Here is a 144,179-nt window from a genome sequence, read left to right on the forward strand (position 1 = left end):
TGAAGCAGAAGAAAAAGACCTTAACACCAACTATATGAAGATGATAGAGGTCCTTAAAGATGAAATAAATAAATCTCTTAAAGAAAGTGAAGAAAACACAAGAATTGGAGGAAATTAATAAATCCTTTAAATAAACCAAGAAAAAGGAAAAAAAAAGTTGAAGGAAATGAATAAAACCTGTTCAAAACCTGAAAATGGAAATGGAAGCAATAAAGAAAATACAAACTAAGGGAATTTTGGAAAGGAAAAGTTTAGAAATACAAACAGGAACTATAGAGGCAATTTCACCAACAGAATAGAAGAGATGGAAGAATCTCAGGCATTGAAGTTAAGATAGAAGAAATGGATAAATTGGTCAAAGAAAATTTTTAAAAAAATTCCTAAAAAAATACAGGAAATCTAGGATATTACAAAAGAACAAATACAAGAATAATAAAGAATAGAGGAAAAAGAAGAAACTCAGGTCAAAGGCACAGAGAATATGTTCACCAAATAATAGAAGAAAATGTCTCTAACCTAAGGAGGAAAGGCCTATCACAGTAAAAGAAGCATACAGAACACCAAAGAGATTGAACCAAAAATGTCCCCTCACCACATAATAATCTAAACATTAAACATATTGAAGAAAGAATATTAAAAGCTATGGTGATATATTGTGTACCCTAATAAACTTGCTTGGGGATCTGAGGACAGAGCCAGCCACTAAATTAGACATAGAGGCCAGACAGTGGTGGCACACATCCTTAATCCTATTACTTGGGAGGCAGAGATTTGTCTGGATCTCTGTGAGTTCAAGGCCACACTGGAAACAGAGCCTGGTAGTGATGGCACACACCTTTAATCCCAGTACTGGGAAGCACACATACCTTTAATCCCAGGAAGTGATGTCTGGGCAGAGAAAGGTATATAAGGCATGAGGAAATAGGAACTCATGCTCTTGAGGCTGAGGATTTTGTAGTGTTAAAAACATGGCTGGCTTGTTCTGTTTCTCTGATCTTTCAGCTTTCACTCCTATATGTGTCTATGGGTTTTTTTTAATTAATAGGACTTTTTAATATTCATGCTACAAAAAGCTGAAGAAAAAAACACCAAGTAACACATAAATCTATGAGAATTACACTTGATTTCTCAATGAAGGTTCTAAAAGCCAAGGACCTGGACACATGTGCTGCAGACTCTAAGAGACCACAGATGCCAACCCAGACTAGTATACCTAGCAAAACTTTCAATTACCACAGATGGAGAAAATAAGATATTCCATAATAAATCAAATTTAAACAATATCTATCTACAAATCCAGCTCTACAGAAGAAAAACTCTAATCTATGGAGGGTAACTACAACCATGGAAACACAGGAAATAATCTCATACCAGCAAAGCCAAAAGAAGGGAAACTAATACTCTGTCTGTCTGTCTGTCTGTCTCTCTCTCTCTCTCTCTCTCTCTCTCTCTCTCTCTCTCTCTCACACACACACACACACACACACACAGAGAGAGAGAGAGAGAGAGAGAGAGAGAGAGAGAGAGAGAGAGAGAGAGAAACAATAAGAACAAATCAACAATCATTGTTCATTGATATCTCTCAATATAAATGGTCTCAATTATCCAATAAGAAAATACAAACTAACAGAATGGATATGAAAACAGGGTCCATGCTTCTGCTGCATACAAGAAACACACCTCAATATCAAAAATAAACATTACCTCCTGGAAAGGGGAGGAAAAAATATATTTCAATCAAATGGACTTATGAAGCATGCTTGTGTACTCATTTTAATATCTATCAAAATATGCTGCCACCCCTTCAAGTCCTCTATATCCTCTCAAAGGCAGACTAAAATCTTGAATTGTATTATATTCTTTATTCTGGGAGTGTGTTTCCACAATGATGGTCTAGGCATATACTCTGCTATAAATATGTAAATAAGTGTAAAGGTATATACTTTGATATAAATATTATTGCGTTATCAATACTTTTTATATTTTGGTTACATTTTATCATAAAATACAGAGTAGCAACAGAATGTACCTCTGAAAAAAGCTCAAGAGCCTTACAAGTTAAAAATAAAAAAATGCTATTAATATATATGTACTTGTACTCTAATTGTTCTAAGTATGTAATGAGCAAATATTAAAATGCACATTATCAAATAAGAGATCTTAGATTTTATGAACAAAGTAGGAAGCAAATGTGGTACATTTACTGTTACTGCACACCAGGAACAAACATTGCTGCTTTTAATTAACACACTGAAATTGAACTCTTTCTCTTGAAAAATGCTTAAGTATCTACACAATGACCTATAGAACAATGTGATAAGAGGACAATAGCAAAATTATAAGTAATAATTTCAAAACATCTTGATTCTCCTAACATTAAAGATATTTGTAAGTACACATGATCACCAAGACACCTGTACATGAGTACACAAATAATAAAACCTAGATTCAATCTACATGGTTATATATTGTAGAACTGAATGAAAGTTATGCTGGACTGCATTAAGTCCTAGGATGGCAGGCAAACCTATGTATGCTTAATATTTAAAGATAGACAAGCAAGACCATCTGAGTCAGATCCTTAGACACACATGCAAATTAGCCCTGACAAATAAATAAAAGTAATAAAATACAAGAGCTGAGAGTTGCCTCAGACAATAAAGGACATTGCAATCAAGGCTAAAGAGTAGTTTGATCCACAAGACACATATGTTATAAGGAAACAAAATCCCTATAGTTCTCCTCTGCCCTCCACAAAAGCACTGTGGAATCTGTGTGTATGCAAACAGTAGAATATTAAACACATGTGTTTTCGTTAACAAGACAAGTAGGGTGCTTTTCTTCTTTCATTTCCCTAATGATAAAACACTTTCTGGTACCCCATTGACACCACTCCTATCTCCCCTAATTTACACTTAATCATTCCTACTAATCCTCTTGACTTAAATGACTCTTCTGAATCTTATTCCCTCACTAAGACTTCAATCAGCCCACTTAAGTTCCAAAATTCAACTTGTGCTCTAGAAACAAAAACCAGTCATATTAATGAACTCCTAGACATTTTCACTTATCATTATTCCTAAACTTTAATTTTTCTTTTTATTTTGCATATGTATTCAAATGAAGGTGCCCATGTGTGTACGGGGTACAATGTTCATGAGAGGGCAAGAGGACAACTTTGGGTGTCATTCCTCGGTATTATCCTGAGATTTGATTTAGGAACAAAGATCAAAGTGTATGATACCTGGAGCAGATCCTACCCATATCCAAAGCATCCTTCTCTGCTTTATACCTCTGAACAAAATCATCAGACTTGGTTAAAAGCCAAACTTAAGAAAAGACAAAAATACTAGATGTTTTCATAACGAAACATTCCAACATCTTGGGATAAGGACCAAATTATTTGAAAAGAGTAATGATAAAAGATAAATGAATTGTGAGGGTTTATTTATTTAGTTAGCTTGTTGCTTTATTTGATTTTATTTTCAGATAGGGTTTCACTACATAGCTCAGGCTGGCTCTTAACTCATGGTCCTTGTCCTGGTTGGTTTTTCCTCAAGAAGACATAAGCTAGAACTATTGGGGAAGATGACCTTCAATTATAGGGTGTCTTCTTGATTAATGATTTATGAGAGAGGGCCCAAACCACTATGGAGCTGTACTATTCTTATGCAGGTGGTACTGCAGTGTATAAGAAAGCAAACAGAATTTTTAGATGCCTGTTTCTTTTCTAATGAGAAAGAGAGAGAGAAGGAGTATAGATTTGGATGGGAGGGGAGCATGTCGGAGGAATTGGGGATGGGGAAATCATAATCAAAACATGTTGTATGAAAATCTATTTTCAATTAAAAAAGGCAAGGGTCTTACCTTTAATGGTGCTAAAATCTCTGAAAATCCTTACTTCTTTTTCACCACTGGACTGCCATCTGAGACTACCTAGTGCTGTTTTTCTCAACAAAATAGAGCTTTTCATTTCTTTCTACGTGTTTCTTTTTCACTGTAGACCTGAATGAGTCAACAGTAATAACCATCCAACAAAAACAATATTTTGTCTAAGAAATTAGCCCATTACTTTTTAATTCTGCCCACTTTCTCTGGACTTGGAGAGAATAAGAAAGATTTGGGTCAAACTATCAAACAAATGAACTCTAGCTAATTTTTTCATTAAGTCTTCTAAGCACCTGCCCATACTTACCAGGCCAAGATCACCTGATAGGGCCACAAGGAATGAAGCCAGGCTTGGTTGGGTTGGAGGGGCCACAGCAAGAGGAGGCTATGACTGTTTTATTGAAAGCAATCAAACTTTTTATATCTTTATCAGAAACAGAACACAATGGCAATTTCCAGAATACAATGAACTGTCAAGCTATATACAGGGTACACAAGATTAATGTCTAAGACCTGTTGTTCGAATGTTAAATGTTCTTATAATAAAAAACTCTGAGGCAGATATTGGGATTAAAGCTGAAAGATCAGAGCACTACCATGTCTCACCTCACCAATTCCATGAATCCTCTGACTGAAATCCTCTAAGTCCTCACCCAAAAGGGTCTCAGCTGAAATGCTTTTAGTTCTGATCTCTTCACATCTGATATAACTTTCTCTGCCCTGCCATTTTACTTCATGGCCTGTGTGCTTCCCAACCAAAGGTATGAAATCTCAAGTGCTGGAATTAAAGATATGTGACACCACTGCCTGGCTCTGTTTCTCTCCTATACTGGATCAATCTCCTGTAGCCCAGTGTGGGTTTGAACTCACAGAGATCTAGATGGATCTCTGCCTCCTAGTGATAGGATTAAAAGTGTGTGCCACCACTGCCTGACCTCTATATCTAATCTAGTGGCTGGCTCTGTCCTCTGATCCTCAGGCAAGTTTTACTGGGGGTATACAATATATCACCACAAAGACCAATTGTCCTGTTAATTTTCCATGCTTTTTGACTACTAAGAGATCATACAGAAAGCCAAAAATCAGCTTGAATGCTTCACTGCCTGAGGGAGTGCATCAGTCTGTCAGAACTGGAAGGCACATTGTGCCCCAGGAGCCATGGACTTTAACCTGAAAAACATGTGACACATCTCTCAAGGAAGGTAGGCCAGGCTAACTCCATGGTTTCCTGAAGAGCTTATTGCCCAATAAAATCTTATGACCTTGACCTCCACTGTCTGCCATTACTTTCAGCATTCCCATCTTCCAGGAACTACAAGAACAGCCAATTATCTCTGTGTCTAGCTATCTATGGCTTTTGACATCTTAAGATGTAGCATGAATCTTAAAAGTTCTTATTAATAAAATCAAACTTGAGGCTAGGTATTGGGGTGAACACTGGAAGATCAGAGAAGCAGAACAAGCCACAGCCACCTCACCTTGCCAGTTCCTCAGCTGATCCTGTTTCCTCAGACTGGAAGCCTCTGAGTCCTTATCCAGAATCAATGTCGGCTGAACTGCTGCTCAAAAGCCTAAAAGCTTAACCAGCCAAATGCTTCTAGTTTCTGGTCCTCACACCTTATATACCTTTCTGCTTTCTGCCATCACTCCCTGCGATTAAAGCCTCACTTTCTGGGATTAAAAGCATGAGTCACCATGTCTGGCTGTTTCCAATGTGGCCTTGAACTCACAGAGATCCAGAGGGATTTCTGCCTCTGGAATGCTAGGATTAAAGGCGTGTGGTACCACAGCCTATCCTCTACATTTAATAATGTGGCTGTTCTCTCCTCTGACCCCAGATAAGTTTATTAGTGTGCACAATATTTTGGGGAACACAACACCACCACATTAAGACCTGATATCTTCAACATTTTTCCAAAAATCAACATTTCCAGATCCTTTGCAGCAACAAAATCACTTTTGAGGTACCATTTTTGTTACAACTTTCTTCTCTGTTGCTGTGACTAAATTATCTAACCAAAAGCAACTCAGGTAACAAACAGATTCATTTGGTTGATACCCTAGGTCACAGTCCTTCCTTGTGGAAGCTTAGGATAGAAACTCAATCTAATTACTGAAGGCAAAACATGTGGAAACATTGTTTCCCGGCTTTGTCTCTTGCTTTATCACTGCCTTATGCTCAGCTAGCTCTCTTATCCAGCCCAGGCCCACTTCCTCAGAGATACTGCCAACTCAGTGGAAGAGCCTTCCCACAACAAAATCAGCACAATCTCTCTTTGACACAGTAACCAGATATTTTGATCTAGGCATACCTTCAATTGATGTTCCCTCAGATGACTGTAGGCTATGTCATGTTGACAGCTGAAGCTAATTAGGAAAAACAAACAATAATATACAAGAAGGTTTTAAAGATCCAAAGCCAAAGTATTAATCCTATCAATCACTTAAGCAGCAAAAACACAAACATGAAGATAGCAACAACTGGAAAACACAGATGTGCCAGAAAATGGGAAGAGGCAAGCCTCTAACATCAAGAAGAGAAAACTAAAATTGTCTCTCCACAGAAACTTCCCAAACCAACAAAAACACAAGGAACTCATAACAAGGAATTTTCTGAATACAAAATTGGTGAAGGTTCATCATTTTCCAGAAAATGAGCAATATAATTAGATAACTGATAAAATTAACAACATAGTTATACCACTAACAAAACAAGACACAAAGACAGACCTATAAATATATATTGTGGTCCCTTAAACAAGAATGACAAGATTCTAATCAAAATTAAACACCAAGAAATCACTGACCACAACTCATCCTGCACACTCTGGTTCTCTCCTTTTCCAATAACAGAAAATGGGTTGGGAGAGGAGGACTGTTCCACCAAAATTGAAGAGATTCACTTGAAGTTTTCTGATGTTTTAACTTTGTAGAAAATAGTTTGACTACTAAAAGGATCTCATTCTCTTATGATAAAGAAAAAGATGTCTGTTAGGATCACTTAGACACCATTTTGTTTCCTATGTTTGATAATTCCCTGTAAGTCTGCATCAGAGTGAGGAAATAAAAACTTTTTAAAACAAAATTCAAGAAAACAGATTTTTAAGGAACACCTAAAGCAACTTGTTTTACTCTAATTGTTTTATAAATCAAAAGCACTTTTGAAAACAAGTTTGCTGCTACTTTTTTAAGTAAGTTTGTGCAAGAGAATGTCTTCCACATGTGTACAGGTGACATACAAAAGAGGGTGTCAGAGCCCCTGGATCTGGAACAGGAGAGAGTTATGAGCCTCCCAACTGTAGGTATCTTAACTCAGGCCATCACCAAAAAGAATATGTGCTAAGCCACCTGCCAAGACCCATAATACCTTTTATCTAATAAAACAAAAGTCTTTCCCAGATTAACAAAAAGAATAACAACAAAATCTAAATAAAGTAAAAAAATGATCCTTGGGAACATGAAGCATCAAAATTAAGATGTTCTGTATGATAAACTTGCACCATAAAATGAATACCATCCAATAACAGTGCTCAACAATTTATAACAGGAAAGCTGATTACAAAGCTACATTCACAGTAGAAACATTGAGAATTCTCAATGGGATTATAAAAAAAAATGGTACACAGATTGACATAACTTCTATACTTATCATAAAGATACAACAATCAAGAATGTGTAAAATATCTGTGAAAGAATAAAGGGGAAAGAGAGAAAAAGCCAGAAATGAAGGCAGGAAAATATATTCAACTTTTAATCAAAAGACCAAAGGAAACTTCACCAGGAAAAGTGTGATCTTGACCTATGATTCTATGTGAATAGAAATTAAATAAACACAGACTTCACAACTTTCAAAAAATTAACTTTAAGTGACCCTTAAACTGTTGTTTCTGACCCTCCAGCTACTGATATTTCTTTCAAAGACAGAAGCCCCATGATCTAGAGCTCTCTTTGCAAATGGAAGTGATCTCTTACTATGGCTCTGCAGCCCCTTATGCCTCTTTGTGGTTTCAGGTAAACCCAGCCCCACTGATGCCCAATCCCAAAACAACAGAGAAGAATAATTTAAAATCTGCTTTCTGCCATATGGATTATGGCACAAGATGTGGATTCTGCCCTATCTACCTGCCCAACACCATGCACACCTGAGAAATCTCTGCAGAACACTCCTTTTGTCCCCTGAAACTAAACTTCACCGAATCACACCACTGTGGCTGGTAGTAGCAGAAATTTAAAAGCATTCTAATCATGTATTGCTGACAGGTGATCCACATCACCATCTTTCTACCAGTTTCTAAACTATTTGTAACATTTATAAAATAAACCTGAAATTGGAATGCAATATTCAGAACTTCTAGAAACCAGACCTTCAGTTTTTCAATCTGTCTTCCCACTGCACACCAAAAGCAGTGCCTGTGTGTGCACATTGGACAGTGACACTACAAGCATCATATCCTCCCATGTCAGGGCTGCAGAGTCTCCCCTTCCCCAGGAAATCCATACACAGGGAGGCTCAGAGGACAAGGGCCACTGCCCAGGTCAACACATGGACCAACAGAAACACAGTCTGCCTCATGGTCCATCCAAATCTCAGCAGAAATGACAGCTCAGCAGACCTGCTCTGAACACCCTACACACACCATAGCATGGCTTGTGGTCTTTTTTATAACTCCCTACAGCAGAAGCAGAGGAGAATCCTGGAAAGAACCCACAAGCTACCTGCCACTATTTCTCCTGATTGCTAAGCCTCCCCAGAATTCCTCATTGGCTAGGGCCATCCAGCTGGACCTCAGAATATTAGCAGCTCCCCTACTGGGTGACCAGAGATCAAATGACTTTTTAGACAGCACAGTCCTTCAAGCTCTGCCCTTCCAACCCAGCAGAAAGGGCCCTAGTCTGGAACATTTATTTGTATTTTAGTAGGCATTCTTCCACTCTCCTAGAGCACATCCTGTTCCTCATTCAAAGCACAGGTTCCTTTGTATGCACATTTCATTACACACTCAATGTCCAGTACAACCAACCCATTGCTTCATAGCTGGGAAATCCTGCAGACAAACACGCTGAAGGCTTTGCTTGATCAGGCAAGTCCCTAACTGTAACAACAACACCCACATTACCAATACACATTCACCATGTCCGAGTGAGGGGCTAAGGGACAAGAGACACCGAGTCATTTTGAATGCAGGAGGAAACCTTAAATACAAGCTTACAGGACAATGACGGATCCCCGGAGTGCAGAAGTTCGCTACATTTTTGCATCTAAGCTGTTTACACCAAATGCAGGATACAGGAACAAAGAACCTCCAATTGATCAGTTAGGTGAGAAGGAAACCGGCAGGGAATCTGAATAGGGAGGACATCTGTTCAAGGTCGGCAAGCAAGGCAGCAGCCACTCACAGTGGGGACCAGGGCCCACACTTAACACAACAGTCTTTTACTTATCAAATAGTTGTCACCTGGTTTCATATTGCCCATCTGACAGAACTATGCTTTTCTCAAGAAAACTGGAACTTTATGGCACAGCAGGCCTTAAGGTTGGTTGTGACTCTGAAAGCTGCCTTTAGCAGCCTGTTTTTTGATATGGGGATGGGTCTAGTGGCTAGTTGTAAATCAGGGGCGGCTTCTTTGTAATGGTTTGGAGCCAAATGTTTGGACAATCCTGGTGAACAAATGTGTATCCTAGCATTCTAATCTCTAACAGGGCTGGTTAGCATATACTTATCTTTTGGGTGTTTTAGACGTAGTCTTCCCTCAGCTGAATTCTACTTTGTGAGACTTACACTCTCCTAAGCATTGGTAAATTTTTTAAATCAACAATTCTACTCTTCTACATGGTGGCATATTAGTGGAATGCTACACAACACTTGAGATGCCCTTTACAACCTCCACAAAATTAACTATAAATGGATCTTACACATAAAGATTAAATACTGGAGAAACTAGGCCTCTCCAAGTTTCACAACCTGCTTTCCATGGATGCACCAAAAGCATGTTTAAGTTGACTACAAAAACGTTTCTACACAGAGCTCCCTGCTCCCAATGCTCTGAGCAGATTCAGCCCACACAGGAAAATTACTCAGAGGCCTGCCCCTGGGTCCAGGAAGTTGCAAAGACCACATGGGACCTCACAGGACAGGGAATCTGGCTCCAAGTTCCCACCCAGATCTGGGGAGGACCCACCACACTGGCTGCTGTACCTCACCATCTGCTCCTACCCATCTGGGGACAGCAGTCCATCACTTACCATGTTGTGGTTTCCCAGCTCATCCAAGCTCCTTGCAGCAGCAATGGCAGAATGGCACACAAAACCACTGGTGCCAGCTCCTCTTCAAAGCCAAACCTGAATTTGGGCGCCCGGAAGAGCCCTGCACCACTTCTGACTGGCAGGTCACCTAGAGGGCCTGATTGGCTAGTGAGGCCTGAGTGACAAGAGCACCTCCCATAGGGTTACAGTGTGCTTAAAGACACAGCACAATGGTTCTTGACCCTGCCTTCCACCACAGACAGAGACATTTTCTAGATCAGCAGAGATATGCATTTCAATAGCACTTGTCCCTGCCTCCAACAGCCAACCAGGAAAGAAAAGCAGGAACCAGATCTCAAACAAGATAATAGGTCTTTCTCCAATCAGAAGGCTAGATGATGGTTCCATTGCTTTGTTTGTTTTTTTGTTTGTTTGTTTGTTTTTCGAGACAGGGTTTCTCTGTATAGTTTTGCGCCTTTCCTGGAGCTCACTTGGTAGCCCAGGCTGGCCTCGAACTTACAGAGATCCACCTGGCTCTGCCTCCCGAGTGCTGGGATTAAAGGCGTGTGACACCATTGCTTTAGGAGTTTTATTCCTGAAATTCAGAGCAAATTCTTGGCAAATGAATAATAACAAAAAGAGTAGGCTTCACAGAAAGTTGAATACTTAGAGAATAATGAAGCTAGGAAAATGTCTTTATGAGCACTACTGTTAGCCAGCACATCTTCCTCGGTGGGCAGGTGGAGAAAAATAAATAAATAAAAAATAAAATAGCTGCATTATTTAAGGTTCTCTACATGAATAGGACTGGTAGAATAAATCTCTCCATGTATGTAGAAAGTGGATTTATTAGAATGTCTCACAAACTGTGGTACAGGTAATCCAACAATGGCTGCCTACCAATGGAATGTGAAGAATCCAATAGTTGTTCATTCCATGAGACTGGATGTCTCAGCTGGTCTTCAGGATACACCAGAATTCCAAAGAAGTGGGTTCTAATGCTAGCAAAGGAATGAACTTGATAGTCAGAGTTAGGGCAAGCAGGCAAAAAGAGAGAACTTCCTTCTTCAATAGCCTTTATATATGTCAGCTGCTACCAGAAGGTACAATCCAGATTAAAGGTGGATCTTATTCTTTGTTTGATTGTTTGTTTGTTTATTTTGGTGTTTTGGAGACAGGGTTTATCTGTGTAGCCCTGGAACTCATTTTGCAGACCAGATTGGCCTCAAACTCAGAAAATATGACTGCCTCTGCTTCCTAAAAACTGGGATTAACGGTGTGCACTGCCAACAAGCAGCTAAAGTTGGATCATATCGCCTCAAATGATCCAGATTAAAGATGGGTCTTTAACTTCAAAACCTTTAAGAAAGATCATTCACAGGTGTATCTAACTCTTTGGGTTTTAGTTAAGTTCAGATGTAGTCAGTTTGATTACCAACAATAGCCATCACGACAGCCAAAATGGAAGGAGGCAAGGAGAGCATGAGAATTATTTCCAAAACAATACTTTTCCTAAACAAAGGAAGCATATGGATTTTACTTAGGGAGTTTAGACACATTTACATAGAGTTCTGCCTATTCCCAAGCATGCTCAGTTAACAAATACACTTCTGAACATGATTACAATGTAAAAGTAGAGACATTTAGGGACTTTCTTACCTCAAAGTCATGCAAGAACATATATAAATTATAAAAATGATGGGAAAAAATGCCTCTGGTGTATTTATCTTGCACCACAAGATCTTAGCTGAAAACCAAGTAAATGACACAGTGAAAGTAAATTGCTTTGGAGCCTATGTGACCTGTCAATCGTGATGTTTAATCTAAAAGATAACTGTACCAATGCCACAATTCTCATAGATATAAAAGATAGAGAACACAAATACAGAAAACTTCAAGGAAAAGTCACCTAAAGCACTGTATACTCTGCTCCTAGATTAATGGTTATAATAATCTCTATTAATCTCAGAACAAAGGTGCTTTTGCCTCTGAGCAGACTGGTTCAGCAGAAGGCCACAGCTGCTTTAATGCAAGACCAGAGGAACTCATTTTAACTAGCCCTGGCTTGCTGTCTGTCTCAGGGCTATGACATCATTGTAGAGAATTTCATTCTTTCATTTTTCTAACTTTTAAAAAATAATTTTAGTTATATGATGTTTTGCTTGTATGTGTCTCTGCACAGTACCTACAGAGGCCAGAAGATGGGAGATGCCTGAGACTGGAGTTATATCAAATGGTTAGCTACCATGCAGGTTCTGGGAATGGAACCTGGGTCTTCTGTAAAATCACCCAGTGCTCTTAATTGCTAAGTCATCTATCTAGTCCTTTTTTATTTAAAATTTATTTCCATAAATTGTTAATTAAGTGACATTGCATCACTTTCCACTTTTATCTCTTCATTCCATCCCTTCCCAAATCCCTTCCAACCTCTTCCTTTTTAAATATGGGTGAATAAGAACACTGAAATACATGAATACAACCTTCTGCACCCATTTTGGTTGGTTGTATATATATGGGTAATGGGCTGACCACATTGTATTGGATAAACAACTAGGGAGCTCATCCCTGCTTGAGGCTCTCTCAAATGGAGGCAAATTCCACTTTTTAATGAGCATCAGCTGTCTGACTCTGACTAGGCTGCCATGGACAGGAAACATAATCAAGAATAGAAAACTTAGGGTGGAAAATACCTTAGCAGTTAAGAGCACTGAAAATTCTTTCAAATTATCCAGCTTCTATTCCCAGTACATACAGAAGCTCACTACTATCTATAACTCCAGTATCAGGGGTTCTAACACCATATCCTGGCCTTCCTGGCCACAATAAGAAGAGGAGATTTGAACAATAAAAATTATTTTTCAAGCTGTGTGTGGTAGTGCATCTTTTTAGCACAAGCAATCTGAACACAGAGGCAGAAAGATCCTTGTAAGTTTTAAACCCTCTGCTACACAGTACACACACACACATACATACATACACACACACACACACACACACACACACACACACACACACACACACCTAGAAAAGAAGATAACTTAAAACATACAAGAAAAGGAGCATTGGAGAATTGGGACAATATAATACCTCTTAAAGTCATTTCAAGTGTCTGCCACTGGTGCCCATTAGAATCATTTTCAAAAATAAACATGGCCAAGCATGTGAGCACATGCCATTAATTCCAGCCACTGGGAGAAACTGAACATTTGACAGTGGGCCACCATTTTACCATGCAACCTGAACTGCCCATCATGAGCTGTGTGTTATCAGATCCACCAAGTCATAAAGTAGGACATGCAGAGCAGCAATCTATTATCAAATGGAAGTGGTATATAAGAGATCAGGCCCAAGCAGGTCCTGAAGGCACAAGCAAGATACATGAAGAAGATGCCCAAATGTCTATGGTTTCTGCTTCTGTTACAATGCTTTCTGCTGCCAAGCATACACCTGTAGCCTCATGGGGTGTTCCCTATGATTGGTTGACTGAGGAAGATAAAGACTAAGGCCAGGTTTACTAATGGTTCTGTACATCATGCAGGCACCACCCAGAAGTAGACACCTGCAGCATTACAACCCCATTCTGGGACAACCCTGAAAGATGCTGGTGAAGGGAAATGAAGGGAGAGATACTGAAGAAGTTCAGGCAATACACATAGTCATACAGCTTGTTTGGAAGGAGAAATGGCTTAATGTGCAACTATTCACTGATTGATGGTCTGCTGCAAATGGATTGGCTGGATGGTCAGGGACTTGGAAAGAGCATGATTGGAAAATTGGTGAGAAAAGACATCTGGGGAAGAGAAGTATGTGTATAGTTTTCTCCAAATGGGCTAAGGGTATGAAGATATTTGTATCCGATGGAAATGCTAACCAAAACGTGACTTCAGCTAAGGAGGAGTTCAGTAATCAAGCAGATAGGCTGACTCTGTAGACAGTCAGTCTCTTTCCCAGCCATTTATGTCATTGCCCAATGGGCCCATGAGCAATATGGCCATGATGGCAGAGATGGGGTCTATGCATGGGCTCAACAACATGAATTTCTACTCACCATAGCTGACCTGGCTACTGCTGCTGCTGAGTGCCAGATCAGCCAACAGCAGAGATCAACACTTAGCCCTAGATATGACACCATTATCCAGGGTGACAAGTCACCAATCTAGTGGCAGGTTGACTACATTGGATCATTTCCTTCATGGAAAGGACAACTCTTTTTCCTTACTAGAGTAGATACTTATTCTGATTATGGATTTGCCTTTCCTACATGTAATGCTTCTTCCAAAAGCATTATCAATGGACTTATAGAATGTCTTATCCACCAATGTGATATTCCACACAGTATTGTTTCTGACCAGAGAACTCAATTCACAGCCAGAGAAGTACAACAGTGGCCCACAATCATGGAAGCTACTGGTCTTTCCATGTTCCCCAGCATCTTGAAGAAGCTGGCCTGATAGAGAGATGTAATGGACTTTGGTCTTTTGAAGACACAGTTACAGTACCAATTAGGTGGTAGCATCTGTAGGGCTGGGGCAAGGTTCTCCAGAAGGCAGTATATGCCCTGGATCACCATCTGATATATGGTATGGTTTCTCCTATGGCCAGGATCACCATGGGTCCAGGAATCAAGGGATGGTAAAGGAAATAGTTCCAGTCACTATCACCCTAGTAACCGACTAGGAAAGTTTTTGCTTCTTGTATTCACAACTCTAAGTTCTGCTGGCCTAGAAATTTTGGTTCCAGAATAGAGAGTGCTTCTGCCAGGAACCCAGCTACAACAAACATTCCATTGGACTGGAAAGTCAGACTTCTCCCTGGTCATTTGGGGCTTCAAATGCCCTTAAACCAACAGACTAAGAAAGGAATAACACCATTAGAAAGGATGATATATTCAGATTACCATGGAGAAATTGGATTGCCTCTCTACAATGGAGGTAAGCAAGATGATATCTGGAGTGCAGGAGATCCTTTAGGGCATCTCTTGGTGCTATTGTGCCCTGTGATTAAAGTTAATGGGAAACTACAACAATCTAATCCAGGAAGGATGACAAAGGGCACAGATGCATCAGGAATGAAGGTATGGGTCACTTCTCCAGGAAAAGACCCAAGACTTCTGAAGTGTTTGCAGAAGGTGAAAGATATACAGAATGCATAGTAGAGGAATGTAGTTCTAAATATCATCTAAGGCCACGTCACCAGTTACAGAAATGAGGATTATAACTGACATGAGTGCTTCTATTGTATTTTCTTAATAATGTATTTGTACAGATATTTGTATGTTCTTTCCATTTTCTTATCATATGTTATAATATCAATTAAGAGAATATCAGTGGTTATCAGATGTAAGCTTGAAATACCAGAAAGATATCCCCCAGGAATCATTACCACTATTCTAAATATATAATGCATTTGCAATTGTAGGATAGTTACATTGTGTTTAGGAATAATTATGACATGGTTATTATTTTTCATTTGGAAATTAATCATGACATAAGGTGATATAATTCTGTGCCAAGTTGACAAGGGGTGGATCGTGATGGCAATTCTTGGTTGTCAACTTGACTATATCTGGAATGTACTATAATTCAGAAATGGAGGGCACAGTTGCCACCTGGATTTTAAGGCAAGAAGACAACATGCCTTTGATCCAGATCCTGAGGCTGAATGACATGCACCTTTAATCCAGACTTTCAAGCTGGAAGCCACACCTTTAATTTGGGTCACACCTTCTGCTAGCAGGACAATGGAAAAAGGCTGCTTTCCCTCATCTTGTCAGCACATTCATTCCTGAACTGGCATTGAAGCCTACTTCTTTGGGATTCCAGCATATACAAAAAGACCAGCTGAGACACCCAGCCTCATGGGACTGAGCAACTACTAAATTCTTGGACTTTTCATTCACAGCTAGCCATTTTTGGATTGCAGTCTGTAAGTCATTCCAATAAATTCACACACACACACACACACACACACACACACACACACACACACAGAGAGAGAGAGAGAGAGAGAGAGAGAGAGAGAGAGAGAGAGAGAGAGAGAGATTTATTCCATAAGTTTTGTGACTGTAGAGAACCCTGACTAATACACTGGGATTTACAGTCAATTAAATTTCTATATTTTTAGGTCTTAATTTTTGATTTATACTCCAACTACACATCTGAAACACTTTTATCAAATACCTCCGTACCACATTGCATACATCTACAGAAATAACCTTTCCTATTGTATAAAGCTAAAGAATATTGGAAACAGTGAAGCATAGGGTTGGGTGTTATTTCTGATAAAAAATTTAAAAAACAGTATGAAACATTAGATACATAGCAAGATTTGGTTATTTGTTTTGATCAAGTTGATAGGTACTTGCTACTTGGTGGATAGCTACTTATTTATTAATTTAATCTTGTAGGCATTTGTTCTTTAAACCTATTAAAGTTCAAAAGTTAAGTAAAGGGATGCTTAAAAGGGAAACACCATCATCAAAGCTCCAATCACCAAGGAAGGAGAAAGTAAACTGTCTCCAGTTCTAAAGCTACCATTTAGAATTGCAGTTAAAGGACTGAATGATGGGGCTGGAGAGATGGCTTGGTGGTTAAGAGCACTGATTGCTCTTCCAGAAGACCGAGGTTCAATTCTCAATACCCGTGTGATAGCTCACATCTGTCTGTAGCTCCAGTCCTAGGGACCTGACACCTTTACATGGACATACATGCAGGCAAAACAACAATGCACATAAAATAAAAATAAATAAATTTAAAGTACTGAATGAAATTTAGCATCACTTTCTAAATGGAGGTATCTTATTTTAGTATCATCCCGACTTAACAGATTTCCCAGTTGCTAAACCTGAAGAAATAAAATTGGAACATTAAAGCTTTAAATGTATGGGTTAATAATGAACTGCAAGAGTTACAGTTCTGGAGGAAAAGGTATACTGACCTGTCAGGAAGTCAGGCTATACCTGAAGCTGGGATGAAGTGGGGAATGGTCTCCCCACAGGATGTAGCAATCCTGCTCCTCTCATAGAGACAGCCATTAGAGCTGAGCTCTGCTCTGTTCTCCTATGGGAACATCCTAGCAGAGCTATTGGTTTCTTCTTCTGTTCTGGCCCAAGATGGTATTTCTGCTTCACTCTGCTAAAGGGGAAACCCCTGCAGAAATGTAGCAATCTGCTCTGGCTCTGGCAACAAGTTGTTACTTTTTTCTGCTCAATCCCCCTAATGGAACATCTCAGCAAAGGTTCTTCTGCTCCATGCTAATCCCACCTGTAGGATTATGTGGTATACCTGTAATATGGTTTATATTATAATAAGCAAAAAACTGTTTCATTTTAACAGAGACATATGATGGAGCATTATCAGTTTTGATTTGTGCAGGTATACCCATAATGGCCATAACTTCTAGCAAATGAGTGATTACAGAATCAGCTTTTTCAGAACTCAAAGCAGTTGCCCATTGAAATCCTGAATAAGTATCAATAGTGTGGTGTACATATTTCAATTTTCCAAATTCTGCAAAGTGAAACATGTCCATCTGCCAGATTTCATTCCTCTGAGTACCCTTTGGGTTACATCCTGCTGGTAATGGCGTTTGATTGTAGAAGGAACGTGTAGGACATTTCTTTACTATTTTTTTGGCTTGTTGCCAGGTTATGGAAAAATCCCTTTTTAAACCTTTACTATTGACATGATGTTTTTTATGAAATTCTGAGGCCTCCAGCACATTTCCTATCAATAATTTATCAATCTCATCATTGCCTTGTGCTAGAGGGCCTGGCAGACCAGTATGGGATCAGATGTGAGTTATATATAAAGGATGACTCCTTTTTCTGATTGTATCTTGTAATTGAATAAATAATGAAGTTAATTCTGAAGTATCGTGGATAAATTCTGCAGTCTCAATATGTAATACTACTCTTTCAGCATACTGAGAGTCAGTTACTACATTGAGAGGTTCTGAAAAATCCATTAATACCAAGAGAATAGCATACAATTCTGATTTTTGAACTGAATTATAAGGACTTTGAACCACTTTACTTAAATTTTCTGATTTGTAACCTGCCTTTCCTTGTTTGTTGGCATCTGTATAAAATGTACGAACTCCAGATATGGGTTTTTTCCTCACAATTCGAGGCAAGATCCAATCAGCTCTCTTTATAAGATCAATTCTATTGCTTTTTGGATATTTGCTGTTAATTTCTCCCAAAAAATTACTACAAGCTTTTTGCCAAGCTTCATTTTCTATCCATAATTTTTCAATATCCTCCTTAGTTAAAGGTATGACAATTTCTGCTGAGTCTATTCCTGCTAACTGACAAAGTCTCAATTTTCCTTTCCAAATCAAGTCAGAGATTTTTTCCACATAAGTTTTTAATTTTTTATTTGGTTTATTTGGTAAAAAATATCCATTCTAATATAATATCTTCCCTTTGCATTAATATTCCTGTAGGAGAATGCCTAGAAGGTAAAATAACCAAAATGCAATCCAGCTTTGGATCAATACGATCTACGTGCCCTTCATGTACTTTCTTTTCTACCAAGGCCAATTCTTTCTCAGCTTCAGGTGATAATTCTCTTGGACCGTTCAAGTCCTTATCACCTTCTAAAGTTTTAAACAAATTATTCAGTTCATCATTTTTTACCCCAACAATAGTTCTTAGATGAGAAATGTCTCCAAATAATCTTTGAAAGTCATTAAGAGTCTGTAGTCTATCTCTCCTAATTTGCACCTTTTGAGGTCTAATTTTTGAAGTTCTATTTTATATCCTAAATAATTAATAGAATCTCCTCTTTGTATCTTTTCAGGAGCAATTTGTAAACCCCAGCAAGGCAAAATTTTCTTTACTTCTTCAAACATTCTTTCTAAAGTATCTGCATTTGAGTCAGCTAATAAAATATCATCCATATAATGATAAATTATAGATTTAGGAAATTTTTTACGTACCACTTCTAATGGCTGTTTTACAAAATATTGGCACAAAGTTGGGCTATTCAACATTCCCTGTGGGAGAAGCCTCCATTGAAATCTTTTAACCGGTTGAGAATTATTATAAGTAGGCACTGTGAAAGCAAATCTTTCTCTGTCTTTTTCTTGTAACGGTATTGAAAAGAAACAGTCTTTTAAATCAATAACTATGAGAGGCCATCCTTTTGGTAACAGAGTAGGCAAAGGAATTCCAGATTGTAAAGAGCCCATTGGCTGAATTACTTTGTTAATTGCTCTAAGGTCTGTTACCATTCTCCATTTACCAGATTTCTTTTTAACAACAAATACAGGAGAATTCCAAGGGCTGGTTGATTCTTCAATATGATGAGCATTTAACTGTTCTTCCACCAGCTCGTGTAAAGCCTGGAGTTTCTCTGTTGTTAAAGGCCATTGCTGAACCCATACAGGCTTATCTGTTGACCATTTTAAAGGTAGAGCTGTTGGTGCTTTTGGAAAATTATCAGTTGTGCCCTGTTCTTGTATGACATGGATAGCTGGTGAGCACTCATTAGAATAATATCTTTTAATATTTCTCTCAGAAACATGTACTAATTTATGATTTGTTTCTGAGATTGGAGGGATATTAATCTGAGTATTCCATTGTTGTAACAAATCTCGACCCCACAGGTTCATAGCTATGTTAGCCATATATGGTTTTAATTTTCCTTTCTGTCCTTCTGGACCTATACATTCAAGCCATCTTGCACTTTGTTTCACTCGAGATAATGTCCCAATTCCTAACAGTTGAATGTTTACCTCCTGAAGAGGCCAAGTTGGATGCCAAAATTCTGGTGCAATTATGGTAATGTCAGCACCTGTGTCTACCAGACCAGACAACAAAACACCATTTATTTTTATTGTTAGTTTTGGTCTTTGTTCATTAATAGAAGTTTGCCAAAAAATTTTCTTTATGTTTTTTCCTGAATTCCCTATTTTCTCTGTTTCATCATCTCGACTAACATGATTTATTCCTATAGACATTTGGTTATTTAGTTGCTTTGAGTAGGGGTTTCCTCTACAACTGCAGGAAAGGTTTGAACTGGATTTACTGTGGGGGCCTGCCTGAGGCCCCTCTGGGAGTTTCCCGAACCTCGAGGCAGAGGATTACCCTGTCTGTCCCTTGTTGATCTACATTCGTTGGTCCAGTGTTTTCCCTTACCACACCTTCTGCATACTCCAGAAGGAAGGGGCATTCTGTTGCCAGTGTTCCTTGAAGAAACATTATTTCTAGGAATGACCTGTTTACAATCCCTTTTCAAATGTCCTTGCTTTCCACATCCAAAACATCTAACATTGCTCCAACCTTTTGAAATTGCTTTTCCTACCCACATATCATCATGGTCATAAGCCTCAACATTAACTGTATCTCTAATCCAATCTTCCAAAGGTGCAGATCTTGCCTTTAACGGCCTGATTATCCTTTTGCATGCTGCATTTGCATTCTCAAAGGCCAAAGATTCAATTATTATCTGACTAGCCTCTGAATTCGGGACCATTTTCTGTACTGCTGAAGTCAATCTTTGTAAGAAATCTGTGAAAGATTCTTTTGGGCCCTGTATAACCTTTGTAAATGACTCAGTTTTTTTTCCTGGTTCCTCAACTCTGTCCCATGCATTCAAAGCTGCCGTTCGACACAGAACTAGGGTTTGGACATCATATAAACATTGTGTTTCTACTGAAGTATATTGGCCTTCTCCAATAAGCTGATCCTGACAGACTTGTATTCCGCTATCCCTCCATTGTTTTTCTATATTTTTAGCCTCATTATTGAACCACATTTTCCACTGGAGATGTTGTCCGGGTTCAAGAACAGCCTGTGCCAATTCCCGCCAGTCCTTTGGTATAATCCTATTACAAGTTGACCAGTTGTTTAACATTTGCTTTACATATGGGGAGTGCATGCCATAAGATGCTATTGCCTCCTTAAATCTTCGTAAGTCTAACATTTTAACTGGAGTCCAAGTATTTTGTTCATTCTCTTCATCAGGTAGCTGCTGTACCGCTACTGGATAAATTAAGGGTGATTGTGTGAAAACTGGCTTTCTTTCTGTAACCTTATGATCCAATTTTGAAACAACTTCACTGTTTATTTCTTCTGTCTGAGTTTGAATTTCTCTATAATTCATTTTTACCAGTTAATAGGTTTTTCTAAGACTGTTATCCTGGCACTTAAATTGACTATCTTTTTAAATAGTAAAATGAGGATAAGAAAAGTAATAAACTGAATAATTCGATCAATATTAACCTTTTCATATAGTTGTTCCATTGTCAGAGTGCCTAAAATTTCAAACAAAGTCCAATTTTCTTCCAATGTACACATAAAGCCCATTTTTTTTTTAATGTAGAAAAAAAAATTCTCTTTTAAATAGATATGTTAATTGACTTACCAAGTCTGGGTAGAACAGTAGAATCCCAGGGAATTTCAAAACAGCCACCTGGTGTTCGAGGTGTGAATCCAGACAGACAGAGAGAGAGAGAGAGAGAGAGAGAGAGAGAGAGAGAGAGAGAGCGTAGCCGCTGGAGCTGAGTCAAGCCTTGGCTTTATAGGTAGGGGCCCTATTCGGCAGGGCAGGCCTGAGTTGTTTGTAGCAGTTGCAAGTAGCTCCAGCTGTGGGTCAGTCAGGCCTGGGCCCAAGCTAGGCAGCCGGGCCGCCCAGGCCGGAAACCGGACCTGCCGCCAAGCCAAGCCAAGCGGTTTTTAATGGATTCTTGTCACGTTGGGCGCCAAATGTAGATGTAACCAACCTTCTTATTAATTAAGAAACACAGAACCAATGCAAAGAAGAAAGCCAAGAGGTCAGAGCTAAGAGCTAAAACCTTACCCTTCCTCCTGCAGTGGTCCTACCTCTCCGAACTCACTACCCCTGTGTTAATGTCTTTATATAGTGTTCCTGTTCTGCCTTCTCATTGGTTGTAAACCCAACCACATGACCGCCTCGTCACGGCCTGTCTGTATAGGCCTCCAGGTTTTCCTTGCTTGGTATTGAGATTAAAGGCATGTGTGTCTAATAATGGCTGTATCCCTGAACACACAGAGACTTACCCAGCTCTGCCTACCAAGTGCTGGGATTACAAGTGTACACCACCACTGCCCTGCTTTCCTATGGCTTGCTAATAGCTCTGACCCCCGGGCAACTTTATTTATTAACATACAAATAACATTTTAATACAAATAAAATATCACCATAACAAACCATGTAATTGCCTGGTGTCTTTGGAAGCCAGAAGAAGGGGGTGGATCAGCTGAAACTAGAGTTATGGATGGCTGTCACCTGCTGATTGGCTGCCATGTGGGTAGTGGGGCATGGCATGTGGGTAGTAGACAGAGACATGAAAGACAAGAGGGAATAGAAACAGGCTAGTCCATTTCAGTATTTCAAAGGTATGTCTGAGGAGCAGCCTAGTTACATGAAACAAAAATAAATCCTTTCAAACATCCATATGTCCTCTGATGATTGGGAAAAAAGGGGGAACAGTGTTTTAGGTGTTCCTAAATCCTCAAAGACACTCAGACAAAATTTACCCTTAGATAGGTATGGAGAACAGCAGGAGTTCACTGGGTACCTATCTCCTCTGAATTGCTTCAAGTTTTCCTCAATTTAGGATGATGTTGGCTATAAGATTCTCATTTTTAATGATGATTTAAGACTCCAGCTTTTGTTTGATAGACACATATTCCCTCTAGTCCTATTGGCTGTATGATTTCGATCATGAAGGCAATAATGATGAGGGATTTCATCAAAAAATTTCTCTGTATTTTATATTTCATCTTTGATTGTTATTACTTGCCTTCTAGTGGGTTCCTGTTAGATTTGTTTGCATATTTCCTAATTCTTGAATGAATGGTGTAGATGTAACCAACCGTCTTATTAAATAAGAAACACAGAACCAATGCAAAGAAGAAAGCCAAGAGATCAGAGCTAAGAGCCTTACCTGCCTGCTGCAGCTAGCCTCTTCAGCCAAGAGACCTCTCTGAAAGAGACCTACTTCCTGTCTGTTTGTCTTTATATAGACTTTCTGTTCTGCCTTCTCATTGGTTGTAAACCTAACCACATGACTGCCTCGTCACTGTCTGTTGGCTGTATCCTTGAACACACAGAGATCTACCTAGCTCTGCCTACCAAGTTCTGGGATTAAAGGCTTGCACCACCAACACCCAGCTTTTGCTATGACTCTAATACCTCTGATCCCTGGACAATTTTATTTATTAACATACAATTAAAATCACATTTCAGTACAAATAAAATACCACCATATTTCCCCTTTTCTATTTTAATAAAAAGAAAAAAGGAAAAAGGTTACAACTAACATAAGAAAAACTATATACAAAAGTACAATAACTATATACAATATATACAAGTAATAAATACCTAAAAAATGTCTAGTCCATTTGTATTTGACAAATTCAGAGAAAATAATTCCATTATCTATCCTATTTTGGTAAGTCCAAAATGTACCTAATTCACTTTTTATCCTAACTAGTCTTAAATTATAACTAACTAATCTTCAACTATAACTAACTAATCTTCAACTCCCTCAGGACCCAAGAAGGAAATAATATTACCTAACAAAAATAAAAACAGGAAGTGCATGCAAGCAACTTCCAAAAAAATTGTGAGTTGACAGAAAGAGCCAGCTGCCTGGACAGTCACCTGAGGTTTCTCCGCAGTGTTGGGGTATCATCTTCAGCCTATAGGCTTAGCATATCTGACAGACTCATTTGTGAAGTAGGATGTACACAAGGTCAACAGTTCAACCTCACATTGGGTGAGAGCAGTCCATGTACCAGAAACACCTGAATTCCACTAGTGTTATGTCATGATTCAGGATTTTAAATTCTGGAAATTGTTGATGGTTTTTGAGTTCAGCTGTCCATTCTTCTTGGCTGTGTATATATGTGGCTTCATCTCAGCATTCCATTCTTCTCCATATCCCTCTATTAAATGCCAGTCTACTATTGAGAGGCGTGAGCTTAGTTAACTGTTTCAGCTGCTGTTCCATAGCACATCAGAAGCCATCGGCCCACTGCCTGTTCAGCTGCCTTCAAAGAAAAGGGCACTGTACCTTTTCCAAATTGCAAAGGCCACTTCAGGGATGGTGCCATATTGTCCTGGCCTCAGAAGATGCCTTTTGATAAAGCCATAAACACACTTGTTTTGGCAAGAATCAGTAGTCCTTTGTTTCATGTCCTATCTGTTCATTTTGTCCTGTTGATTCGAGGATACTTTGTTGTCCAGTGGCTAACTTTTGCCACAATGAAAGTTAACTCCATATGCAGTTTCTTCAATGCCCATATTTTCTCTGAAGTAGATTGGTACTTCCAGGAGCCGACATGTCTCAAAAAAGAAAAATTTTCTAAGTTATTAAAGCATTTTAAATGCCATATTCTGTAGATCTCTGAAGGGTTTGAAGATGACCTGTCTAAAATATATCTGATCAATTTTTAAAACATATCTAATATAACTACAAGTTTTATTGTAATGTCTAACTACTAACTTTTATTTCTTTATATCCTAATAGTTGGTAATAATAACATTCAAGGATCAGAAAATTGCCTTGTTAAATGAACGGTATAAGTACAATTAGAAATATACATATAGCATTTTCTAACAATATCAATTTCAATATATATATAATTCGTATACAATATAAAACAATCCAATCCAATGTAAAGTATTTAAAACTAGTCATTGTCTTTTTCTTCTTTTTTCTTTCTCTCTCTTTTTTTTAAAAATAAGAACCTTAAATCTAATCTCCTTTGCTTAGCCTTTTTTCTAACTCTTTACAACAACTTGTAACCAACCCCCCTAAACAATGAAAATTATCCCAGAACCAAAACCCATTAAAAAGACCAAAAAACCACCGGCCCCACACCACCTCTTTGGGAATGTGGTCGTTGTATTCTTAAAATTGCTTCCTGCTGGGTATGGGCGAAGTTATCTTTATCCTGAAAGAAAAATTTTAGGTTAATTGTCAAATTCTAGGAAAGGTAACTATATCCTTCATTATCCAGTCTGTGTATAATGCTAAAGTTCAGGGTTTATCTCAAGTCCTTATTTAAGTAGTCTTTGAGACTGGATCATCTCAGCTAGTCATCTCAAAATTGCTCTGAGCACCTTGTAGTTCAAAGCTGATCTGTAGATGATGTTTGTCAGCTTAGTGATGTTATTATTGTCCACGTGGAAATGTTGTTGTGGGGCCCCATCTTCTTCCTGGAAACTTCAGTTGATGTTAGGCCTGGCCGTGATTTCCTGCAAAAAACTGATAAGAGACTCGAACACAGACATATATATGCAGCTAACTGAAGCCTTTTTTCTAGAATTAGTTAGTACTCTATATGACCATTCATATCTTAACAAAGTTTAAAATGTATATATATATATAAATCTTATAAATTTTGATATAAAATTTATAGAATTTATAAGTTTAAAGAATCAGAATAGAATCAAAGAGTTGAGATTAGTAATAGAACAGTCCCTTAATTAATTTGGCTTTTCTCCTGCCCCATAGCAGAAGATGGCTCTTTTATTCTGGCATGATACAGGGAGTTTGCATTTTCCTTTTAACAACATGCTTGAGTTTAAAGAAGGAGAGAGCCATTCTCCAACTCCAAAGTCAGCTTTAAATTTTAATTGAACTGGGACTATTAGAAGACCAATAGTGTTAAATTTTTAGAGAAAAGCAGAAACAAACATTTAGGAAGACATAAAATTTTTTAGATAATATATACCCATACACTGTTTCACTCTGCTTCCTGGGATAGATGATTTGTCCCTTCTCTTCAGTTGTCTCATTTGTCCAGTGTTCTTCAGATTCCTTAACCTTCATTCTCCTAAAAGACAAAAACAAAAATCTTTCCCCAAGACTAATTTTGGGGATGTTCCTTTTTGGCAAGTTATTATCTGATTAAATGAAAAGACATGTGTTACTGGATAAGTTAGTTTAAATTGGATGTTCATGTTGGTTGATGAACTATCACCTCTAATTAAGAGGTTTCTCTTGATCAAATCGAACCTTTATCAATTTTGATGGTACCCACAGCTTATCTTCTCCTGTAGAAACAAAAGCAAAACCTTGTCCCCAACGTAACACATACCCTGGTTTCCATTCTGAGGTCAGCACATCCTTAAAGTATATAGGCTGATTTAATTCTGTAGTTTTTTCTCTTATCCAATGTCTCTCTGCAGCTGTTGTTCCTTTCTCATTGGCATTAAGAAAATTCAAAGTTAATAGAGCATTATGCAGTCTATTTCTGGGGGTTTTTGTTACCCCTTTCTGTTTATTTAGCATATCCTTTAGAGTTCTGTTTGATCTTTCTATAACTGCTTGACCTGTAGGATTATGTGGTATGCCTGTAAAATGCTTTATATTGTAATAAGCAAAAAACTGTTTCATTTTAACAGAGACATATGATGGAGCATTGTCAGTTTTGATTTGTTCAGGTATACCCATAATGGCCATAACTTCTAGCAAATGAGTGATTACAGAATCAGCTTTTTTAGAACTCAAAGCAGTTGCCTACTGAAATCCTGAATAAGTATCAATGGTATGGTGTACACATTTCAATTTTCCAAATTCTGCAAAGTGAAACACGTCCATCTGCCAGATTTCATTCCTTTGAGTACCTTTTGGGTTACATCCTGCTGGTAATGGCGTTTGATTGTAGAAGGAACGTGTAGGACATTTCTTTACTATTTTTTTGGCTTGTTGCCAGGTTATGGAAAAATCCCTTTTTAAACCTTTACTATTGACATGATGTTTTTTATGAAATTCTGAGGCCTCCAGTACATTTCCTATTAATAATTTATCAATCTCATCATTGCCTTGTGCTAGAGGGCCTGGCAGACCAGTATGGGATCGGATGTGAGTTATATATAAAGGATGACTCCTTTTCCTGATTGTATCTTGTAATTGAATAAATAGTGAAGTTAATTCTGAAGCATCAGGGATAAATTCTGCAGTCTCAATATGTAATACTACTCTTTCAGCATACTGAGAGTCAGTTACTATATTGAGAGGTTCTGAAAAATCCATTAATACCAAGAGAATAGCATACAATTCTGATTTTTGAACTGAATTATAAGGACTTTGAACTACTTTACTTAAATTTTCTGATTTGTAACCTGCCTTTCCTTTTTTGTTGGCATCTGTATAAAATGTACGAACTCCAGATATGGGTTTTTCCCGTACAATTTGAGGCAAGATACAATCAGCTCTCTTTATAAGATCAATTCTATTGCTTTTTGGATATTTGCTGTTAATTTCTCCCCAAAAAAAATTACTGCAAGCTCTTTGCCAAGGTTCACTTTCTGTCCATAATTTTTCAATGTCCTCCTTAGTTAAAGGTATGACAATTTCTGCTGGGTCGATTCCTGCTAATTGACGAAGTCTCAATTTCCCTTTCCAAATCAAGTTAGAGATTTTTTTTCCACATAAGTTTTAAATTTTTTATTTGGTTTATTTGGTAAAAATATCCATTCCAATATAATATCTTCCCTCTGCATTAATATTCCTGTAGGAGAATGCATAGAAGGTAAAATAACCAAAATGCAATCCAGCTTTGGATCAATACAATCCACGTGCCCTTCATGTACTTTCTTTTCTACCAAGGCCAATTCTTTCTCAGCTTCAGGTGATAATTCTCTTGGACTATTTAAGTCCTTATCAACTTCTAAGGTTTTGAACAAATTATGCAGTTCATCATTTTTTACCCCAATATATCTCCAAATAATCTTTGGAAGTCATTAAGAGTCTGTAGTCTATCTCTCCTAATTTGCACCTTTTGGGGTCTAATTTTTTGTAGCTCTATTTTATATCCTAAATAATTAATAGAATCTCCTCTTTGTATCTTTTCAGGAGCAATTTGTAATCCCCAGCAAGGCAAAATTTTCTTTACTTCTTCAAACATTCTTTCTAAAGTATCTGCATTTGAGTCAGCTAGTAAAATATCATCCATATAATGATAAATTATAGATTTAGGAAATTTTTTACGTATCACTTCCAATGGCTGTTGTACAAAATATTGGCACAAAGTTGGGCTATTCAACATTCCTTGTGGGAGGACCCTCCACTGAAATCTTTTAATCAGTTGAGAATTATTATAAGTAGGCACTGTGAAAGCAAATCTTTCTCTGTCTTTTTCTTGTAACGGTATTGAAAAGAAACAGTCTTTTAAATCAATAACTATGAGAGGTCATCCTTTTGGTAACAGAGTAGGCAAAGGAATTCCAGATTGTAGAGAGCCCATTGGCTGAATTACTTTGTTAATTGCTCTAAGGTCTGTTACCATTCTCCATTTACCAGATTTCTTTTTAATAACAAATACAGGAGAATTCCAAGGGCTGGTTGATTCTTCAATATGCTGAACATTTAACTGTTCTTCTACCAGCTCTTCTAAAGCCTGTAGTTTCTCTGTTGTTAAAGGCCATTGCTGGACCCATACTCTGTCCAATGCATTCAAGGCTGCCATTCGACATAAAATTAGGGTTTGGACATCATATAAACATTGTGTTTGTGCTGAAGCATATTGACCTTCTCCAATAAGCTGATCCTGGCAGACTTGTATTCCTTTATCCCTCCATTGTTTTTCTATGTTTTTAGCTTCATCCTTGAACCAAGTTAGCCACTGAAGCCTTTGACTGGGTTCAAGAACAGCTTGTGCTAGCTCCTGCCAGTCCTGTGGTACAATCCTATTATATGTTGACCAAGAGTTTAACATTTGCTTTACATATCGGGAATGCATGCCATAAGATACTATTGCCTCCTTAAACCTTCATAAATCTGACATTTCAATTGGAGCCCAAATATTTTGTGTAGTCATTTGATCAGGCAACTGCTGTATGGTTACTGGACAAATTAAAGGTGACTATGTGAAAACAGGCTTTCTTTCTGTAACCTTATGATCCAATCTTGAAGCAACTTCACTGTTAATTTCTTCTGTCTGAATTTTTACAGGTTTAACAAGTTTTTCTAAAGCTGTCACCCTGGCACTTAAATTAACTATCTTTTTAAATAGTAAAATGAGGATAAACATAGTAATAAACTGCATAATTCGATCAACATTAATCTTTTCATATAGTTGTTCCATTGTCAGACTGTCTAAAATTGCAAACAAAGCCCAATTTTCTTCCAATGTACGCAGAAAACCCATTTTTTTTAAATGTGGAAAAAATTTCTCTTTTAAATAGTTTCCTTTAAAATATCTGATATGTTAAGTGACTTACCAAGTCCTCGTAGAACAGTACAAATCTGAGGGAATTTCAAAACAGCCACCTAGTGTCCAAGGTGTGAATCCAGAGAGAGAGAGAGAGAGAGAGAGAGAGAGAGAGAGAGAGAGAGCAAGCATAGCCGCAAGTTCTACCTAAGATCTTGAATCCAGCCACGTGTTCCCGCTTGAGCCTAGTCAAGCCTTGGCTCTAGCTTCCTTAAGCTCCAACCATGTTCGTTGGCTTTACAGGCAGGGACCCTGTTCGGCAAGGCAGGCCTGAGTTGTCCATAGCACCGGCTTTAAGCTAACCGCTTGGGGCTCCGGTCAGTCTGGCCTGAGGCCAAGCCGACCTGGGCCCAGGCGAGGAGCCGGCTGCCCAGGCAGGAAACCAGACCTGCCGCCAAGCCAAGTTAAGCGGTTTTTAATGGATTCTTGTCACGTTGGGCGCCAAATGTAGATGTAACCAACCGTCTTATTAAATAAGAAACACAGAGCCGATTCAGAGAAGAAAGCCAGCAGCCAAAGCTGGCATTTCAGTCCTAGTAATGCTGCAGTTTAAAGCAATAGATACACAATAAGGCAGATTCAGATGGAACAAGACTTTAAATGGTTTACAGTGTATGTAAAAATATACGTAGGCTTGGAAGAAAGAAGAAAATAAATATAGACAGTTATATAAAGAAATAGTTTTAAAAAATAAAGTCTTTAAAGAGACAGTAAAGGTAGCATAAAAATAAGCCACATAAAGATGGATATTACACAGAGAATCTGGATTGTGTTGTCTTTGATATTTTTAACTGCAGATAAACATTTGATTGTAAAGGTTGCTCAGTTAAACCAATATGTGTGTGTGTGTGTGTGTGTGTGTATGTGTGTGTGTGTGTGTATATTTACAAATTTTTATTTATTTATTTATTTATTTATTTATTTATTTATTTATTTATTGGTTTTTTGAGACAGGGTTTCTCTGTGTAGCTTTGTGCCTTTCCTAGAACTCACTTGGTAGTCCAGGCTGGCCTCGAACTCACAGAGATCCACCTGGCTCTGCCTCCAAAGTGCTGGGATTAAAGGCGGGCGCCACCACTGCCCGGCCCGATATGTATATTTTAAAGGTATTTTGACTTCAAAATTTAGATCTAAGGATATGTTGCTTTGGAAAGGAGGCTCTGTTTTTGTTTCTACAGGAAGCAAGAGGCTAAGGATTTGTTCCAGGTTAAGATGGATCAGATTTGATCAAGCCAGACCTCCTGAACCTTAACAGATGGTACCTATCAATAAAGGTTATAGCTGGTCTTCCCAGGACTTGACCATTATCTCAAATTTTCTCAGGATCCCCATAAGACTACTAACACCCCCTTATCAGCAAGAAGTAGCCTAGAAAACTATGTCCACATTCCCAAAAAATGGATTATGGATGTTTGTTTTTGTTTAGGTTATTGGTTACAAATTGTTACTGATTATAAATGCAGTCTCTTTCTAAAGAAGAAAAGGGGATAGTATAGATATGATAGGATGAAAGGGTAGGTTATTGAATCTACTTTTAAAGAGCAACAACTTGTTTAAAATGTTTTACATTGGTATAGATTTGTTTATTGATACAAATTTAAAGTTAATTTTGTTATACTATATATTCTACTCTTGTTTAGGTATGTTTGTGCAGCTCATTTAAATTGTAAGGGATAATTAAGAAATACAGATTAATAATTAGTCTTCTATGATAGTCAAACTTATAGTCATGTTAAGTTTTCTAGGTATACATAGATATATTTCAGATAGATAGGTAATCTTCAAACACTTCAAAGACCTACAGAGTATGGCATTTAAAATGTTTTAAAAACTTAGACTTTCCAGACAGTGAGACACATCTGCTCCTGGCAGGACCGATTTACTTCAGAGAGGAGGATGGACATTGAAAACACTCCATATGAGTTTATCTTCTTCTTGACAAAACTAGCCATTTGGGCAAAAAACTGTTCTTGCCTGGTCTGCTTGAAAAAAATGTTGTATAGCCAGGTGGTGGTGGTGCATGCGTTTAGTCCCAGCACTTGGGAGGCAGAGGCAGGCAGATCTCTGTGAGTTCAAGTTCAAGGCCAGCCTGGGTTATAGAGTGGGTTCCAGGAAAGGCTCCAAAGCTACACAGAGAAACACTGTCACAAAAAAAAAAAAAAAAAAAAAAACAAAGAAAAGAAAAGAAAGAAAAAAAGAAAAAGAAAAAATATTGTATCAGCTGGACATGCAGGACCCATAAAAAGGATGATGAATGAACTTTGCAAGGCAAAATGGTCCTTCAGGTTCCTGCTTCACAGAAGAAACTTCCAGACAGTCTACAGGACACAGAGAGAAGCGACTGAGAGACTTAAGGCCTGTAGGCTAAAGACTCAATGCCCCAACATTGCAGAAGAACTATGGATGACTGTCTAGGCAGGCAGCTGTCCCTGCCATTTTCAGATTTTTGGAAGTTGCTTACAATGCACTTCCTGTTTACTTAGGTAATATTGTATCCTTCTGAGGTCTTTGATGTAGTTGAAGACTAGATAGTTATAATTTTCCTTGGTTATGATAAAAGATAAATTAGATATGAAACCTTAGACTCACAAATATAGGATAAATAGAATATTTTCTTTGAATTTGCCAAATATAAATAGACTAGATATTGTAACTGCTGTGGGATGGTCTGTATGTCAAGTGTGTTGCTGATTGGTCAATAAATAAAATCACTGATTGGTCAGTGGCTAGGCAGGAAGTATAGGTGGGACAAGGAGGAGAATAAAGCTGGGAAGTGGAAGGCTGAGTCAGAGAGACACTGCCAGCTGCCACGATGACAAACAGCATGTGAAGATGCCAGTAAGCCACGAGCCACGTGGCAAGGTATAGATTTATAGAAATGGATTAATTTAAGCAGTAAGAACAGCTATCAAGAAGCCTACCACGGCCATACAGTTTGTAAGCAATATAAGTCTCTGTGTTTACTTGGTCGGGTCTGAGCGGCTGTGGGACAGGTGGGTGATAAAGATTTGTCTTGACTGTGGGCCAGGCAGGAAAACTCTAGCTACATGTAACTGTAATTCTCACTTGATAATTGTTCTATTATATGTAATTTTACTATGTTAAAGTGAAAACCTTCCTTTTTAATTAAACAGAAAAGAGGAAATGCTATGGGATAATGCTTTTGTACACTGGTTTAATAAAATGCTGATTGGCCAACAGCAAGGCAGAAAGTATAGGTGGGATAAGCAGACAAGGAGAATTCTGGGAAGAGGAAGGCTGAGTCAGGAGACACCAGCCCACTGTCCAGGGAGCAGCATGTAATGGCACACATGTAAAGCCACGGAAAACATGGCAACATATAGATTAACAGAAATGGACTGAGTTTAAGTGTAAGAGCTAGTTAGTAATAATCCTGAGCTAATGGCTAAGCAGTTTTAATTAATATAAACCTCTGTGTGTTTACTTGGGTCTGAGCGGCTGTGGACCAGGTGGGACACAGGAAAACTTCCAGCTACAGTTTCTATTTTTGCATAACGTGTTACCTCTACAACTTGTTTATTTTTATAATGTGAAGATTTAGTCCTTAAGCTATATAGGTTAATAAGAATTACAGGTTAATATCACCTATGTTTGTCAAACAGATTATAGCCATGTTAGTTAGGTTTTCTAGGCATGCAGAGATATGTTCCCAAATAGATAGGTGATCTTCAAATACTTCAAAGACCTACAGAACATGACATTTAAAATGTTTTAATAACCTACAATTCTTTTGATGTGAGACACATCTGCTCCTGGCAGCACCAGTCTACTCCAGAGAAGATGATGAGCACTGAAGACACTCTATATGGAGTTTGCTTTCTTCTTGGCAAAACTGGTCTATTAGGCAAGAAACTAACTTTGCCTCAACTGCTGACAGAAAGTATGTTGTCCTTTCTGGGCAAGCAAGACACAAAGAAAAGCAACTGCCAAACTTTGTCAAGATAGGGTAGGACAGTCCTTCAAAATTTTCTGCTTGTTAAAAAGGTGAAGATATTCTGGGCCTATAACCCAAAGTTGGATGCGCCAACATTGCAGAGAAACTTTGGGTGACTTTCCAGGCAGCCAGCTGTTTCTGTCATTCCTTGCAACTTTTGTAAGTCGCTTCCTTGCACTTCCTGCTTACTCAGGTAATATTATTTTCCTTTTCAGGGTTATCTGAAGACTCAGTAGTTATAATTATAATCCTCCTGAATCTTAGCCAAGGACATATTAGGTAAAAAAACTTAGATTCTTCAGGAAAGGACAGCTATTAGAGTAATCTCTATAAAAATTGCCAATTACCTATGGTCTGGATGTCTAGGATATATTCCTTACTTGATAATTGTTCTTGTATGTAGTTTAAATTTTTGTTAAGATTATTACCTTTCCTTCCTTCTGGACAAAATATGTTAATTGTTTTTATTGTATATAGTTTTTACTAGGTTAGGATTAGAACCTTCCTTTTTATTTTAGACAAAAAGGGGGTAAGTTGTAAGAATTCTGCCATTTGACCCATTGACCAATTGAATGGAGCATTTTGGCCTTATGGATATGGTCTTCTCTGAAGATTTGTGAACCCTTAAAACCATGAATCAAGGGTTGCAAGCTCTTTTGCTTGGAGCAAAGGCGAGCAGCGGAGAAGCATGGCTTGCCATTTTGCTTTCATCTCCCTTGTGCATAACCAGCAGGGCAGCAGCAGCTGAATCAGCAGTGGTATCTCAACTCTGTTCTGTGTTTGAGTGTACCTTATTGAATTCATTCCTTAATAAACCTTACCTGGCCCTATACTTCAGTGTCCCACATTAGCTAGGTTCACACACTACTGGACACCTTCCCACTTCCACCACCATGCACCTCACAGTCCTAGGGATCCAGCCATGTAACTCTTTGCCACACAATAGCCTCTCTATACTCCTAAGTATCAAGCCTTGCTAGATTTTCAGCTAGAATCCCACATAAACTGTTAGGGATTAGGCCCTGAAGGTATCTGACCACCATCATACATACATTTCTAGAAATCCAGCCTTGCTGGACTTCCAACCAGCATTTACCAGCCATACACTGTTAGGGTTTTAGGCCATGATAAGACACTTGACTACCACCCAATTTACCCTCTTAGGGAATCGGGCCATATGGGTTACCCACCACAATCCTGCTACTCTAGGTGTGAGGTTCTGCCAGGTCTCAACCTGTGGTTTAGGACCCCTTTGGGAGTCATATATAAGATACCTTTCATATCAGAATCACACATTATGATTCATAACAATAGTAAAGTTACAAAGCAGCAGTGAAATAATTTTATGGTCAGGGGTCACCAAAACATGAGGAACTATATTAAAGAGTTGTGGGATTAGGAAGATTGAGAGCCATTGTGCTAGACCCTTCTTCTTTCTCCACATAAAGTGCTAAGGATATGGGATATGGCTCTGTTGGACATACCCCCCCACACACACACACACTTTACCATTCCACATATACATCTAGTTTTAGAGGCATGCTGGACACACTCCTGTCACTGCCTCACTTCTAGGTACCTGGATTCCTATCTAGCCTTCCAGGCTGTTGTCCCATATATAACAACAGCTATCAGAAACCACTGGACACCTTACCTTTATAGCCAGTTCATATACACTGCTAGTTATCAAGCCCTACTAGAGACTCCATCCTCTGATGTCCCATACATACTAGTATTTATCAGTTCCATCCTTCCTACATAAGATATTGGGTATTAGGCCAAGCTAGACAATCCCTCCTGCCCCCCAGACACACTACTTGGCACTACCACATATAAGCTTCTACATTATCATTCCCTGCTGGACATCTTACCTCTGGGTTGCCATCTCACATACACTGTTATCTTTCAGGATATGCTTGAACTCCACCCCATCCCCCATCCATGGAAACCTTGCATACCCTGATCCTTAGTAGTATAGCAGAGAGCAATGGGTGTTGGTTGGTACCTAGTAGGGCTTGATATAGAGTAGTGTATGTTGGTTGGAAGCAGCAGCAGTGAGATGTCTTGTAGAGTATGTTATGTAGCATTTTATGTGAATTTGTTGCACAAATCCTAGTTGATCTTAATAAAAACCTGGAGCCAGATATCAGGGTGAAAGCAGAAAGATCAGAATCAGGGCAAGCCACAGCTACCACCTCTTACCTCACCAACTCCTCAGCCTGAAAGAGCCAGAGTTCCTGTCTTCTCCCACCTTATATTCCTTTCTCTGCCCAGCCATATCACTTCCTGTTTCAACCTTCCTAGTGCTGGGATTAAAGGTGTGTGATCCCAAGTGTTGGAATTAAAGGTGTGTGTCACCAATGCCTGGTTCTGTTTCTCTTTTAGACTGGATTAATCTTGGGTAGCCCAGTATGGCCTTGAACTCACAGAAATCCAGACGGATCTCTCCTCTGCCTCCCAAGTGCTAGGATTAAAGGTGTATGCCACCACTGCCTGGCTTCTATGTTTAATCTAGTGGCTTGTTTTGTCCTCTGATCTGCAGGCAAATTTTATTTGTTCAAAATATCACATGAGTTACTGGTCCATAACTACTATCTAGCTGGGCCTGATACCCAAATATATAAGAGATGGTGACAGGAAGGCATCTAGCACAGACTTTAAATTATCAGTGTATGTTGGTCAGCAATAGGTGAAGCATGTCTAGCATGATCTGATACTTAATACTTTATGTGGGACAAACAGGATATATTCAGCTAGACCTGATACCCAGGAGTATGTGAAGTGATGGTGGGGTTGGGGGTGCTCAGCAGGGCCCAATACAAAACACTTTGGGGGGATTTTGGTGTGGGAAAGTGTTATCTAGCAATGTAGGTGGTGAGTTGTAAAGAATGTCTACACAAGCTCTGGTGAATAGTAGAGATGCTTAGCAGCAATGGGGTGAGGTTGTCTAGTAAAGCCTGATACTTAGGACTTTATGTGGGACACTGTGTTTTCGGGGAGGGGGAGCCTTTTGGACTTGAAACAGCACTGTACGTGGGCCTTCAGAGTATCCAGCAGAGCCTGATTCCTAGCAATATATTTGAGCTGCAATGGTAGAGTGGTGCACAAGAGGGTCTCTTATCTTGTAGCATATGTGATGATGTGGTAGGTAGGAGTATTCAGAAGGGTCTGAATCTAGTATATGTGAGGTTTTGCCAAAGGACAGTGTCCAGCAAGGGCCTGATAACTAGTAGTGTATTTCAGTTGGCAGAAGGGGGTGTAAGGTTGTCTGATAAGGTCTGATATCCAAAGTGTATGTGGTACAACTACAGTGGTGAGTTGCCCAGTAAGGCTTAATACTTAAACATTTATATGGGGTGCCAGAAGAGGGGTAACCACATAGAATAAAATCAAGCAGGACAGCAATAGTAGAGGGTATCCAGAACATACAAATGTGGCACAAATTGTTAGGTCTTATTAATAAAAACAAACCCGGAGCCAGGTATTGGGGTGAATACTGAAAGATCAGAGAAACAGAACCAGGCACAGCTAACCTCACCTTGCCAATTCCTCAGCTGATCTCATTTCCTCAAACTGGAAGCCTCTGTGTTCGAATGGATCTCAGCTGAACTGCTGCTCAAAAGCCTAAAAGCTTAACAGACTCTAGTTCCTGGTTTTCACGTCTTATGTACCTTTCTGCTTCCTGCCATCACTTCCTGGGATTAAAGGCGTGAGTAGCCATACCTGGCTGTTTCCAGTGGGGCTTTGAACTCACAGAGATCCGAATGGATTTCTGCCTCCAGAATGCTAGGATTAAAGGTGTGTGTGCCATCATTTTCTGGCCTCTATGTCTATCTAGTGGCTGTTCTGTTCTCTGACCCCAGGTAAGTTTATTAAGGTACACAATATATTGGGGCACACAATATCACCACATACAAACTTCTAGTTATCAGCCCTTGCAGGACACCTCCCTGCTGTGGGATGGTCTGTATGTCAAATGTGTTGCTGATTGGTCAATAAATAAAACACTGATTGGCCAGTAGCCACACAGGAAGTACAGGCGGACTAACAGGAGAATTAAGAGAACAGGAAGGTGGAGGGAGACACTGCCAGCCACCGCCATGACAAGCAGCATGTGAAGACGCCGGTAAGCCACGAGCCACGTGGCAAGGTATAGATTTATAGAGATGGATTAATTTAAGCTATAAGAACAGTTAGCAAGAAGCCTGCCACGGCCATGCAGTTTGTAAGCAATATAAGTCTCTGTGTTTACTTGGTTGGGTCTGAGCGGCTGTGGGACTGGCGGGTGAGAGATTTGTCCTGACTGTGGGCCAGGCAGGAAAACTCTAGCTACACCTCCCACTCTATGTATACTTGAGGTATCAACCTCTGCTGCACTCCATCTCTGGCACATAAAAGCTTCTAGGTATCAGGCTATTGCTTCCTAGCCCATATCCCACATATATTGGTAGCTAACAGGCCCTGATGGACTCCTGCCGCTCAGTTGCAGCAGAAGACTCCATTATTTTGGAAATGACCATCAAGAACAGCTGCAGCAGTGGAGTGGAGCCAGCTGGAGCTTAGAAGACAAGCTGTGTGTGCTGCAGAGGGTAGAGTGGAGAAATGACTCAAGCCCCTTGGAGGAGCCCAGATCATGCATGAACCCCCACATTGAACATTGTGCTATTTACACTTTTAGAGCTGGGCTTCGCTTCGATTGTGACTGTGCCTTGGTTCTTCTCTCTTGAAGTAAGAAATTACTTACTTTTGATTTTACAGGAGCCCACAGTTGAGAGACTGAATTTTAAAAGACACAGGGTTTTAAAAGAGATTGGCTATTTTAAAGCTACTGAATTATTAATGTGTTCGAATTTGTAAAGACTTGGATTTTTAAAGTTACTTATATTTTTAATGTAAAATCTTGGAGATGAATGCAAAAGGAAAGGTTGTGGCTTAACAGTGATGGCAATATGTTTGTGTGTCAAGCTGATATGAGGTCAATGCTGGGTGGTTTTATGTCAACTTGACACAGCCTAGTCATCTGAGACGAGGGAACCTTAATTAAGAAAATCCCTCTATAAGATGGGGCTGTAGGCAAGCCTGTAGTGCATTTTCTTAATTAGTGGTTGATGGGGGAGGGCCTGGGTTGATGGTACTGGGCTCTGTAAGAAGCCATGAGGAACAAGCCAGTAAGCAACACCCCTCCATGGCCTCTACATCAGATAGGTTCCTGCTGTGTGAGTTCCTGTCCTGACTTCCTTCAATGATGAACAGTGATATGGCAGTGTAAGCCAAATAAGTTCTTTCTTCCTCAACTTTTTGGTCATGGTGTTTCATTTCAGCAATAGAAACCCTGACTAAGACAGGTAGTATCCAGCAGGACCTGACACCTAGCAGAGTATTTGGTATAGTGGCCTTGGGTAGAAGTCATCTCCAGAAGGTCTTGATAATGAAGAAGTTTATATATGGTAGTGATAGGAGGGTGTCTAGCAGGCCATATAAATGTATACTGTACAACAGTATGGAGTGTCTGGGTGTGGATTTGTGGAAGTGAGTGCAGAGCCCACAAGGCATCAGGTTTCCTGGACTTGGATGTGAGTGATGGATTCTGGGAAATGAACTCTTTCCTCAGCAAGAGCAGCAAGCATTCTCTCCAGCCTCTGGTTTTGTTTTATGTACCTTTTATCTATTAGGAATAGGAGAGATACTTCTACACCCATAGCAGCATTGTTCATGTATGACTTACATTTGGTGGGCAGTTTTCAAGGAACTGTTAAAACCATTTTTTACAAACATTTTTTTTAATTAGCTGAAGGATTACTAACTCAGTTATGTTGATAGCTACTCAAAAAGAACCCAAAAAAGTAATGACAGACTTGTTTTTAAGACGTGTAAGTATCCATTGAAAATTTATTACGCATTAGGAAGCTTAACCTAAAAACCAACAGCATAGTAAAAAGATGTTATATCTGTTCATGGCAGAACAGGCATCAAAATATATTTTCCTTTAAATGTATTCAGTCAGTACACAATCCTTTATAAAAGTTGTATATATTTTTCTGTCAACACCTTCATTATTTATATAAATACAAGATTTACACAGCACCCCCATCAAAAAATTAAAATCCTTACAAATATCTACATGTTTTCATACCTATAAAACTTTCAAAGGAGTGCTTTGTTAAAGATAGACCTTAGTTAATGGTCCATTTACTGTGCAGCAAAATATAAAATCTGTAAAGTTTTCTTTGTCCATAAAACACCTCAAAAATTAGCAAGATACTTATCATGAAACTGAGCTTCACTAATCCTTATATTTTTGAAAGGAATTTGATGAGCGCATTCCCATGAGATTCTAAATTCAGAAAAACAGACTGAGATACAGATTAGCTGAAAACGAACACATTCTATATTAACAGTTAAGGCAGGAGTATAGCAAGGAAAACAGAAGTAGGACATAGGAGACATGGGAAGGGGCATCCACTGCTATCTGTTACTCTCAACCCCTTTTAGGAATGTTCAAATTGTTAAAACAAAACAACAGCAAAAAGTTTTCTTGAAGTATACTCTGATTTCTTTGCTGCCAGTAGAATGCTTCACGGTTGGTTGCTTTGCTTTGAGTAGGATTTTAGTATGTTGCTAAAGCTAGCCTCAAACTTGCAATCCTCCTTCTAAAATCTGTAAGCAGCTGGGCTACAGGCTTGATTTTTTTTTCTTCTTCTTCTGTAAAATTACTTTATATACCAAGAATCTGAGCTGTTTGTTCAACATGATTTGAATTTTCTAAGAAAGATTTCCTTTATCTAATAAAGGTGATCATTGACCAACACTACTAAGGTTCATTTCAAGAAGCTTAAGAAGTAAAGAAAATAAAGACAAAGCAAAAATAGGTTTTCATCTAACCTTTGGACAAAGTAGATCCCTGATACCAAGTGACTCTTAAGAATGGCCACTCATCAACACCTATGGACTAAGAGGAATAATTCACAGAAAAAGAATGAAAGAAGGCAGTTAACACTATAGTCCCACACCTTTTACCAAAAAGGGCACAGAAAAATTACTTTCGCTCTTATTCTAGTTACTGAAGGAAAGACAACCTTTCCTATCAGACATGATTTTTCTATTAAAAGTTTTAAAATCTAAATTCCAGATAACCTTGAGAGTTTCATATTATTTTCAGTGAAGCATTTTCAATCTTTCTTAGAATATATAAACAGGAAGGAAAAGAATAGGAGTAAAGAAGCAGGAAGAGGCAGGAGAGTGAAGGGCACAGGCATGAGAAGAGTAACTTATGAAACTTGGCCCAAAGGATGCTGCTAGCATTGACCCTCCAGCACCATGAAGTCTCCAGGTGGTGCAGCTTCCTCCATGGCTCTCAGAGATGGTGTCTGCAGAATCTCCCTTACTGCTGGGTTATAGTTCAGTGCACTGATTTCCAGGCTCTTCAAAGGAGAGCTCCCAGATGCTGCTGTCTTGCAGTAATGGCTCAATGTCCTCATCACTGCCCCGTTCAGGCAGGGTGCTTGGGCTGCCACTGATGCTGCTGTTATGTTTTTGAACTCCACTGGTTTTACGGTATTCGGGGATGAATAAGGCAACCAGAAAAGACATAAGAACTATACAGGCTCCAAACAAAAATGGCGGGCCTGGGATGAAAGCTCCCTGATGGATACAAAAAACAAATGAAGACAGAGTTTGGTTAAGTGTTTGTTTGTTTGTTTGTTTTGCTTTTTAAAGACACAGTCTTGTGCTATTTAGTCCAGTGTGGCCTTGACATCACAACTCCTCTGCTAATATCTCTTAAATGCCAGGATCGTAGGCATGCATTATTATACCCAGCATGGTTAGGCTCTTTTTTTTAAACTCCAAGCTAGTTTTTAGTAATTTTTTTTTAAAATGCCACTATACAGTTAATCGTTTTTCAATAAGTCTATATTTCATTAATCAAGACAAATTCTAACAGAGTTTAGTGTTTGGAAAATAACTCAGAGCAACCAATCACTGCTTTTTATATAATTTCTAACTAATAGAACCTAGCGTATAAACTTACAGAAGCAGCAATTTTCTTTCTGTAATCTTATCTTGTGACCTCAGATCATGCATTTTCTACATATGAATATTAGTAATTTCAGGTTTGTACAGAACTCCATATTAAATGTTTCTCTTTATAAAAAATGGAAGCACATTAGCTTAATTTTGAGCAAGTTTTTTTTTTTTTTTTTTAAAAGACAGGGTCTGTTGTATCTCAGGCTGGCCTCATACTTATATAGCTAAGAATGACCCTGAACTTTACTTTCTGATTGTTAGAATTACAAGCATGCACCATCACACTTTTGAGTTTTGTACCTTTTAGGCAAGCACCTACCAACTGAGCTATATCCCAAGTCCCTTTGGCTAGATTTTTAGGTAATTTCACATCTTATTTAGGTTTAACTTAGCCACATAATAGCATACTATTCATAGGGACTATACAGGTGAAAAGAGAATCTAAATAAGGTACAGATACATTTTAATCCTTTCTGATTCCAAGCAATGAACACAGAATTTGCTGCTGTCAAATGCAATGATAATAAATAGGAATCTAAAGCCACAAGATTATGCTATAATCAAACAGAACCATTATTATAACACAGATCATCAAATTACCTGTAAGGGATCATCATCAGAATTCAATTCTGGGCCCAACTCGTTCAGTTCAACATGGAACATGTAGAATATGAAGCCATACAGTGCTGGTCCTAGGCCATTGCATAGCCCTCGTATTCCTGTTACGATCCCCTGGGCAACCCCTAAACCACAACAAGAAGGGAGTCAGTTGTCTCAGAAAAGTACCTCAACATACGGAGCTTATCTAGTACTCTCCATCATATTATGACACACAGATTTGGCTAGACTGAGCCATCATCATAGTATAGTCATTAGAGTTCATCATGATATTTTCATTTATTATACAAATGTTTGCTTGGTTACACTATGTCTATTTAATAGTACTCTCTGTACTAAGGTGGACAAGGAGAAAAAAATTCAGTTTCTGAAAACCTTTTGTACTAGATCTACCATTTAATGGGAAATAAGAAAATATTAAATTATTATTTCCTTATCAGGTACTTTCAATTTTTCTATTGATTAAGACTTCCTTTCTTGGCTCATTTAGTTGTTCATTTACAATAAAAATATGTCCTCCATTCAGACATCCTTGGCCACATGTGAATATGAAGAGGCTCCCCCTGGCCTTGAGTTACCATCTGCAACCTTCCATCTCATGCATATGTCCACTCAAAAATTCTGGAAGCACCAAATTCTAGATACCTCAACTTTCTAATACAGTAAGCAAAACATGAGTTTGAACCAAATGAATTCAATAGATATTTCTGTAGGCAAAAACCAGGAAAGTATAATAGTATTCATACTCAGCTGAGTTACTGCAGTTAATAGTGACAATACAAAGGGTGTCACTCAAGTCCATAAATCTAAGAATGGATATGTATAACAGCAAATTCACTATGTGGGAAAACAGGTGTAATGATAATGAATAAATTATCTTTTAAAATTTAACTTTTGTTGAAATTTTTAAAAGTCCTGTTAAGAATTTTTAAAAATTTCCCTTTAGGGAAAGAGGTGCAGCCTAGTATATTCTAGGCATTTTGGGTTTGTTACTGGCACCAAACCAAACCACTATGTACATTTGTGTTGTTACACAAACACACACACTCCTCTAAAATTCTCCATTTTCCTGAATACAAATGAATATTACAATGAATATTTACAATGAAATAAAAATATAAAACAATAAATGAGATAAAATCTCCTACTTCCTGACTATAGTATGTATGAGATAATGTATGAGAGCTAAAGAAGAAAATAAATCAAAACTGGCCGAAAAGGAAACAGCAGAGGAAGGAAGAATAAAGTTTGCTTTCTACACAGCAATTCTAGCTTACTTCATCTCTCCCTATATCCAATTACTAACAACCAGAGTTTTCTTAATCTCTTCAAAGATCCATTTCTTAAATTAACTCCTGAGACTGAATTATTTCAAGTTAACTTTTAGCGACTATGTGGATATTACATTGCTAATTTGCTATTGTTATTTAATACAAATCTGTTGAAATAAGATTATAAGCTGGATAATTCATATGTAATCAGAACTGAGACTAGAAATGGATCTTTTCTAACTATTACTAATAACCAGAATGGCTGAGTGTGGATTGCTAAAATGTGAGTGTGAGCAAAGAGGAAAACAGAACTTCTGTTCTTGACAAAATGAGTAGGTATGCTCCTGTGAAAGGGTCCCACTGCAGTCAACTGCTCTTGTTATGGAGAACGAAGGATTTCGTATTTCAGGGAAGAGAGGTTCCAGCTGAAGGTACAGAATGCAAGAGGTACAAATCTCACCTTGTTGATCTGACTCTGCATTCCGAGAGATGAGGGCACTGACTGCTGGGAATGTAATGCTGGACATGGCAGCCACAGTTCCTGCTGCCCACATCATCCTGAAAATATTAAGGAAGGCTGCAGTAAGGTTTTAAGGAACTTTTGATCAATATAGTCAGTGGTAACAGTGCAATGCTTTGTATTTCCTCATGTTTCATTTTATTTATTTTACCCTCTTTTAAAAATGGATTTCCTGGACAAGGCATAGCTTTCTCAGTAATTCCAGTAATCTCAGCATCCAAAAGGCGTAGGCAGAAGCAGTATGAGTTCAAGGCCAGTCTGAGCTACAAAGTAAGTCTCTGTGTGAAAGAATTCACACCACAAATACTGATCAGAGGCTGGGATGCAAATCAAAGAATATTTTACTTCCTCATTTTACTTCTTCAAAAATCTTCTCCCAGGTTGCCCCATTGTAATTTCCAAGTGTAGGCTCAAGTTCTTAAAAGGATGTCTATTCTTTTGTTTTAAATAAACACCACATCTCCATCTGCCCTCCTCATTGCCTCTCTATTTCTTGAAAACTGATCTTTCACAACTGCCCTTGGGCTGTGTGGTCTGTTACGGTTGATAGCACTGTCTGTTACCAAATGAATAAACAAAGACTGTTTGCTTCAGACCTCTGTCCTTTTCTCAGTGGAGAAAAAAAAAAGGTTTATGTGTGAGTCATGATAATGCATGAGAGCTAAAGCAGGTCCAAAGGCTCTTGTGCCCCACTGAGGGAGTGGTCTTTATTGACAATCAAACATTTTATCACCATAAAGTCTTTTTAACACTTAGTGTTTTGACTAGACTAGCTAGATACTGAACCAGAGTTCATAGGACACCCCGCCACACACACACAAAAATAATAGAATCATCAATCTAGTTAAAGAATACCTGCCATACAAGAAAATGGAACTCAGGACTTTGTGTTCTTTTTTATCAATAGGCCTTAATTTGGCCTTTCTTCCCATTTATAGGAAGCTAAAATATGAATACTTAAAAGAAAATTGATGCAGGATACTTACATGACTTTGGAGGAGATAGTGGTATTCATCAACTGATTTATTTTATGATAATTACTGCCTAAGTTAAGTATATCAGCAAAGCATGCTGTAATCTGTTGCTATTCAGTGTCTTTTGTTTTGATTATATGTCATATCCTGAAAGTGGATAAATGTGTTTAAGAAGCAGAAGTACAGAGAGTAAGAGACGGCAGTGCTCAGCTCTAAACAGGACATCCATATCACACCTCCTCCCACAGGGCTCAGGGATCATTCGAAAAAAGGTAAGTTGAAAGATTTTAACAGCCAGAGGTAGTGGACATGTTCAGTGAAGCAGTATTTGCTAGATGTGACAGCACTGTTGCACACATGAACTCACAGCAAGACTTGCACAAGATCCAGTCAGTCAAAATACCAGCATGAATGGAGGAGAGGATCATGAAGTCCCACCCCAATCAGAAGAGCTAATGACAACTGATGGCTTCTGGGGAAAAGGGGTGGTGGTGGGGTCTAGTTTTCTTCAGGGATGCAGCCCCTGAGAGGTTACTCATGCTTCAGTAGATGTCCTATATCTCTGCATACACAAATAGTACCAAGTGGACACAGTGGGTTTAAAAACAAAAGATCATATGAAGTTAGCGGAAGTGGTAGTGGGCACAGGGGAAAAACTGGAATGGGGGAAATGGGTAATATATCTGATCAAAACATATATATATGTATGACATTCTAAACAATTAGAAGAGAAAGTAGAAACAAAGCCAGACATAAGTGGCTCAAAACTATAATACCAGCATTCAGCAGGCGTAGGCAGAAGAACTGCTACAAGTCTGAGGCCGGCCTGGGCTACAATGTTTGATTGTTTCAAAAAACAAACACAAACCCACCCACCCTCAAAGAGAGAAAGGAGGGAGAGGAGGAGACTGTGTGTGGGAGAGGGGGGAAATCACAAGTGCACAAGAACTTTATTGGAGGGCTTGTAGATGACACACATTCAATTAACCAATGACTCCAGAATTAGTGAAATCTTTACAAGTCATCTCGAATCTTATAGCTCCACTCCTGCCCAAGGGTGAAATGCTGAATACATCAAATAGTGAAGTAATCCTTCTTTTAACATAGTCAAATAGCTTTAGATCCTTTAAGGCTCATCACATCTGTAAATATTCACTGTGTTTTGCTTGCTTGTTTTGATAATATGTGATTTAGGGGAGGCTTACCAGGCCTGAGATCCAAAACCATACCAGGCAAGTTGGAGCATCTGGAAACCCAAGCCAAGGAGGACAGTATTCTTATTCCCTAGTGAGCTCATCAATTTGCTAAGGAAAACTGTCTGTAAAGGAAAGAAGACAACCTTGAGAAGCCATATGAGCATATATGAATTTGATTACAAATTCAAATTCAGAGCATAAACTCTTTTAGTGAAGTCCACTCACTGATGGCCAAAGACTTTTAAGGGCACACTCTGTTTATAACCCACGAGGGCAGGCAGTAGTAGTAACTCTTCAGGGGTGGAGTTCAAGGGCTCCAGTGCTGACCTGGGGCCTAGGGCCTTTGACCTCCTTCCAGAGAATCCTATCTAACTGGTCCTCTGCTAGTACCTCCCAAAAGGTTAATATAGCTGCACTCCAGTTATCATGACTGAGAGGATTATACCTTAGTTTTCTCTGGGGAAAAGTCAACAAGCACTTAATGTCCACCAAGGTTTACTATTCACTCATAGTTAACAATTTCACAAAATCAAGAATAATAAGAGCTTCATTTTTAATAAATATATATTCTGTTAAATATAGCTTATAAGGACAGTATGGAAACAGGTTTTGTTTCTATGTACTCCTAAGAGCCTTGTCATTCTTTCATATGGTAGGACCAGTTTGTTTCCCAGACTTCTCATTTCCTCTGCAGAGAGTTAATCACAGGAGAACATGTAGCTTGGCCTAGACAGCCATTTCAAGGAACAGCCTCTGGGCAATCCACATAAGCTACAGTGACTGTCCCTGAAGCACAGCAGGACATATACCCTTGCCTTTCTGGATTGACAATCATAATAGGTGGGAAAGTATTTATGGCTAGTCACTCACTACATATATTCTAATTTGTGGATTCTTATTTGTTTAGTCCTGGAGACAGAAGGATCTAGAAAACATTTATTTCTATTAATTTTCACCATTAAAGAAACACTGAAACACATTCTGCTGGTTAATTATGCAGTATCTGATTATTGTTCCTGTGAAATAGTTTTTATACCTATTTGTTGTTACCTGTGTGTACACATGTCCCAGCATGTATATGGAGGTCAGAGGAAAACTTGCAGGAGTCAGTTTTCTCCTTCTACCATGTAGGTTCCAGGAACTGAACTCAGGTTATTGCTTGGCAACAAGCATCTTTTACCAAGTCATTTCACCATCCCCTTTACCCAGTTGTTTTGGAAGTAAGTAAGAAGAATGGATCCAGTGCAAATTACAAATAATATCCTAATGAAATCTGTATGAAGGTCTACTGAACTCTGAGGATGTTAGTATTTTATGTACAACCAGTTCTGTGAGTTGTGTCCCTGTCAGCTTCCTGAGTTTGGTGAGGTTCTCTACATGAGCAAGTTGTGTCACAGCAGGAGCTAAGCAGCTGAGCCAACAGTGTGGAGAAACTCTTTGAAACTTGTATCCTTGGCTTCCTATAGATCTGAGGTTATCAGGATTGGGGGTGGGGGAAAGCTTTGTCATTTTAAGCCACATGTTGTAAAAAACACTCACCTGAGCCACAATGGACAGAATTCCTACCATAGCTATGAATGCTACAATTTTCACAGATCCAAAACCTATGACCTGTAGAAATGAAAAACAAACAAACAAATCACTTTTATAATAGAGATATTAGAGATATAATTAATAATAAATGATTTCTCTTTCCTATTAAAACTGACAGGAAAAAATAGTTGAGGAAAGTTCAAAAAAGCAGTAGAAATTAGGGCAGTGACAGAAGCTGAAAATAATTAACCTGTAAAATTACAGGTTAATTTAAATTTTTATTTTAAATTAAATATTTAATTTAAATTAAATATTTAAATCTGAAATAAAAGTTATAAGTAAGCACAAATTGTGAATTTTTTGAAAATTTTATTATGCCTATTGTTTAGTATTTCCTTTCTTAATTAGTCTATCCTAGTGTGGCAACAATGAGAGCATACAATATAGAGAGTGTAAAAGAAAGCAATTAGACTTTTAACATTGCCAAGGTAGAAATGGACTATTAGTGAAGTTAGTAGCTCTTGAGTCTGGTTGCATTTTAAAATTATGTGAGCAACAGAGGAAAGGAAAGAAGGGGAGAAAAGAGAACAATAGGATGCCAGAACTCCCTGAAGACCAATTATATTATGGTCCAGAGACGGGTGTGCTGTAAATGCTCCCATATACTTCTACTAAGTAAGCAGCCAAGTCTGACTGGCAATTGACCTCTAAACATCTAATTGTAACAGTAACTATGAAATGACTAATAACTTTTAAAAGGATACATTACTTTGTCTTCTACTGAAATTCTATAAAATACAGGAAAATACACTAAAAATAACTTTATAGATTCTTCTTATTTCATAAATGAGTATCTTCCTCCCAATCACAATTAGATAATAAAAATACTAGAGCTAGAACCTCTGGCTCTTCTATTACTACCTAATCATATTCAATTACAAAATCTGGAACTGGTAAGGTAGCTTATGCCTATAATTTCAGCACTTAGGGAGGTGAAGGCAGCCTATTATCAGCTTTATGCATAACTGCTAAAACATGGAAGCAATACCAAGAGTGAACTTATCATAAACTATAGACTGCGTGGTACTTATGTATAAAAGTATATAGGCTCATGAACCGTACCAACTTTGGTACCAGTTGTGTACCTATGGGGAAGAGATATGACAACTCTTTATCTTCTCTTAATTTGGTTCAATCTAAATCCTATTTTAGACAAGGGTCTCAGAGCCAGACTTGGTGGCGGATGACTTCAATCCCGGCACTCAGGAGACAAAGATAGGTAGATTTCTGTGAGTTTAAGGTTAGCCTGGTCTACACAGTAAATTGTAGGCCAACTAACCAGGTGTACAAACTCAAAAGCCTCAGAATTTTGTTTCCAATAAATTCTCTCATTATAGGAACTTTTCCACAGTAGATATCTTACTATGTTCTTAAATCCTGGATATAAGGAACACCCCTGCCTCAGCAAGAAGCTAGGCATGGTTAGACATATCTGTAGTTCCAGTTACTTATGAGGCCATCACTAAAGTCATCATTGGATTACAGGTTCCTACTTTGTGAAGTCTCTAGAAACAAGTTCATATTTCCTTTTCTACAGTGGTTTCTCCAACCTATCTTAGACAAATCCAATCTTTGATAATCTACATGTTAAAAGGCTACTAGGGACCTACTACTCACCTGCCTGAGATAGAGAAAAAAGCTCGAATACTGTCCAGCTTCAGGAAGGTATGAGAGAAACACTGTGATGCAGATGAGTAAAACTGTAGAATCTTTTCCAACTTTCTTTAATGACTGGGATTAAGCAGAAAGCAAAAACACAAATGTCAGTGTTCTTGTCACTATTTTCATGTATCTCCTTCAAGAGATCCTGAACATCCTATAAACAGGCCCTGAAAAAAAATTTCTACAGAACTCTCTAAGAAAAATCAATTCTTTCTCTGGATTTGTAAAGTAACTTCTTTTAAGTGACTTTAATTACAGGGTTTTCTTTTTTTCTGACATAATGTCTCATGTAGCTAAGGCTGGCCTCAAAGTTGATATGCAGCTCAGGATGAACTTGATATTCTGATCTTCTTTTCTGCCTCTTCCATAGTTTTCATCATACATAAACTCACTGTATTCTTCAAACCGTAGATAGTCAAGTTGCCCAAAACCAGGAGGACAATTGGTATGTCTAAAACTTTTATTTGAACAGGAGTGACAAGTGTCACAGCAACAAGGTCACCATCTATAAACTTTCTATAATCAATGCCCCAAACAACTAATGTCTACTGAAACTTTACTACACCAGACATTAGACCAGTTAACTTATACATGTTAACTGAGGTCCTTACAGCTGCCCTGAAAAATAAGCCACAGTAGTTCTATTTTACAGAAGTTTCTACATGTAACTTGATCATTACAAGGCAAAAAAAAAAAAAAAAAAAAAAAAAAAAAAAAAAAATTAACAATATAACTAACACACAAGAGGAACAGGCAAGATCAAAAGGAAGTACTCTTGAGTGATCATTTCAGAAAATAATTTCAAGGGATTAGGGAAATGGTTTAGTTGGTAAAGTGCCTGCTGTACAAGTATAAGGAGTATAAGGAGTCAAGTTTGATTTTCAGCACCCACATAAAAAGCCAGGCATTATGGTGCATGCCTATAACCCTAGCACTGGGAAGGCAAAGATCCTTGGTTTGCAGGCCAGGTAGTCTTGCTAGATTGATGAGCTCCAAGTTCAATAGAAACCCTGACTCAAAAAAATAAAACCAACTGTGATAGAGGAAGACATCAGACATCTACCCCTGGCCTACACAAGCTCACACAATGTGGTTTACAATTGTTCTATAGAAGTAGGTGTGGCAGGAAGAGAGAGAGAGAGAGAGAGGTAGAAAAACTTTTCTAGCACTATTTCTTGTTAGTGTGATATACTTCCTACTACCTCCCTCTCCAACTATCTTCATTCATTTTATTAAATGATAAAAACAACCATGTCCTTGAGGATAATATTTTGTCTCTTATGATTTACACAGCTTAATTATATATCTCAGTGTCTCAGCCTCTTACTTGTAATTAAAGTTTTATACACACACACACACACACAGAGGAAGTAAGTATTTTCATGTCTTAATTTACCGCAAAAGGATCTGCTTGTTTCCAAGAAATCTGAGCTCCCCAGGAAGCAGGTCTAATTTTGTCTGGTAGAGATTCTGGAACTGCTACCAAAATGAAGCAGATGTCTAGGAGAGCCACCACTGTGGCTACCAGCACAACAAGGCTGTCTCCATAATTTGCAGAGAGGTATGTTCCAATGGCTGGGCTGCTAACCAGACTAGCTGCAAAGGTGGCTGAGACCTACGGGAAAAAGCACAGTCATTTAAGATCCTAAATATGAACATCAGTGGAGAGAACAAGCTCTTCCCCAGAGTCCCATTTGCTGCAGGTATACAGCCAGATATCCCCCACCCCCCCATGATTTACTTTATGAGTATTTTGCTTGAGTGAATGCCTGGTACCCAGAGGGGTCTGAAGAGGAAATGGAGATATGGATGGTTATGAGCAGTCCTCTACAAAAACAATTGCTCTTAACTGCTAAGCCATCACTCCCTCTCTTAGATTCAGCAAGACAAATGTATTGCATACAAATTTTAAGAATAAAAGAGGGCCAGGCAGTGGTGGTGCATGTCTTTAATCCCAGCACTTGGGAGGCAGAGCCAGCCAGATCTCTTTGAGTTCAAGGCCAGCCTGGTCTACAGAGCGAGATCCAGGACAGGCACCAAAACTACACAGAGAAACTCTGTCTCAAAAGACCAAAAAAAGAAAAAGAAAAAGAGAAAAAGGAAAGCAAGTTTGCTTAAAAACATATTCACCCACTGTTAACAAAGTAGAGATATTCTGGGGAGCTATAATTAAAACATGATATAAATTAACACTGTAGAAGCTTTCCTCATAAAACATTCACTGGTTTTGTTTGTTTAATTGGAAAACAGAGATGTGCAAAGATGGTTATGAAAACAATTCCAGCAGGGCTCAGTGGCATGGCGCTTTCCTAACATGAGGCATGGTAGTTCACGCTTGTAATTACAGTACTTAGGAAGGCCAGTTCTAGGTTACATAATAAGACTGTCTCAAAAAAAAAAAAAATTTCGGAAGAGCTAATGATGAAATCTATAAATTTTTCAGGTATTGTACCTGATTCATCCAAAAACACTATATTTTCCCACATACCCATTTATCTCTTTATGACTATTTCATTATTACAGTAGGTGAAGGGAGGTAGCTGATTTTAAAAGAAAAAGCTGTAACCAAAATAAATACACTAGTAAAAATAAAAAACGAAAATAAAAAAGGCTGGGGATATATAGCTAAGTGATAGGCTGTTTGGCTAGCATATGCAAGACCCAGGGTGTGATCATTAGAACCACTCATACTAACACCCACAAAAAAGAAAAAAAAAAAGATTTGTGGAGAGGTTGAAGCTTTCTGGTTAGAGGCCACAGCTGATGAGCCTTATTACACTGCACCCTTATGTTCTCCATTTAGAAATACAATGTAGATATTCATTCTCTAAATTATAAGCAGATTAGAGTACCAAAAACATACCGATAAGATATTAAAACTAGAAGATTCTATTAGAAACAAAAGAAATCATATAAGAACTCAGTGAGTTAAGGAAAAAAACATTATAAAGAGGACATGAAATTGGAAGATGTGATGGGGGGTTCTGGGAGAGTGTGGAATGGATATGATCAAGATATATTATATACATGTATGAAATTTTAAGAGTGTTATTTAAAATGAAACACTAGAAATCATTGTATCTGACTATGATTCCCAGTAAGCCAATGACATTTTTGTATCACCTATTATCCCACAATTGAATATAAAAATATAATACATATAAAACTAATGCTACATTAAAAAGCTTTAAAAGCCAAAAACAATAGAAAAAAGACTTCTGGAGTAGGATATAAAGATACGGAGAATTTTAATTTAGGAAATAAAAATTCCTGAAACTCAGTATTTATCAAGTATGTGATGATGACAGAGATCTTACCACTTTATTTGAAAAAGTCCAGGCAGCCACATAACTGCATCACAAATTGCAAAGACATGCAAACAGCTTTGGGAACAGTGCTATACTCTTTTCAGTTGCTATGTGAGCACTAACTAGGGTAGCATCCTAAAGTATCAAGGAAACAATGTTACTTACGTTTTTATGAAGTCACAGATCTCAGCACCTGAGAATACTGCTAAGTAGGCTACTTTATGATTCCCAAGGACAATACTTTTGCAGTTTTTTGTTTAAAATTATCTAAACCTACAGTTAACAACAATCATTAAGACTCTGTTGTGGTGAAGTCATACCACAGATTGATTTACCAGATGCAGTGAGGAGTAACTTACCAATAGTGTAACTCATTGCTATGACCCTTAAAGAACCTCTTTCTTGGTTTCCTGAAGGAGTTTCAGAAAGGAATGCATATTTTAATCTAAACTGGATATGAAAAGTACCCTTTAGAATTTATTTAACACATCCTGAAAATAATCGGCAGGAAATTCTCTGCAAGCTAGATAGGCTGTAAGGGAGTTAGTGGCAAAGTCTTAGGCCTGAGACAAACCCAGTAGCCTACTTCTGAGCTGTAGAAGCTAAAGAGATCACATTTTAGAATGACACTGTATTAGCTGAGATGTTCACTCACTGGCTTCTTGCCATGTCCAATGAGTAAGCACTAATCCTAACTGCCATCAACAACGAGAAACTGAGCTAGTGATTAAGTAATTACATGACAGTCACTTTTGGTGACTATCAAAACCTTTTTCATAATTAGCACGAAATTATTTTTCCACTGAAAGCAAAAAATAAACAGCTTCGAAAAATTCCCCCATAAGGAAAAGATAAACAGGGCTGACAAGATAGCTCAGCAGCTAAGAGTACTTGCTGCACAGGCCTGGTAACCAGAGTTTGATTCCCAGGACAAGACAGAAGAGTAGTGACTTCTGAAAATTGTTCTCTGACTGCGACATGCATGCTATGGCACTTGAATACACACACACACACACACACACACACACACACACACACACACACACAGTAAGCAAGTAAATGCCAAGAAAGGGAAAAATGTTTAAACTTTTAAGGAAACAAAATGTCTAGTTGGTCAGACATTATATGATGTATATACATCGAAACCTTGCATGAGCAATCTTCTATTAATATGTTCAAGTTTTATGTTCTCATGTATCCATTAACATTTTTATAGTCTAATAACACTGTGGGGAAATTAGTATGCATGTCCACAGACACTTCCCATGATGGAGAAGGTGGAGTAGAAAGCTGCACTACTATAAGGTATAGGATCTTGGTGTTTCACAGCTCTGATGGCTGACACTTACAGCCCAACTTGAATATTTTTCCTTCTTTGAAGCCTTCTTATTCACTTTTTTCTCTATCCTGCACAGTATTACACAAGTGCCTTCAATTTAGGATGAAGCATGAATAATATTCACAGGAGATAGGAAGGGAGAGAGTGAGCAGGCAGTAGTCAGAGGGGAAAGAGAAGTTTTCTAATCATTGGTATCTGAAATCAACAGAATAAAGTATTTTGTGGAACAGTAGTAACTTACATAAAACTGATCACTGAATGTACTCATTTAATCAGCCAACAAGAATGAGTACTTAACTCTATTCTAAGAAGCAGTATTATAAGAAAACGGTACAAGAAAGAAAATAATTACCTGGGTTTCTGGCATTTATCCTCCTTTAATCTACTACTCTCCACTGTCTAGCCAGATCACTTTTCTTCTTACAAAGTACACATATATCCCAGATGCTGAACATGTGTCTACAATTGCTCATCAATGTGAGTACATGCTATCTTATTTCTAAACCATTTGAAAGTACCTTGCAGAAGGCAGATCTCTGAGTTTGAGGCCAGCCTGGCCAGCCAGGGCTACATGGTAAAACCTTGTCTTAAAAAAAATAAAAAATGAAAAGAAAAGGAAAGAAAAGTTGCAAAGATGTGATCTTCTGCCCTTCTGGCCCAAAATGCTTCTGCTGCCATCTTCTAATAGTTCTTTCTTCTCCTATATAACTACAATATCATTACCATGACTGAGTAAATGAGATTGTCTAATGTTAAATTATCAAAAAATAAATGTCTCTTAAAACTTTTGATATTTATTCAACAACCATTTGCCAACAAATGAATAGCCTTTTGTTTTCTATAGTGTTATGTCTCAAATGAGTGCCTGAGGCACATTGTTGAGATTCGCATATTTCTCAAATCTATTTCTGATGTTATTTTAAACATCAATTTCTTGTCAATTTTTAATAGACTGCTATTTATTACTCTAGTTCTTATAAAGTCTACAAGCTGGGCATGATGATGCATGCCTATAATCCTAGCACTCTGGAAGTGGAGGGAGGAGAACTGGAGTTCAAGGTGAACCTCAGATACTGAGTTTGAGCCTAGCCTGTCCTATCACAAAATAACAAAAATTTCTAAGACAGGTAAATTGCTACACAATACAATAAATTACTAGCCAATACAATAATATAACCCCAGCCCTCAAGGACTATGAAAGGAAGATTCTAAGTTTGAAGTCAACTTGGCCTATTTAAGTTTTTGTTTCAAAACAATCAAACAGTTTACCATCTTACCCATCCATAAGCAGTACTTCTTTCATGCTCTTGAGTGAAGTCAGCTACATAGGCAAATATTACAGAGAAAGTGACTGAGAAGACTCCAGATACAGAAATCATGCCAAAATACCACCTATAAAAAGATTGTTTAAAAAAAATGAGTAAGAACATCATTTTCTACTAACTGAAAGATTATTTTAATTGCTCAAGAGTTTTATAATCAAAATCAAAGACATCATGTGGATATTATAAACTAATGAAAATAAACTCAGGTATCTATATATATTTAAAGATAAATATAAAATTAACTGGAGTTTTGTCAATACTGAAAGGAGTACATGTTGACCTAAAAAAAAATGGCAGAAGAGAAAAAAAAGGGAAGAGATTAAATAAAAGTAATAGTTTTAAGTATAGCTGTAGTTTTAAAGGTAAGAAATACAATAATGTTTCAAATTTCTTTTTTAAGAATCTATATAAAAACAGAGTATAACAAAAAATGTTAATATAATTCAAACCAAAAATTTCTATAATATGCATAAATATATTGAAAAACATCCACAAATAGCAAAAGCCAGAATATTACAGAACACAAAGTGGAGTTTATCTATGATGTAAAGATATTTTAATATTAAAAAATTACTAAGTAATTCCTTTAATAACTAAGTAATTCAGTAATATAATTAACCATGTTAATAGTCTTTAAAATTTTTTAAATTTAGCTATTACTGTTAATTGAATCTCTCTATATATATGATGTGAGAGAGTACAGCCATGCATGTGGCATCATGTCCTGTGTAGGTCAGAAAAGAGTTTGGTTCTCTCCTTCCACTATGGATTCCAGGGATTGAACTCAGGTCCTCACGCTTAGACATCAAATGTTTTCGCTCACTGAGCCATCTCACAGGTATTGTAACAGTCTTAAGGGGACAAAAAACAAAACAAAGCAAAACAAATGACCCCCTCCCATTTATGCTAAAAGCCATCTAACAACATCTCATATCTAATTCTGATATCTAATCAATAAATCTTTATTGTAAAAGCGAAAACCCTTGAATAAAATAGAAATAAAGGGCTGAAGAGATATGCTGGCTGCTTTTCCAGGACCAAGCTCAATTCCCAGCAATCATATGTCTGCTCACAATTGTCTGTAACTCCAATCCCAGGGGATCCAACATCGTCTTCTGCCCTCTTTAGGCACCAGGCACGAACATGGTGCATAGACATACATAAATGCAAAGTACTCATTCGCATTATATTTTAAAGAAAAATAAAAAAACGAAAAAAGAAAGAAAAGGCTACCTTGAGGCCTAATAACAAAAATATTACAAATCTTTACAAAATAAAAGAAAATCCCACAATCATAACTTTAGTTAAACACACTATTCATTAGTTAAGATTTTAAAAAGCAGTAAAAAGCATAAAACTAGAAGGAATAAGATAAATTATTTATATTAATTAAATTATGACATCAATATACCTAGAAAAGCAAGCAATTAGAATAAAAGGCTATTTTGTATTATAACAAATGAACAGAATATATAAGAATAAAACTAACAAATGTCCAGGATTTAAATAAATATTAAGCTAACAAAGGGGACTTAAAAAAATCTCTAATTTATCAGAAAGACATGATGATACATTAGTATTCTACAAGAATTGACTACTTGGTAGAAGATAAAATTATTATGGTGCCCAACAAATTTACAAATATTAACAAGAATTCCTGATAATCATATGAAAGTATTTTCACACAGCAAGAGCATCTCAGAGCATCAGGAATACTGGCTAAGACACTATTCCATGGTCTAAAAATAAAAAATTAAAATTAAAAATAAAGGAAAACAAAAAAGCTTGAGCAAATCCTAACACTTCTGTGGTAATTAAATTACCTGGATTCATCATACTGAAAAGGAAAAATTAATTCAAATTCATATCATGATTTAGAATAAGCTAAGGGTTTTTATGGAATATACAAATAGTGACTCCTATCTATTCTTATATAAACAATGCTCATTCAGTGCCATAATGCAATGAGATGACAAAAATAATACATTCACAAAGTCAGCCAAACCACAGTAGTGAGGGCAGGAGCTGTTAGTGCACCTTTAGCACTGACCTCCTAAAACTGACATCCCAGCATCTACAGCTTCTCCTAGGGACACCTTGAACTTCTTCAACTAAGTCGAGTAGTTTACTTTGAAATTGTTAAAGAGTGCTCTGTAGATCAAAGTAAAGGGTGAGGTCATAAATATTTGGGATTGAAATGTTTTGGATTTTTTTCCTTTTTGAATTTGGCATATGTATGATGAGCTATCCTAAGAATAGAACCCAAGTGTAACATGGAAATTATCCATATTCTACATACTCCTTATACACAGTCTAATACACATAGTCTAAAAGTCATTTTATTCAATATTTGAAATATTTTTTCATTATTTTTATTTTATACTTGTTCATTATAAGGTAAACTTTGTATACACTTGAATCAATCAGATTTGTGTTATGTCAGCAATCAAAAAGTTTAGGATTTTAGATCATTTCACATTTTGGATATTTGGATTAGGAGTGGTGGCCAACCTGTTTTTATTTACATAAGACTCGAAACAGACCAGTATGACAGTGAAGAGTTCAGCAACTCACCAAGGGCTGATCCTCATCAGTGGGATAGGGAAGCAGGTAAAGAAGACTGTGCCAAGGAGAAAGGGTTTCCTGCCCAACACATCTGAGAGAGCTCCTATGAGGGGAGCACTCAGAAAAGAGAGCAGGCCCTAGAGAACAAACAGAAGCAAAGGTTAGATTTAAAAAATGATCCCTCTATTACTTATAATTCTTTCTTTCTATATGTATTAATTAATGTTGCTTAAATTAATAAAGTATAATTTTAATTTGAATTATGTTGTTTAACACACAGTATAATGCACAAATATCATACAAGCTTGAATGGCTACATAGAACTGTTGCCTGGCAGAGCAATTAAAGGTTTATATAATACTAAACATTTGCAGATTGTTATGTATATACAGATAAAAATGACCTAAGTCATTTAGAGTATTCACTGGGCTTTTTAATGTTAAATTATTTTATGCCTTATAAGTATTTGTGTTGAATTTTATTCTGACTTAATAGGGATTCCTAGTTTTGGTTCATTATAATTTCACACAATTTTTCTTACCTTTACACCTTGAATGAGACCATTCATGAGGAATGTGTGTTGAGGAAATGTTTCATGTAATACCTATAAAGGCAAACAAACATCAAGACATATTCAAATATAAATTTAAGATAAAGATCCCCACCTCTATTATTAGAAGGCTAAACAAGATGAACTGTATAAAATTATAAAATATTAATGAATTCTTAAACAACAACAACGAGAAAAACCACTCCAGAAAGAGCTATAAAGTAAAATCTTGTCTCTCAAAAACAAAATAAAACAAAACACAACACCTTGAAGCCATGAAAAGTTAGTAACACTTTTGCTTAAATAATAAAACACTAAGGTAAGAACTAGACAAGGTAAGCCCTAGCACTCATAGGTGCTTTTGTCATAAAATATTTAGAGCATGGTGTACCCATGAAGTCCAGAAGAAGGCATCTGATACCCCAGGGCTGGAGTTAAAGACAGTTCTAAGTTGCAATGTGGATGCTGGGACTCAATCCTAGGTCTTTTGAAAAAGAACAACAAATACCCATAGCTGCTGAGCCATCTCTCCAATCCCTTTAACTATTCTTAGGAAGGAATATCCATCCATCCATCCATCCATCCATCCATCCATCCATCCATCCATCCATCAATCAATCTCTATTTCTCTCCCATCCCTATACACAGAGCATTGTTTCATTTTTTTTAACAAATAACAGCTGAAGTATTAATAGAAGATTTGACACAGAACTTTCAATAAATTAATTTTCCAGATCTCCAAAACTCCTAAATGAAAGGAAAAACAAAACAAAAACAGCTATAAGTAATGCATTATTAAAATCAGTCACACACATACACACACACACACAAAACAAAAACAAAAACAAAAACCCAACAACTCTCCCAGATATATTGTTGTCAATGCCTTTGTAGTTGGCCACAAGATAATCACAAGCATGGTCCTCAAAGTGGGCCATTTACAAAATTAAATGGAGTGGAATTCAAGCCAAACAGTGCTTTAGATTACTTAGAGCCACTAAAAGCAGCAAAAAGTCTTTTAACTACATTGTGAAATTCTTCAGTATTCTAGAGAAAACCCAAGAGTGTCTATCCATTAACAGATCAAGAGTTCCTAAAATCAGTCCTTGTACTAAATGTTAAAGAATAGGAGTTTCTACTAGGGCAGACTCCTATGCTAATATACTTTCAAAATATCCTTTAGTTTCAGTTAAAACTGTATGGTGCAGATTGGGCACATGCAGGAACATACCCTCCCCAAAGTGCCTCACACCCTTATGAGTAAGTAAGTATAGGCCTCCTCAATAATTTCCTCACCATCCCATGTGGTTCTCCAGTTTCTCACAGCAACCCATAGACTTTAAAACATGGAGCTTGAAAGACTACAGCTAACTGGCTAGTAAAAAGACCATGACTACTGTTGTTGAGGGTGCAGGCATTGGAACTGTAACAGCAGCACACTCTCACCCAACTTCACACATTTACATTTGCTGTGGATATCATTCTGTATAAATAAAACATTGATTGGCCAGTGGCCAGGCAGGAAGTATAGGCAGGACAAGGAGAGAGGAGAATTCTGGGAAGTGGAAGGCTGAGTGGGAGAGAGACTGCCAGCCGCCGCCATGACAAGCAGCATGTGAAGATGCCGGTAAGCCACGATACATTATTTGCCTAGTCCCAGAAAACATCTATCTCTCAATTCCTCATCTATACTCTCACTTATAAATATAAACAGATACATCAAATTCAGTAGAAAGACTGAGAAAAGTTGTTGAAATGTACCAAAATGACTGACAAAAAAGGAAAAGATAATCTACCACACTTTAGAGGTTCAATTAATACAAATCTTAAAATAAAAATGTTTCTTCTCCACAAGAATGAAGATCTCCATCAGCTGTGTATTACAAACAACATTCTACAAGGCAGAACTGCACCAATGTCACACAAAACAAAAAGGTCTTTGTAAATCGATTACAGAAGGAAATACAGAGATCCAGAAAGAAAAAAAAAAAGGGCATCAGAGTGGAGAATCAGAGGAAATCCAACTAAATATCAATTAAAATATTAACAATATACTGTTTAAGAAATGGTAACATTTAGCTGCTTTATACCAACTAATCACAACTATAAAAGCCATTCTAAGCACACAAAACACCATGCCAGATATGGCCCAGGGACTACAGTTTACAGACCACTAACTTATGGAGAATGCTAATTTGTTCTAATGGCTTTGTTTCCGGTGTAATTGATGCCAGAGGCAATATAATGATGCATATATCACAAATTTGAAGACAAGGAGACTAACAGTTATTTTACGCTGTCTTGTCACTTCTTTTTATAATTTTATTGTAGATTAGCAAAGCTGGAAGTCAGCTGTTGTCTATGTTAAAGTATTACCTTGTTTACATATATAAAAATACATGACAAACGGAACTGGAGAGATGGCTCAGCAGTTAAGAGTGTTCACTGTTCTCATAGAGAATCAGTGTTCAGTTCTCATTATTCACATCATAGGGCTCACAAGTGCTTGTAACTCCAGTTCCAGGGTATCCTATACTCTCTACTGCCTTCTGTTATAATTCCCAGCCAACCTCCAGCTACATGACCGCACATGCACTGTTCATCAGTCAGGCAGAATGCTTAGTCACCACAGGGCCTTACCTTCTACATCTGTGTGCTGGGTGATCACGTAATCTGCATGCAGTGTAATCAGGTAATCTATGCACATGTGTGGCATAGCTACAAACCCATATGCAAATGCTTACGGGGAGAGGGACACCTATAAACGAGTTCTACCCATTCCCCACTCTTTCCTCACCATTCATTTCTAGTAGGTCTATTGCACAATCCCTCTCTTCCCTCCCCTAATAAAAACTCTTATAGTGGGTTCCGTTGTACCTCATGTTCTCTTGTACCCGGTAAATAGTGCCTCAAATAAATAACACCTTCCACTGGCATGTGTACACACATGTACAGGCATTCATTTAAATAAATAAACTTAAAATGTGTGTCAGACAAAAATATGTATTAGTAAGAGAAATAAATGCCAAGAAAAGCTCATTGCATCTGTTTGATTAGATTAATGCTTTGTACACTGTCAGTTACACAATAGTAAACAAAGATTTAACAAATAATATTGATCAAATAGTGAGTGATACTTACAGACTTTAATAATTATCATTTATATAAATGAGCCTGTAGGAAGCACAGCTTAGAGTATGCATTGGAGAAACCAGGATTGTCAGTCATGTGGGCTTATTTTCTTCAATGGAAAGAAATGAATGATTCCTAGTCACCTGGAATACTAGAGTGGAGCTGTCAAACAACCTGGTAATCCTTTGCTATTGTATTAGGTGCCAGCCTCTACCTGAATTTCCCTCAAATCTTGAGAACTGTTTAGGCCCTAATCCTGAGCTTTGTCTCTCAGTGAATAGAAACTATATGAAAGAGGTCCCATGTACTCTGCATCCTCCCAACAGAATCTATTCTTATGGTTATTACAAATACTTCCTTTCTAGGCCCTATCCCTAAATTCTGTTTATCAGCCAATAGAACTCATTCTTATGGTAAAGGTCACAGTGCTTTGCTACTTTGCTAGGGAGTTTCATTGTAGTTATGTCTAAAGCTTTGTTGTGATAACTCTCATGCAGAAACCTTTTCCAAAGCTTTACTATGCTTAAATGGGTAAGAAAAACAAACCCCAAAGTCAGACTGGAAATTTTGACCCAGTGCCTGCAAAGATGGTACTGACTGGAGTTTCATTCTTCACCTCTCTAGGATAATCTCCCCACTGTGAGGCTTGCAGGGTCCTGGATACAGGCTCATTCTGGAAATTTTATTTAAAAAAAAAAAAAAAAAGAAAGAAAAATAGAAAAAAAAAAAAACCCTACAAAATCCAACAAGTACATCTACTAAAGCTAACAAGTCAGTCTGTAGCATCTCATGATTCTAGAAATCAAGATAGTATACATGTGACTCTAGTTACAACATTGACTTTACTGGTTTTTTTCCCCCCACTACATGAAGAGTAAATTATCCAACAAAGAGACTATTTCATGTGACCAAAAGGTCTAGTAGTCAGTTGTACCTCATTCCAGCCATTGTAAATCCTGGAAAGACACACTTATTAAAGAGACAAGAAAGCTAGTCAAAGATCAAGTGATAGACAAGAGAAAAATGTCTGTTAGTCAAATGAAGGAATGAATGGGCACATTATCTTGAGAGTCAGTTAAGAATAAAGGATAAGAGAAGTGAATGTCACAAGAAAGTGTTCAAAGCATAGTCTGGGTTTTTCAGACCACCACATGAAAAAGATAAATGAGTAGGAAATACTCAATTCTTAAGTGTCTACTGAGGTTTCAAAGTTAGCTTGAAAAATAAATTCTATAAATTAAAAGAAATGAAATTCTAGTTTCTAAGACTATTAAACATAGTTTATTCAATTAAGCAGTTGATTTAAATACACCCTAGGTATTAGTTTAATCACATTATTCATATTACATTAAGATTAGACCCTCAAAGAGCATGTAAATGAGGGACAGGTCTTTTTAATGTGCTAATACTACTAGTAGTACTAGAAGGTAGGCCCACATGAAAGCAATTTCATAAAACTGCTACAAGACATTAGTGATGCAAACTTTATTTATATTATCAAATAAATGAATTAAAACAGTAAGCTAAGCCATGGCTACCTAAGATAAGTAACATATCTCAAAGACTGTGGACCAAGAAGTTAAACTGGACAAAATATTAATACGTATAGTGTATTCTAAGTTTCCAAATCATGATCCCAACACTGTTTTTTTTTAGATTCTTCTGTTTTTGCCTCATTAAAAATAAAAGAGTGCTGTCCGCTTGACACATTAAGATTAAAAAACGAAAAACAAACATATGCTATCATCTTAATAGTTAAACCACTGTGGGTGATGGTTCAAGATGCCAAGGAATAAACAGAATGACACACAAACATAAAAGAGGATAAATGAGTACTAGCTGTGACTAAATAAACCCTAATTTTGTTCCTTCCTTATCAAAGAACCACAAATTATCACTTAAAAAATGCAATCAAAAAGGACAGAAATAAATGGCATATGCCAATGCAAAATGTTTTTCTTAAAGAGGAAGTCGATCTCCTTAATCAAAAAACAGAATAGTGATAACACACTGTAGGGTGAACAGTAGGGGAGAAAGTCAGGAACCAAGAGAACACATTAACAAGGCAAGTGAACCAAAAGTGAAGAACCCACAGAAGGAAAATTAACACACTCACTCACTTAGCTACATTTCTTAAATAACATTACAATAAAATTATATTAGCAACTGGGTACTCCTCACACTTACATATTCATTTTAAGCAAATTTATACAAGCAGCATAACTCCTCAGAAACTCAAGAGGCTGTAGAGCAGCTTCTCAGCTGGCTGTTTCAGAGTCTGCCCGGAACATTCCACCACCCCAAAAATTATCTGCTTTGAACATTAGAGGGAAATTTAACAGGCTAGATAAGATATATGAGGGAGGCAGTGGGACACAGCCAACTGGAGAGAGTAATGTAAATGTGGTATAGGAGTCTGCAGCTAAGAGATCCTCTATGTCCACTTCTCCCTGGGCTCATTTGCATAGGGAAGCTACGCGGGATTCTGGAAAGTGTCCCATAAAACTTGAGTGTGATAGAAGGAAAAGGGTAGGAGGTAGGAGGAAAAAGGAAAATATAAGAAGCTGGAGAAAAGGCCTCAGATCCCTCCTCAGAGCCTTAGTCACAGAAAGCCCTCCACATATACTAATTCCCAAAACACTAGAGAGAAGGTTGTAATTTGCACATGGGGGTTATGAGGGGTGAGCACATACTGGGGAATTCTGTCAGAAAGTGGACTTACAATAGAAACTCTACTAATTTAACTTGTTTGAATTACAGAGACCACCAGTCCTTTCCCCAGAGACAAACAGTATCTTCTTAAATAGGAAGAATCATTGGCAGAGGTCATGATACTATTTTATTGCTCATTTTTATTTAATTTTCTCCCTTATTTCAATGTATTCACACTTTTATACTTTGTTCATCATTGTATTTTAACTTTTATCTTGTTAGATAAAGTTTTAACACCTGTTTGTGTACTAATTCTCACACCTCTAGCCCCATAAATTTTTCTACTGTCTTACTTTATTCTGTCCTTCCCAGCAGCTATGAAAAAACAGCAAACAAATAAACAAAAAACCAAACAAATGAAAAGAAACCTATAAACCATGGTTTCATCAACCAATACCCAAGTACAGCTGCCTCTCAACCTTTAAAGGGACACAAATGAGGGGCACAGATGTTTGCTAATACAAGTTAACACCAGAGCTGTTGTCAAATTGTTGTGTAAGTTATTGCAGTCAGCTTCTCCCTGAAATAGCAGTAGGAAACAAATATCCAAATGAAGACAGGACAACAGGAGGATTCATGTAAGCAAAACAAAACAAAACAAACAAACAACAACAAGAGTGGAGAAAGGGGGAGGGAGAGATAAAACTGAAGGACACCTCTATCCCAACAGATGTGCAAATTACAACAAAGAAACCAACCCTCTACAGGTTCACAACTCCTCAATACTGGAAACAAAAGACAGGGAGATAGTTAAAAATGCCAAATAAAAAGATTTCAGATTCCTACTTTTCAAATGATCAGTGACCATGGAGAAGACTCAAGCAGATGAATGAAGTAAGGGATTCAATTCAGGATGACCTACTCAAGAATATTACTAACATAATTCAGCAAGGAAGTTAAGAAAGGAGTTCAGGAAGGAGAAACTCAGCAAGGAAGTTCAGACTCAGAAAGGGAATTAAACACAAATTCTGGAAATGAAAAAAAAAAATCAATTGCTTAAGTTAAAAAAAAAAAAAAGGAGAGTGGAAAACATCATAAGCAGACAAGATCAAGCAGAAAAACAAATTTCAAGGCTGGAGAACAAGGCTGAGACATATGTACAAATAAAAAAGTCAAGAAGTATGATCAAAACTTCTAAGTCTGAGACATATTCAAGAGACCAAACCTGAGAAATCAGTGGGGCAGAAGAAGAAACTGAGGGCCATGTATTTAGGTAAAGATAATTTATTTCATGAAAACACATCTGAACATGTCTCAAACCTAGAGAAAGAAATGGAAGCCTAAACTGATGAGCTATATCATAGTCAAGATGTTCAAAGTACAAAAGAAATAAATAACATTAAAAATTAAGGGTTGTTGATGAATGATTTAGGTTTTATTTTTCCCTTACAAACTCAGGAAACATGGAATGATGTGTTTCAAGCCTTCAATGTAACTATCAACCAAGATGTTTATACTCAGCAATGTATAAAGTCTTCTATAAGCTAAGTGGTTAATGGCCACCCTGTAAACCTCTGTATTTTCAAGATTTAACTGAAACAAAAATTGCACATATGAAAAGGAACTTTCTGGTACGGCAAAATAATGACTGAGAAGAGACAAGTATTAGGATTTTATTTTTATTTTATTTTATTTTTTTTGGTTGTTTTCAGTTTTTTTGAGACAGTATTTCTCTTTGCAGCCCTGGCTGTTCTGGAACTCACTCTAGACTAGGCTAGCCTCAAACTCAGAGCCCGCCTGTCTCTGCCTCCCCAATGCTGGGAATAAAAGCATGTGTCACTGCTCCTGGCCTATTTTTAAAAACAAGCAAAGACAACTGAAACTTAGTTTCAAAGGCATTTAAAACGTACCTTAACTATTATAATTCTTAAAATCTGTACCATCACTTCAGAGAACCCAGGTTCAATTCTGAGTACCCACATGTCAGCTAACAACTATCTGTAACACCAGTTTCAGAAGATTTGATGTCTCTCACAGTAGGCATATCTCCAAAATAAGCAAGCAAGAAGTATATAGATATTGTTTTAGTTAGAGTCTCTAATTTTGTGAAAAGACACCATGACCACAGCAACTCTTATAAAGGAAAACATTTAATTAGGGTGGCTTGCTTACAGTTCAGAGTTTCAGTCCATTATCATCATGGTGGGACACAGCAGCATGCAGGTAGACATGGTGCTAGAGAAGTAGCTAAGAGACCTACATCTTGCAGGCAACAGGAAGTGGTATAAGATGCTGGGCAGTACCTTGAGCACATATGAGACCTCAAAGCCTGCCTCCACAATGACACACTTCCTCCAACAATACCACATCTACTCCAACAAGGCCACACCTCTTCATAGTGCCATTCCCTTTGAGGGGCATTTTCTTTCAAACCATCACAGATATACATGCAGGCAAGAGTCATATACATAAATTTTAAAAAAGAAATAAGAAATTAAAAAAATAAAGAAATTTAATACTTAGTTTAAAGAAACTGCTGTAGAAAAGTTATCAAAACCAGGCACATGATCATTCTTATATTCATCATTACGAAGTACTTACCAATCTTCTATTTATTGGGTCCTTAAATCAAAGGCCACTAACATCTGAATAAAGATACAATTTCAACAATGCCTTGTATTTCATATACAGCATGTCTAAAGATGAAAGACACAGTTCAATGATACTTACAGTCAACATTGGAGTTGTCAACAGGCCCCACGCAAAGAATTCAAAGAAGATGACAATAGCAGCATGGAAAACACTTGGTTGGCCAAAGCCTTGTAGCTGAAAAAGAAAGAAAGCAGTTAAAAACAATAGTAAAGAGGCCTAACATGAAATGGCATGGGAAAATATATAAACTTTAGACCACCTATATCACTCAAGATAAAAATCATACTCTAGGGACCAGGGATACAGCTACATATTAGTTATTTTTCATCACTGTGATAAAAACCATAACTAAAAACAACTTTTTGAGAGTTTATTTTGTCTTATAGTTGCAGAAAGAGAGTCTATAATGGCACAAGGCAAATGGAGCAGATGGCTGAGAGGCTACAGAGAGACTACCAGGATATTTCTCATTCAAAACTATTCCACTCTCTTGCAGCCCCTCAGGCTCATAGCCATTATCATAATGCAAAATGTACTTAGTCCAACTGCAAAAGTCTGGTAGTCTTTTACAGTAACAACACCATGTTAAAGTCCAAAGTCAAAGCCAGGTAATGCATACACCTTTAATCTCAGCACTGAGGGGGCAGAAGCAGGCAGATCTGGGGTTCGAGGCCAGCCTGGTCTACAGGAGAGTTCTAGGACAGCCAGGACAACATAGAGAAACCAGTCTTGAAAAAAACAAACAAGCATTAAAAGGTTCAAAGTCTCTTTTGATACTCAAGGCAATTTCTTAACTGTGACCTCTGTAAAATCAAAAGGCAAATTACACACATCTAACATACAATGGTACAGAATACACAATTCCTTCCAAAAGAGGAATAAAACATGACCCAAACCCAGCAGAACAACCATCACCCTGTAGCTCCATGACCTTTAATTCATGCTTTAGTTTCAGGGAGCTTAGAAGGCTCAGTCCTTCCAGCTCTGCTACCTGCAATCTTTCTCTAGGGCTGGTTCTACTCCATCTATGTAACTCCTCTTAGCAGATGTCTTAAGGCTCTAGCATCTCCAACATCTCAGTGTTTCCACTGTAACCCAGGCTTCTTATATAGCTTCATTCAATGGCCTCTTAGGGACTTCTTGCAGCAACTCCAACACTGCCACATGTTGCCTAGCCTCAGTAGCTCTCTGATCATGGAGGAAGAACCCAGGACAACCTGTCTTTCATACCTTCAAAGACAGCATAGTACAGCTTACACTACTAAATTCCTACTAATTCTACTACCAATTTGGGATGAACCCTTATGTCTTTTGACTACATTAGCTGCAGGTTTTGTAAATTGTAACAACTGCTTTCCAGGAGAAAACAACAACAAAAACCCTAGGGCAGCAGTTTTCAACCCAGTGGGTCACAAATGACCTTTTCATAGGAGTTACCTAAGATCATGGAAAACACAGATATTTACATTACGATTCATAACAGTAGCAAAATTACAGTTACAAAGTAGCAATAAAAACAATTTTATGGTTGGGGTCACCACAACATAAACTGTATTAAAGGGTGGCAGCATTAGGAAGGTTGAGAGCAACTGCCTTATCCTTTCAGGAATTGGAAGTTTAGCTGAGAAGGTATTGGGGGCACCGGTCGTACTCTCAAGGCACCCTTCCCATAGTTCCAAACACAGCAGGAGGCCTCTCTTTAATGGTACTAATCTTTCACTTTTACTCTTTCAGCACAAGCTTTTGCTATAACAAGGCTTCCTAGTATTCCTTTTCAACTTCCTATCCTTGGTCCCCCTTTACACTGTTATTTTCTAAAGTGTTTCTAGTAAATTTATGACTCGTTTCTATTTATCATCTAACTCTGTGGAATGGAAATATCCTCAAAAAGTAAAGTGTTCTGCCCGTTATGTTCTCTGATCCATCCCAAGCCACTACTCTATAAAAGTCAGTACTGCATAAACTGGAGACAGGACTAGCTCATGATATGGTTTAGGGGAAGGATTTTTATTGTAGATATGAGAGAGAAAAGTCAGAGGCATCTAGAAGAGTCCAGAGCAGAGATAGAAAGAAGTAGACTGAACATGGCCAGCAGACTGGACCTGGCCATGAACGAAGCAGGAACAGAGCAGGTGGGGAGGGAGGAGGGCACTGAGAGGGGAAGGAGGGAGACACAGAGAGAAGGTCAGAGAGAAAAAGCAAAAGGGAGGCAAAGAGTGAGAGACTGAACCCAACAGAGGGCATAGCCAAAATACCAGGCCTATAAGAAAAATGAGTAGCTGGGGTAGGGAAGCTCCTGAGCTGGAGGGAGCTTAGGGCAGGGGAGATGAGAAAGGCTAGGATGCTAGCATGGACTTTGAAATGCATAATGGGTACTTGTGATACTGAGATAGCCTGGAGGCCAGTGTGATGGTTTGAATAAGGATGTCCCCTTAGGCTTAGTCATCAGGGAGAGGCACTACATGAGAAGGATTAGGAGGTGTGGCCTTGTTGGACTAAGTGTATCTTGTAAGAGGTAATGTATCACTAGGAGTGGGCTCTGAGTTTTCAAAAGCCAGGCCTAGTGGCTCTCTCTTCCTGCTGATTGCTGATCCAGATGTAGAACTCTAAGCTACTTCTCCAGCACCATTTCTGCCTGAATGCTGCCATGCTCCCTGCCATGATGATAATGGACTAACTCTTGAAACAGTAAGTAAGCCCCATCTAAATGCTTTCTTTCATAAGAGTTGCTGTGGTCACAGTTTTTCTTCACAGCAATAAAACACTAAGACAGCCAGCATGTGCTTTGGTATGCTAATAGGCACTATAGATAAACATTTGTCCCTCCTGCCAATGATAAGGGAAATGGTTCCTTATGGTAGAGGGGAACCAAACCAGCTTCATAAGTTCCTGAGGAATGTTGGCTTTTGTCTAACCAGGATTTGAGGAAATGGAGTTTCCTTTAGATTTGCCAAGTATTCAACAAATATTGTGGTGTGAATGGGAATGTAGAGCACATACCCTAGTTCTGAAACAACCTTCTTGGTATTTAAATTTAACAGTGTCTTGGGCTAAAGAACAGCTATGAAGTTCAATCCTAGTAGGAGGTAATTCTTAGTACTATCTGCATTGACTGTAATATTTGTACCACCTGGTCTCTTGGATAATATGAGTATTCAGATAAGAATCTGTGCAAGAATAAAAAAAATCTGTTTCTCCTAAAGGATAATAAGCAGGAAAGCCTCCTGAGGCCTTTGGTTTGTACCTCTAGTTTGCCATGTCCCAGAGTAGAATAGCTGGCCTTTTCGATGGAATGGATAGACAAATCAACTTTAGAAGCAGCATTTAATAAAGGACCAGTGAAGCTATAGTGTGTATTAATGTCAGCCACATAACTGCATGGTCATCATGCAACTGATATATAAAAAATTCTAATTATGTAGTTATTTTATTAACTCCAGGTTTACAGAAAGACACTGTATAAATTTGCCTAGATATAGTAATGTGAATTAACTCGACACTTCCTATAGTGTATAACCATAAGCCTGTCACATCACTGGTTTTGGATGGAGACCCAGTCAAGATGTTCACTAACAACTGTCCAGTGCCACAGAGCTAACTGAACTTCTGAGGGAGCTGTGTTACTGTCTCAAAATGTTTGGCTTAAAGATCCCTCAAAGGGCCCTCAGCAGGAAGGTGAGGGTGAGAGGGAGATGATACTATCCTATCCTCTCACATACAGCTTCAGTGGTACACTTTGCTCTCAACCTAGGATTCTGCTTAATGAAGACCATTAGAATGCAGATATGTGGATACAATGCTGACTAACTATAAAAACAGACATATTGCAGTACTGCATATCAGTAATCCTAGCACTTAAGAAGCTGAGACAGTAGGATTGTGAGTTTAAGGCCAGCCTAGGCTACATAGTGAAACAACAAAAACAAAACCCCAAACTTGCAGATACATAATAAAGTCTATGTCCATCATGCCATTTTTAACACTTTGAAAAAAAAAACTACCTTATTTACTACCATTATACTTAAAATATTAATTAGAAATTATTTAAAATAACAAACATCTCTCCTAAAATGTAAGCATGTATTTTGCATTTTAATATATCAATTTTATGAGAATTTTATTCATGCTTACAATGCATTTTTATCATATTCACCCCCTCTTTCCAGATCTACCCCAAACTCCTATACCCTTTCCAACTCTGTATTCTTCCTTAATTTTATGTTTCTTCTTTTCGGGGGGGGGGGTGTTTATTCAGTATGTACTTGTAGATCACAGTTCATCATAAAAGGAAGTCAGTGCAGAAACTCAAGCAAGTCAGGAATCTGGAGGCAGAAGCTGATGCAAAGGCCATGAGGTGTTGCTTACTGGCTTGCCCCTCATGGCTTGCTTAGCCTGCTTTCTTATAGAACCCAGAACCACCAGCCCAGGGGAAGGCACCACCCACAATGCACTGGGCCTTCCCCTATCAATCACTAATTATGAATGCTCTATAGGCTTCCTCACAGTCTAATCTTATGGAGGAATTTTGTAATTTGAGGATCCCTCCTCTCTAATGACTAGCTTGTGTCAAGATGACATAAAACTAGCCAATACAACTGACCCCTTGTCAACTTGACACACAAACACATCACTTTTCAATTAGAACCGTTCCTTTCTTATTTATCCCTAAGGTGGCATATTAATATTAATATTGCAATATAAAATATAAATAACTTTAAATTACCACAGTCCTTACAAATTCAAACACATTAGATGTTAAGTCTCTTTTAAAAATATCAAATCTCTTTAAACATACAAAATTTCTTTAAAAGTTCAAAGTCTTTCTGCTGTGGGCTCCTGTTAAAATCAAAATTCAGATAAATTCTTTAAGAGGGAAGAATCATGGCACAATCACAATCTGAACCAAGAAAAACCAAACTCCAACAATATATATTACTCAATGTCCAATTATCTGGGGATTCACTCACAATCCCCTGGGGTCCTCCAAGATCACTGCACACCTCCTGCTCTTGGCCCCGGGCTGCCCCTCCAGCTCATCTGGCAAAACCCTTGTGCCTGCAGCCTATGGGCAGTGCTGCAGCCCCATGCTCTCCTCCCCACAGAAGAGCAAGCAGTGTGAGCTGCAGCAGCACTGGCTCCATGCTAGAGGCCGGCCTACTAGTCTGAGTCTCCCAGCAGACTGAGGACCTGTCCTACTCGGTAACAATATGTTCCTTTTTATCCTTTGTTGCTTGAGTTTTCCTGCCTGGCCCACAGTCAGGACAAATCTCTATCACCTGCCAGTCCCACAGCCTCAGACCCGACCAAGTAAACACAGAGACTTATATTGGTTACAAACTGTATGGCAGTGGCAGGCTTCTTGCTAACTGTTCTTACAGCTTAAATTAATCCATTTTCATTAATCTATACATTGCCACATGGCTCGTGGCTTACCGGCATCTTCACATGCTGTTTCTCATCATGGCAGCTGGCAGTGTCTCTCTGACTCAGCCTTCCACTTCCCAGCTTTATTCTCCTCCTTGCCCCGCCTATACTTCCTGCCTAGCCAACGGCCAATCAGTGTTTTATTGATTAATCAGCAACACATTTGCCATACATCCCACAGCAATCCTTCTTAAACAAAACAAAACAAAACAAAATGTGCTGTAAATATGATAACAAGCATGGAGCCAAGTGGACTCTGCCTTTCCCTGGAGCCAATTAGCCAATTATATCAGTTGAGCCAGATTTAGGGCAGCCTCTCTGGGTCAGCTGTCTCCTCTTACTACTTTTCCTTGTCCCCTCAAATCTTTGTTAACCATCCACTCATTGATATTACTACACTAACCCTATACTCCACTGAAGAGCTTAAAAAATAACCTACAAATTGTTGTTAACCATGGACCTTTTCACAATATGACTCTGTGACTGATTCCATCAAAAGGGAGTCTAAGGCTGGAGATGTATATAGCTCAGTGGCAGAGCAAATGCTTAGCCTGGAATGAGACCTTTGTTTTAATCTCCAGCACAATTTAAAACAGAAAAATAAATTGTGGAAGTCTGTATTTCTTCCTCCCTAGATAGAGGCTGGCTCAGCAACTTGTTCTGACCAACAGAAGGGAAATAACACAGGCTTGTGAACTTAAACATTTTGAGTTCAAGACCACCGTGTGGAAAAAATGTCTTGTAGTCACAGGAAGGTGAGAGCACAGAAGACTTTTCCCATTAAAGCTTACATCAGCAATCATCAAACTGTCATACTTTGGAGGTAGTGATCTAAGATGGCTTATTCTTATCAATCTTCCAGATAATGCAGAAGCACAAGAAATCCAAGTGAAACCAGCAGAATCCTGATCTGAATTCCATTCAAATTGGTACACCCAGAGAACTATCAACAAAGGAGGTTGATTTAAGCAGCTAAGTCAAAGCAATTTGTGCAGCAATTGCTAACTACTATAATCATATCTTTGTCCTCATGATAAAGATGAAACTTTTTAATGAGTCTTAAACCCTTATCCAAACTAAGTAAAAGGCAGAGAGAGAATATCCAAATTAACAAAATCAGAAACAAAAAAGTGGACATAACAACAGACACTGAAGAAACCCAGGTCATACTTCAAAAACCTATACTTCACAAAATTGGAAAATCTAAAAGAAATGGACAAATTTCTTGATAGGTACCACATATCAAAATGAAATCAAGACCAGATAAACTATTTAAGTAGACCTATAACCTCCAAAGAAATAGAAGCAGTCATTAAGTCTTCCAACCAAAAAATATCCCAGAACCAGATGGTTTCAGCTAAGAATTCTACCAGACTTTCAAAGAAGAGCTAATACCAATACTCCTCAAATTGTTCCACAAAATAGAAACAGAAGGAACACTGCCAAATTCTTATGAGGCCACAGTCACCCTGATACACAGACCACACAAAGACTCAACACAGAAAGAATAACTGACCAATTTCCCTCAAGAACATTGATGCAAAAATACTCAAAATACTCACAAACCAAATCCAACACATCAAAAAGATCATCTACCATGATCAAGTTGGCTTCATCTCAGAGAGGCAGGGATGGTTCAACATATGAAAATCTATCAATGTAATTCACTATATAAACAAACTGAACAACAATAACAACAACAACAAAAACCTCCATATGATCATCTCATTAGATGCTGAAAATGCTTTTGACAAAATCCAATAACCCTTGATGATATAAGTATTGGAGAGACCAAAGATACAAGGAACATACCTAAACATAATAAAAGCAATATATAGCAAGCCAACAGCCAACATCAAACTAAATAGAGAGAAACTCAAAGCATTTCCACTATAATCACAAATAAGACAAGGCTGTCCACTCTATCCATTTCTATTCAATATAGTATTTGAAGTTCTAGCTAGAGCAATAAGTTAACTAAAAGAAATCAAGGAGATACAAATTAGAAAGGAAGAAGTCAAAGTATCACTATTTGCACATGTTATGATAGTATACATAATGACCCCCAAAATTCTACCAGCATACTCCTACAGCTGATAAACACCTTTATTGAACTGGCTCAGTAAAAGATTAACTACATCACATTTTGAAGGACACACTAACAAGTTCCAAGGGAGAAGGGTACTTCCTGTCTTCAAATATAAGCACATTAAACATGCTACAAAATGGATTAATCTTGGAAACATTAAGTTAAATAAGCCAGTCATAAAAGCATAATACGTGACCTCAGAAACATGAAATATTTAAAGTAGTCAAACCCATAGAAACAGAAAGTAGAAGTGGCCAGTGGCTGAAGGGAAGGTTGCTGCCATTTAGCGAGAAATGAAGAGTTGCTTAATAAATTTTGTTGTATGTATTTTTTCACAAGGATGTGTGTGTGTGTGTGTGTGTGTGTGCGCGCGCGCACACACACACACACACACACACACACACACACACACACACACACACACAGAGGGGGTGGGTGGGGAGAGAAAGTATATTGCCATGTAAAGGGGCGCCAAAGCATATTTTTGTCTTTAGGGTACATATTTTTAGTAAAAGAAAGGTAAGGGAGGAATGAAGAAACTGAGGACTTTGGGTATCCACAGTATTTTTTTTATAACTTAGGTGGCACTGGTCCTAACCCTGATTCTGGTGATATAGGATGGTTATTCCCTCAAGGTGGTAGGGTTTCATCATTAAGTTTGAGTATAAGCAATTTTTAGCTCAAAGCAGAAATTCATGTTAACATACCACCTGGTTGGAGGTGGGGTGGGTAAATCAAGTATCATAATATGCTGTTTAATTGTTTTATAAACTTGATACAAGCTAGGGTCATCTGGGAAGACGGAACCTCAGTTGAGAAAATGTCTCCAAAAAACTGGTCTGTAGGCAAGTCTATAGGGCATTTTCTTGATTAGTGATTGACATGAGAGGCCACAGCACATTGTGGATCGTGCCACACTGAGCTGGGAGTCTTGGGCTACATAAAAATTCAAGCTTAGCAAACCATAGAGAGCAATTCATAGGCGTCACTCCTCATAGTCAGTGCCTCAGTTTCTGAGAACAAGTTTATGACCTGCTAGAGTTCCTGCCTTCCAAAAAATGATAGGCTGGGATTGAAATGTGCAAACCAAATAAAACTTTTGTTCTTGTGGTGATTTGAATGAGAATGACCCCACAGGTTCATATATTTGAACACCTGGTCCCCAGTTGGTAGAACTGTTTGAGAAGGATTAGGAGACATAGCTTTGTTAGAGAAGGTATGTCACTGGGGCAAGTTTTTCAAAATTTCAAAATTCCATGCCATTTCCAGTGTGTTCTCTTAGCCTCCTGCTTTTGGACTGAGATGTAGGCTTTCAGTAGGTCCTGTCATCATGCTTTTGTTCTACTATCATGGACTCTAACCCTCAAAAACCATAAGTCCAATTAAACACTTTATTTTATAAGCTGCCTTGGTCATGGTGTTCTGTCACTGCAATAGAACACTAAGACACTTCCCAAGTTGTTTTGTTTGTTTGTTTGTTTTTGTTATGATGTTTATCACAGCAACAGAAACCCTAACTGGAACACATAACCAAGTCACTCATCATCGAAGTTTCTCCCAGACTTGTTCTCTATAAGCACTCCAACTAGGAAAGTACTGCAATGAACTTAGAAGGAACGAATATATTCTAAGAGACAGTTTGGCCTCTTCTTTTAGCTGTTGAAACAACGGTCCTCAAGAGATCAGAATGACTGCACAAGAATCTTTCTGGGGAAAAGGAAACAAAGCCTGTTACCAACCAGAGGAGGAACTTGTCACTCAGAAAGGGATTACACACAGATATGACCTGTCAGAATACCTTGTAGGTATTCTGGAAATTAGATAACGATCGATCAGTGAGAGGCAAGACTATACCTTGACCAGGACTCTTGTTTTTAGATAACTTTTGCCTTCTATTTAAACTTAAATCTCATGTCAGGAAATAATAAAAGATGAGAGAGTAACAAGACCTCTTTAGCTGTTCTTCCTCCCAATGAAGCCACAATGATCTAAGTTTTCTTTTGCTGTTCTGAGACAGGGCCTCATGTAAGTACAGGTAGGCATCAAGCTGACCAAAGATAAGTTTGAAGTCCTGTTCCTCTAGTTTTAACATCTGGATACTACATTACAGACCTGAGTGTTTCCATCTCCCTATTTTATGATAAGCTGGCACTCTATAAACCGAGTCACATCCACAGCACAGCAACCCAGCCACATCAAATGAATCTCCTTTTTCTGTTCTGCATTAATATTTGTATCTATCTGATCTATTGAGGACCTATGGTCAAGCTTATTTATGCCATATTTCATATCTAATAATTCAACTAATGCCTATGGCCTCTACAATGCATACATTTCAAGTAGATTAGGTTTGGAAAACTGCTAACATTCTGTGGCTTTGCCCCAAATTGCAGCATTTTGTTGGCAAAGTCACCAAAGTTTTGAACTTCAGATTTTCAATTAAAAAGTAGGAAGAACAGACATTTAGGAGGTCAAAAAATCCCAGGACTGTGGTATAGTACTGATATTGTACTTCTAACATTAAAAAAAAAAAGTATATTCTAATGGAATATAGGCACTTCACAGTTAGAAAGAACTGCCACAAGATTCACAGAAACATAAAAAGGAAAAGAAATTTTACTGCTTATCCAGATTAATTATCTTTTCTACAATCATTTTTTCAGTACTGTATTAGGTTAGATGTACTTATTAAGTTGGATAGACTATGAATTCATTAAATACTTATAATCATTCTTCACAACTTTTCAAACCAACCATTTACCACCAACCAAAAACTTAAGCAAATCATAATACCAAGAATTACTTCTGGCAATACTCCCCTCTCTACCAACTTTCATTAACAGTAAAAACAGTCACCTTCAAGTGACTAACTCAACACCTATTTGTTGAGCTCTACTGGTATTAGCTAGATGCAGAGGGACAATGGTGCACAAAGAAAGAAATTATTCCAGCTCTCACTTCCTGGAATGTAAAGTTACCAAGCAAACATACTCACTAAGTATAAGAAATATAGACTAGTGACAGTATTCCAAAAGGCACTGAACAAAATCCAGGCAAAAATTACCCTATAACAACAGTAGTAATAAACAGACCTGTCCCTAACCAAATCACATAATATATACAATTATCTTATCCTTTTGAGATGGAAGCAATTACCTACATTTTACAGATGAGAAAACTCAAATGTAAACAATAAATGAGCTGTCACTTAATCAAGATGATCACACACCTTCTGAGTGTGTGTTCCTATCAGTTATAGTATGTTGCCTATCCTCAAACAAAATCAGTATATACAGTGGCAGGCAGCCTACATCCCAGAAACCTGAGCAAGAAGTGACAGGAATCAACATTAGTCAGCTTCTCAAGTAAAGCAAGATTCAGATCTTCACTTACCATTCACCCTTGTTTCTGGCTACTGTGGAAATGGCCAAAATGTCAGTCCCCATCGATGCTTTACCCCTTTCTCAATATAAACTGAAAAGTTCAGATAAGTAGGGCATTAACTTTTCTCAATCTTAACTGTCTGTTGGAAAAAGATTGTTGTTCCACACATGATCCCCAACTTAAAGATCAAAGAACACAGCAAATACCAATCCAATCCCTGCAAGCATGGAAGACAAGGGAGAGGCTGTCGTTTTTGTAGCATGTGTCGCCAGCTATTTGTCCTCCATGCCACAGCCTGTTTTCTTTCTTTACAGGGTGCCCAACACTAAAGGACAGACAGCATGGCCACTTCAATTGGAGAATAAATCACATGCATTTTATGAAATAAAAGGTTATTATATTTTAAAAGGGGGAGGGGGGAAACAAATGTGTTTCTAGTACCATACAAAATGTTATAGTCCCTTGAAGTAGCCTATATTAATTTAAGAAAATAGCCTATATAAGAAAGTAGCCTATATTATTTAAGAAAAGGAAAAAACTGTCCTCAGAACATTGAATTTTATGTGATTGCCAGTTTTGTAATATAAAATAAAAATTTAGGTATGGAAAATAAAGTTCTATAAATCTGTGTAAGCCAGTTGTCTATAGCTAGTATTATATTTATTATATAGTCAACCTTCCAAAATTTGTAAGTTCCACATCCATTCACAGACTCAACTAACTATGGATTGAAAATAATAGGAGAAAACTAGAAATTCAAAATTTTTTCTTATCATTATTCTCTAAATAATCATATAGTAATTATTTATATAGCATTTATAGTGTACTAAGTATTATAAGTAATCCAGAGATGGTGTATCCAGAGATGGTATATAGACACTTCTTGGCCTGGTAAACTGTTATACAAGTGAAAAAAAAAGGCACAATAAATTATAAATAAATCTATTTTAAAACAAATCTTTAATATATATAATTTTACTATTTATTAAAGGTGAAAGAAATTTAATAAAAATGGATACTTTATTTTTAGTTAAAGAATTAAATATTGATATTCCATAATGCAGAGTTGATTTATATTTTAGCTTTATAATTGTCAATGCTGAGACTGATAAGCTTTTCACCCGAGTGCTAAGAACATGAATTCAGGTTTGCATGCCTGAGCAGCAAATACTCTTACCTACTGAGTCATCTTAAGAGACAATTGTCACCAGAATATTACCGATTTTCTGAATCTGCTCATCAGTGCTCTTTACTGAAATCCAAGTATTGGCTTCTTAGAGTCCATTCTATGAACATCTTGAAATATTACAATGAATAGTATATTTTCTTTGCAATAAATCATTAATTGTCATCAGATGCCCAAGAATAAATGATTGCAAAACAGGCTAGAGAGATGGCACGAGCTGTTAAGAGCACTTGATGCTCTTCCAGAAGACCCCAGTCTGATTCCCAGTACCCACACAATGGTGCACAACCATGTCTCCAGTTCCAAGGGACCCAATGCCTTCCTCTACCTCTGCAGACACTAGGCACTCATGTGGTACATACATACATACATACATGAATCCAAGCAAAACACTCATACACATAAAATAAAATAATCTAAAAAAATTAAATAACTGCAAAACAACTTCCTCTACTTGGCTATAAAAGTTATATAAGAGAAAAATCTATATTCAATAATTAAAATAGTTTTGACAAATTGTGTGTGAATTCATAGCAAGAAAGGACAGAAAGAATAATAAAATGTAAGCTTGATTAACAGGCACACCTCTCTTTTAGACAAAAGATCTCATAGAAGAAATGCCTGAATGCTCAAGTCTCTTCTATTTTTCAGAAGACATCTTTTTGACAATGTTTTTCATATATCTTTCTGCCAAATGATATAGAAAAAAAGTTGTTGATGGAATAAGAGTTCTGTGCCCAGGCAGTCTTTCTTATGATTAGTAGTAATACCAAAGAATCCAAAAGTATAAATATACAGTAACTAAAGAAAAAGAAAATAACTTGTTAGAATAAAATCAAATCATTGAAGTTGTAGGATACAGTACTTAAAAGCAATACTGGAAAGAAACTACAAAAATTAAACATGCATAATTAGGGGTTCTGGCATTTGACATAAACATCTATGATTAAAGGTATTCATTGTTTTTACATCCTCCATTGGGCCCTGCACATGCCAGTCATCTCATTAACTATAGAAAAATAAACAAACAAAAAAACCAAGAAAAACAGTATTCTCATCAATCAATAATGACCATAACCAGAGATGAGGAAAGATTGGGAGGAATTTACCTTTGTCCAAAATAGGATAAGCATTAGGATCCAAAGAAAGGTTAAGGAATAAACAGAGTCAAGGTTTCTTTGAGTAAATATCCCACAAAATCTCCTGGCTGGCTTTTATACATATACATATACATATACATATACATATACATATACATATACATATACATATACATATACATACAAATACATATAAACTTTATAAAAAAAATTACACACATGCAAGGAATACCAAGAATATCCTCCAGATATTTACTCAGGCCTTATCAGGTATTAGGTTGCAGCAACTCTCACAATCTATGAGGTACATACTATTAGGAGAGATTATGTAACTCATCCAAAGTAACATAGATAATGAAGATGGAAACTGGAATTCCAAGTATGGTCACCTAATTATTATGCTAAGATGCTTCCCCTTTTCAGTTTACTTCTAATTCTGAATGCCAAAGAAATACAGACTATCAAATGGGGAGAGGATGGGGAAATGGCACTACCAATCATATGAACATGCTAATTCTCACTAACTAGCAATGTGGAGGAAGGCAGACTGGTAATAACCAGAGTCTCATCAATAGAGGCAAAAAATGCTGAGGAACTAACCCTAGAGATACAAAGGAAAGAACAAGAAGCTAAAATTTGTACACATAGATGCAACATTGTAAATACAGGAAGAGATGAAGGAAGACACTTCTTAGGCTAGTGGCTTGGCCACTAGTTAGTACTGTCCATTGGAGGAAGACAAAAGGGGGAACTGGTGATTTAGTTTCATTTAAAGGGTAGGAAGAAGTATTACCTACTTAATGAGAAATACAAATTTTATACAACTCAGCCCACCAGGTAAGCTTTCCACATTAGAAAAGCCGTAGCTTTAAAAAAATGATCCCTCCATGTTTCTTCAATACACGCTCATTTTACACATTAGGCACTGAGTGGCAACATTCCATAGAATTAGGACTAGAAACCAGCTCTAGTGTAGGTCTAGAATGCCAAGGAAATGAATCACAAGAATGCAGACAGAACCTTGCAGACTTGTAAGCCCTTACTAAATATTACGTGATTGTGCTTTACTGCAATATTTTTGTATGTATAAATTTTGACATAAAATTTCATTCCAAATACTGCTCCTAATTCTCCACCCTCCCAACTCTACCAAACGTGAATTCATATAATTAAACAAGCACTTGTAACCACTTAGTATTCTTTAACATACATTAAATATGCAAGCATAAATATTGAAAGAATTGACAAAATTGACTGCATATATCTTTCTTAAAATTCCTATTTCTCATTTAACAAACTTTCCCATGGTAGCAAGTTTGTACTCAACTTCCTGCAACATATTTTTATGTTTTAAGTCCTAAGTAGATCCTTTCTCAAAAATCTTTTTATACTTAGGACTGAAGAAATGACATTTTTTTTGCTTAGTTTCCCACCACAGAAAACCAAGGTGGCACTGATTAAGGCCCATACTGTGAATTCAGGCCAATGAAAATAAGCTTTCCTATGCTGCTGTCAAAATCATCTCAACTTAAGTATCGCTAGAGATCAGGCCGAAGTTACTCCTTCGGGTGCACAGATCATCAGCTTCCTCTCAGTCAGTAGACCACACTCTTCTGCAGCCCAGAGGAGGAGGAAGGATCAGAAAGGCGCCTCCCACTTCTACTTCCAGCATCCCTGTAGGCTACTCGGGAGACTGGGCCAGATGATGATTTTTAAGAACTTCCTATCCATTTGTCTAAGTTGCTTTGGACAAAATCTGCGCCCAGAAGATTCTGTCAAGTGACACAGAATGGAGAACTCTGGGATACTAAAATTTCTTACATTTACTGTCCCTTATCTGGTTGCTCCTGAATCAATAACGAAATCTCCCAGAGGGTCAAAGGAGGAGTTACTAGGAAAGCTAGCTTTTCAAAGAACCTAACTCTCCTAGAAAAGGCCGAAATCCCAGGGCCCCAGTCCAAGCCCAGTTAAAACTCACCCAGCTGCCGCTCGCGGCCTGAGAGCTCCCGCGCTTCTCAGGCATGGCTGACGCCTTGGGTGAGGCCACCGCCTTCCACCCCGGCTCCTCCGAAGACTCCCCGTCCGTGCTCATGCCGCCGTCATGCCCGGGCAGGTTCGGGTAGCTCCAAGACACCAGCAACGCCGCAAGTGCGGCGGCGGAGCCCGCGCCTTCATGGGCTCCGCGGTCCGCGGCGGCCTGCCACTCAGGCGGCGGCGCCACGGGCGACGCCGGCTGCTGAGCGGACGCCGAGGCTGGAGCCGTGCAGGAAGCGAACAAGACCCTTGACGATACAAGGTCCGTGAACACAGGACCCCGACACTGGCACTAAGCAGTTATCAGTGACACCAGAACGATCTGGGGACAGCGACCAGTCCAAAGCACTAAGCAAAGGCGGCTCCCGCCTAGAACGCCCACCCCTCTCAAGTAGCTCAACCAAGCTCCGCCCCAGTCCGCGTAGCGCATCAAAAACGCGTCATCTCTTAGGGACTCCAGGCCTATTGCTTTTAATCGAGACTGAAAGGACCCAAGGCTCTCCTGATTAGGCTAGTCTGGCCAGTGAGTCCTAGGGATCGCCTGTTTCCTCTTACCCAGGGCTATGATACCAAGAGCGCGTCAACACACCGTTCTTTTTATGTGGGTCTTAGGGATCTGACTTGGGTCCTCAGGCACCTTAGAAAACTGATTCCGCCCCCCCCCCCCAAGTAAGTTAGATAATTGATAATAGTTGTAAAAATGGACAACCTGACCCTGGATCTGGAATCCTGAAATGGGGAAGTGGTATACAATAAAGAGGATTTCAGAAGCCTCCAACCTTGCACTGATTAACGGAAAATTCCACAGGGTATATTGTTCAGTGGTAGAGCACTTGCCAGGTATTCACTTGGCTCTAGGTTCAATCCCCAGTAAAACACACACACGCCAAAACAAACAAACAAACAAACTGGGACTTCCCCTGTATATAGGCCAGGATGACTTTAAATATATGATGATGATTCTGCCTCAGTCTCCCCATGTACTAGATGTAGGTTTGAGTCACCACATAGGACATTGTTCTCGACTGCTAAATATAACTGGAGATGATATGTTAAACAAGTCAGGTACATTTTTGTAAATTATACTGTTATCCGAGTACATGCCAATTTTGTAAATTATATTGTTAATCTCACAGATGTGAGGAGAAAGACCACCAACCCAAATTATGGCCAAATTAAAGAAAGGTTTACTGGGGCACACATCAGAGCCAAATCAGCAGCTGTCTCTCCCTAAGGTGGGGTTCCTGATACCAGTCCCAAGCCAATTTCTCAAGCCCTTTATATAGGGCAAAACCACAGGGTAGGGAATTTTTCATATAAGCGTGGTTACAATGTGAGACCAGGCATTTAAGGAAAGTGAGTTATAGATCAAAGGGTACAGAACACTTCCAAAAACAGGTAGCTCTCCATAGGGGTTGGTTTAGAGTGCATTCTATGGTTACTGGGGTAGGGTATAGTCAAGCTCAGAGAAACAGAAACTCAGGTTTTATAGTAAACAGAAACTTAACTTGGCTACAGACTTAAAATGGCTCCTAGGAACAAAATGGAGATGGGCTGGTTTCTCAATCTCCTTTTATTGAGCCAAAGTTTTTCTGCCTATTTCACACATGTTTGTTAATTCTGATTCTGCCCTCCATACAAAGACAAAAACATCTAATACCATTTGTTTAAAATGCTAGCCTGGACCTCTCATCTTTCAGATATTCCTTTATTAAATTCCAGTCTGTGGAAATCCCAATTAAAATGCAATGTTTTAAAATGTAACCTTGAAGACTGGAGAGATAGCAATAAGAGCACATGCTGCTCTTGCAGAAGACAGAGGTTCTGTTCCCAGAACCCACATGTGGCAACACACAACTGTCTGTAACTCCAGTTTCAGGAGTTCAACACACTCTCTAGGCTCAACATGTACACCACACACACACACACACACACACACACACACACACACACACACACACACACACGCACAAAACCACCACACACACAGAGGAAAAACACTTATACACATAAAAATATATAACTATGTCTGATGCCTTGATGTGGAGAATTAGGGTATGGGACTCTCTATATAGAGTTCCAGGACAGCCAGAGCTACACAGAGAAACCCTGTCTTGAAAAAAACCAAAAGGGGGGGGGGGGTTAACAGCGCTGGCTGCTCTCCAAAGGTCCTGAGTTCAGCAACCGCATGGTGACTCACGACCATAATAATGAGATCTGGTGCCCTCTTCTGGCATGCAGATAGACATGCAGGCAGAAAACTATAACTATGTATAATAAATAAATAAATCTTTTAAAAAAGAGATTGCTCATTGCATGATATTTAAGCCATAGGAATTGATTAATTGTGTACTAATTTAAATGGACACCACAGATTCTACATAATTTAGCATCTTATAGATTTAGAAAAATAATGGTTCTTACTACCAGATATCATGTTTGATCCAGGAGTGGTTTGTATTGACTCATAGCTTAAATTCATATTAATGAAAAGACACACAAGAAAAAAATCTATCTCCTGGTGGAAAATAACTTTGGGTTAAAAAGGGAAATGAAAATTATTTCTTTTTACTAGATTTCCATGATTCTTATATGACTCTCCATATATATATGTATATATATATATGTATATATATATATATATAGAGAGAGAGAGAGAGAGAGATTAATCATTGTTTCCCAGATTTGCTTGTATATACCACTTTTATTCTCAGAAAACTGATTAATATCTTACAGAATGTGTAGAACATGTTATGAAACGTAATAATTACATTTATTTTTAAAGATAGGTGTGAAGTCATAGAAAGATACTTTTTTAAAATGATAGCATAAAGGGGTTCAGGAGATTCCCAGAGTGAATGAATTAGCATTTTATAGGAAAAAGATAGGTTGGGCTTGATGATAAATGGCTTTAATTCCAGTACTCTGGAGGCAGAGGCAGGTCAAGGCCATCCTGGTCAATTTAGGGAGTTCCAGGACAGCCAGGGCTACATACTAAGACCCGATCTCAAAGAAAGGAAAGATAGAAGTTTGAATTTCCCAGGTAAACAAAGAGTTAATTCTCTAATGTGTATAAACCATGTAAAAAGCTAGGAATTCTTTGCTATCATCCTAGTTTATCATATTGGAAATATATGCACCTGCTAATTGCTGTCCCTGCATTATTTACAATAGTAGTGATACTATCTCTTTGCCCAAAGTAGGAACTGTTGTTAATATAGGTCAACCCCTCCTTATCCTATCCTCCCACTCATGATTACTTATCAAATCTTGCATATATCTCACTCACCTCCTACCCCTTTTTTCCCACGCCTACTATATACAAGCAACCGTAGTGCCCTATTTATCACAAATCATTCTGTGCTTGCTCCTCACTATAGCATTTCCTTAATTCATGGCCTTATTACTTGTGTATGTAGTGTCTTTATCTTTTAGATCCATTTCCACATAAGCATACATTCTCTAGACAAAACAGGTCTTCCTAAAACACAAAGGAATCTTATTGTGTCACATCTATGCTCATTATAATGACCTGTGCAGCTTAGGATCTGACTTCTTCCTGCTTCTCAGCCTCATTTGACACCATCTATACCCATGTCTTATTGTTCCCTTGCCCAAATCTTCCTTTTCTCTGTCCTCTCCAGCCTGGTTACAACTCCTGTTACATCAACACTCAGCTCAGGTATCTTTTCCACCAGATCTTTCCATGATGGCCCTCGATATCGCCTTCCATTTGCTTGCATCCTCTGTGCACTTTGTGTAAGATTTTTCTTTAACATTTACAGAATTACATTTTGGTAGAAAAATGCACACAAAAATACTGAGCGTATACCTACACTAAATTTATTTCACTAATAAAGGAACCCAGGCCAGGTTTAGTCTTATAGTCCTAGCACTGTAGAGACATGCAGATCTCTGTGAATTCGAGGCCAGCCTGGTCTACATACTGAGTTCCAGGACAGCCAGAACTACATAGTGAGACCCAGTCTCAACAGAATCAAAAAAAAATGAACAAAACAAAAACTGAAAGAACTCATAAAAATGGCTTAAAGAGAGAATTTGGAAAGCTAAGATTGTTAAAGTTAGTGCAAACATGATAGAATAGCATATTGCATAACTGAATTGAATTGAATCTGTGATGCTGTAGATTGAACACACAGGTAACTGCATGTTAGGTAGGTACTCTACCACTGAGCTGTACCTCCAGCCCAAGATTTGAATCCTAAGAAATGGCTGCCATATTAGATACAGTCCTAGTTAATTAAACTGTAGAATTTATCATGTAAGTTTTCACCCCAGAAAAGACAATCAACTAACTCATCATTTCTGCCTAACTTCAAACTTTTTATGGATGTTAAATACCAAGGCCTAATGAATAATATAGTGCCAAAGATAAATAGTCATAACGACTTTCTAAAGATGTTTAGATGGCTTGTTGGAAAATTATCTTCTAATGTGACACTAATTGAAATGACATCTTTCTTTTATTCCTAAATTTGTAATTTATCTTAGCACTGTGTTTTTTTCTTTTTCTTCCCTTTTTTGAAATAGACTACTATATATCACAGGTTGACTTGAAACTCATGAATCCTCTTGCTTCATCCTTCTAAGTGCTGGGTTTACAAGTATGTGCCACAACAGTCAGCTGTTGTGTGATATTTTGATCACATTCTGACAATAAAACTTGTTTTAAATCAGAGGGCAGAGCCACTAGCTGACCAAAATTAACCATAGAGATTTTGGAGGACTAAGGACAGATAGAGAGACAGGAAGTAGTAAGGCAGGGCTTAGAGAGGATCTCAGCCTTTTGGATGGAGGAATAGAAGAGATAGGAAGTCACTAGTCACTTCTCACCACACCGCTGATCATTTGGGTTCTTATCCCGTTATTTGACTCCTGATTTATTATTGATAAAGAATAATTAGATAAACACATGAGCCAGCAGCAGAACAATACTTTTTAACTCATTTAATTCTAGCCCACACTATGAACTCAGGGAACTTACAGCTTTGGTGTTCAGTCTAGAGTATGTATTTTCCTGGGGATATGTAAATAGTTTCTCAGAGTTCACATGGCCCAAAATAGTCTGCAAATGACCAATTACTAAGCCTTTTGCCCTAGAGCAGTGGTCTTGACCTTCCTAATGCTAAGACCCTTTAATACAGTTCCTCATGTTGTGGTGATCCCCAACCATAAAATTATTTTGTATCTACTTCATAACTATAATTTTGCTACTGTTATGAATCATAATGTAAATATCTAATATGCAGGATATTTGATATGTGACACAAAGGAGTCGCAACCCATAGGTTGAAAAACACTGTGCTAGAGTGTACTCTTTCCTATAGTCAACCTGCCCCCCCCAAGGTGTCCTTTTTCTAAAAGTTCTTCTTTTAGAATACCTCAATGACTCTTTTGCCACTTCATTAATACCTCCTATCATTTCTTATCTTAATCATGGAGCACATATTGGTATCTCAGCGTCTTAAGTTCCAGGCAAGAAGAACAACACAGAAGAGAAAATGTTGCCCCAATAGCATCCTTTTAATGTGAGACAGACCCTTGTCAAATCTCTTGTCAGAAACTCTGAGTGACATGTTTATTTTAATTGGACCATAGAATAAGAACTTTCATAGGGTGTGATGATAAACATCTGTAATCTCAGCATTTAGGAGGTAAAGACAGGAAGATCAGGAGTTTAAGACCAATCTTGGTGACTTGGGACTCTGTCTCAAATAAACAAAACAAACAAAAACTCCAAGAACTTTCTTTCAGATTGTGATTTATATTTGATTAGTGAGTTGATAGTGAGTACTGGCTTTAGCAAGTAGGTCACAGGATAGTAATATTTCACAAGGTACACAAGTTAAATGAGCTGAAGAGTCTAACAAAAATATGTTGAAAATCTGTCTACAACATCCTGGGAAGTTTTTTTTTTTTGTATCAAAAACAAATTACAAAAAAAATTAATGGTTCCATTTAAAACTCTGTTCTCTTCTCTTCTCTCTCTCTCTCTCTCTCTCTCTCTCTCTCTCTCTCTCTCTCTTTCTCTCTGTGTGTGTGTGTGTGTGTGAGAGAGAGAGAGAGAGACAGAGAGACAGAGAGACAGAGACAGAGACAGAGAGAGACAGAGAGACAGAGAGAGTGACAAAGAGAGACAGAGAAGGGTGGTGGTGGATGGAGACAGACTGAAACAGAAACAGAGATATTGAATAGTGTTGTGGAATATTATTTTAACAGGCAAAGATGTGTTACATTTGTTTATGCTGCAGAATATTACTTTAACTGTGTAAAGGTGTGCTACTTTTGTTTATGTTGCATTTGTTTAATGATGTAAGGATGTGTGTTTAATTATGTAAGGATATGTTGCATCTGTTTCATCTTGCCTGGCTGAAGCACCTGATTGGTCTAATAAAAAGCTGACTGTCCAGTAGCTAGGCAGGAGAAAGGATAGGTGGGCTAGCAGGCAGAGAAAATAAATAGGAGGAGAAATCTAGACTAGAAAAAGAAAAGAAGGAAGAAGAATGAGAAAAGGGGGAAAGAACAAGGGAGATGTCCAGGGCCAGAAGTCAGGCAGCAATCAGCCAGCCAGACATAAAGACAACAGGAAAGTTGGAAAAGGTAAAAAGCCCAAGGCAAAAGGTAGATAAAGAAGAACAAGTTAATTTAGGTTAAAAGAGTTTGCCAGAAACCTGCCTAAGCTAGCCCGAGCATCCAAAACTAATAAGTCTCTGCATCACGATTTGAGAGCTGGTTGGTGGCCCAAAAGAAAAAGTCAGGTACAGAATAGTTTGCGGATTTTTGCATTCTTTGTGGGCTGTTGTGTTACCAATATATCACGTATCTGAAATAACTAACTGATAAGGATAAAAGGCTTCCCTCATGGTTTTAGAAATTTCACTCCAAAGTTGAGCTCAACCATTACTTTGGGCACCTACTGTCAATAGCAGGGAATATCTGATAGAGCAAGCCCACATACAAAACAGAAAGCAAAAGAGAGAAGGAAGAGGGGCCAGGAGCCCACAGAACTCTTCAAAGACATGACTTCAGTGGCTTAAGAGCCTCCTGTTAGACCCTGTCTCTTAGAGATAGCACCACATTGAGGACCAGCCTAAGTCTTTGGGAGATATTCAGGACTTAAAAAGTGGTGACCAATTAGCAATAAACTGAAAATCTCTGATTAAGAAGAAAATACTGGACATGTAAACTCCAGTTGAAATGACATGTAATTCTAACTTTGGCCTTTGGTTTTCTGGTATGTAGTCAGTGAATTGTGTTTGAAACTATTAAAAGGTACTAAATGTTGATTGTCCAAAAAATGTTTCAAGAATCTAGACTCTTTTTCTAAGTAAATTTTTTGCCTGGATTATTTTTAGAAAGCACGTTTTTCTGAGTTCATTCATACTGTAGAGTGTATATCTTTTTTTTTTTTTTTTTTTTTTTTTTAAGACAGGGTTTCACTGTGTATTCCTGGTTGGTCTGGAACCTACAGTGTAGATTAGGTTGGCCTAGAACTCACTGGTCTCTCCCTCCTGAGTACTAGGATTAATGGTATGTTCCACCATGCCTGATTTTACATACACACACACACACACACACACACACACACACACACACGTAAGATATCCCTGTTTTCAAACAGAAATCACTGTTTTCAAATGCAAAGTTGCATTGCTATTTATTGATTACTATCATCCATTTCCATAACTATTAAGCTTCCAAACTTGAACTCTGAATCCACAAAAAACTGACTTTCTACTTCCCATTCCCTTTTACCCTTGGAGGATAACATTCTTCTATTTCTGCAGTTTTGATTATTTTAGATGCCTCAAATAAATGAAATTATTCAAATTTACCCTTTTGTGTCATTGGGGTTCATACATTTGTCAAATTTCCTCCTTTTAAAGCTGATTCAGTTAAATGCATATACCACATTTAATTGTGCATTTTCAATTCTTTGGTACCTATCTAAGGAGAGGAATTATTAGCTACTTATTTCTTATTTAGCTTTTTAAGGAGCCACCAAAATTTTCACCTGTAGCTGTCCTAGTTTACATTTTTGCCACCAGTGTAGGAAGGTTTCACTTTCCACATTCAGACCAATACCTATTATTTTCCAGATGGGGACATATATCAGTGGTAGAAGACTTACCTAGACTCATGCAGACCTGAATTCATTCTTCAGTATCACAAAAATAAAGCTATAAAAGTATTATAGGGACTGGAGAGATGACTTATCAGTTAAGAGCACTGGATGCTCTTCAAGAGGATCCAGATTCAAATCCCAGCACTTGTACTACAGCTCACATTGGTCTGTGACTCAAATTTCAGGAGATCTGCAGGCACCTGACATACAAATGGGACACAGATATACATGCAGCGAAAACAAACAAAAAATAAACAAAAAACCTTATACACATAAAAGGTTTTAATTTAAAAATTATTATAGTTATACTGTCATTATCTTTGTAGACATTAAATGGTACCCTCATTATGGGTTTTATTAGTAGTATTCCTTGACAATTCCATATATGTATAAAATGCATTCTGGATGTACTTATCTCTCCACCCTCCCTTAACTTCTTCCACCACCTGCCCCATTCCCCCACCAAATCCTCATTCCATTTTCATGTCTTTTTGTTTTTGTTTTGTGATCCATTGGTATTAGTGCTGGGGACTACCTACAACCCCCACATTTTCCCAGAGTGCTCTTAAGTGAGAGCAGTAGGAAATATTAGATAGAAGAATTTAGAATGTGGAGATAAACAGAAAATACAGGATAGCCTCAAGAGGGCCTGGAACCTATTCCAATGGGGCCCGACTGTCTCTACCTTAGGGTATTTATAGAAATGCCAAGGGGTGGAGCAAAAGACCTGCCCCCAGCACAGCCAAGTGCAGACCATCTTAGACACCTGCACTCAGGCCCATGGTTCATTCATCCTCTCTATGCAGACCTGCTGGGTAAAGCCACTAGGAAACCTGAAAATAGGCTCCCACACCTTAGCGAGGGCCACTTGAATGCATGGATCACCAGTGGCTACAACATCACTGAAGACAATGACTTACTCCCCCTCAGTAGCCTTTGATTGTCATTGGCTCTCCTGGGCCCCAAGAACTACTCAGCTATGACTGAATGTTTACTGGCTTGGCCTCATTTAGGTCCTATGCAGCCAATCACAACTGTTGTGAATTCATGAGTGCAAAGCCATATTGTGTCCATAAGACAGTGTTTCATGGTCCTCCTTTTTTTTTTTTAAAGATTTATTTATTTTATGTATATGAATGCTCTATCTGCATGCATGCCTTTATGCCAGAGAGGGCATCAGATCCCACTATAAATAGTTGTGAGCCACCATGTGGTTGCTGGGAATTGAACTCAGGACCTCTGGAAGAGCAGCCAGGGTTCTTAACTGCTGAGCTATCTCTCCAGCCTGTGGTCCACCTTCTTATTGCCAGTCTTTTATATTCTTTCTACCAACTCTTCTGATATTCCCTGAGCCTTGAAGGAGGTGATATGGGTGTTGTGTTAAAGGTTCCCAATTTTTTTTTGTTTTTATTTCTATTCCCCTAATGATATAAAACATCTTTTGGTGTATTTGTTGTATATTTGTATATCTTTTCTGGGAAAGTGTCTACTCAAGTCCTGAGTCTGAGGCAGGAGGATTGTGAGTTCAAGGCCAGCCTGTGAGACCCTGTGTTAAAAAAAAAAGGTCAAAATGAAAATGAATCGAATATAGCAGATGTAAGAAACTTAAGCCTTCTATTAAGGCAGATATTTTATTTGGGTAGTTTGATTTGTAAGAATTCCTTATATATTTCAGACACTAGTCTCAAGATCTCCTTTTAAAAGATATTTTGTACCATGTGAGCTACCAAAGGTCTTTAAAATGACTTATGAAAACAGAAAGGAAGACTAAAGACTAAGAAATTCCTTTGTTTTGGGGAACTATAAATGAAAAGAAAGCTGTTTCTTGTTTTGCTTTTATCTTCTAAGGCCTGATTGCCCTAGCTGATTGCAAGAGACTAGCTGGGAAAGCAGTCTAGCCACTCACCAATGTTAGCTAGATAGTGTTTCCAACCTGGATAGTGAGACTGCTCACTCACCTGGGAAACAGTCAATCAAAATATAATTTGGTCCAGATCAAACTGTCCCCTGTAACAGCCTTTGTCATCTGACATACCAGTTGAGATAATAGAGCTGGGCCCCCACGGTGTTGCCATTTGGCTCATCCTCTGAATTTTCCAACTGTTTCAGAAACAGGAAATGCTTTCTTCTTGAGGTTGCACTATGACCTGAAATGGGTATAAAAACATCTTTCCAGACAAGATGAAGCCACTCCTTAAAATGAATTTTGAATACTTGAAAAAATAGGATATAAATATTAGAAGATTTTTAAGAGGGAGTTTCAGCATGTAACTCTGGCTGGCCTTAAACTTATTTTATAGACCAGTGTATATACAGTAGAACTTTCTTGATGATACATGGAATAAAAAAAATCAGTCATAGATGGCTGGGTGTAGTAGTGCATGCCAGTAATCCCAGGCACCAACACAACTCCTGTGAACTAGAACCATTGTGGTGGTTGGACAAACTGTACCCTCATACTGCCTGTGCTGCTGGAAGACAGATCCAGCCAGCAGAGACCAGGACAGGCTGCCCAATCTGCAGCCATAGGGCCAGACATTGAGGTTCATTTGTTGATGTTGTTCCAGGATCTCTAATTGTTTCAACAGTATTTTTGGCAAAATTGTCATTTTTTCTGAGTTATTTTCATACCTTTATCAAAAATCAGTTGTCAGTTGGGCTTAATGGTACATAACTATACTTTCAGGAGGTAGAGACATTTGGATGAGGAATTTGAGGCTACCTGGGTGTAGACGAATTTCTAAATGGTCTTATTAAATAGAAAACACAGAGCCAAATATAGGGGTAAAAGCCTTAGAGATCAGGGAAATAGGAAAAGCCACCAGCCAACCTTACCTCACCAACACTGCAGCTTCCAAATGTGAGTTACTTCCTGAGTTAACTTTATATGCCTTGCTTTTCTGCCCTCTCATTGGTTCTTAGCCCAGCTACCTCACTTCCTTGTCACTGTCTGTACAGACCTCCAGGCCTCTATGGTTGGTACTGGGATTAAAGGCATGTGTCACTACACTTGGCTCTGTTCCCTAGTATGGTCTTGAACACACAGAGACCCTGCCTGCTAAGTGATTGCATTAAGAGCATGTGCTGCCTGACTTTGTTTACTTAAAATGGCTGGCTTTTTCCTCCTGATCTCCAGGCAAGCTTTATTTATTAAAGCACAAATAAAATATCACCACATTTCAGCACAAATAAAATATCACATTTCCCCTTTTTTGTCTAATAAAAATTAAGAAAATAAAAAGTTATAACTAATATAAGAAAAACTATATACAAGTACAATAACTATATACAATATATACAATCAATAAATATATCAACAATGTCTAGTCCATTTGCATATGACAAATTCAGCAATAATATTCATTATCTATTCTATTTTGGTGAGTCCAAAAGGTACTTAATTCACTTTCTATCCTAACTTACATTACCAACAGAAAACTGTCTTATGATGTCTTTCAAACTTATACACTTAATACCTCTTAGTGAGTTTCTTTTCTGAATTTCTTAACAAGGAAAACTGTAACTACAACTATCTAGTCTTCAACTCCCTCAGAGACCCAAGAAGAAAATGATATTACCCAGTAAAACAGGAAGTGCAAACAAGCAACTTCCAAAAAAAATGTGAGTTGACAGAAACAGCCAGCTGCCTGGACAGTCACCCGAGGTTGAATTTTTTATAGACCTATTTTATATCCTAAATAATTAATAGAATCTCCTCTTTGTTTTTTTTTTGTTTGTTTGTTTGTTTTTTTGGTTTTTTTTTTTTCAGGAGCAATTTGTAATCCCCAGCAAGGCAAAACTTTCTTTACTTCTTCAAACATTTTTCTAAAGTATCTACATTTGAATCAGCTAATAAGATATCATCCATATAATGGTAAATTATAGATTGAGGAAACTGTACATGAATTATTTCCAATGGCTGCCAAACAAAATATCGGCATAGGATGGAGCTGTTTAGCATGCCTTGTGGGAGAATCTTCCACTGGTATCTTTTAACAGGCTGAGAATTATTATAAGTAGGTACCATGAAGGCAAACTTTCCCCTATCCTTTACTGGTAGAGGTATAGTGAAGAAACAGTCTTTAAATCAGTAAGTGTAATAGGTCATCCTTTAGGTAACAGGAAGGAAAGGGAATCCCAGGCAGTAGAGAGCCCATCAGCTAAATTACTGTATTTATGGCTCTCAAATCTGTCAGCATTCTCCACTTTCCAGATTTTTTTTAAAATAGCATATACAGGAGAATTCCAAGGGCTACTTGATTTTTCAATATGTTGAGCATTTAACTGCTCCTATACCAGCTGTTCAAAGGCCTGTAGTTTTTCTGATGTCAAAGGTCATTGTTCTACCCAGACAGGTTTGTAGTTAACCATTTTAAAGGTAGGGCTGTTGGTACTTCGGAAAGATCAACAGCTGTTGTGCCCTGTTTTTGTACAGCCTGAATGGTTGGTGACTGTTCTTTATAATATCTTTTAATATTTTTCCCAGAAATATACATTGGTTTATGATTTGTTTCAGAAATTGGAGGAATGTTAATCTGGGTATTCCATTGCTGTAACAAGTAACAATTCCATAAATTAATTGCTATATTAGCCACATAAGGCTTTAATTTTCCTCTCTACTATTCTGGCCCTATACATTCAACCCATCTTGTCTTTTCATTTACCTGAGATAAAGTTCCAGTCCCTAAAAACTGAACATCTACCTCCTGAATAGGCCAATTTGGATGCCACAATTCTGGTGAAATTATTGTTACTTCTGCCTCTGTGCCCAGAAGACCTTCAATTACAATATCACTTATTCATACTCTTAGCCTTGGTCTTTGATCATTTATTGAAGTCTGCCAAAATGTGCATTTTGTGGTTTCTCTTAGAACTTTTGTTTCATTATCTAAAGCTATTGTGTCATCCAGAGCAGTATGGTTTTTCGCCATATGCACTAGGTTCTTTAATTGCTCTGGGAAGGAGTTTTCTCCATGGTGACAGGAAATGATTAAACCATGTTCAATATGAGGGCCTGCAAGAGGCCTCCATAAGGTGTTTCCCAATGGTAAAGGGTTGCCTTGCTTGTTCCTTGTTGATCTCCATTCATTGATCCAATGTTGACCTCTGCCACATCTTCTGCATAACAGAATGTTAGGGCCTTGTGTTTGAGTTATTCCTAGAAGAAACATTGTTTCCAGGAATGCCTTGCCTACAATTTCTTCTGAGATGACCTTGTTTACCACAATTAAATCATTTGACATTTTGGTTTTTCCTTATGCCTTTGGAAATCACCTCTCCTACCCAAGCATTATCATAGTCAAGAGAATCAGTATTGACCATATGTTGGATCCATTCTGCTATGGCTGCTGATCTGACCTTTGATGGCCCAATTATCCCTTTGCATTGTAAATTAGCATTTTTCAAAAGCCAAAGATTGAATCAGTACTCACCTAGACTCTGGGTCTGATATCATTCTATTTATAGCTGAAGTCAATCTTTGTAAAAATTCAGTGAAGGGTTCTTCTGAGCCTTGTATAACCTTAGTATATGGCTCAGTCTTCTTTCCAGATTCTTGAATCTTGTCCCAAGCATTTCAGGCTGCTGTATGGCATAGGGACAAAGTGTGTTCAGTATGTGTAGCCTGACTATATCAGCATAACTTCCTTTATCAAGTATTTGATCTTGGGAAATCTCAAAACCTCTGGCTTAACCTTGCTGTTCAATGGCCTTAGCTGCTTCTCTCAACCAGTTACTCCATTCTAGCTGAGGACTATATTCCAATACTGCTGTGACTTATTGTTTCCAATCCTTTGGAGTAATTTTGTTCTGAGAGGACCATGTATTCAACATCTGCCTCACATATGCTGAACATATACCATAGGAAACCACTGCTTCCTTAATATTCTTTAAGTCTAACATTTGTATAGGATCCCATGTATATTCTGTATATCCTTGGGGATACTTGTCATTTGGTTGCCTTTCATAAATGGTAACAGAATAAATCATGGGTGGTATAGTAACAACCTTAGGCCACTCTTCTGTAATTCTATAAGGTAATGGTGTGGTTGGTTCTCCTCTGAATTCTTCTGTCTGTGTCTTAATGCTTTTATTATCAGTTCTAGAAAAATTTTCTAAGGTTTGGAACTTACCAGTAATTGTCCTTTGTAAGGCATGTATCTCCTGAGTAGTAAGCTGTTCTAAAACTCACATATTATCAGTCACTTTTTTGTTATTCTCAACTGTACATGCCTGATAAGTTTTTAGCTTATCAGTCAAGGCTGTCTTATCCTCTTGGGTGACTGCAAGGCTTGCATATTATATTCCAAGACTTATAGCCTTTCAGCCAATTTCTCATTATCATTTTCCAAGGTCTGCATTTTTTCAGTCAATTTCTCATTTTTAGCACTGTTATCAAACCATTTTTTTAATGATAAGATGTGAATTGCCAGACTGATAACAATTATGACTGAAACTGTATTGATCTCAGCTAGGTTGCTTATCTTTTCAGTAAATTTTTCTAGCATTCCGTCCATAAAGTTCCTGCATTGTAATATTTGTAGCTATTGACCTGGGAAAGGTTTTAAGATTGTATTTTCCCTTTATTCTTTTACTCCCATCTTCTCTTTTTATTATTAATTAATTAATTTGTTTGTTTACCTTTTTTTTTATTTTATTTTATTTATTTTTTTTTTTTTTGGTTTTTCGAGACAGGGTTTCTCTGTGTAGCTTTGCGCCTTTCCTGGAACTCACTTGGTAGCCCAGGCTGGCCTCGAACTCACGGAGATCCACCTGGCTCTGCCTCCCGAGTGCTGGGATTAAAGGCGTGCGCCACCACCGCTTTAAGAGTTAACTTACTGCAGGTCAGATCCTCGAATAATTGTTGTAGATGTAATTTGATGTTTGACCAGCAGGTGGAGCAGGTGCCTACGACAGCAGATTCTGCTTCAGCCCTTGTTTACCGGAAACAAAATTGATAGAAAGAGAGAGCAGCTGAATGCAAAGCAGCAGGACTGGGGCAGGGTACACATACCCATGCTCACAGGCACAGCGTTGGGGCTGAGGAACCAGGAATTGTGTGCCTTTGGCCTGCAGTCCCTAACGCTGGCGGGACACGCCAGGACCACACTCAGGGGACCAGCAGGCACCGGGCGGGAGGTGGGATGCCTATAGGCCTCTGGCCGGCAGTCACGTGGCGGAGGTGAACTGGGGGACACACAGCTCAAATGAGCAAGTTTATGGGGCTGGAGGCTGCCGGGGAATCAGCACCTGTGTGCGTCAGGCAGAACCTATCTGGGATGACTGCAGCGGGGGGGTGGGGGGGGTGGGAGGTGGGGGTGGGGGTGGGTTCCATGACCAAGTAGGAAGGCAGGCAAGGCGAGGGATTACGTCCTTTGTATTTTGGCTACAGGTGCAGCCACCATGAGTGTCAGAGGATTTTAAAAACAGCTAGACATGGGATCAGGGAAGCTGCGTGGACGGGGGTGGGAGAAGTGAGGGAGGCCCAAACTGGGAGGCAGGCCAGCAGGCCCATTTCAGGCTGCTGTTGGCCATTGTTTAGGCCAGATAATGGTTGGCAGCAGATAATGCAGGACACTGATATATAGAGCCAGGTAAGGTTTATTAAGGAATGAATTCAATAAGGTACAGTCATGACACAGAACAGAGCTGAGGCACCACCGCTGATTCAGCTGTTGCTGCCCTGCCTCTGACATTCACTCTTGCTCCGACCAGCCCAAGAGAAAACTTGCAACCCTTGATCCACAGTTTAAAGGGTCACATATCTTCAGAGAAGACCACGCCCATAAGGCCAGAATGCCCCATTCAGTTGGTCAATGGACTAAATGGCAGAATATCTACAACACTTAACATTGTATGTGGAGTGGAGGCTTGGGAGTTTCCTTGCCTAGCCTGAAAAAGCAGTACATTTATGGATTGTGGGTGGTGGAGGATGTGTCCAGCAAGCCTAATATTTAGAACATGTAGGGTAGGGTAGGGGCCCAGTAGGACCTGGTTCATGACAGTGCGCTTAGGACTGCAGAGTGTCCAACAAGGTCTGAAATCTCAGTACATCAGAGCCTGAAACCTAGAAGTTTATATGTCCAGCAGAGTCTGATATCCAATAATGTATGGAGTGGCAGAAGGTTGGGGTAACTAGTAGAGGTTTATTCCTAGCATCTTATGTGGGAAAACAGGGCAGAGGGGAGAATTTCTAGCAAGGCCTGAAAAATGGCAACATAAGGTTGCAAAGCAATGTGCCTGGTGGGGCCTGATTCCCAAAAGTTTGTATGTTCTGGACATGTCCTCTCCTATTGCTGCCCCACATACTCTGCCAGTTTTCATGCCATGCTGGCCATTCTTCTAGTGTTCTGTATAAAAGTAGATACCACTCTCCATATCACCTACACTGCTATGTTTCAGCCCCAGCTTGATTCCTCCACTTCATACCACATTTTGTGTGAGTTATCAGTCCCTGCTTAACATCTACCACCTGCTGCCACCCAAAATACACTGCAGTTTATCAAGCCCACTGAACATTTCCCCCATTCCTGTCACATATAAGAGTATAAGTATTGAGTAGTACAAGCACTGTCAGGTATCAGGCCCCTTTGGACATCCCTTCCATTACACACAAAACACTAGATATAAAATCATGCTAGACACCACCCTGCTTGCCCTTGCCATACTGCTAAAAATCAGGCTCCTCTGGACACACCCCCTGTTGTTCCCCCCCCCCCAAAAAAAAACACTAAGTTTTGGGTTCTACTATCCTTCCACCCCACATGAACTGCTAGATTTCAGGCCTTGCTAAACATTCCCACATATCAGGCCTTAGTTAACATCCCCTGCCCTAACCCATATGTATTGTTAGAACCTTCCCCACCTCCAAATAAAGTGCTAGTATCAGGCTGTCTTAGATATATAATCCCATCCCTATCACAGCCCAACATAGACTGCCAGATTTCAAGCCATGCTAGACACCACTTCCAGTTGTCTCATATACACATTTCAGTATCAGGTTTAACTGAACCATAGCCCCAGATCAGTGCCCTATATACACTGTTAAATATCAGGATTTGCTAACCCATTTCCCCCAACCCTGCTGCCAAAGCCTCACACACATGGCTAGGTATCAGGTCATTCTGAACACTTCCCCATGCTGTCTCAAATATACTGTAAGGTAGCAGGTATTGCTGCATTCTCTTATTCACTGCAACTTATCAGGCCTGGATGGATAGCACCACAATTGTCACCCCACCCACACTACGATGTATCAGATCCTGCTGGATTTACTCCCCTAACCTCTAACTTTATGACTCCACATAAACTGCTGGCTATCAAGCCTTGCCAGACACCTGCCATATGCCACTACTCCACATACACTGCTGGGTATCAGGACCTGGCAGACATCTCATATCACCGCATAACACTGCTAGGTATCTATCTGCACCTGCTAGACATCATCCCCCACACCGCCAACCAACATACAATGCTATATACCAGGTCTTGATGAACAGTCCCATCTGCAGCCTCTCCCACATATACTGTATTTATCAAGTCCTAAGTAATACATATAAATTTCTAGGTATAATCTGCTGGACACTATCACTCCTACAGCAACACATAAAGCTACAAAAACATATAAAGCACTGTACATCAGGTCCAAATGGACACCTGCCCCCATCCCATATAAAGTCCTAGATGACATGCTAAGCACAGCCCTTGCTGCTGCCCAATATTATCAGTCCCTGCTGAATACCCTCATACCCATACAACACCCACATCCAATGGAAGGTACCAGGTCCTGCAATACCACATTCCACCTTGCCCCCTACAACACTAGGATTCTACATCTTGTTGAACACTGCCCTACAGCCCTAATTACACTTATATATCAGGTTCAACTGGACCTTTCTCCATCTCACATACTCTGCAAGGTAACAGGCTTTATTGGAACACACACACACACACACACACACACACACACACACACACACAGAGTCACCACTGCCCCTCATAGACTGCTGGATTTCAAATCATGCTGGTTACTCCTCACAGTCCTATATACAAGGTAGGGTAGACACCAGATTTGGCTAGACTCCTCTGCCCTCACTGCCACCAGGCATACACTGCTAGGTAACAGTGCCATCTTGTGGCTGTCCCAAACATTGTGGACTCCCTGGCACCACCCAACACAGTCCCCTGGACTTCCTTCCTCTCTCTACCCAACACTAACTGAAAAGTATTACAACCTGCAGGTCAACCCTTCCTGTTGCCCCCCCACACACTGGTAGGTATCAGACCCCATTGACCAGCTGACCAGCACCCCCCATACACTGCTAAGAATTAAGTTGTACTAGATCCTTTCCCTTTCCCCTAATGAGGTCCTTCAAGTATCAAGCCCCCCTCCATTGCTACCCAGTGTATACTGCTATTTTTCAGACCATGCTGGATACCCCTATAAATGTTCCATCACATATACTGTTAGATATCAGACCCTGCTGAATACCACACATCACTGCTAGAAATCTGTATATTTGGGGCTTCAGTAACAGGAGAAGGGTATATAACAAATCCTAACATCCAGCTATACAGGTGTCATCCTGAGTGTAGGGTGCCTAGCAGGCCCTAATACTTATTTGCTGTGGATATTGCTCTGTATAAAGAAACACTGATTGGCCAGTGGCCGGACAGGAAGTATAGGTGGGACTAACAGAGAAGAGAATTGAGGGAAGGCAGAGGGAGACTGCCTGGAGCCACCACCAGGACAAGGAAGAGGTAAGGTACCAATAAGCCATGAGCCACGTGGCAAAGTATAGATTAATAGAAATGGGCTAAATATAAAAGTAAGAGCTAGACAATGATAGGCCTGAGCTAATGGCCAAGCAGTTTAAATAATGTAAGAGTCTGTGTGTTTATTTTATAAGTGGGCTCCAGGACTGGCAGGACTTGGTGGGAGCTGGAGAGAAATTCTCCAGCTACAAATGGTGCCCAACATGTTGGCAAGAGTTTCCACCTAAAACCTGAGTAAAAAGATTCTAAAACAGAGCTAAAAAATAGTTCCTAGTTGTCTCTTTCAAGTTAGTGGCAGCCTGTGTGTTTGACCTACTATCTACTATGGCAGGTTCCTGGCGGATTCCTGGCACTCGACCTGCGGTATGGAGGGAATGAGGCCTCTCCAAGTGCCACATTAAGCTGCGTGGTAGATTTAGCCTTTGCTAGTACAAAACAAAAAGAGGTTTCTGGGCTACACGCTGCTTTGATAAAAGCATAGACCCACTATTTCTAAGAGTTGAAGGCTCCCAGAGCTGGTGAAAAATGTACCACCACCATGTTGGGAAGCTGAAGTGGGCAGAGCCAGCAGCCACAGTGCCATTTCAGTCTTAAAATGCTACAGTTTAAAGCAACAGGTTCACAATAAGACTGATTCAGATGGAATAGTTTACAATGTATATAAAAATGTACGTAAGCTTAAAAGAGAGAGAAAAAGGAATATATACAGTTATATAAACAAGTAGTTTTTAAAAATAAAGTCTTTAAAAAAAAACCAGTAAAGGTAATAAGCCACGTAAAGATGGCTATTACACAGAGAATCTGGATTATGTTGTCTTTGATATTCATAACTAAAGAAAAACATTTGATTGTAAAAGCTGTTGAGTTATGCCAAAATATATACTTTAAAGGTACCTTGACTTCAAAATTTGGATGTAAGGATATGTTGCTTTGGAAAGAAGGCTCTGCTTTTGTTTCCACAGAAAGACAGAGGCTGTGGATTTGTTCCAGATTAAGATACATCAGGTTTGACCAGCCAAGACCACCTGAAAGGTCTCCGATGACACCATGGCCCAGATGATCCAACATCCAGAACCGTTTCAAGGAGACTGGCTCAGACGATACAGCCTCATGGACTACTCCATAATCCTAAAATTTTCTTTGTGTCCCCATAAGATACAGCGCCCCCTTCTAACAGGAGAAGTAAGAGAAGCTATGCCCAAATTCCCAAATATGCCAAGCTCCTTTGAAGACGGAATCGGCTCACTCCCTCTCTAAACCCAGACATATTCCTAAAATTAAAGGTTAAAAAATTCTTTTGTCCCATATCAAAAGAGCCCTCTGGTGTGGGACAAAGAAAAACCAATATTTTTATTTAAAATAGGTTGATTATAAATACAATCTCTTTCTAAAGAAAAGGGGATATGATATAGATATATAGGATATAGATATGATAGGATAAAAGGGTAGATTAATAAACCTACTATTAAAGAACAACAATTTGTTTAAAATGTTTTACATTTGGTATAGATTTTAGTTTATGTTTAAAATGTTTTACATTGGTATAGATTTTAGTTTATTGACACAAGTTTAAACTTAATTTTGTTATACTGTATATATATTTCTATTCTTGTTTGAGGTATTATGTTTATGTAACTCATTTAGATTAGAATGGATAATTAAGTAGATTAATAATTAGTCATCTATGATAATCATACTTATGGCCATGTTAGTTAAGTCTTCTAAGTATACATAGATATATTTCAGATAGATAAGTAATCTTCAAATACTTCAAAGACCTACAAAATATGACATTTTAAATATTTTTAAAAAATTTAGACTTTCTGAACAGTGAGACATTTCTGCTCCTGGCAGCACCAGATTTACTTTGGAGAGGAGGATGGGCATCAAAGACATTCCATATGGAGTTTATCTTCACCTTGGCAAAGATAGTCATTTGGGCAAGAAACTGTTCTTGTCTGGACTGCTTGATGTAGCTAGAGTTTTCCTGCCTGGCCCACAGTCAGAACAAATCTCTCTCACCTGCCAGTCCCACAGCCCTCAGACCCACCCAAGTAAACACAGAGACTTATATTGTTTACAAACTGTATGGCTGTGGCAGGCTTCTTGTTAACTGTTCTTATATCTTAAATTAATCCATTTCTATAAATCTATACCTTGTCACATGGCTCGTGGCTTACCGGCATCTTCACATGCTGTTTCTCATCATGGCGGCTGGCAATGTCTCTTTTGTCTTCCTGTTCTTTCTTTTTTCCTCTCTGTTAGTCCCGCCCATACTTCCTGCCTAGCCACTGGCCAATCAGTGTTTTATTTATTCACCAATCAGAGCAACACATTTGACATACAGAACATCCCACAGCAGCTTGATCAACTGGACATGCAGGACCCATGGAAGGATGACCACTAAACTTTGCTTGACAAGATGGTCCTTCAGGTTCCTGCTTCACAGAGGAGACTGCAAGACATTCTATAGGACACTGAAAGGAATGACCGAGAGACTCTAGCCCTGTGGGCTGAAGACAGATGCCCCAACTTTACAAAGGAACATGAGGTGACTGTCCAGGCTATCAGCTGTCTCCGTCTACCCTGCAAGACTCCTGAAAGTTGCTTGCATCCTCCCGTTTCTCAGGTAATATTATATCCTTCTGAGGTCTTTGATGTAGTTGAAGCTAGATAGTTACAATTTTCCTTAGTTATGATAAAAGATAAGTTAGATATAAAACCTTAAACTCACAAATATAAGATAGATAAAATATCTTCTTTAATATTGTAACTGTAATTCTTGCTTGATAATTGTTTTGTTATATATAATTTTACTATGTTAAAGTTAAAACCTTCCTTTATGAAAAAGAAGAAAAGGGGAAGTGCTGTGGATATCGCTCTGTATAAATAAACACTGATTAGGCCAGTGGCCAGACAGGAAGTATAGGTGGGACTAACAGAGAAGAGAATTGAGGGAACAGGAAGGCAGAGGGAGACCGCCTGGAGCTGCCACCAGGACAAGGCAGATGTAAGGTACCAATAAGCCATGAGCCACGTGGCAAAGTATAGATTAATAAAAATGGGCTGAATATAAGAGTAAGAGCTAGACAATGATAGGCCTGAGCTAATGGCCGAACAGTTTAAATAATGTAAGTCTGTGTGTTTATTTTGTAAGAGGGCTCTGGGACTGGCAGGACTTGGTGGGAGCTGGAGAGAAATTCTCCAGCTACACTTATTAGTTTATATGTGATAGTGATGAGAGTGCCCAGCAATCAATGCATTATAAATATAGCAATGCATGTTTAGTTGCCCTGGAGTGGTGAGTCTCTTATTTAGCAGGCCCTGTGTCTTAGATAGGGTTACTACTGCTGTGATGAAAAACCATGATCAAAAATTTGGTAAGGAATGGTTTATTTGGCAGACAGTTGAAGAAAGTTGGACAGGAACTCAAACAGGATAGGGACTTGGAGGCAGAAGCTGATGCAAAGGCCATGGGGTGCTGCTTACTGGCTTGTTCCTCATGGCTTGCTCAGCCTGCTTTCTTATAGACTTCAGGACCACTAGCCCCACCCCCACCCCACCCCAGTGGGCTGGGCCCTCACCCATCAATCACTAATTAAGAAAATGCACTACAGGCTTGCCTACAGCCCAATTTTATGAAGGCATTTTTGTAGTGGGTACCTGTTTCACCTATGACCTTGAGGTACCAGCCCCTAGGGCGTGGCCTTGGAGCTAGCTTAAGATACATCTGTCTCTCTTCTCTTCCTTGTAGACTTGGATGGTGCCGACTGGCTCAGGCTGTAAGAGCAGTGTGGGACAGGACATCAGCCTTCCAGAACTCTAGGATGACTTTGCCTATTCTGTTTAGTGAATTGTTCTTTCCAATTTATATCCTAATAAACTCCCTAATACCCCTTAAGCAGACGCCTTTGATTTCTCGATACATCTGGCACCCTCAACATGTGGGCGGGCCATCATTAGGGTCCTAGTGGCTCTTTAAGAGTCCACCAGGGCTACCTTAATAACCCTGGCCTACTAGTGGCAGTTCAGTTCCTCTCCGCAGAGGCCAGAAATTCCTGCTCCACCAAACACACACACACACACACACACACACACACACACACACACACACACACACGCCCCTCAGGAGAAGCAAGATATGAGAAGACAGGTAATTCCACGAAGTCATGTGGCAAACCATAGTGTAATAGGAATGAATTGAGTTAAGTTGTAAGAGCTAGCTAGCATGAAGCTTGAGCCATAGGCCATACAGTTTATAATTAATGTAAGCTTCTGTATGTTTACTTGGGACTGAGTAGCTGTGGGACCAGGCAGGACACAGAGAAACTTCCATCTACATATTTTCTCAACTGAGGTTCCCTCTCAAATGACTTAAGCTTGTGTCAAATTGACATAAAAGTATTCAACACACCCTGATAATAGGATATCAGCTATAACTGATACAGAGCAGTGTATGTGGGCTATTAGGGGGAAAAGGGTATCCAGAAGGGCCCCCATACACAGGATTGTGTGAGGGTGTTGACATGGGGTGAGGTATCCAGCTGGGCTTGATACCTAGCAGTGCACTCTGGGGAGGAAAATGAGTATACACCAGAGCCCACATATTAGTTGGGGTTTTCTAAAGGAACAAAATTGATAGAGTGAATAAATACATATATAGGTATTATGTTATATTATGTTTTTACATTTCTTCCTTTTATTGAAAATAGATTCTCTTCTTACATATATACTGATCATGCTTTTCCCTCCCTCCACTCCTCCCAGTACCACCCCTCTTCCCACCCATCAAAATCCACCTCTTTTCTGACTCTCATCAGAAAACAAACAGCCTTCAATGGGACAACAGTAAAACAAAATAAAATATTTTAAGGCAAAACAAAACCAATACATCAGAATTGAACAAAGCAAACAAACAGAAGGAAAAGAGCCCAACAGAAGGTATAAGAAACAGACTCACTCAGGAATCTTACAAAATACTAAACTGGAAGCCACACTACATTAGGCAAAGGACATGTAAGGCAGAAGAAAAAAATATAAATAAAACTAAAAAAAAAACTAAAGGAAAAGCCCTAACATGAAATTATGAGACAAGAATCCTCCAAAGATGCCATCGAGTACATTTTCTGTTGGCCATATACTGCTGGACATGCAGTCTACCCTTAAGAGTAGTTTATTTTCCCAGTGAGACTTCCTTGGAGGAAACTAAGTTTTCATTTTCAAGTGGTCATCAACTGGAGATAGCTTTTGGGTTAGGAATGGGGGCATGAATATACCTCTTTCAGCTCTAAGACCCCAACTGGTGCAGACCAATGCAGGCCTTTTGCATGTTTCCTCAGTCTCTGTGAGTTCATATGTGCATCAATCATGTTGACAGAGAGGTCCTTGTCTTCTTGGTGTCCTCCAGCTCTTACACTATTTACTCCTCTTCTGTGAGGTTCCCTGAGCTCCAAGGGGAGGGATATAATGGAGACCTCCCATTTAGGGTTGAGCATTCCATGGTCTCTTACTCTGTGAATAATGTTTGGCTTTGGGTCCCTGTATTTGCTCCCATCTGCTGCAGGAAGAAGCTTCCCTGATGATGGCTGAGCAGAGCACCGATCTTCTTCCCTGGCTGGACTCTGTGTTATCGTGTGTATGTGCATAATGAGAAGGGGATTTATTAGATTTATTATTGGCTTACAGGATGTGGTCTGAGTGCTCCAACAATGGCTGTCTTGCAATGATGAGGCTGAAAATCTGGTTGTTGTTCAGTTCTTGAGGCTGGATGTCTCAGTAGTCCTCATCTGGTGCTAAAATCCCAGAGTATTCTTGGAGAGCTGCTGATCTTCAATCTATGTTGGAATCCTGAAGATGCTGTATTTAATCCTGATGGCAGTAACAGGATAGATGAACTTGCTGGCAAGAATGAGGGAAAACGAGCAAAAAACAAAGATTCCTTCTTTCATGTCCTTTTATATGAGCTGCCACCAGAAGATGGGCCCAAATTTAGGGTGGGTCTTCCTGCTTCAGATAATCCAAGAAAAACCCTCACATGCTGGGCAGAGGTGGTACATGCCTTTAACCCCAGCACTAGGGAGGCAGAGGCAGATGGATCTCTGATTTCAAAGTCATCCTGGTCTACAGACCAAGTTTCAGGATGGCTAGGGCAACCCAGAGGAATCCCGTCTCAAAGAAAAAAAGAAGACAGAAAGAAAGAAAAGAAAAAATAAAACCTTCACAGGGTTGTTCAGCAGATTGGGTTTTACTTGGTTCCAGATATAGTCAAATTTGCAACCAAAGCTATCTATCCATCATAGACCAATACCTACCAAGGTATGTGGGGCATTCAGGGGAAACCAAAATTGATGGCCTAACTACTTTCTGTGTGTGTTAGAGTGACCAAGGGGAGCTAGCTGCAGCAGGAGTGATGCTGAGCAGTTTATTTAGGATTACATGTAGTAGTGGGTCACATACACTGCTAGGGAACAGGCCCTTCTGGATACTCAGTCAGCACAGGTAAAACACTGTTTGGATTTAGGCCCTGATGTACATCTACAACCAAACTTAAATTTAGGGATCAGGAAGCCGGACAGTGGTGGCTCACACCTTTAATCCCAGCACTCAGGAGGCAGAGGCAGGCAGATCTCTGAGTTTGAGGCCAGCCTGAGCTACAGAGTGAGTTCCAGGAAAGGCTACAAAGCTACACAGAGAAACCCTGTCTCAAAATAAATAAATAAATAAATAAATAAATAAATAAATAAATAAATAAATAAATAAATAAATAAAATTTAGGGATCAGGCCATGTAGGATACCTATTCCTTACACCACCAAAATATACTACTATTATTCAGGCCTTGCTAAAAGTTATTCAAACTGCTGTCCCACATACAATGTTAGGAATCAAAGCATACTGAACACACCTGTCCCCCACTGTCACTCTACATAGACTTCTAGGTATCAGGCTCTGCTGGATAGCCCCCTCCATGGTCTACTGCCTGAATGTTGCAGCAAACTGCCCACTTGGCCCAGGCCAAAGGTCAGCACAGGGTCAGGAGAACGTCTACAGTTCAATTTAGAGATCTTGATAGGAAGTCTCTAAGATCTGACTGACAGTGGTCAGATCTACATTAAGGTTCTCAGCCAATTTATTATATTATATCCCTCTCTCCCTAGGGCAGTGGTAAATAAAAGTACCTATAGTTTGAAGTTTTTGTCTGAGTGATGAAGACTGATATGAATAAATGTGAAAAGGCAGGTTCTCACATAAGTTCAGATCACATGAAGGATGAGAAGGGGGTATGTCTTTGAGATTCAGATGCCTACCACCACTGTAAAGAAAAAAAAAATTGCTGATTAACAAAAGACTGGGAAACTATGTCTCATTACATGCTTGCAATTTGATGGCTAGAAATGATACTTTACATATTTTATTTTCCTGACAGCTAATTACATTTTTCCCTATGTGTGGATCTTTTTAGTTTCTCCTTCTTCTACGAATTAACTTTCTTTGTGTATGGGGTTTATGAGGAAGTCCTAGTGAACCCACCAGTTTCCCCCTCATCTCCCTACTTCTATTTCTGAGATACATCCCCAGCCTGAATTTCCTTTTCAGTCATTTCCTATTTCTGTGGTTGGACTCCCTGTGTTTTGCCCATCGATGTGCAGAAACTTTCCATTGCACTGTTGCTGGTACACATGGGTTAGAGGCTGGGAATTAGAGCCAGGGTCACTGTGGTCTTGGAGAGTCCAGATTGGGTGGTGACAGCGGACAGGAACGCTGAATGGGGCAGGGCTTGGGGGTCTGTCTCAAGGCAAGGTCAGGAACTGTCCCTGCAGGGGTCAGGCCGGGGTCAGAGCGGGGTCAGGCCCAGGTCAGGGCCAACTACTCCACAGGTCCTGGCATCTGGGATGGGCACTAGGGCGGTGAGGATCCCCTGTGGGCCCAGTCCCCTATTCTGGCCCCTGCTGTTACTGCTGCCCCTGAGCTCCAAGGCTGGCCCTGTCCTGAAGCCTGATGTCCCTAGTCCCTCAAAGGTTCCTGGGGTAGCACCAAGGAGACCGGAGCCACAGCAAGGCTGGAAACTGTCGGCCCTCAGGCACCAGGATTCTGTGAGCGGAGCAGAAGGTCCGTTTGAAAGCCAGTGGGTGGGTGATGGGTGGAGGCTGTAAAGGCCAGGTAAGGAACCGGAAGTAGTGATCCTCTTTTGCCTTCCCCTTGGAACCAGGTGGTACCAAAGAAAATATGAACCAAGGGGGTTTAGGTTCCCCTCTGGGACTCACTCTTTGTACCCTAGCTCCCTGTGTGGTGCCATGGGAGCAAAATGGTGTCCAGGGCTGACCCATTGATAGAAAGCATGGGATTACTAAGAGTGGGGACAAAGGGGATGAAGCTCCCCGAGGCTTGGGGTGTTGATTCCTGGGAGAAGATAAAGACAGCCTATCAAGATCTGGGACCAGTAATCTGCTCCCAGATGAATCATAGAAACAAAGTTGTCATTACTGGCCTCACCCAGTCTCCTTTTAGAAATGTAAAGCAACTTGTCCCAGGTCCCTCATAAGCACCACAGAGTCCTGCCAGTAATTCTCTTTCCCTGGGATACTGGGCAGACTGAAGTTGGGACAGTCACCGAGAAACCATGACCTTGAGCAACTAATATCAGTAACCTATGAGACTTCTAGTTCTGTTATTTGAAAAATAAGCACAGAGCTGTGTTATTTGAGAAAATTAAGTCGTATAGCCTCCCTTTGGTCCACCTGCTTGGCAGGCCCACTTAAGGATAGGCTACTGTGGCCAGCATTTTATTTGTTCCATCCCATTTTACCAGACTTCTGCTCCAACAGAACTGTCAGTGGAGCTTTTCACATCCAAGGTGGTGGTCAGTGAAAGCAGAGAAGAGGGTTAGTCATTTAGTTAGTCATTAGCCCGAAGTCATTTGCACTTGCCTTTTGCCATGATCTTCCAATCTGTGAAGTGGAGGAGCTTCCTTAGGGTGTTATTCTGCCTCTCAGGAATTGTGTCTCTAACAGATTGCATGGGGGTGTCTCCTCAGTGTGTGGGAAACCGAAGATGGTTGGGAAGGTGTTCGGTGGCCAGGATACATCTGCTGGCCAGTGGCCATGGCAGGCCAGCCTGCTGTACCGGGGCTTGCATCTCTGTGGAGCTGTCCTCATTGATTCCCACTGGCTGGTTTCCACAGCCCACTGCTTTCTAAAGTGAGTTTGCCTTATCTGGAGCCCCCAGAGAAGGGCTAGGTAGTGAGAAAGATGCAGGATGAGAGGAGGAAGGAAGTTAGAGATAACATGCCTTTCTCCTCTGGGCTTCTCTCTGGGGCAGTCTATTTCCACCAAAGACAATTTGTCCTTCCTTGACCCACAATTCTCTCTGCCTGGATTAGCCCCATACATCATCAAAACTTCCTTGATCTGTCCTGGTCCTCATTATCTTTAATTCTCAGCTCCTGTAGGGATCTGTATACTCCTGCTCTGTGTCTGCCAAGTAATGCAGATGTTTCCCAAGAGGATTGGCCATGCTTTGTTGTCTACCTGCAGACCTCATCTTATTTTACTGTCCCTTACTCTCCCGTGAGCCAGATTCTAGGCAAAGACCACATATGACTAGCAGCCAGTTAATTTCTTACTTTTGTAAAACTAAGTCATGGGAAAAACTGTGGTCATGCTTATGCCATGTCAGGCTTTATGGATGGGAAGTGCAGGCCCCCCAACCTGAACAAATGATAGACAGCCAGGAATCTAACTCCTCTGGCTCTCTGGAGCCAAACAGAGGGCCTAGCTTCTGATCAGAAATGGAGGGACCCAGAGGGAATGGGTGCTAAACAGTCCAGATCAGGGAATTGAAACTTTGCTTTTTGGTTTTGAGACTCTAGCTTAATCCTGTTGGCACCTATTTTGTGCTGCATTCACCTGAGATCCTTTAGGGAACAGAATGTAGGCGATCCCAAGTAAAGGTTTCTTTTCCCTCAGAAGGAACAAACTTCAATCAGTATGATGCAGGTAAGACATGGCAAAATGTGTGAGGAGGGCAGTCCTGAGGAACATAAGTCTATAACGATGCTGCAATCTTGGAGGAATGCAAAGGAGCTGCAGGGGCTACCAGAAGGGAGGAATTGAGTTGGTGAGGACCCTCCTAGTGTGGGAGCTGTGGAAACAAAGCTGTATACATAAGCTGTTTACTCAGTCCTATTCAGAAACAGGGAAAGCCAGAACCACATAGCTGATGTCACCAAATTCTACTGCCTACTTAGGATGGAACCTGGCTCCCTTCTTGAATTGAATTTGCATAAGCTTTGATTTATTGTTGCTCTTTAGGAGCAAGTAATTCCTTAGGCCTTTTCTTTTCACAAGTTGCAGAAATAGCTGGGTGAGGTCTTACCCTGAGGACACCATTCCCTTTACCACCCTCCCCTCATTCTCCTTATCTCTTCAGCATAAACTAAGTCTCCAACATTAAATTTCTTGGTGTTCTTTTCTTCTCAAACTGTACATTTGTATTTCTTTTTTCCATGCTTGCTCTTTTTTGTTGTAGATCTGCATAAGGGTGATCACTAGTAGCCAAGTGAACAAGTCAGTATTAGGCTGTCTTGAACTCTCCTCTGTCAATGAAATTAGCCTCAAGAAGATTCTAAAGACAAGTGCAAAAAGTAGACACATTCTTTGCCAAAATACAGAAGAATAGTCTATAGTTCAATTGCTAATATTGTTCCACTCTGAAACTTCTTGAGCTGTGCCTCCACAGTCCACATTGCTATCAACACTATTGTTTTCCAAGGTCCTGCTAGGATGGCCAGTTAAGTCCTGCTTAAAGTGTTCAACTGCTTTCCTAGTCGAAACTCCCAAAATCTAATGGATTTCTCACAAACAACAACAAACCCAGCTTTGTCAGGCCTGTGACAGCAATAGCCCATTCCCTGGTATCAACTTCTGTCTTAGTTACATTTCTATTGCCATGATGAGACCATGTTCAAAGCAATTTATAAAAGAAAATATTTATTGAGGCTCACTGTTCTAGGAGATAAGAGTCCATGATCATCATGGCAGGGAGCATGGCAGCAGGCAGGCAGGCATGGCATTAGAGTAGTAGCTAAGAGCTGATGTTCATGCACAAGGTAGAGAGGGAGGTGCAATTAAGAATTTACTTGGGCTTTTGAAACCTCAAAGCCCAACCCCAGTGACACACCTCCTCCATCAAGGCCATATCTTTTAATACTTCCCAAACAGTTCTACCAATTAGGGACCAAACATTTAAATATATGAACCCATGGAGGCCATTCTCATTCAAACTACCCCAACACTTGACTGTCAGAAAGGGAGAGACCAAGCTGCATGGAATCAGGGCACAGTGGCCAGTGACAAATGATGGTTCAGGAAGACAGGACTATCCTCCCATTCAGAGATGATGGTGATGATGGAATCCTTTATCTTTCAGCAAATCCCAGGCCCCAGGGGACTATCAGGTTCTGTTGGGGAATACTCAGCTGTACCAGAGAACACAGCACACTTAGAAGATGTCTGTGAACCGTATCATCAAACACCCAGACTTTGAGAAGTTTCATTCCTTTGGGAGTGACATTGCAATGCTGCAGCTGTGTCTGCCCGTGAACTTCACATCCTACGTTGTACCTGCCTGCCTCCCACCTAAAGACACACAGCTCCTCAACCACACTTCCTGTTGGATAACTGGATGGGGAATGCTTTCTGAAGACAGTAAGGGAAAAAGAAGTTGGAGAGGGAGTAAGGGTAGGGAGAGGAGGAAGACAAGAGGTGCATGGGGAGGAAGGAAGGTTTCTGAAGTCACTGGATGTTGCCCTCTGTACTTCACCTCCATGGCCTATGACATAAGAAGGCCATTATAGAGTCCTTCTAACTCCGAAAGTGTGAGAGTCCACAGCTGCAAACTTCCCTGCAGCCCAGGTTCTGAAGGTGGGGAACTGTTGACATTTGCCATCAAGAATCTGGGCTCTTTGACTATTAATGGTCTTTTTAGTATTTATTTATTTATTTATTTATTTATTTATTTATTTATTTATTTATTTATTTATTTTTGAGACAGGGTTTCTCTGTGTAGCTTTGTGCCTTTCCTGGATCTCGCTCTGTAGACCAGGCTGGCCTTGAACTCACAAAGATCCATCTGCCTCTGCCTCCCGAGTGCTGGGATTATAGGCATGCGCCACCACTGCCTGGCTGGTCTTTTTATTCTAATATTTTAATCAGTCATAGATCTGAGGTGACTTGATTAAATAAAGATCATGTATGGAGGCTAGTCTATTCCATGTTAATCAGGTTTCCAGAACTGAGGTAATCAATTTTAAAAGGTAAGGTTTATTTTAGCTTATAGTATCAGAGCTTTCAGTCCATAATCATTTGGCCTTGTTGTTTTAGTGAAGCAGCACATTGTGGTGAGGAAATGTGTGGCAGAATGATGATACATACCTTATGGTGGCCAGGAAGCAAATAAAGAAGAAGGGGAGAGGCCATTATACTAGTATCTTCTTAACAGATACACATGTCCAATGACCTAACTTCCTTCCACTAGGCTCTACCTCTTACTAATAGGATATTCTATTACCAATAGTGTCACAGGCTGAGGAAAAAGCCTCAAACACACTGGCTTGAACACTCAATATCCGAAGTATAGTACATGAGTAAAGTGGAAAGAAAGTCACATGTTATTTGAGACCATTTGAGGATGCATGATTAAATGAGAACTATTGCAGCTCCTGAGTGTTTAATCTCACTTAATCTCAACTGTTTTTTATCCTGTTTTTACAGTCTTGCCAGGTGAACTATATAATGGAGAAATCCTTTTGGTTTTATTTGCTTGTTTGTTTTATTTGTTTTTGGTATTGGGGATTGGTCCCAGTGCCTCGCACATACTTGGAGCAGGCTCTACCAGTGAGCCACTAAGAACCCCTTGTTTTTATTATTTTAGATTGAAAGTAGAGAAATGTATGGAGAGTCATCACCAGAAGTATTTATTAAAGGATTATGACTTGGGAAATATGCTTATGGAATAATGTAAATGAAAAACAATGTAGATTTGTAATTGTTTGTAGTATCATAATTTGGCACATTTCTTCTCAAAAGAAGTACTTTAGGTGTTTGGGGAAGAACATGTCTTCCTGAGGAGCTTTCCCCATCCCCCCCAAATGCACACATTTTTGAAAGCTGAGCCCACATTTTGCTTTACTATACCAGTCGAGTAACTGATGTGTACTCCACAGTGCTGCTGCTACATACTCAGGCATAATTAACTCCCATTTGTTGACTGTAGTTTCTAAAATGGTCCTCTACTTTTATTCTTGTGTGCTTCTACATAAATCTCCATGTGGCTGTCAGCATTACTTTAAAATATAGTCATGTCATTTTCCTTTTCAGAACCCTCCACTACCATCTCACTTGTGCTTTAAATCAAAATAAAAAAAAATCCCTATCAAGGTCTTCTGTGATGGTAGCACCCTGATCCATTTCTGCTTCATCACTTACTGCTTCCCTAATATACTCAACCCCAGCCTCCTTACCTCTCCTTGAAGATGTTGAGATAATTTCAACCCCAGGACCCTTTTTTTCTATGCAATTTACTGTCCTCTCTAGTCTTGTTATGATTGGTTTCAACTTATTTTTCAGTCTCCCACCTGTTGCTATAGTTTTCCTGGTCCTGCCTGGCCCACAGTCAGGACAAATCTCTCTCACCCACCAGTCCCACAACTGCTCAGACCCAACCAAGTAAACACTTGTATTTATATTATTTACAAACTGTATGGCCATGGCAGACTTCTTGCTAACTGTTCTTATATCTTAAATTAACCCATTCTATTATTCTATAACTTGCCACGTGGCTCGTGGCTTACTGGTACCTTACATCTCGTTTGTCATGGCGGCGGCTGGCAGTGTCTCTCTGCCTTAGCCTTCCACCTCCCAGAATTATTCTCCTCCTTGTCCCACCTACCCTATCCTTCCTGCCTGGCTACTGGCCAATCAGAGATTTATTTATCAATCAATCATTCACAGCTCCCACCTGCATTTTACTTAATTATGTGAGCTAAAGTAGACAATCTGTACTGTCACCTCTCCCTGTGTTATTTCTTTAACACCAATGAGTAATTTTTTTTTTTTTGGTTTCCCAACTAAAAAATGGTCCTTTGTATCAGTTTAACTAGCACAAAGATATTGGTGATATGGTCAGTGGATAGGTGAGTGAGGTGGAGTTGAGTGAGTCAGGGAGAGGAAGGAAGGAAGGAAGGAAGGAAGGAAGGAAGGAAGGAAGGAAGGGAGGGAGGGAGGAAGGAAGGAAGGAAGGAAGGAAGGAAGGAAGGAAGGAAGGAAGGAAGATGGTGCCTGGATGTTGTGGATAGAAATCATAATAGGTACAAGGAGGAAGGATGGATAGAGACACTAATGAAAGAGTTGATGGATGGAAGGGGTGGATGTGGGAAATGGATAGATTGATGAAAGTAATGAAAAAATAAGTGAGTATATGAGTAAATGGGCAGATGAAGACATAGGATAAAGGTTAGTGATAAATGTTGCTGAACAACATTGGGCACATTGTGTTAGTGGGTTTTGCCTCTTTACACAGTAGATATGTGATCTGTTGCTGTGTGAGAGGTGAAGATGGTAAGTGGGAGTTTCTGAGAAAGAGGAGAGAAGTTCACGAGAAGTAGAAAGATGAAACAGAATTTGACACTCAGCTGTCCGATGAGCATCAGTCTTTCCCAACTAAGGCACAGTGTCCGGTCACTGGTCACTGACTTCCTCTTTATTTTCACAGCAAAACTGTTACCACCCTTCTCACTGCAGGAAGGTGAAGTGGGGATTATTGAGAACGAGCTTTGTAATGCCTTATATGGGCGAAGACCAGGCCAAAGCAGGGGCTATGTGCATGAGGAAATGCTGTGTGCAGGGGGCCTCTCCACAGGAAAGTCCATCTGCCGGGTGAGTAAGGCCATCCTGTGTTTTCCTCATGCCTGTTCTCTTTATCTCAGTTCCTCCAGGAGTGGCTGTATTGTCCTTTAGTCTTTGTGGAGACCTCCACACTTCCTGTTTTATTACCTCTACTTGTTTTCCTTGGGTTCATGCCTCAATAGTCTCCTTGAAGATAGCTGTTCCTTTAGCAAATCCTAACATCAAGTTTTGTTGCATATTTTATACTTTTTATTTAGGCATAACAAAAACATAAATATGTAATTTTTAAGTAAACAGTTTAGTAATACTTCCAGTGATGACTTAGCATGCTTCTGGTACCCATCTCCCTTTCTTGCCACTAAGTATATTTTGCATGTTCATTGTCATATCTTGTCTTCTGTGATATTTCATTTAAGTTTCTCATTTTGTTGTTGGGTTGTCAATTTCTTATGGGAAATCTTTATATGGTATAGAAGTAAGTTTACTATTGGATATAATGGATTGTCTGGGGAAACTGTCCCAGAGAAGGAAAATGATTGAAGTGGAGTAGCACAACCAGGCCCCAGATGTTTGGATTCCAATGCCTTCCCCATCTCTGCAGGTTTCGGCCCTCTGAGCTGACATTGTCACCATTATAGAATGGATTTCCCATGGGGTTTTCCTAAAGACATGTCACAACTCTAGTAACTCTCAGCAGTGTTCTGAAGACCCCTGCCTATTGCCTGGTGATATGAGCTGTCTTCACCCAGGCAGGGGATAGGCATATTTTTTCAGGAGTTCCCATTCATAGGTTGAGAAAATAGTCCAGGCCAACATTACCAAAGGCAGTAGAGTTGACTGGATATATCACAGCAGCTCAAGGTTTACAGAGCCAGGATCTACACATAGATTAGCAGAACCAGCTTGCTTACAAGTCCCTAAACTTTCCCTTTTAGACATCAGGCATGGCAAACAAAGGGAAAGGTCCATATGTTTATAGCTTGATACCTGTCCACATCCATCTTGTCTATGTAGGGTCCTAACATTCAATTGGTAATTCTGGTTCTAAGTAGATCTCACACTGACTACTGTCTCTCTCCTCAGGGTGATTCTGGGGGCCCCCTCATCTGCTACCAAACCAGTGCATGGGTCCTGGTAGGACTGGCCAGTTGGGGCCTAGATTGCCGGCGTCCTATTTACCCCAGTGTCTTCACCAGGGTCACCTACTTCACTGACTGGATCAGCCAAGTCAAGGGACTCACTCCACTTCCAGAATCTGAATCTGTGTCTCCTCAAACAGAACTTCAACCCAGGCCTCTGAGAGCTGCTGGCTCCCCACAGCCCTGCAGCATGCTTATAGCTGCACAAATCTGGTTCCTGCTACTATTTATCCCTGAGGCTCAAGACCAGGCCCCAGGGTGAGCACCAGGCCTTTGGGCATTCTTGGCTCAGGCTTCTCTAAGCTGTAGTTTCCACTCTTTAGTTTACCATCTGCACTTTTCCTCAGCATATCTGCCCATTCACTGCCACTACACAAACAAGCCCAGGAAAGCCAAGCAATAAAGCTTCATCCTTCTTCAACTCTTATTGCACCACCCTTGTAGGTTTCCCATATCCCTTGGACCAGACTTACCCTGGAGTTAGCCATCAGACCTCAAAAGGGAGGAGATGGAGCATCACAAGGAAACTCTCCTTGAGGAAAAGGCAAGGAAATTAGGGCATGCCTAATTGGGAAGGCAAGTGGGGGCATGCCCACTACAGGGATACTGAGGAGTAAGGATTCATTCTGGTTAGAAAGTGACATCTCTCTGGCCTTGTAGATTGTCCATGCCTTGGGGAATGCCAAATCCTTCCGGGAAAGTAGAACTTTACATCTGTCCTTCAAGTTCAAGGAAGCAAGGGCCTCTTCCTGAAGTAGGGCAGCAGCACTCCTGGGATTTTAAGGAGGAAAAGCCAATGCACAGAGAACCTGAGAAACTGTTTGAAGTGATTTTGTGGGGTGCTGTGCTAGGATCAAGTCAAAGGGATAGACATGTGACTTGTGGCTAGAAGCCTCAATGGATGTGGGGGACTGGAGCATTAGTCAGAAGCAGACAGAAGCTGTTCTAGTGGCTGTATGAAAACTAAACATTAAACAAACAGTGTTCAAATCTCTACTCCTAGATGAATACTCAGCATCACCCTCACCTACTCCCAGAGGCCCCACTCTTCCCACAAACCTGGTCCCTGATGTCTGAAGCCTAGGCCATACCTGTCTCTGTCCACCCTTCAATGGTCAGAACTTGTTGTAACCTTGTCGTTTAGTTGACTCAGGACTTAGTAATCTAGGAAAATTTAAAACAACAAAAAATGGTCTTGTGGGCCCATTCTTTAGGCAGTTGTACCAGGCACAGAGTATTTATGTGGCCAGCAAGAGTTAAGAGGCCTCACAATGCTGCCCACCCCAGCTTTTAGAACCCTCAATAAAGAGGAGAGCTCCTGCTTATCCCAGGTCCACAGGAACCAGACACAACTCATGAGATTCAAAATAAATCCTTTCTAATCATGGTGTTATCTGAACTTCCTGGACTCTCACTGCTGGTACAGGGACTTATGTTTACTAGCAGCAGTGTTCTTGTTTTCAATCTTTTGCTGCATGTGCAACTGGGCTTCCATCACAAAAGGATCTTGTGAACATTCAAGAAAGTATACTGCATACAGCCTCAGCCCCAGGATATGGTCTATAGAGTGCTTGTTTATCATGAAAGAATCCAAGTTCAATCCCTAGTACTGCATAAACAAGATATGATGACAAACACCTGTTATCCCAGGACTTAGGAGGTAGAAGCAGGAGGATCAGATGTTCAAGACCATTCTCAGCTTTATAATAAATTCCAAATGAGCCTGAGATGCATAAAAGCATGCCTTAACCCCCCCCCCCCTCACGTGCACACACACAAGAAAATGTCTTCTTAGTTCTTGCAAGAAACTTTTTTTGGCAGACTATCTGGCCACAACTGTGCTTCTAAGATACCTCTACAGCTGGTTGTACATCTATATTCATATTGGACCTTGCTGCTTCAAGATCTATGGAATTAAGAACTCAAACACTTCACTTAGTGACAAGCTTGGTTATGGGGTCTTGCAGCAAAGTTCATTAGGACTCTGAGATGCCAGTTAGCAAGCTCTCTTCTTCATTGAGGGCTCTAAAGTCTGGAGAGGAATTAGCCTGTCAGTAGTGTGGACCATACATATTCTTTAGTAAGGGAAGTTCAGGTGGCTCAGTATGGATTATGAGTTCCTTCATTGGCCATACAGTTACCATGACAGCCCCTCAGACTAGCTGGACTTTAGAAACCTGAGTGTCATTGGGCTTTGCATGGGCTTTTGAAACCTCAAAGTCAAACACCAGTGACACACTTCTTCCAACAAAGCCATGTCCTAATCATTCTAATCCTTTCTGAGTTCCATTTCCTGGGGACTAAGCATTCCAAAATATGAGCCTAAGGGGGTCATCTTATTCAAATCACCCAATGTTCTTACAGTCTAAACCATGGATCTCAATCTATAAGTAGCCTACTAAAGAACACAGCCAAAACTCAGCTCTAACTCAGCCTAATTGATCTATTACTTGATAGCATCTGAAGTACTCACTATTCATATCTTTGTGAAGGTAAACTGTGCTCTATTAGCCCAGAATAACTACACAAAGAGGGTATCAGCAGTAAGTAGTGGAACAGGAATCAAACTCCAGAGACCTCTTGAGAGAGCTTGAACACCTTCCTTTGTCACAGATTGTGCCTACATGGCTGCTGCCTAAGCCTCAGATGTCTAGTAAAGCCTTAATCTGGCCTGTACTGAGAATGAGCATCAGACATCTACTTTGGGAGATATTGTAGTATAGGACCAGTGAACCTGAGGTTGGATTGCCAGATACAAGGATGTCACCAGAGAGGAGGATCAGAAAGATCTACGATTTGCCCTGCCCTCCATGATGATGCTATGGTTACTGTTCACATTGCCAAACTAAAGCCTAGTCATGCTTTGGAGTAAAAAGAAATGAGCTGACTTCAGTGAGAGGCTTTGCTTTCCATTCTGGAGCAGATAGTGCTGGGAATGTAACCAAATGCAACTGAGTTCACAACTTAGTGAATGAAAAGCCAAATTAAGCACAGCTATGATATCAAGGAGTAGAACAAAACTGTCTGCAGCAAGTGAGTACAGCATGGACATATTTCAAAATTTCCAAAACAATGTTTTCCCCTAAACAAAGGAAGCATGAGGATTTTATTATGAGGGGCTATATATACATGTGGACAGGCCAATTCTTAAGCATAATGAGCTTAAGGTCATTATATGTATATATTATTATAGACACATTTTGGGTGCCATATTTAGCTCAAAGTCTCAGAACGCATAAATAATTAAAGTGATAAACAGAAATTCCTCTGGGTATGTTCAGTCTGCACCATAAAATTTTAGCCAAAAATAAGGTATTTTGAAGCTACATTAATATGAGTCTACTCCCAAGAATGCCTACCTGGCTTAGTCACTTATAAATTTGCCCCTGAGACATTTCACTTACTGTTATAGGATCAGGGATAAAGGACATATATTTCCTGAAGGACTGGGGCACTTTACCTTTCTAGTTAGGGAATGAAACTCTTGAGGTAAAGGACAAGATAGGCCTTAGAATAATGTGGGGGCAGTCTAACACTGTAGCTGAAGGAGATATATACATACGTAAATGTTTTCTTAAAACATTAAGACACATCTAAATACGACACAAATCATGAATAAAATAAATGAAGTTGATATTTGTAATTTATGTAGCCTAAAAGATATAGGTAATGTCCCTATGAATCAGGGCCAAAACAGTTAAGCAAACAGACCAGTTAGAAAAATAAGGAAAAGATGGAAATTCATTGTGATACTTTATACAATTTCATTGAATGTGATTTTCAGCTTTCGGTTATAACAAAAGAACTTTCAAAATAAGATTTAAGCTATATAAACAAGCTAAGTAGGGCAGTAAGACAAAAAGACTCATTACTGTTTCAGCTATATTATTGTTGGGATTTTTGTTGGTGCATAGGGTAGGCATTCTAAAAGCTGTTAGATACAGGGCCTATCATATCCCAAGCCTGGAGGAATAAGGCCACTCTCCTCTTTAGCTGTCTTCTTGGTCAGAGTTAAGCCACCTTGCTGTGTTCCTCACAGCCTCTTCCCCTCAAAGCTTCAAGAGATGCATCGGAGGAATTAGGGAGAGGGGTAAGGGTGAAAATGATCAAAGTATATGGTATGAAATTCTAAACAATAAAAATGACAAAATCATCCTAAAAATCTCACAAATGTACTTTTCCTTTGTAGGTTGACAAAACCTAGTAAGGAAACCTCTGCTCTCAAGGATATGAAAGTCAATGAAGGAGACAGTGTGGGATGCCATATATTGGAAATAAGGCTAAGCTAAGAGATAGGAAGCAGAGCTCCTCCCCAAGCCACCAGAGAGTGAAAATTCTCTTAGGGACATATCCCACCCGTTCTTCAAAAAGAGCCTCAGGGAATCAAGTCATATTTCAGAAGCCCAGAGAGAAGATAAGTGAGAGCAAAACTGACTTGTCCTTTTTCTTGAGCACAAACCCTGGGTTACCTGAAAGCCATGCCACATGGAGAAAGCACAAACACACTTTATCAGAACATTTATTGGGGGCAATCAGTATTATCAATAAAGGATGGGATACAGAGGAGGGGAGAAATTTTTTTTCTGATAGAAATTCAGTAAAAGTATTTTCTGCTTGTAAAATTGAGATGAGCTTCCTCACACAGAGCCTACAACCAAGGGGAGCAACTGAAGGTACCTGGCCAAGATTACAACTACAGATGAAATATTGGTGAGGCTCTGACTACTGTGGGGCATGGATGGGCAATGCCTCTGACACAGTAGTTTTTTATATAAAGCCACATATTTCTGGAACTGTATGGACCTGTCTGCCACTGTCTCCCATTCATTTCTTTTGGTCAATGGAAGTATCACCTGCACCAAATTCTTCTGTTTTGTAGGCCAGAGGGTATGCATTCTTGGCAGATGGAGGGAAGTCCTTGTTCTGGCACTTGTCTAAGACATATGAATGCATCCAAGGCTCCTGTTGCTGTTCCACACTAAGCCCTGTTGTGGACAAGTGAACCCACTGTACCTGAGAAGCATTCATGGGTCCACTGGAAGGGCTTTGGTCATGCATGAGTAAAGGTTTGTAAGTGAATTTATCTGAGGCAGGGAGCATGTCATTTGGGGGCCCTAGAGCTTGGATGGGCAGTCTGCTTTCTGCTTTAAATTTCTCCTCCCTAGATACCTGACTATTGCAGTCAGATGTCTGACTTTCCTGGAAACCTGGTATTTCCTTCTGGGCCCTTCCAGCTACCAGAGTACTTTGTACTTTTGTTGTATTCCCATCTGCCCCTTGGGCACTCTTGCACTGGCTGGTGTTCAAGATCTTGGTAGGTTGTGGTTGAAGACCACTGAGCTGCCCTCTCTTGACTATGTTACTGACCTTGTTGGATACAAATATGTTTTTGTCATTCATCTTTGTTCCTTGATGCTCCTGGACTGTTTTGCTGGGATCTAGTTGCTTACCCAATGGCACAGGGCCAGCCTCAGTAGATATTCTGGGCACATCTGGGCTATGTCTATTGCCCTCTGACTCTTTCAGTCTGATGTTGTCTAAGCCAATGGATGCATGATGCAGAACAGACTTTGTCATTGTATATGCGCTTTTGACATGTCCATCCTTGTTATCAGAGGGTAACTGTCTCTGAGCCTCATGTTCTTCCTTATCTATACCTAAGGTAAAAGGGAGAGGACGATGCCCCAATCTGGACACAGTGCCAGATATATGACCCTCATTGGTTTCATTGAGATGCCTGATCAAATGCTTTTGCAGGGCAGTTTCGAGTTTTTTCTGACACTGGCTCACCTCTGAGGTCCCTGAAGGTTTGCCTGACAGACTGCCTGGGTGGCATTGTAGGTTCGTCTCACAGTCAGATTGCAGGCCATTAGCTAGAGCATCCTTGGTATTGCTCCACAGCTGATGTTTTTGAACAGTCTCTAGGCTATTTCTCCTTGCCTTTAACAGTTTCTCCCTTGATTGCCTTGCTGGGAAGCTTCCGGGTTCATTCAATACAATGTTGTGTAGGTTTTTGCTGTCCTGTTGCTTAAAGAAAGAGATCCACGAAAGCCCGTAGTTGCTCGTAGATGAGGATGACTCTGGAAGTTCTGCCCGAGGACTCATCCATGACAGAGACTTATGGACCCTCTTGGGCAGGCCCCAACGTTGTAGTATGAGCCTCTTTCGAAGGTGGTGCTCAAGTTTCTTCCGGAGCTCACTGGTGAGGAGGAAATTTCCAAGAGAGATGGACCTGGGAACATGGATCTTGGAAGACTGCTTGACCAATGAGGATTTGGGAGGTGGGGGACAAAATTCTTCCTGGGATTTTTTGACTACAGTGGGTAAACCCCACACCCTCTCCTGTTCCTTTTTCAAGATGTTGTATTCCAGGCAGTGGATTGCAGATGGATCAAGAGGTTGTACCTTATCCTGGGGTCTGTGAAAATACACCCCACAGATTCTAAGCTGGGAAAGATGAGAAGGTGACAGCACAGGAACTGAGTGTTGAAGCTGGGCCTGGGGCTTGGCTGGAGGGACAGGCTGAGACTGAGATGGGGACAGAATTTGGGGCAAGTTCTGTGGTTGACTCTCAGGCAAGGACAAAGGTGTGTGGTTGGTAAGCACTGGGGAATCTGAGAATCTGTTGAAGCATCCAGAGGTCAGGGAACTGTCAGCCCACACAGTAGCAATGGAGTTCATGGACTTGCTGTGTGGAGAGGGGAGGCTCCAGAAGAACTGGATGTGTTGAGGCTCTAACTGGTCTTCAGAAGTTCTGAGATGGGGGGATTGCTGGTACATGTGAAGTCTCTCTAGTTTACCTTTGCAGCTCCCCAAAGGATGGGAAACTGCCAAGTTCTGCTGATCAGAATCTGGGGTCTTCCCCAAAGTTTTAAATGAATCAGCCATCTTTCCATCTTGCCTCTCAAGTAGTACCATGGCATCAGGGCTGGAAAGGGGAAGGTTTCCGGGTAATGTAAGGCAGGTTGTGATGTTTCCCCATAAGTAGGATTCAGAAGAATGGAGGTCAAGAAGCTCTTGGTTAACCAAATGTGCTGGCTCCAATTGGAAAGAGTTGTCAGTATCAGTCTGCTGCTGAGTAAATTCTGACATTGCATGCCTTGAACTGCAAATGCCTTTGTTTGTTGGGATAGTAAACAGCTCCCTAGGGCTGCCCACCAGAGACAGAATGGTTGCTGATTGAGGAAGCAATTCTGTTTCCTGAGTGGCATGTTGTTGTGGAAGAGGGAAAGTGGTAAATGGATGGAGAGAATCATGGTCCAGAGAGAATTTAGCATTCACAGGAGGAATAGATTCTGATAGTATAGAGTCACCCAGTGGTGAGGCAAAAAGTGTGTCTTCTAAGTGGGTACTCTGGTGAGGTGAAATAATGGAGGAAGAATGTAGAGAAGGCTCATATGGAGGGTCCGAAATTGGATGTCCTAGAGGATTTTCTGGGAGGGGAAGGGACAGAGTCAGTGAGGTCTCAGTCACAGAAACTGTAGTGGAATCCATACTGGACACAGAGGCAGCACCATCTTCGAGGGTGGCCTGAGAAAGCAGGCGACTGATCTTAGCAGTTGCTCCATTACACACATCACAGAAGGGATCTGGACATAGTAGTTGCCGAAAGTGGGAAGGATCATACAGATCACCTAGGGGGCTGCAGGAGATAGAAATTTCAATTCTGTTGTAAAGACCAGCATTGAAATGGGACCTAGCTGTGATGGAGATACCCAAAGCTTGTATGTCTATTCATTTATGCCACCCTCAGCTTTCAGAGATGCTGTAGCCTCTCTCCATGCTCTTTCATATATTTGTCCCACTGAATACCCCTCCCATGACAAGAGCAAGCTGCACAGAGTACCCATGATATTTTGATCATAGGGAAAATGAGGCCCAGGAAAAGAAGAAAGAATCACCTTTGCACAACAGACAGAAGCTTCCTCCATTCCTGTGTTCGTCTCTGGGTAGTTCTACAACCTGGGAAAGCAGAGGTGTTAGTTGTAGGAAAGAAAGGCAGAAACATGATGGTTACACAGGCTTCCCTTTAAGGAAAATACTTAGGCTAGTAAAGCCTAAAAGTACCAAGAACAAGTAGACAAGATCAAGTTGTCATTAAGAAGGTTCACATGTATGTGGTTTCATGTCAAAAGTACCTTCATGTCTCATGTGATGATGCTCACAACCACCATGTAAAGCACACAAGTCTTGGTTTCCTCAGAGGTATCTGAGCACCCAGGTGTCAAGAATGTGGATATCAGGAGGCAGGAGCTTGTGACTCAAAAACAAACAAACAAAAACCAAAAAAACCCAACCAAACAACCCCACCCCTGAAACACCCATAGTCCTCCCTGGACATGTCCAGTGCTCATTGCATGTGTGGCACTCACTGTCCAGTTGGTGCCTAGCAGCTTCCTGCCCATAGGAGTGCAAAGCATCAGCTCCAGCATGTCTCTCATGCTGTTTTCCTGTGAGTCTCTCTTTTGAGGACTATTTCCTGAGAGACTGTTTCTGGGAACTTTACCTCCTCAGATCACAGACCTAGGACCTTATAGAAATGACAGTATGAGAAACTGGGAAGAGGACATCCAATGAATAAGAACCTACCTTTAAATGATCTCCTCTTTCCTTTGTCCCTGCCACTTGTGCCCTGCCACTGTGGACATAGAGAAATGAACAAGGTATTATAATTTTTTTCTGGTGTTTCTCTTCTGAAGAAACCCAGACTTCATAAACCAAGAATATTATGACATCTATTCAATTAATGAAATTTACTCATTCCTTTAGTTAACTTTCAGAGGTGACCAGATGTTTTGTCTTCACTTCTTTAGGAAATCAAAGCGAGATTTTTGTCTGTAAAATTCACGTTTGTGATTATCAGTCAAAAATTTGAGGCCAGATGCAACATCTGTGCTCCCTTTGAGACTCCTTTGTCCTGTGGGACAAAGCTCAGCTTTCAGGTTCTGCTCAGAGGCTCCAATCAGTCAGCATTGCTTTCCTATCAGCCCAACTTGGAGGAAAGTTGGGTGAATAGTAGGATGAGAATGGAGCCTGGGATTGAGTGTCAGGAAAAGCTATTCTCCTCCAGAGTACCCACCTTCTAGAACTAATCCTTTGAGACTAAGAATCAGTGTTTTGGACCTTTTTGCCCTAGAACCTTTATCCATGCCCAGAGTAGTAGACTGAAGATCCAAATGAAAACTTTAGTCCTCCCTGTATTCCTCCTCTGGCAGGACTTATGCCTTAGGACAGCAGTGTTCTTTCCTCTCCCCAGTGTCCCATCTTAGGCAGGTCTCTGGTAGACAGCCAGACTCCTAAAGTAACTCATTTGGTATTGTGGCATACCAATAAAGAATATCTCTTGGGGTCCACCATACATCCTCACCTTTTTGATGTCCTGACTTTTCCAAGGTGGTGGTAAGAATGGTTTCAATATCAAATACCATAGGTATAGAAGAATAAACCCCACTCCACTCAGAAAGATATAATTGGGGTCAGTATCCAAAAAAGCCAATCCAAAGTCCAACCATGGTTCAATATATCTATTCAGAAAAGAGAGGATGTTCTCCATAGACTGAATCACATGGCTGCCTGAAGCATCTGAGTTCTGAGATTGTATGGGCCTCACTGTAGGCTCAGGTATGCATCACAGAGCTGGGGAGAGTCATAGAGGGTTTGTGAGGGCGGAGAAAAGGGTGAACCCTCAGCTCCTCCCTCTCCCTCCTCCAAGCCCCATCAGTGACCTCTGCTTGAGACTGCTGCTCAATTTTCCATTCCCCCTTACCTCACTTCATGTTCCTCAGGGAACTTTTCTCTTTGTTCCCTCTGTGATCTGGTTGCCAACCCATTCATCTTTAGTTTTTGGATGCTCTTAAATTGAACTCAGCCAATTCTCCTGACTAGAGAGTATGATATGACACCTGGAATTGCTTTGGGACAGATATTTAATCTCAGCAGCACAAATGGCCTATCTCTAATACAGTCGTTCTCAACCTGTGGGTAGAGACTCCTTTGGGGGTTCAAATGACTCTTTCACGGGGTCACATATCAGATATCCTGCATGTCAGATATTTACATTAAAGTTCATAACAGTAGCAAAATTACAGTTATGAAGCAGTAACAAAATAATTTTATGGTTGGGGGTCACCACAACATAAAGAACAGGGTCACAGCTCTAGGAAAATTGAGAACCATTGCTTTAATATAATACAACTTCTCTATAGAATGGTTTTTCATCTAATTCAGCTATAAAACAAAATTTCTTTTCCATGCATTTACTTTTGTAAATATCCCATAACAAATTTTGTTTCAGTCAGCCTTTAGTGTGTTTTGTTGGACAGGCTGAATCACAAAACTAACATAAAAATGAGTATAAAAACTAACAACTTCAAGCCTTCTGAGTTAGAGGGCTATTCCATTTACTTTTCTGAAACTATTGAAGCTTTAGATGGACCAACACACACACACACACACACACACACACACACACACACACACACACACACACATCCTTTAGCAAATCCCTGTGGTAATTCCACATCTAAGAACAATCAGTCTTTTTTTTCCGTCAATGTCTAGTTATTGTGATAGTTCCTCCAACTGAATGTAAAAGACTATCCTAGACCATCAATTTCTAAGTGTTATGCATTTTGCTTAAAGCAATCTTAATTAACAAGCTTAGGGGCTAATTTCTAGGTTTTTGTGCAGTATCAAAGCCTTAGTGTAGAAACTGTGATTGAGGAAACTTAATTGTTTACCCATGTGAGACATCCAACTCTGATCTTTTTTTGAATGTATTTTGTCATGAAACTGTTTGAGAAGCCCTGTTACGTGTAATAACCCTTGCTAATATCTAGAATTTTATAGACTTTCAACAACACATTTTTATACATATTCCAAGGTTTGAATAAACCAAAATTCCACATTTCACAGACAACTATACTTTTCTACTTTTTGTTCTCTCATCAGCTGTCCTCTGGACTCTGACAGTATCTCATTACTCCCTCAGTCTTGGATCCCTTCCTTTGACATTGTGACTTACCCTCCTTACTTGATCTCTTGTGATGTGATAGAGTCTCCAAGCCAGACAGAGTCAATCACCTATTGGTTACACAGAAGCAAGTAACCTTGTCCTGAGGACAAACTACACTTCTTTGTTTGTAACATCAGCCAAAATTTCATGAACCACATACCTACATCTAGAGCCTAGGATACATATATACCTGTAGTTCATAGACTCTACCCTTGGGCATATTATGCCAAGTCCAGATTATTGATGCATAGGAAAAGGCTAGGGAGGCTGGCAGGGAAGGGTGATACCCCTGTAAATACCATCAGAAGTTCCTTTAACATAATGACCTCCTAACCTTGAAGTATTCCATGAACATCCATCATCCACTAGCTATAATGTCCTTGCTACCCAAAAAGAGTGGTGTGTGTGTGTGTGTGTGTGTGTGTGTGTGTGTGTGTGTGTGTGTGTGTATCTGCTGTCTTTCTCTAATCCTTGGCTCCCTGAACATCATATGGTGTTGCTGTTCTGGCTCTACTGACCTGGGTACCCTTGCGGGGCAGGGGATGAGAAGATGCAGAGTCAACAGCACAGACTCTGGGAGTTGCAAGCAAGCTCATTTATTAAACAAAGGGCCGCGGTATTTGTGTGCTGTTTGGCAGACTTTGCTTCTATGACTATTGTGGCGTTTGATTTGGCTCTAGGCTGCATGTCATCATCTTTTGGTTTGGAGCTTTAGGGTCAGGTTTCCTCTGGCCAGAGTGCATGTCACAGCTCGTTGTTTGCTTAAGGTGTGGCCCAGTGCTTTTGGCCTTATCTGCCTCAATGTGGCATTTGTGTTTTGTTTATTTGTTTAACACAAGGTCTCACTCTATAGCCCAGGCTAAGCTGGGACTTAACTACACAGGTAGGCTGCCCTCGACCTTGTAAGAAATCCTTTCATATCAGCTTTTCAAGTGCTGGAGTTATATAGGTATGCACCACCATACTCAGTTTCTTAGCAGACTTTTGATTTAGATTTGGCTGGTTAGTTGGTTGGTGACAGGGGCTCATGTGATGTAGGATGTCCCCAAACTCACTCTGTAGTTGAGAATGAGCCTGAAATTGGGACCCTCCTGCTACCTTTCAAATGCTGTGCCACCATACCCAGCTCTCTTGGCATTTTTTGAGGACAATTTCTTACCCTATTTCAAGGCTATTCCTTTTGTTATTGCAATATTTCAGCTCAGCATAGATTTTGATAAGAATAGTTTATCTTTTTTTCTTTCTTAAGATAATCCAAAAACGATTACTTAGATGCTCCCAAACATTTTATTTTCAGGTTAATCCCACTAGAAACAAAAAAATAACATTTAGAAAGGGACTAGTTTATGATTATTAAAACGAGACTGTCATTAACATCCTATCCTGTCTATCACTCAAGTGATTTAAGCCTGATTATAGGCAGTGCCCACCCTGATCACTCACTCATCTCTGTCTTACTCACACCTGTAGTTCCAAGGAAGTTCTTAAGGTATTGATCTTGCTATGTTCTTAGTTTCCCAACTAATAGAGAACCTTGTAGCTTGATCAGTACATACAATTCAAAACAAAGGGGTTCTAAACATGTACCACGGACATCTATTTTCTAGGTAGGTACAAGGCAAGCTGCTTTGTAATGGCTCATTTCATGATCAAAATGTCACAGTGAATGAGGGAAAACATGGTAATGATGAGGATTCATGTGAGGAAAGGAACAATAGCAGGATCCATGTACCTGAGTAAGGTGGTGTCACCTGGAAGCATATTCTTCTCCAGAACTAGTTTCACCAAACAAGAGGTGAACGTTCATGGTGCAATACTTCTTTTTCACTTTATACTCAGTTTCTCTGTGGTATACCCCTCAGTCATCACTTCCTGATTAATAGTAAAACTCGCTGGTTGGTGGTGCTGGTTACTGGCAGAAAAGTCATGAGCCACAGCCACGACTACTAGTTATAAAGAGCTTTATTAGAAAGAAATAGGGGATAGGAGGGGAGCCAGGCTGGTGGGGAAGGGAGCAGAGCAGATCAGGAAACAGAGAGAGAACACAGAGCAGAGAGCACAGAGAGAGAGGGCATGGGGGTCCACATCTGGCTTTTTAAGGCAGAGATTGAGTGACCACGCAGGTACGCAGTCACCCGAGCCCACTGATGATGTAAGATGCCAGATGCCGAGCTGCACATGTGCAAGAATGAGAGCAGGGCCCTAACACTGATGATCAAGACAGTTGTCACTAGATGCCATATTGCTGAGTTTTCTATAGTGGGAGTAGAAGACACATCAGAACTTGGCCCTGGATGTCCTCCATTTATTCCTGCAAACATCTTTTGGTGACTAGTTTTCCCATAGTCCACAGAACCATACATTACTACCAAGACTGCCACAGTGGCCTTGTGACAATCTTGGAACTCAAGAATATTACCAACTTCTGGCATCTTTGTGTGACATCATGAAAATGGCCACTTTATCCCATCTCAAATTTATTTTTTCAGACAAGAGACATTTTTTGTTTTATTTTGTTTATAATTTTTCTATCCTCTTTTTGTTTTGGTTTTGCTTTCTCCAAGAACTTATTTCCAAGCACCAGGTCATTTGCTTGTGGTATTTGTGTACCTTCCAAAATTGAGACAATTGTATGAAATTCATCTTCTCCAAGTTGTGCAGGGTCATATGCCTCAGGCTACTGATTAGAGACTTGTTACTTTTAATTTCTGTCAGTTTCATGCTATTGTACTCCTGTCTTGTACCATGAGGACTTTCATTCCTGAATTCAAGAAATGTCTTTAGTGGAGTTTTAGAGCTCTTTGATATTACTCAGCTTCTCCAGGAAGGCACATTGGTTAAGCTTTGGCTACAGAGATGACATAGTACCTAAAGAGGTGCCTCACCTGTTACAGATTCACTTCCTGCCATTGAAAACTTGGCTAAGGACAAGGCGGTGTGAAGGGTTCTTCCAGTGGTCTTGGCTCTGGAATTGGTCCTTGGCCTAGATGGATAATGACCTTCCTTCCTTCTCCTCATGCCTTCCAACCTTAAAAAGGAAGAATAGTTTGATTTGTGAATTAACCTTGATAAGCTTTGTTGACATCAATTACACAAAATAAACTAGTTACAAAGCAACAAATACTATATGATTCCTGTATGTAAAACTCAAAGAGAGAAAACTGAAAACTGAATTCTTGTTGCCAGGGATTGGGAAGGAAGAAATGGGGAACTATTGTTTACAGAAATAGAGTTTGTTTTGCTAAATGATAAGGCTTTGGAAGTCAGTGTACTACAATGGGAATATACTTAATACTGAACTCTGAACTTAGAGCTGAATGGTAAATTTAAAATTCTTTGTATTCCACAACACTCTAAAAATAGTCATTGGCAATATTTGGTGGAGTGGTGACCCATGAAAGTTTCTCTCTCTCTCTCTCTCTCTCTCTTTCTCTCTCTCGCTCTCTCTCTCTCTCTCTCTCGTGTGTGTGTGTGTGTGTGTGTGTGTGTGTGTGTGTTATATGTGCACTTATGTGTGCATGCCCATACATTGAAGTTGGGCATCTTGCTCTATCACTCTTATTACTTTGATATAGGATTTCTCATTGGACCTAGTTCTAAGATAGCAGTCAATTAGTCCCAATGATATACCTGTCTCGATCGCCTACAGTGTTAGGGTTGCAGGAATGTGTGCAACCACACCCAGCTTTTTATGTTGATGCTGGGGGTTTGAACTCAGGTCCTTATGCTCATGAAGTAAGTATTTTTACCTGCTGAGTGATCTCTCCAGCCCCATCACAGCCCATCACAGTATTTTTGTGTTGGTTGAGACATATGTCTATTTCTTTTCTGTTACTAATATTCTTCAATGACTGAAGATTTATGATGTCTTAAAATTGGACAATTGGTATTTCTTTTTTAACTCAGGGAAAGTATAACATAGATGGAAGTCTAGAAGTAAAACCACTAATATTTGAAATACATTCTTAAATAAACACAGTGGAGCAAGTCTCCTAAACTTTTGTCAAGGCAAATGGTTCCATGCTGTGAAGGGCACCTTCTGTAGGGAAATTGCCAAGATACTGTAAGGGGAAGTAGAAGGAGATTCTCAGTCATAGATGACACCTTCAAAGGATATGCTGTCTTCAAGCTAAACATTAGGCTGGCACCCCCTTCATGCTCTTAATTTCTTCCTGAGGGGTTTGAGAATGCATTATGCCAAGAATCAAGTCTTGACACAAGAACCAGCTCAGTCCAGTTTATTGGCATTGTGCCTTCATCCATTGAAGCCTACCTGCTATTTTTCTTTTGTTTCATTTCTCTTTGAATAAGTCCATTTTATGGGGGTTTTGGTTAGAGGTCTTAAAATAACCTACATATTTGGGGCGATAGCAGAATCTGAGATGTTATATACTATATTCTAAAAGAAATTAGCAAATGAACTATAGTATATTAATCAAGATAAAAATAACATGAAGTAACGAAAATGCTTTTATACAGATCTCAAGATGGAAGAGGAATAAATTATTGCTATTAGTAGTAGTAATAGTAATAGTAGTAATAGTAGTACTATCTGCATGGAAATAGGTGCATCATATATAAACTGCACACTGGCTCTGTGATATTGGGGGGCAGGTCCCATGAACTCTCTCAACTCTGTCTTCACATTGGTGACCCTGGATTTTATTAATTTAATACAAAATTATTTAATAATACTTGTTAAGCAAACAGTAAGGATGACTATGTGTGAATATCACAAAAGGCATAGGGACCACTGGAAAGGAATTTTGCAGGGATGAAATGAGTTGGGAATTTAAAGACAATGAACAGGGTATAGTCAAATAATAGAAAATAATCAAGGAGAAACAACAGAGGATTCTGGCTAACCAACCTAAGAGGCTAGTCTTGACAGGCCAAGGCTATTAGACATAACCTGGAGGATGGATGAAGATAAGGTATCTGATCAGATATTGAGTTTGACCAAATCCTGGGTGTTGGGGCTCCTGCTAAAACTGACTAAGAAGGAAAAGTAGAATGGCCTAGAATTTTCAGGAATCTAATATTTTGTAAGTCAAACTATCCTTTCAGTACCAAATAACATTAAAACTGTTGGCTTGTAGGCAGCACATGTATAGCTCTCTAGAGTTACTTGATGAAATTAAAGTGGCTATTTTCTATTTTTAAGTTTAAAGAAATCCATGTTTTCTTAGCTCAGGAAATTTTATTCATTTGAAACAGAGTGTAATAAAACACAGAATCGGTCAAGTAGTCCTAGGTTTGAATACTGACTCCACAATTAGATGGCTCCCATCAAGTCACTTAATGTCTCTGAATTTATTTTCTTCTAAAAAATTAAGATATAAAAAAAAACCCTTGAATATTTTTGACAGAATCTAAAGCTAAGTTTACATATAAGTTTCTAATGTATTGCCAGGTACAAAGTGAGCTCTTAATAAATCTGTTTCCCTCTACTTCTCTTAAATGTTCAGTATAGGAGGTGGACTTTTCTGTCCCACTGGCCAGCTCCCAAATAACCACACAGAGACTTAATATTAATTATAAATGTTTGGCTAATAGCTTCAGCTTATTACTAGCTAGCTTTACAACTTAAATTAACCCATATTTCTTATCTACCCTCTGCCACGTGGCAGTATCTTCTTTTAGCATAGCATGTTCATCTTGCTTCTCTCTACATCTCCTCGTGACTCCTCAGACTTCCCCTTTTTTCTTCCCAGTGCCCTCCTACTCTGGCAATCCCACCCAATCTCTTCCTGCTCAACTGTAGGCCAGTCAGCTCTTTATTAACCAATGAAAGTAATACATATTTACAGTGTACAAAGATTATTCATAGCAGTTCAGAATAATGGTTGATGTTTACATCTTAGCCTTATGAAGTGAGAATTCTTGATATTATCATTTTAAATGAAGTGGTAAGAATGAACCACTTTAGTATCTGCTCTCATAGTTCTCATTAAGCATCATGGGACATATTCAGACTCCAACAGATATCAACCTTATGGTGAACTGAAAGGTGACTATAGACAAAGCCCTTAGAATTAAACTAAAAGAATTCAAGACATATAATAAGAAAATTAACAGTTAAAGGACACAAATTAAGACCTTAATGATTACAAAGATTTAATATGTTAGCACAAGAGAAGAACTGACATAAGCAAAATTCTAAGAATATTAATGAGTACATCGTAAAAATCAACAAATTATCCCAATGTACTTGACAGAGGATCCTTAAATTGGTGTGGAAGAAAAAGGGCCCAAAAGTCACATAAGTTCTTACAGAGCAATAAAAATGTCCACACTCTATATACCACTTTTCATGGGAAGTGTGTAAAAATATTCACTTAATATTTTGTGTCATACTGTGACACCTGTCCTCAGTGGAGCCAATGGAAGTAGGAAAACATAGACACTTCTTTTGCTCACACAGGTTATTCCCAGAGGATGAAAATTACTTCTCCAATTACAAATATACTCAGTGCTGTACCTAGAGAGGATTCAGAATGTTCTTCTCCACCCACTACATTCTCCCTCAGCATACCCACTGACTCTGCATTTCCCACATTTAAGGAGCCTCTGCCCAACTGCTTTATCAAAGGAGTATTATTGGAAGTGACAGCCATCACATCACTCATTTATTTGACCACAGTTAAATAACTCCAAGTTCTGGGGGCTCTGAAGGAGCCGACCATGTGAGGAAGCCCTCAGTGCCTGGCTACCAGTGGATATGCCCTCAGTGAGGCCTCTTCATAAGTGATCTGGAGATAGGGAGGTTTAAGAAAGTTTCCAGCTCTGTGTAGTTCCTGAGACTATGAAACTGGACTCTAATGTTAATGGGGGAAGTCAACTTTATTCCTTCAGCTGAGTGAAGCCTGGTTCCCTGTTTCTGGGACTGTTTCACTTAAGTTTTTACTCTTAGACACCCTCAGCTTTTGCTGTCCAGTCCTTTCTTGTTCATGAAAAAATATACTTCAAACAAGAGTGAACACAAACTCAACGTTAAACCTTCTGCTCTCTCCATTTCCCAGACCTTTACTGGTATTCATTACACACAAAGAAAAACCTGACATTTTAACCGAAGATTCAATATGACAAAGAAATGTCACATACAAGGAGTAAGCAGAGTAAGATCTGTCAACAGCAGCAATGGTAAAGTCACATTTTGAAGCTAAATGGCAAAGTAGGATATCAAAGAAAATATCAGATACAGCCTAGAAGTCCAGTCCATGAGAACAAGATGATGCTTTAGGATTAAGTAGATTGATGGTCTTGCCCAGAGGAGGTTCAGTGGAGTGAAGAAGACGAAAGTCAGACTCTAGTAGACTGAGAAACACAAGGACATAGGAAGTAAAAAGGTCAATTCTAGATAGCTCTTGCATTAAAATTTGAGAACAAAATGAAAGGTTAGGGATATACTTCATGGTTTCAAACATGATAGATGATATGAGGCCTACCTATTCTGTATCTGTTCATGTGTGGAGAATTAATTGTATGTATAATGAAAGCATTTAATTCCTACCCTAACCAAATGGCAAATGATACAATAAAGAGAAAGGACACTCAAGACACAATTTAATAAGGAAGCAGAATTCTCAAATGTCATCTGGATTCTTCATATCCTGTTTTTTGCAGTAAAAATTAACTGCGGGGGGGGGGGGGGGAATAAAGACTTCTTTGGTTCCTAAAGGGTTTAGGTAGGCTTTATAGGAAGTGTAGCCACTTTTTTAGTGATATAATCAGCAATGGGCCAGGAAAGGGTTTTTCACAGTGAATCTTGGGCATGGACTATCTCACCTATTACAAGACCTTTCTCCTGGAAATTCTGGGCACTGAAGTGCTGAGAAAGCTGGCCCGAATTCCTCTAACTTGCATTCCAGCTTCCTGGAGCTTCATTCAGGGTCAAAGAGGCTCACTGGAATTTGTGGATCTATGCGTATGTATAGCAGAGGGCAGTATCTTATGGCTGACGTGGGTCAGAAATGAGGGTGGATTTCAGAATTGTGGAAGACTTGCTAGTTCTAGGAATTTTCAACTCCTACCCAGCCCAGCTTTGTCCTTACTTTGTGACCTTGTGTTGATTACAGAACTTCACTGACCCTCAGCTCTTAATCTGGAAATGAGATGAACAATACATCTAAAAGGTACTTTGATGCCTAAATGCACTACAGAATGTTGGTGGGCCATGAACCACAAACACTAACTTAAAATATGCTGCAGAAACTTCAGCTTATTTGTATGCCTTGTTGAGACAGAGAAGGAATTACCTGGCACACATCTCTCCTCACAGTTTTGATGGATTTGTGTGTTTCATTTTACAACCTGGCCTGAGACAGTTGATGATCACTGTGCCTTATGTAAAGGTTGCCCATGCTTCCCTGCCTGGGCTACTACATTCACCTGAGCAACCATAGCACTATGAACCAGGCCTTAATAGTTGTAGTGTACTCCTTTACTGAACATGCTCAAGAGTGCACTGTACTTCCTTATGAAGCATGTTCAGGAATGAATCCACACCTGTATGAAATGCATGGGCTTCCAAAATAAAATTCCCATGTTTTTTTTTTAAAATTATTTATTTATTTATTTTTCTAGGAGAACTTTGCTTTAGATGTAGCACCCATGTACTCCTTATATGCTTCAGATAATAAATATTTCTTCACTCCTTTAAGTCTTGTGTGTATTTATTTAGGCTCCCCCCCCCCATAGATGAGAGCCTTCAGCATTCCATTACATTGTCTTATAAACTACCAGTACAGCTATAGACAGAAGGTATCACACATATAGGTCTCCATCTTCAGGGCATTCTCATTCTGGTTGGTCTTGCCGCTGTCTTGGCAGAAGTTCCCAAAAGAAGATGGCCAGAAGGAGTCCCCCAATAATAATGCCTGGGCATGTGCACTCTGTCTTCCCACATCCCAACTCACTTATGCTGATACAGGGTGAAGAATTCTGAAAATAAGCTTCCGTGCAGAACATGTACTCCAAAAGAACCTTCAGAGCCAAGTATAGAAAAGATGGCCACCTAGAGCTTTGGAGTTGACCTCTGAACTCTATGGAACTCAGCCTGTTGTCACTATAGGCATTGTGACTGGAACTAAAAGACCTGGCTCACAATTTGCAGGTTGTCCTGACCAAATTTTCTCTGACCCCAAGAGGAAGCTATTAAGCTTGAGACTCATTTTCCTCCACTGTGAGATGAACATCTATGGGCTATGCTAGAGCAATGTATATAAAGGTCCAGAGACTGCAGCTGCTAGTGGGTTCATCAGTTCCCTTAATTAGGGTGAGGAACATATAGGCAGGCATCTGGTGACTGTGCTGGTTTCATGGGCCTATTAATCACTGCTTCTCTTCTTGCAAGTATCAAGTCAAAGATAAGAGTATATCTCCTGAGTAGCAAGCACATGGGTGCGGTGGGAACCCAGATAAAAAAGAGAGACCATTAGAGACATGAAAATCAGGGGCCTGGGTGTCTGAGCCACCACAGACTGTCCACAAAGTGCTTGCTGAGGCTGCAGGTGGTTCAAGATTTTCACTATCTTATGATACTCCAGTGAGCCAGCCTGTAGAGGCAGTGGACAACTGTATAAAACTCAATTCATTAAATAAAATAGGATGAAGGATTCATGAAAGCAAGCAGTGTAACGGCAGACGGTGTCAAGCAAGTGTGTACCTTAGTTTTGGATAAAATCAAGAAGCAACTTTCCTAAATCTGGGGCTTTGCTTACTGTCTCTGCACTGGTGGTGTCTTTGTAGTGAAAGCTTTGCCTTCAACATTACAAGATGTTTATCAACTGTCTCAACAACTCTCCCCTCCCCCATACTGTGGTTTCAGCTGTAAGTCCTGATCTCTGTGACCTAATGGGTCATATTGACATTAGCTAATCACACAAATCTGACATGACTGTCTCTGCCGGTTGGTCAGGCCTGAGGTCTTGGGACTCATGCTTTATAAGTACTGAAAAGCTGCTCATATTTAATCTAGATTGGGGATCCTGTGATAGCAGGGTTAGGGATGGATCCTCTGCATGTTATGTGCCATGTTTTTAGAGATGTGCCTACAAATGCCTGTATTCCACACCTCACTGTCTTCTGTCCACAGAAGAATTCATGGTAGCACTTCTTCTCTTCCAAGCCTCACTTTACTTCTAAAAGATAGTCTTAGGTAAGGATGTGGTGGCGCAATGTTGTACAATATTATTTTAACTAAGCAAAGATGTATTACGTTTGGTTATGCTGCAGAATATTACTTTAACTGTGTAAAGGTGTGTTGCTTTTGTTTATACTGCATTTGTTTAATTATGTAAAGATGTGTGTTTAGTTATGTAAAGATGTGTTGCATCTGTCTCATCTTGCCTTCCTCAGGCACCTGATTGGTCTAATAAAAAACTGAACAACCAATAGCTGGACAGAGAAAGGATAGGCAGGTCTGGCAGGGAGAGAGAATAAATAGGAAGAGAAATCCAGGCTCTAGAAGAGAAGAGAGGAAGAACAAGAGAAGAAAGCAGAGGAGAGAACAAGGGAGACACCTGGGGTAATAAGCCAGACATGAGAAGTAGTGAAAGTAAGATATACAGAAAGAAAGGAATAAAGTAAAAAGCCCCAAGGCAAAAGGTAAATCAAGAGAAACAGGTAAATTTAAAAGAGCTAGCCAGAAATAAGCCTAAGCTGGGCCGAACATTTATAACTAATAAGAAGTCTCTGTGTCATGATTTGGGAGCTGGTTGGTGGCCTAAAAGAAAAGGCCAGGTACAGCACATGCATTTAATACCAGTACTCTGGAAGCAAAGGCGGGAGGATCTCTTTAAATGCAAGAACTGCTTGGTTTACATCAAGTTCAGCCAAAGATACACAGTTCTTAATTTTTTCCCCCTTGAGGAATATGGCAGTGTGGTAGTTTAATGTAATTGGCCCCCACAGTCTCAGAGGGAGTGGCACTACTAGAAGGTGTGGGTTTGTTGGAGTGGATGTGGCCTTGTTGGAGGAAATATGTCACTGTGGGGGTGGGCTTTGAGGTTTCCTATGCTCAGGATACTGCCCAATGTCACAGGTGATTGCCTGTTGCCTGCAAGATGTAGGACTCCTGGTTATTTCTCTAGCACCACGCCTGCTTGCCTGCATGTTGCCATGCTCCCCATCATGATCCTCTGAAACTGTGAGTCCCCTCAATTAAATGTTTTCCTTATAAGACTTGCCATGGTCTTGCCTCTTCACGGCAATAAAAGAAACCCTAAGACAGGCAGTAAATAAACTACCACTATTTACTCCTGTGTGTCAGGTCCTGGCTAGCAACTGAATCCAGAGATCAACAGGAGTGAAGGCACTCCTGATACTCTAAAAGAAAAAGTGCCTTCTATTAAGAAGCCAACACCCTTGTTTGCATGTATACTGCTCTTTCCCTAAGAGTTCCCTTCTCTTCTGTAATGCATGGGCTTAATGTATGTTAAAATCTCTTCTTAATGAGCACTAAGTTTTCTATTCTAAAATGTCATGGCTTATAGTGCCTCCTTTTGGGTTGGGCTGAGGGTTTTGACATTATATAAATCATTGTATTTATGAGTGGTGAGATGAGCAAGGGGATATGTCCAGCAAGGTCTGATACCTAGCATAATATGTGAAGTGGTGGGCAGGAATCCAGTGGGACCTGATTCATAGCAGTATATATAGGAATGCAAGGGGGTATCCAGCAGGGCCTGATACCTATCAGTGTATGTGGGGTGGAGCAACAAGGACTGAAGCTTGTAAGTTTATATGTGCTGGACATGCTTTTATCTATTGCTGATCCAAATTGCTTTGCTGATTTTTATGCTATGCTGGTGACCTGTCTTCTGGTGACTCACATAAACTTCTAGCTATCAGACCTCATTGGTCACCCCACCAAAGTTGCTGTACAACTTACAACACTAGTTATCAGACTTTATTAAAAAACCTCATGCCTCTGCTTCCGAAAGAAATACACTACTAGTTGTCATGCCTTGATATGCACTCTGCCCTCAGGCAAAGCCCCACATACACTGCTAGGTTCAGATCCTGCAGAACATCTCCTGACCCACCACATCACATAAACCTTTAGGTATAAGCCCTTATCAAACAACCTGTGTCCACTGCCAATACTCCACATACACTGCTAGGAATCAGGCCCCAATGTATACCCAATCCCCCTGAAATCCCACATGCACTGCTATGTTTCAGGGCCCTCTGGACAATCTCACTTCATTACACATGAAGTGCTAGATATAAGGTCTTGATAAACAGTGTCCACCCCCACCTTGTCACCACCACATAAGCTACATGTTAAGTCTTGCTGGAACCCTTTTTTCCCCATATAAAGTACTAATCAGGCCCTGTTAGGTATCCTTTAGGCCATATTGAACACCCCACTGCATCCTTCCCATATAAACTTCTATATATCAAGTCTTTCTGTATAATCCCCATTTAAGGCCACAACCACAATTCCGTACTAGGCATGAGACCCTACTCGACAACTGCCAGAACAACCTCTGGAGATACACCACATACACTGCCAGGTATCAGGCTCTGCTAAAGACCACCCACTCCACCTTCACTGCTACCACATGTACACTGCTGCAATCTTCTTTCTTACCCACATAAAATGTTAGCATCAAGCCCTGTTGGACACATCCTGTTGGATACATCCTCTCACCCACACATCTGTTCAACATATGCTTCAAGTTTTAAAGCCCTATATTTTCCCTTCTTTATAATGGGGCCAATGCCAAGGCAAGAACAGGCCCAGAAACTTGTCTTCTACTAAGGTTATTACTTAGTGAGTTCAGTAACACCTTTAGCAGTGACAAACCCACAAATTGGCCCTTGAATTCATTCAAAGGTGCATAGCCTTCATTGAAGGGAGCCAATTTCCACCCAGAAGGATCATAGGTATTGCAGAAATTTGATTGAGAAGGGACCCTATGTTGACCCTTCCACATGACAATCCTAGCCCCATAGCAATCCAAGTTTATTTATAGGTATATTCCCAAAGGGAGGGACCTTTGGACATAAAGTGATCCTATGGCTGCTGGCCATGTGTAGGTTACTGTGTCCAGAGTTGGTAAGATATCTTTACCTTTACAAAGTGAAACAGTGTCATCTCAACAGATTAGCCAAAGTGAAAAACCAGGATTCTCTCTATGGAGTAGGAACAAGTGTAGGAGCTTGCTTATACACCAGATGAGAGGAGACAAGGTCATGTGCACCTGGAAAAGACTATGAAGTGTCAGAAGCCATTATCATGAGCTATTACAGGCTGTAGGATTATGCAGTAATTATTAGCCATCATTTGTTAAGGTCAACCCATTAGAATTAAGGATTCTACTGGAGGAAACCATCACACAAAAAATTTTGGAATTACTAACTTTTGAATGAATTGACTGTTTTCTTGCTGTGGATTCTTGCTGTAGTCTTTTCCCATCTGTTACAAATTTGGGATTCTGTAGCATGAATCTTAAAAAGTTCTTATTAATAAGATCAAACCTGGACCAGGTATTGGGGTGAATTCTGGAAGATCAGAGAGACAGAACAAGCCACAGCTTCCTCATCTTGCCAGTTTCTCAGTTGGTCTTGTTTCCTCATACTGGAGGCCTCTGAGTACTCATCCAGAATGGATCTCAGCTGAATTGCTGCTCAAAAGCCTGAGTGTTTAACCAGCCAAATGCTTAACCAGCCAAATGCTTAACCAGCCAAATGCTTCTTGTTTCTGGTCTTCATACCTTATATATCTTTCCTTTCTACCATCACTCCCTGGGATTAAAGGCATGTGTCACCATGCCTGTCTGTTTCCAACGTGGCCTTAAACTCACAGAGATCCAGAGGGATTTCTACCTCTGAAATGCTAGGATTAAAGGTGTGAGTACCACCATTTTCTAGCCTTTGTATCTAGTGGCTGTTCTGTCTCTGACCCCAGATAAGTTTATTAGGGTGCACAATATAGGATTCATTTCCCACAGTTCAGCACTATTTGATCATTTATTGGGCACAATTTCCCCTATACATTTGGGGTATTTGGATAACATCCCCCAGCTATGTGTGAAAACAGTCACACAGTCCCAGATCTTTGTTCCTTTCTCCAATGTAAATGTAGAGATCTGCCTTCCTGCAATTATCTTCATTGGCAGGCATTCGGTCAGTGTTAAGTGTCCAGACAAAAGTATTTCATTTGAGACATTCTTTGACACCCAAGGTCATAGAATTACAACATGTCTAAAATTGATTCACAGCCTTAGAGAGACAGGGAACAAGTGTGCCCTGGGCTCAGGACACCAGCAGATAGGAAAGTGCTGCCCCAAGCTAACCTCACACTAACAAATACTTAACACTTTGTACTTACTTTTACCTTGGCTAATTAATTAGCTTATTATCTAACCACACTTAGGAATGCAGTATTACACACAGATCCCCTTTTCCCATCTTAGACTTCCTTATTGATTTAAGGTCTCTCTCTCTCTCAATTGACCCATTCCCTTTAAGAGTTCATTGAGGCTTTTACTAGTCACTCCCTCCTTGAGTCATAAAGAAAGTCTGATAGTCACTGCCTGATGTAAACTCTTATCAGCCTTTTATGACCCTGAAAGAATTCAAGCCTTGTGACCTTGCTTTGGCCAGAGAATTGCTGATTGTATGTATATAAAAACTGGAAACTTGAAAGACTCAGGGTAGAACAAAGAGAGAACAGCAGAGAGAACTTACTTAGAACAATAAAGAGACATGGACTGAAAGAGCACGGTGCGTAGACTCATTTCTTATACTTCAGATTAGTTCCTTTATTGGTTGTAGAATCTCCTTTGAATTCTGGGAGAAAGGCTTTGAGTCTGGCAAAAAACCCATAGTGGCAGAGTGGCCAGATGGTGGGCCAGTCATCAAATAGCCATGTGTGACTACCTTTCTAGGGCTCTGACAAGAAGGGCTGAGCTTGCAGTGAGCTAAAGAGCTGGTGGGCCTGGACACAGCAGTTGGAGAACCAATGAAGGGACCTATGCTCTGACTCAATCTTGATGCCTAATGGGTGTAATCTATAGGCAGCCTCCCTCCAAAGTCCATGGATATCACTAGCAATACAGTAACAGAAGTGCTGTTCAGAACCTGCATCTGAAACCAAGTCGGGGGCCCAGTATGGTGCAGGAGTTTGTCCTAACTCTCAAGTCTTCTGTGTCATCCAGCAATCTTCCAGTTACTGAAGAATTTGAGTTGGGGGGTAGATAGATCCATGATACTCTCTCCTTTAGAGGCTATAGGGATGCTTTTATCCAGGGGTCCAAAGCTGTCTTTGGGGCTGGGCAGTGGCTTTGCACCTGAGGCACAGTGTTGCTTTCTTCATGCCAACTTCTTAGGCTGAAGTGTTCCTAGCCACCCAGTCTTTACTCATATTCCCAGCCAACAGTCCTTACACAAAAGTGCCCCTTCCTTTTCTGAATCACCAAACCAGCATGCACTGGGGCTAGGGCTGGGATAAAGAAGGAGGGTGATGGAAACAGGAAGTTAAGCCAACAGTAGCCAGGGGAGACTGAAGGACAAGGGGGTGCAGCTCTCTTTAGAGATACTGTTGGGCCCCAGGATTTACCTATCTTGAAAAAGATGTCAGGAGGCTGCCCAACACAAATATCCCACTGCCTGCTAACTACATATTATCTTGCTCCTCATGCTTACTCCATGAAGGTCATCCACCAACTTGGTCACACTGGGAGCCTAAGTTCCACAGTCATCACCAACAACTGTAGCATCTCACAGTGAGTGTCTGATATGGGACCAAGGCCTCACCTAAGATTGTTCTTCCAGCTCAGCACAGCTGTGAGGAGAGCTATTGCCAGACTAGGTTCATGGAAGAAACTGAACCTCTAAAGGGACAAAGGCTTTTCTAAAGATAGTGCAGAAGACTCACAACCTATGCTAGGTGAATTCAGATGTAATCACTTTAGAGATGTACACCAAAGTAAACATCAGCTTGAAGAATGGGCTACTTGGGGACTACATTTTTCATCTGGTTAACCTGCTCTGGGGCAGGTGGGTAGGCTGTGATACTCTTTCTGGTAGAAGAATTCTTTTATCCTGTGGGAAGCCCTCTTTCCTCTCATCAAGCCCTGGCCAAGAAATCTGAAGGGAAATATAGTAGAGCAAGACAGGGGAGTGTCCTATCAAACATTCGAGGTTATCCCCTAGATGGGGCCAATGGTCCCAGAGCCTCATATATTTCAGTACTTTGTTCTCCACTGTTTGACAAGGACTAGGAAGTATGGCTTTGTTGGAGGAGTTGTATCACTGGAGGTAGGCTTTGAGGTTTTAAAAGTTCACTCCAGTCCCAAATAGCTCTTTCTGC

At 39.5% G+C, this 144,179-nt stretch overlaps 3 protein-coding genes across 4 annotated transcripts; 1 reads left to right on the forward strand and 2 right to left on the reverse strand.

Moving 5' to 3' along the window:
* Nucleotides 1-40,448: 40,448 nt before the first annotated feature.
* Nucleotides 40,449-95,586, reverse strand: Mfsd14b (major facilitator superfamily domain containing 14B). 2 transcript variants are annotated; one of them, XM_059262729.1, is made up of 12 exons: nt 95,460-95,586; nt 66,743-66,838; nt 58,220-58,282; nt 57,688-57,815; nt 55,066-55,180; nt 50,538-50,756; nt 49,097-49,210; nt 47,426-47,497; nt 45,896-46,008; nt 43,657-43,754; nt 41,908-42,050; nt 40,449-40,923 (listed from the first exon to the last, which is right to left on the reverse strand). In XM_059262729.1, exons 2-12 carry the CDS (start codon nt 66,749-66,751, stop codon nt 40,675-40,677), a joined length of 1,323 nt encoding a protein of 440 aa, XP_059118712.1. In that variant the 5' UTR covers nt 66,752-66,838; nt 95,460-95,586; the 3' UTR covers nt 40,449-40,674. The 2 variants fall into 2 exon arrangements, with proteins under 2 accessions (XP_059118712.1, XP_059118711.1); XM_059262728.1 differs by lacking the exon at nt 95,460-95,586 and adding an exon at nt 81,826-82,267.
* A 13,028-nt stretch (nt 95,587-108,614) lies between these two features.
* On the forward strand, nt 108,615-121,405 carry LOC131910849 (putative serine protease 47). Its single transcript, XM_059262730.1, is given in 6 exon segments — nt 108,615-108,908; nt 109,834-109,996; nt 112,227-112,504; nt 115,569-115,732; nt 116,786-117,099; nt 121,031-121,405. Coding segments are annotated over 6 exon segments (1,236 nt in total). The 5' UTR covers nt 108,615-108,691; the 3' UTR covers nt 121,131-121,405.
* LOC131910847 (spermatogenesis-associated protein 31D1-like) lies at nt 121,343-126,458 on the reverse strand. Its single transcript, XM_059262727.1, has 4 exons — nt 126,209-126,458; nt 125,431-125,479; nt 124,743-124,803; nt 121,343-124,483 (listed from the first exon to the last, which is right to left on the reverse strand). Exons 1-4 carry the CDS (start codon nt 126,392-126,394, stop codon nt 121,666-121,668), a joined length of 3,114 nt encoding a protein of 1,037 aa, XP_059118710.1. The 5' UTR covers nt 126,395-126,458; the 3' UTR covers nt 121,343-121,665.
* Between the last annotated feature and the right edge of the window lie 17,721 nt (nt 126,459-144,179).

Source organism: Peromyscus eremicus, chromosome 5 (genome assembly GCF_949786415.1).
Source record: "Peromyscus eremicus chromosome 5, PerEre_H2_v1, whole genome shotgun sequence".
NCBI lineage: Eukaryota > Metazoa > Chordata > Mammalia > Rodentia > Cricetidae > Peromyscus > Peromyscus eremicus.

Bases quoted from the DNA above. Each gene is read 5' to 3' on its own strand.
- LOC131910847 (XM_059262727.1), bottom strand. From the start codon at position 126,394: ATGGAGAACATCCTCTCTTTTCTGAATAGATATATTGAACCATGGTTG. The intron at 124,804-125,430 runs GTAGGTTCTTAT...CTGCTTTCCCAG, and splicing joins AAAGAGGAGATCATTTAAAG to GTTGTAGAACTACCCAGAGA. The intron at 124,484-124,742 runs GTGATTCTTTCT...TATCTCCTGCAG, and splicing joins CTTCTGTCTGTTGTGCAAAG to CCCCCTAGGTGATCTGTATG.
- Mfsd14b (XM_059262728.1), bottom strand. From the start codon at position 81,939: ATGAGCACGGACGGGGAGTCTTCGGAGGAGCCGGGGTGGAAGGCGGTG. The intron at 57,816-58,219 runs GTAAGAAAAATT...TTTGTTCTCTAG, and splicing joins GTCTCATTCAAGGTGTAAAG to GGCCTGCTCTCTTTTCTGAG. The intron at 42,051-43,656 runs GTGAGATTTGTA...GTTGTGGTTTAG, and splicing joins TGCAGAGTCAGATCAACAAG to GGGTTGCCCAGGGGATCGTA.